Source organism: Antennarius striatus, chromosome 7 (genome assembly GCF_040054535.1).
Source record: "Antennarius striatus isolate MH-2024 chromosome 7, ASM4005453v1, whole genome shotgun sequence".
Classification (NCBI taxonomy): domain Eukaryota; kingdom Metazoa; phylum Chordata; class Actinopteri; order Lophiiformes; family Antennariidae; genus Antennarius; species Antennarius striatus.
In genome coordinates this window covers 3,124,387-3,268,565 of record NC_090782.1, presented here as the reverse complement: position 1 = coordinate 3,268,565, position 144,179 = coordinate 3,124,387, and the positions used below count along the sequence as shown (strand labels likewise).

The 144,179-nt window shown below is 41.5% G+C and overlaps 3 protein-coding genes across 5 annotated transcripts in view; 2 read left to right on the top strand and 1 right to left on the bottom strand.

Moving 5' to 3' along the window:
* pde6d (phosphodiesterase 6D, cGMP-specific, rod, delta) overlaps positions 1-21,934 on the top strand; it is a 22,165-nt gene extending 231 nt beyond the window's left edge. Inside the window, exons 1-6 of one of the 2 annotated variants that reach the window (XM_068320459.1) lie at positions 1-22; positions 12,946-13,034; positions 14,753-14,878; positions 19,427-19,532; positions 20,427-20,487; positions 20,693-21,934. The exon at positions 1-22 is cut by the window's left edge and continues 231 nt beyond it. In XM_068320459.1, the coding sequence (XP_068176560.1) occupies positions 1-22; positions 12,946-13,034; positions 14,753-14,878; positions 19,427-19,532; positions 20,427-20,487; positions 20,693-20,704 (416 nt within the window). In that variant the 3' untranslated portion in view covers positions 20,705-21,934. Of the gene's footprint in view, positions 23-12,945; positions 13,035-14,752; positions 14,879-19,426; positions 19,533-20,426 lie in introns of both variants that reach the window. The other variant, XM_068320458.1, reaches the window with a different exon arrangement.
* Positions 21,935-25,922: 3,988 nt separating this feature from the next.
* lrrc40 (leucine rich repeat containing 40) lies at positions 25,923-50,121 on the bottom strand. Its single transcript, XM_068320402.1, has 15 exons — positions 49,917-50,121; positions 44,449-44,630; positions 43,235-43,308; positions 42,945-43,074; positions 42,720-42,843; positions 38,147-38,286; positions 36,763-36,935; positions 34,172-34,262; positions 31,970-32,015; positions 30,279-30,381; positions 29,341-29,448; positions 29,151-29,261; positions 27,849-27,926; positions 26,888-27,073; positions 25,923-26,148 (listed from the first exon to the last, which is right to left on the bottom strand). The coding sequence occupies exons 1-15, from the start codon at positions 50,059-50,061 to the stop codon at positions 26,043-26,045; spliced, it is 1,797 nt and encodes a 598-aa protein (XP_068176503.1). The 5' UTR covers positions 50,062-50,121; the 3' UTR covers positions 25,923-26,042.
* An 11,733-nt stretch (positions 50,122-61,854) lies between these two features.
* Positions 61,855-127,300, top strand: LOC137598485 (nuclear factor 1 C-type-like). 2 transcript variants are annotated; one of them, XM_068318692.1, is made up of 13 exons: positions 61,855-62,023; positions 80,966-81,136; positions 83,296-83,472; positions 84,307-84,490; positions 89,075-89,149; positions 91,622-91,696; positions 96,112-96,232; positions 102,728-102,846; positions 107,709-107,822; positions 107,951-108,108; positions 113,582-113,759; positions 114,881-114,969; positions 116,778-127,300. In XM_068318692.1, exons 1-13 carry the CDS (start codon positions 62,021-62,023, stop codon positions 116,796-116,798), a joined length of 1,485 nt encoding a protein of 494 aa, XP_068174793.1. In that variant the 5' UTR covers positions 61,855-62,020; the 3' UTR covers positions 116,799-127,300. The 2 variants fall into 2 exon arrangements, with proteins under 2 accessions (XP_068174793.1, XP_068174794.1); XM_068318693.1 differs by lacking the exon at positions 91,622-91,696.
* The last annotated feature ends 16,879 nt before the right edge of the window (positions 127,301-144,179 follow it).

Genomic DNA, 144,179 nt, shown 5'->3' with positions numbered 1-144,179 from the left:
AAATAATGAAAGGCTTCAAACTGTATCCTTTGAATGTGACGGCAGTCTGAGGCGGAACACCGCAGAAGGCTAGCTGTGTGTCCAGCTGACCGCTGATGGGGGCTAGCGCTGCTAGCAGCATCCTTGGACAAAACTGACCAGAACGGTGTGTCCTCCATGGTGTTGACAGACGACGTCGTGTAGTCGGGAGAACCGCTCCTTCACACGAGAATGACGGCCTGGCTGCTAACATGAATGGTCTAGCCCAAACGTTATCAGTCCTACCGCGAAATAGATCCCCGGGTTGTCATGTGCAGGATCTGGGCTCGGTGGGCTCGTAGCTGCAGTCACAAGTGGAGAACAGTTTTTTGCGGAGAGCAGCTCGTTCCCATCTTGGAGCGTTAACACGTTTGTCGCTGTTCGAACGGGCTTCATGTGTTGTGATGCGAGCACCAGTCGCCTCCGATCGGGCTGCTGCTGTGCTGGTTTGTGCGGCCCTGCAGCACTTGACTAGTTTTATTCACTCTAAAACGAAAGCTATAGAAATGTGATCATTTTAAACAACAAGCCATGCATCCATGGTCAAACAAGCTGACATGCTCGTCGGTGAAGGGGTTTCTCGACATATACATGAGTATATGAATACAGTATATCAGTCTTAAACCTCGAACTTGGTGGTCTGCTGTATTTCAGCCCAAGCCAGAAGTTATTTATCTTTGGATCTCATCTGAGGGTCATTGTGAGATGATGGTTGTGTGAAATGGGAGATGAGGTCCTTTTGGTTGTTTCACCCATGTTGTTATCATTTTGTAAGTACTGATTCCAGGTGACTTGCCCCTCATGATAAAGCCGTCGTGCTGCTGTAGAACCACACACAGTGAAGCTGGACCTTCAGCTACAGGACATGTATCTAGATTTACTGCAGAGGCCAGCATGCTCCACAGTTGTGTTCTACACACTACTGAAACAGCTGTGCTCCAAGTCACCCTAATAAAGAGCCTCACCTGCTGCTGGCTCAAACCCAGCTATCACTGCACATGTATCTGAACTGTGTAGCCATTGCACTAACTGTTCACTGTTTATGCATATATACTATATTCTACTATTTTTATATACTGTATTTAGTACATGTACATATTCTGCCTCCCTACATTAGTTTGAAAATAAGTTCAGTTACATCCTGGACTCGATGGGAAAAATACTAGAGAGAAATGGCAAAGATTTTGCTTCATGCTGGAGAACCTTAAAGATTTAGCTGCTGGACGCAGAGCTTTATTGGCAGTAGGCTACAAATAGGAGCAGCTCTTCTCTTAGGCTGCAGTGTAGCTACATGTAGGTGTGCTGCCCTCTATTTTAACAGCAGAATTTACTTCTGCAAAGACATTGAATCCATTCCTTACTGGAGTTTGTAAGGAATGGACTCAATGTCTTTGCAACTCACAGTGGACAGCCACCGTGAGTTGCCTCAGAGTTTATATGTTTGTGGCCTCATGGGTGCACGGAGGGTTGCATTTCATATTTTCGTTGTTCATTCACAAACAATACAACTGACAAGTAATGTAAGTGCATGTACAGTATTTCCACTAATAATGTTTTATTTAGCCCCAGTAGTGCAGCTGATGTGGCTCAAGATGTAACTTTGCTTGGTGACTGTATGTGCTCTTAGTGTGCCATCTAATTTAGCTTTGTATCTGCCCCTTTAAGTAAATCCGCCTTTGCTGAACAGGAAAGCAGGAGGATTAGACCAACTGTAGGCTGATCCATTGATAGTCTTTACCCTTAATCACTCCTAAACATTTAACGTTTCACGCCAATGAAGTATACAGTCCAGTAGTATTTTACTTGGTCCCTTGTTGTAAAACAGTCTTATGGTGAAATGAGTTCCTTGAACTTGAGGTCTCTTCATCACCATCATGCTGGGGACCTTGCTCGGCTGTTTCCATTCATCTGAACTTCACTGTCCTTCTGTTGCTGTCAGTTCTAGCCTCATCAACCATTTGACTTTTTCCAAAATTGTTTTTATGACAAGTGTATAAAATGTTATGCGTGAAACAATGCCTTCAGTATCAGTAAATTAAATTTGACCACTGTCATAATGGAGTACATACATATTTATATCCCTCTGGAATATCATTCTTTGCACTTCCAGATATATGGTCTAATTGTTTGTAAGATGTTCACACTGAACACTGAATTTCCCAGTTTGGGATCAATAAAGTATATCTATCTGACTTGACCGGTGTCTGGCCTGTATAGAGCTGAGAGGATTATTTCCTCTCTGACAATGAACATCCAAATCCAACAGATTTGAATGTTTCCTGTTATAAATCTGAATTAGAAGCTAATTGCTTCACCTTGCAGAGACATGGGCATTATTGAGTCATATCAGTTAATATTGCAAAGATATCAGTGGATTAAAATGGTAACGCTGTGTGTAGTGTGTTTATAGCACCGTCTGTAGCTCATCATTCCCCAGCTTGTGGTTCAAAGTATCCTTGTGTTAGATATTGAAACTGTTTACTCCAGGTTGTGTAAGTGTTGGTGTGAATTTTTCCAGTGGTGAGTCAGATTAGAACGGTGTTATCCTGCATAGTATTTACTTTTGTCATCCATATGCTTACCAACGGGCGGCACGGTGGCGCAGTGGTTAGTGCTGTGACCAAGGCGGTTCTGGGTTTGCGTCCCGCTCTGTGCGGAGTTTGCATGTTCTTCCCGTGTCTGCTTGGGTTCTCTTCAGGCTCTCCGGCTTCCTCCCACCTCCAGAAACATACGCTTAAGGTTAATTTGCTGGCTTCAAAGTGTCCGTAGGTGTGAGTGTGTGTGTGGTTGTCTGCATCTCTGTGGCTCTGCGGTGCACTGGCGCTGTGCCTGGAGTTTCCCCCAGCTCACGTCCCAAGACAGCTGGGATAGGCTCCAGCTCCCCAGAACCCGCGAAAGCGATGAAGTGGTTAGAGAAAATGAATGAATGAATGAATGTTTACCAGCCACCAGACAACATGATAAAAGTCCCCAATCATTATCAAGTGAGTCACCATTTGACATAACTGTGAAAAGCGTAGTTGTCATTGTGGCCTGAACTGAAAATGTGTTGGTGTAAAAGCTGTCTGTTCTTTGAACCATTAAGGCCTCTTTAAAAATGAATGCAGACTAAACAGTGACAGCAGCTTTTCACTGGGGACTCATTAATTTGTGTGTGTGTTCTGACAGATTTATGCAAGCGCCCTGGAGTGGTAAACATACACAACCTGCAGCGAGCCCTGTGGACCCTTTGCTATAACATGCTGGTGGAGGTTAAATCAATTTCTGTTAAAGACCTTTTCATTTTGAGAGGAAGTGATTTGTTAAAGCGCCAGACAGCACTCAGCCTGTGCACCATATGCTGACCCTCATCCTGACACTCATATGAACACTTGCCTCTGCACTCTGGATTACATTTGTGTGATCGTTAATAGTTTCCTTCAGTCTCAAGATCAGGAGCATAGGAAATTTAGGCCCCGTCCACACGATGACAGATTTTTTGAAAACGTAACTTTTCTGTTGCGTTTACGCCTTCTGTCCACGTGACAATGCAGATATCCGGAACGAAAATGCAGCTTTTTAAAAACGCTGGCCGAGGTGGATTTTTAAAAAAAACGCTGGGTCTGCGTTGTCGTGTGGACGGTGTATCCGTAACTTTTAAAAACGCTGACATCTTGCCTGCGACGAAAACCGCTGTGACGTCATATTTATGGGCCCGTGTGTTGTGACAACAAAACACGGAGGATTCCTATTGGATAAAATTTGACTCAATACTACCACCACATGGTTTGGCATGCTTATAGCCGTCTTTGAAAACGCACTGTTGCTTTTACGTGTGGACGGAGATTTTTTTGAAAACGCTGTCGTGTGGACGCGAATCGTTTTCGATGCGTTTTTAAAAAGTTGCGTTTACAAAAAAAAAACTGCCATCGTGTGGAAGGGGCCTAAATTTGACTCCTAACTGAATCTGTTTCTATTCCAGTCTGATCTCAGGTCAGTCTGGGTCATTATTGCCTAGTCTGGATGACCAGAACAAAACATCAGAATGCGTTCCAAACATTTTATGTGCGTCGAGATAATCCATATCATGATTTAATGAGTGTAAACGTTACATGTTGTTTTCTATGAATTGTGGTTTATTTTTCTTTCCTAAAACTGAACAAGTTTTTCAGATTATTTTCTGTTATCGCTGTCATTATGGTCAACCTCATAAAATAATAAATATATATTTTTTAAGTAGTCTAGAGCATTGTTAAAGACATTGTAGTGTTACCTGGGTTGTTTTAGGACGGGGGTTGGCAACCTTTACCACTCTAAAAAGAGCCATTTAGAACCAGTTTCCCCGGAAAACACTGGGAGCGGCAAATATTTTTTGACATGTAAAATGAAGATAACACTGTAAATAGTTTGTTTTTTACCTTCATGCTTTGTGTAAATAACTATTGTGTTTTTTATGAAATCCATGAACTGCTCCAGAGAAAAAGACATTTTATTTACACAATGAACACATTTTGTAAATAAATAAAAAAGCTGAACTTAAATTATCATATTGCTTCTGGGCTTTGAAACATGTAGCGGAGCCCTGACCTAAATTAAAAAAATTAATAGCTCAAAATGAAAAATAAATATTATAATTTCTGCATAACAATGTATTTTTTCCGTGGTTAATAGGACTTCTGCTCAGACAGGCTCTCAGTGCATGTGACGCATATTTTGAGCGCCGAAAAGTAATATAGATAATCAAATTTATTTTAATGTTTCAAGACTACAATTTAACGATTTACAACTGCAATAAACATGAACTAACACAAATATATACAAATACACTTCCGTAGTATATTTATACTTTATTTTCCGAAGCCAGAGCTGCAGCGTCAGGAAGAACGACCCTGTTCTTGGAGGTGTGTATGATGATCAGTCAGATGTGGCAGGTTGGAGTCAGTTCAACCTTAGAGGGTCAGCAAAAACATTCTGTTCAGCAAACTAATCAAAGCCAGAGGAAGGTTGTGGTCAGTGGGATTTGACCACTAAGATGAGGGTTATGATGAATGGACATGCATGGCAGCACCATGGACTTCGTCTACTGGTGTCAAATTAGTCGCAAGAAGCATGATGTACTTCAAAGATGGTGTTGGTGATTGGTGTCTTTACGCTGGCTCTAGGTGTTAATTTACGATTTCTATGCTTGTGCTAGTAGTATGCTTATATTTATAAAATTCTTAACTGCCATGATGTGTTTTGCTATTCAGTATTTTCAGTAAGTAGGTAGGCTATTGCTCATTTATTATTTTTTATTTTTGGTTTAATTGTACAGAATTAACCCTGACACCAAACCTTTTCTATATCTGTAGAACCACTTATAGTACTCTCTCCAGCCACTTTTTTGGGTACACCTTGCTGGTTGGACTTGTTTTTGCTCTCAGATCTACCTTAATCCTTTTTGGCATAAATTTAACAAGTTGCTGAGAACATTACCCAGAAATCTTGGTCCATATTGAAACCTGCAGTTCCACTGCATCCAAATGTGTTCAATTGGATTGATTAATTACAGTATTTGAGTTATTTGAATCACTTTTCTATCAGCTGGAACCAGTATGGCCATTCTCCTCTTACCTCTGGCATCAAAAAGACATCTTCCTTCACAGAATTGCCATTGCTGGACATTCATACAAACCCTAGAGATGTTGTGTTTTAAAGTAGCAGCAGTTTCTGAAGTACCCGTCCATCTGGCATCAGCAATCATGCCATTTGTAATGTCATCTAGAACAAAACTGCAGTAGGTCCTCTTGACTATCTCTACATGCCTACGTGAGTTGCTGCCATGTCAGTGGCTGATTAGAGATTTACATTATTGCAAAGTTGACATCCTTGTCATCGATATTCTGGAAATAATACAATTTGTAACTTTTTTTGTAAGGATAAATAGAATAGAATGGAATGCCTTTTATTGTTGTCAAACACAAGTGTACAATGAAGTGTCCTGGGACACGTTTACCCTTCTCAATGACCTCAGACAGTATAGGACCTATACTAAAGGTACTCCTGCGCTTTTTTCACAAGGGCACTGGTGTTGGTGCCCCATGTAATTTGATGTATTAGAAGAGGTGGGAGATCCTCCCTCTTTCTTTTGAAGACCAGCACCATCTCCTTGTTTTTTGAGAGGTTGAGTACCAGGTAGTCAGATTCCTGACCGCCTCCTTGTAGGCTGACCCATCACTATTTTTAATCAGCCCTACCATAGTAAAGTCATCAGCAAATTTTACGAAAGGTGAGAGGTTATGAAAATGAGAGGTTGTAATAGACCGCACCAGCCCTCCAAATGAATTGTAGGGAAAATGCTGGAATAACACCGTTATAATGGCTGCTGTAACTCTGCACAATCAGAACTTCATTTCAATGTGGTGACAGACGGACAAGTTTCCACAGGTCCCTGAAGTTTACTTAACTAATTAGTTTCAATTAAAATATTGTCAGATATTATCCCTTCATCCACCCACCTGAAGAATGATCATCTCCAATGTCCAGACAGACAGATCCTGTTAAAGATGTAACATATTTTATTAATCACCAATGGGGAAATTCTTTTTACAGTCTGTATATTACACAAACTTACAGGCAAGTGAACGTGCGCACACACACACACACACACACACACACACACACACACACACTTGGCCTGTAGCCTTCCAATAATAGAGAGATGGTAGAATGAAGGTCAGCTGCCTTCATTCCGGCTTCCTTTTTTTTTTTCTGGGGTTCGTTGACTTTCTCAACGGCACCTCAGCAGTGCTCAGTTCACCATACTTTCTCCATACTTACTCCATACTCCACGCTGGGCTTGAACTGGCTACCCTGTGGCCCCCAAGCCAAGTTCTTGTGGACTGAGTTTCTAACGTTAAAGTCATTTATAATGTGAAGGTGCTGTGCATTTTGGGTAAATGTTAGACAGCAGAAACACTGATGTTGCTGCTGGAGGATCACTGCAGGAGATCTCATAAATATTTTACATGTGAATAATGGATTATTTTTGCCACCTGCGCCCATCAGCTGTTAATCAGAACGGTTTTTCTGATGGAGACTTTGAATAGCAACATCACTCCACCTATTTCACATGATGTACCACAGCCCTCCTTGTCCTCTTTTAAATATGGCTGATTGCTCATTTGCAGTCGAAAGGAGTTAACAGGAGACGATCCTGTAGGGACCACATGTCTGTTCCTCTGTGAAGGCCAGTGATGCTGGTTAAATACCAATACTTCCAGAGAGGCACACCAGGATTTTAATGAGGTTAAAACAATCAGTTTATGCACAAGGAAAAATGTCCAGCAGCTAATAAGACAAATGATTCAAGATGATGAGAAACAGGGGGCGGCAGTGGCTCAGTGTTAGAGCGTGCGGTAGAGCGGGAGTTCAATGTTCCAAGATCTGTGGTTCGATTCCCGCTCCCGCCCAAAAAAACACCTGGAGGTGGGCTGTCAGGTCACCTCTGGAGCACTGCCGAGGCACCCTTGAGCAAGGCACCGTCCCCCTTGCAAGTTGCTCATTTGGGCGCACCACAAAGGATCTGCCCGCCACTCTACCACTTTGCTCAAGGGCGCCTTGCTCAAGGGCGCCTTGGCAGTGCTCCAGAGGTGAGCTGACACTTCCCACTGTCGGTTCACGTCCGGGTGTTTTGGGCGGGAGCGGGAATATAACTGCCAATCTCAGATCATTGGACAACCCGCTCTATCGCACGCTATACCACTGAGCCAATGCCGTCTGTGCACACATATACAGGGCCTGTACAGGGCCTGTACACACATATAAATGTGTGATTCAAACTAATTAGAGTGTGCCACTAATTTCCCTGCGGGCATTAAAATCAGTATATATATAAAAAAATGTGGTTATATCTGCTGGTTCAGATGCTGATTATCATCACACTAACACTTGACAAACCTTTCTTTAACATGAGCCCTTTTTAAATGGTTGTCAGGTGCATGCTCAGTGGTCTGAGGTCAGGAGCAGCAGCCAGCTGAAGGCTTCAGAGCTACGTCTTTGAGGCAGCTGATTGTCAGGAGTTGCAATGAAGGGCTTGGTAGATTGTATGTGACACTAAGTAGTGTCTGAGTGTGACAGGGAGCCAGGCGGAGAAGCTCCTGGAACAAGTGTCTCAGATATCCAAAAAAACCCCAACTTGTCAAATTTGTAACAGCAATTTCATGTTTCCTGACAGTGTTTGGACTCCACTGACTCACCCAGTGTACTCACCTTTTAATGATTTACCACTTCCACTCACTTAAACTCAAATAACACCCGTTTACACTCAGTAAGTTTCTACTTCATCACTGCCACCTTTGATATTTAACAGATGAAACAAGTGTTGTTAAGCTAACTGAAGACACAGCATGAGAAGCTGCAACGTGCTTGCCCTGTGATTGACAGTTGTATTGTGTTACCAGTGAGTGGAGGTCAGGAACAGCTGACCAGCTAACAGGTTTATGGGACAGCTAGCAGCGGCATCAGTGACAAATGCTTCTGCATTTTCTCATACATGCTGCTGTTTTAAGGTTATTTCATTCAAACACCCTTGAATTATGAATATAGATTTTTAGAAACATGACACTGTTTGGTATAATGTTCTGCTTTCAGGAATCCAGTGGAAAGGCCACATATACGATCTTTTAGACTAGAGATTTACTGCTCACACAGCAACTTTGGAATCATAGCTCTTCTGGTAAGCTAATGCTTGTAACGTTTATGTCTGAATGACGAGATAACATAATCCTTTATTCGTCCCACAGTGAGGAAATTTTTGAGATCAGCAGAAAGAGTCAGCTGTTGTAATGATACTCCCCCAACGAACCTCTCCATACAAAATAGCTGGAGCCACCATGGTGTCATCAAAGGTCTTCAGGAGTGACCCCCCCCCCCGCACTCCAAAAGACCTCAACTTCCTGAGCAGGAAGCTTAGCTCTGATCATTTTCATAGAGTGTATTGATGTTGTGAGTTCAGTCCAGTTTATTGTTGAAGTGAACACCCAGGTACTTACTACCCCTAGCAAAAAGTATGGAATCACCAGTCTTGGATGAGCACTCTGACGTTTTATTATGTAGAACAAACTTGGACAAAAAGCATGAAAAAATAATGAAGTTTTACAAAAGTGCAACTTTTTGGCATTCAGAAACACTAAACGAAATGAGGAAAAAACATTGTGGTCAGTAAATGTTATTTTTATAGAGCAAGTGCAGGGAAATAAATATGGAATCACTCAATTCTGAGGAAAAAAATATGGAATCATGAAAAAAAAAGAAATAACAATCAAAACACATCAGTAGTATTTAGTTGCACCACCTCTGGCTTTTATGACAGCTTGCAGTCTCTGAGGAATGGACTTGATGAGTGACAAACGGTAGTCTTCATCAATCTGGTGTCAACTTTCTTTGATTGCAGTTGCCAGATCATCCTTGCAGGTCGGAGCCTTGCTGTGGACCATCTTTCCACCACCAGTTTTCAATTGGGTTGAGATCTGGGCTATTTGCAGACCAAGACATTGACTGGATGTGTCTTTCTCCAAAGAATGCTTTCACAGTTTTTGCTCTGTGGCATGATGCATTGTCAATCTTGGAAAATTATTTCATCATCCCCAAACATTTTTTCAATCGAAGCGATAAGAAAGCGGTCCAAAGTGTCAATGTAAACTCGTGCATTTATTGAAAATTCAACCACAGCGATCTCCCCAGTGCCTTTGCCTGACATACAGCCCCATATCATCAAGGACTCTAGGAATTTTGATACTTTCTTTAGGCAGTCCTCTTTGTAAATCTCACTGGAAAGGCACCAAACAAAAGTCCCAGCATCATCACCTTGTCCAATGGAGATTCGTGACTCATCACTTAAGATAACCTTCATCCAGTCATCCACATTGCATGATTGCCTCCCCTTAGCCCATTGCAGTCTTGTTCTTTTCTGTTTCTGTTTAAAGGTCAGTGATGGTTTCCTTTTAGCTTTCCTGTATGAAAATCCCATTTCCTTTAGTTGATTTTGCACAGTTCTGTCACATACATTGACTCCAGCTTCCTCCCATTTCTTCTTCATTTGTCTTATTGTGCATTTTCTATTTTCAAGATGTAAGGTCTTTAGTTGTTTGTCTTGACGCTTAGATGTCTTCCTTGGTCTACCAGTACACTTGACTTTAACAACATTCCCATGCTGTTTGTACTTTGTGTGAACAGCCCACATCTTTGGCAACCATACATGTAGAGCAGTGGCTTTTAACCTTGTTGGAGGTACCGAACCCTGGCGGTTTCATGTCCTCACTCACCGAACCCTTCTTTAGTAAAAAAAAAAAAATCAATTTTTTTCAAAATTTAAGACATAAGTACAGTATTTTCCGCACTATAAGGCGCACTAGATTATAAGGCGCACCTTCAACGAAGGGCATATTTTTTTAAAACAAATTTTCCTACATAAGGTACATACACTGATTCATACATTTTCATACACTGATTATAAAGTGCACTGGATTATAAATTGCATCTGAGAACTCCTCTTCAATGAATGGTCTATTTTAAAACTTTTTTCATTTATAATTACTCAATTCTGAGTGATTATAAACCTGACACGTCTAAAACCCACTCTGAGGTGATGGTCCAACCTGGTGTGCTTTAGCTTGTCTCTCAAAAGTGTGTCTATATTTGAATAAAGTACAGTAGAACCTCGATACATAAGTTTAATTCTTTCAGTAACTGAGCTCGTAAGTCAATCATTTTCCCATGTAAATTAACTTTATCTGAGTACAATTCATTATTGTATATATGTTATGTAAACAATGATAAAGAAGGAAAAGAAATACAAAAGTCATCAGAAAACCCAAGCTACGTCTTTACTCCACCAGCGAGAACAAGTTCCATTCTCGGCTGATGTTGTATCCATCGACCAACAAGCAGTGATGTCCCAAAAGTATCTTGGACAGGGCGACGGCTCATATCGCAAATAAGTCGTACATCAAGCAGCTTGTATGTCTAGGTATTACTGTATTTCTATTTGTGTGTTTTCTGCACACAGAAGTTGATATTCAGCTTGGTGTGACGTTACTTTCAAGTGGTGTTTTCATTACTAAATTACAGCAGTGTGCTTAGAGGAACTGTTACACTCCATGCACTAATGCTGTATTGGTTGATTAAGGAGCACCACTGTCACAACTGTGGTTCTGTGTGGTTGAGTGGACAAGGGCTATGTGGGAAAACTGACTGCAGTAACTTTGCAATTTAAAACACAAGAATTATCATCAGGTACAGCATGCACCATACACTAGTCTGTTCTGTCCCCTGAATTTCTGACAGGAGCATGGAAATGGGGGGAGAAGGAGTTGTGCCATGGAGCTTTTAATAGGAGCAAATTTTTTTTATTAAAATGTGATTTATTGATGATCAGTTATTACTAAACGTATTACTAATAATTATTACTAAATATGGGACACAACCCTGAAAAAGAAATACTAACTACTCTTAGTTAGTGCTCCCTACAGGATATTTGTACCCATGTAGAATGGAGAGAGCTGCTCTAGAAGCAGTTGGGAGTGTGCCTGCAGAAGAAAAGAGTGAAACGGCCAGGGATGCTCTCCATGCTCTCTTAACAGAAAAATGCAGGAGAGAAACTGTGACTCTTTCAGATATAAACTGGCAGCAGAAAGGATAGGTAAGTTTTTTTTAAATAGGTTTTGATGTCAGAACAAGAACAGGATCCCAGTTAAATTTCAGTGAGTATTGTCCAATACTACATAGATAATTATTATACAGGTAGTCCTCAACATACAAACATTCAAATACACAAACAAACATGTTCCGCCAGTTCCCCTTTCTGTTGCAACCCCCGCTGAGTAGCACCGCTATGTTTGTGCATCTCCAACATCTTCTCCCCCTCTTGTTAATAATTTTTCAGGGTTTTTTTGGGGGTGGGGGAAGGGAGGGGGCTGACGTATAATCGAGAACTACTTAACTCAAAATGACCTGTACCTGTATTTTATTGTTATGTTTTTATGTCCTGTAATTGTTTCTGGTCAGTCTTATGAGATAGTACTTTGATATTTAGAGTAGCAATGACATTTAAATGACCTCAAAGGACGGTTATAGATTGAAAATTAATAAATAACATCTTATGAAATTTATCCAAAGCTGTTTAAGTCAATCTAAGATGATTCGTCTCTCAGCCAAGATACTTCTTAAGAACTGAAGAAGTCTCATAGATGACCGTGACCTGGATAACTGAGAACCTACAGACATCTTATGAACTATACAGCTTACAATCAGCCTCTCAGAACTAGTTGTGTTTGTATGTTAAAGGATACCTGTATTACAACTTTCTTGCCATCAATGTGTTCAGTATTAGAAATAACCTGTAGTAATGCCATACTTTTCAATATCATATCATTCTTGTGATATCATGCGCATTATCTAATCTCTATCCTATCTCTGATGTGATAAAATTATTGGCGACTTTATGTGAGAAAAGAATATTTTGAAAAATCTGTTCCTGACATGAACATTTCCTGCTGGATTCTAACACTCCACCTTCCTCTCATGTCCCTGCGCCATCTCCGTTCATCCTGTCATAGTTTTTCTAGGCTTTCTTCAGACAGCTTTAGCCTTCTGTGTTACTGAGTGGTGAAGACTTGCTTGATTGCCTTTTCACTACATATCCTGTTGTTCCTGTGAGGGTTGATATCAGACAAGCATATAAAGGGATGCTTGTCAGGAACTAAACATAGGTTAAATATCTTAGATCAGATTTAATTGATTTAATTTGTTGGTTAAATGGTGATTATGAATACTGCAAGTCTATAACAAGATTGGTGTTCATAGATGTTAAAAACTGAATTTTGTCCCTCTACTTTTATTATTCGTAAATGTTTCACTTTATTCACATGCTGGATAGTTCGTTGGTGGCTCTTGACATTTTCCTGACAGAAACTGGATGAATCTTCGAGATGCTGAGACGGGCAAAGTGCTGTGGCAGGGAACTGAGGACCTGTCCGTACCAGGAGTAGAACATGAAGGTATATCCACACCCCTATCCACACCCCTTTGTGTCTATGACACACATGATAGAAGTCCAAGCTAAATGAGTTTAAAAAATTTCACTGTTTTTAGCAATTACTTCTTTATTTAATTATTATTTACTGGATTTGTTGATGTTGAGTTTCTATATTATGCAGTTAAGCACAGATCTATAGGGTTGTTATAATACACCTACAGGCTGTGTGCACTGCTATTAACACTTGACCACGAGGCAGACAGTGTTGCTTTGGTAAAAAATAGTATGTAATGTTTTATCTGAACAGATGTTTTCTCTTTTTATGTTCAAAGATATTGAAATACTTTAGTTATTTGGGTGCTGAATGAGGTCATTCCTAGCTACAGCCGAACTCATGTGAATCCAGATATTGTTGTCTTGGTTGGTCAGCTAAGGGGGTAACTCGCCTTTTTCACATAGCAGTGTAATAGCAGTGGAAAAAATCCCTTCTCTACTATACCTTGGCTTATTTGTTCACATTGAACATGACGATGATGGAACACAACTGCTCAGATTTGCAATATTAAATAGCATGTTGGCCTTTTGCAAGCATAGTAAGTGTGATGTTTAACCAAGCAGCATTGAGGGTCTAATATGGAATCTAACATACGCACATGTCAAGCAGTACTTTGTAAAGAAAGATTGGCGAACGAAAGTCACTACCTGGAATTAACCATAAGGTGAGAGTCTTCTATAGGATAAAGGTTAAACATTTGGTGAAGTCAAATTGTTAAAAAAAAAAATTGCAGAGCTCGCAACTGTGTTTAACACTGTAGATCAGAGCACTCAAAGGGTTTGGACCAAATAAATCTCTTCCAGCAAGATCTTGGTGCAAAATTGATGCAACCCTGAGTGAAATAAATGTTGTAACATTGCATAAGCTCATCATAGTGATGAGATTGTGAAGGCATGACATAATCAAAACTAAAGGTCCAAAGTGATGTTAGAGGGTATGATTTTTCTTGGCCTGTACGACATGATACTGATGACATCATCACCAATGACATCAGGGGGGCCCAGTTGAGAATCTCTGCTTTAAACTACAAAAGTTAGTTAAATAGCTAACTCTACTGTTATCAGCAGAAAGTCTGCAACATGTAACGTGAACTATCTCAAATTTAGAGGTTCAGACATGGGAGTCTGAGGCCATAGTGGAGGATAACCGGAAAGAAAATAAATCCAGATTTTAAAACACGATCTAGATCAGAGGTAGTTGGAGCAGCTGTGAATCGTCTTCATATGAACAGACAGACTTGGAGAGCTGGGTAGCCAATAGTTCCAGGTTCGAGGCCCGCTCTATGTGGAGCCCGCATGTTCTCCCCATGTCCTCGTGTGTCCCCCTACCCCCAAAACATGCACCTTAGGTGAATTGGTCATTCCAAATTTCCCACAGCTGTGAGTGTGTGGGAGTGGTTGTTGTCTGTCACGTGGCTCCACGGCGCACTGGCGTTGTGCTCAGAGTGTACCCCGCCTCCTTCCTGCAAGGCAGCTGGGATATGCTGCAGCAACCCCTACGAGCCGCCATAAGCACAACCAGCGGTAGACGATGAATGAATGAATGAATGCTACTAGTAAAGTCAGCGGCTGCAGATGTTTCAAGTCTTCAATCCACAGCCCTGCCAGTGAACCCGTTGGTCTCTTTCAGGGATAAATGTGTTCTGGTGGTGAGTTTACTTCATTATTTTCTCACTGTCTTTTCAGCTCGTGTACCTAAGAAGATCCTGAAATGTAAAGCTGTGTCCAGAGAACTGAACTTTTCTTCTTCAGAAAAACTGGAGAAGTTCAGACTGGAGCAGAAAGTTTTCTTCAAGGGACAGTGTCTAGAAGGTAATGACCCTAACGCTGCGCTGCTTACCGTAGTAGCACAATGGACCAGTTTTATGTGTTTGTTAACCTGAAGGACGGTGATCAACTGCACCTTCTGCTCATATGGATGTACACAATATGGTTAAAATACATCTGCTTTACAGAATGTTTCACATCTGTTGAACATCGAGTCACAGATGTGTGCTCATGTTTGGTTGGTTAAATTTTAGTTCTAAAATTTATTTATGTTAATCACAGGGTAATTTAGAGATTTGCAAAAATATAAGAAAAGTACAGTGCATAGATCAGTGGTGCTCAATACGTCGAACGTAGTTCTGGTAGACCGCATGACATTAAAAAAAAAGACGTCCTTAAATTACTTAAATTTTAGTCACCGCGCACGTGCAGACAACGTGCTAAGACAGCAACGACAAGTTGTCTAGTGAATTACCTACAATTCTTAACCCTTGGTTTTTTTTTGTCTCAAACTTCAGAAAAAGTAGAAAAATGAGCCAAGTAAGATAACAAAAACTAAAAACTGTCATGTAGAATGGGAGAAGGACTTTTATTTTGCACTGACATTTTCAAAGTGCGTTGGCCTCAATCTACCAAGGGGCTTCAAGGGGAAACGTGGAGCGACATTTTTGGACTCTTCCTCGAAACTACAACACAGACGTTACTCCGAAAAGTCACTCAGGAACTCGTTGACAGAGTGACATGAAACTTTTTGTGGGTGACATGGAAGGACAAGAAACCAAAAGTTGGATCAGAGCCATATGTCACAGCTTTGAACGATGTAATCTGAGATTCAAAAAATTGAGGCTCACCTTAAGGCTTGCTGGCACACTTCAGGACTAAGAGGGGTTCTGTTGTTCAATGACAGAAAAAACAAAACAGAGGAGGAGTTGAATAGTTTTCTAAAACAAAAGATGAGTTTTTTGACACACTGCCTCATTGTTCTCAAATGAAATTTTAGACTGTATAATTATCCCAGTGTATAAGCCAGTGTCCACACAGTGAACAGTCTTATATTTATTGATTGTAGGCTCATGGTTTTAAGATTACTTTCTCAGATGTATGATCATTGTCAGACATTTTCAGGTCTAAGGTTTGTCAGACTTATCTACAACTGGATCTTAGCATCTTGTAGCAGACTGACAAGGACTGAGTCATCTAACTAATCTTAAATCCTAAACTAATAAAGGTTCTTGCTCTTATTCTCACTTTGACACTCACACTATTTTTTCACAGGGTGAAACTAAATGGAACCAAAAGGAGCCAGTAGAAGAACATAGTAAAACCATCACATGCAGATTCTTTACGAAGAAAAATGAAATTCTGCACATCTGATTGTGACTTATGTTGAAATATTCCAACAGGATCCTGTCATGTAGAATATTTTATAAAATCAAATAAGGCTTTATTTTAGAGAAAAATAAAACTACAGAAAGTATGTTAATTTATGTACTCCATACATGCCCAGACCAGTCGGTCCTACTGATGACTTCAGACTTGGTAGAATACCATGGACCAACACCAGCAGATGACATGGACACCAAAACATTACCAACTGTGGACCTGAGGCCTGTACCATAAAGCTGGGTTACGGCTTAGCGAGATAACTTCATAAAGGTGGCTGACTTTCAATCGGGCTACGTTGTCGTGGTAACCTATGCTGAACACCTAACCTGCTCCGGAGCAGGATAAGTTCAGGATAAGAGCTCAGCAGGTATAACAGCCCCACCTACTGACCAATCAGAGCTCAGCAGGTATAACAGCCCCACCTACTGACCAATCAGAGCTCAGCAGGTATAACAGCCCCACCTACTGACCAATCAGAGCTCAGCAGGTATAACAGCCCCACCTACTGACCAATCAGTTCTCTTGGAAAATGGGCTGTCCGTTTTATGAGAACCCGTGGATCTTGGTACGCAGCTTGTGCGAAGAGCGCTCAGCCGAAAGAGAATATTTAGAGATCGCTGTAATCTGTTGGAATTGCCTGAACAATCACTGTACGAAAGGTACAGGTTTTGGGGAGAGGGGTTACATTACATCTGTCAGCTGCTGGAGCCTTACATCAGGAATGGAACGCACCCCAACCATGCGCTGACAGTCCCGCAGACAGTGTCCATTGCACTGAGGTTTTTTGCCTCAGTTAATATATTTCTTAGTGATGTTCATAATTATGATGTCCTTAAATCCCTCGGATGGGTTACAAGCAAGCCACAGATAAAATGCCATTAATCAATTATTTGTTTAAGGAAATCATGGATTGATTCATTCATTCATAGGTACTTTTATGTATTCTGTTGGCGATGCCGAAAACCTCAGGAAGAACACAGTATGTAGAGCTATTCATAAAGTCGGGGGGGCTACAATCACATGCCATATGGAACACACAAATGTTACTGTAGTCAGATATACAAGTGCAGTCATAGTGGGGAAGTAATATTATAGTGGCACTAACTTCTGTATTGACACAGTCGGCGATTTTGTGCCAGCGATCCTTGCGCCGTTTGGCAGCTGCAACTTTTGCTTTTTGCCTGGATTATTGATTTGTATTGTTTGTATTTATTAATTATTATTGTTTGCTCCTCCGTTATGAAATATGCGGCTCGGGCCGGTTTGTTGCATGTTTGCGATTGGTCGCATGCAGCAACCTACGCCCTTTTTATGTGAGCGGGCAGAGATCTAGAGTGGACAAGCCTGGATTGAAATAGTGAGTTGGTAGCCGGCTTTATGGTACCGAAAAACCGGAGGGCGGATGTCTCGGTAAGTGAAGCCAGATAAGTAAGAGGAAGCCTGGCTAGGTTCATCAAGCTTTATGGTACAGGCCTCAGGTCCCCTCCACTCTTCTCCAGACTCTGGCACCAGGATGAAATAAAAAAGACCTTTTTTTCCCCAGACATGTTAATATAGCAGACTTCACACCGAAAAAAAAAGGGCTGACAGGTAGACGCCATTTGGCTTGTGAAATTTCTGTCCCCTAGAATCAACTCAACAAACACCTCTCTCTTGGGGGGCGGCAGTGGTTCAGCGGTAGAGCAGATGTCTTGTAGACAGGTCGCCCCAGCCATCGGTGGATTGAATTCCGCTCCTGCCAGGATGTCACCGGAGTGTTGACGGTGGGAGGTGTTAGCTCACCTCCCAGCCACTGCCTAAGCGCCCCTGAGCAAGGCGCCGTCCCCGCTACAAGCTGCTCAATTGGAGCGCATTCCGGAAGCCGCTGCCCATCACTCTGCCTCCCGATGTGTGTAGTTTGATGTGTGTACCCCTGTGTGCTGTGCTTCAGGGTGCCTGTGTATACACTTGACTGTTAAAAGTAACACAAAAGAACATGTATACCTGAGTGACTGTAATTTCCCTGCTGGGATTAATAAAGTATACTTCTTCATACTTCTTTACAATATGTTGTCAACCAACATTAACCATTTTCAACTGTTCATACACGAAATTTTGACGGACGTCATACCCTTATCTAATTCCAGATATTAGTCTTTGTCCCAGATATAACCTCGAGCATAACCATGTTCACATTCTTCCTAGGACAAGGTTTATTAACATTACAGAGGGTCAAAACTAGAAGTTGACCTTTCAAGTGTTCTCCACAAGAATATAATGATCATATTAACCTCCCTCAGCAGGCAGACAGTGTTTATCCAAGAATTAATCAGTTTGTCAAAGACACTTCAACAGTTACACATTTCATTATATTGTCAACAGATATCAACATTCATCTGAAAGTGGAGTTTTGACCACTGAACAATATTCCAAGTTTACTTCTCCTTAGCCCAGGTGAGAGGCTTCTAAAATTGCCTCTAGTTCAGCGGTGGCTCTGACACTAGGAATGCAACACTTGTGGTCCATTTCTTATCAAGAGACCTAAGTTTGACTTTTACTTGTCTGAAACCGCAAATATAGTGAATAACCCCAAGAAGTTCTGAAAAGTGGTCAAATCCTCTGTGTGTCCCCAAGTGAAAACTGCTTATACTGTAGTATTGCTGAATATAATTTCTGATTTACGTCTTGCCAGCTATAACATGGAAATCTGCTTTCTTTCCTCTCCATCTAAAAGAGGATGACTCCTACAATCTTGTACCTACAGGTCAATCTCAAAACTGCATTTTGTTATATGTAATTGAAAATATTGTGAGTAATTTACCTGAAGGAATTTTTTGATAATGACATTTAATCTGAATATCAGTCTAGTTTTGATAAAAAGGCACTTTTAATTTTATAATATTATTTACATGCTTCGTGTTTGTTAGAGTTATGTTATTATCTCAATAGATGTGGGAAGAACAAGAGCACCGACTTCTGTGTGTTAACTGGGATCTTTTCTAAGATGTTATTTCCATGTGTGGAGTGTTGCCCTTGGGGCCCCTGCTGCACAGAGTTGAGGTTCCAGGTATTACCAGGGGACACACAGACACACCATGTTTATGCTGCTAGTTTCCATTAGAGAGATCCATGTCTCTGAAACACTACGCAGACCCTTAGCTCACTTGTATAGACTGAAGAGCCCACTGCATACTGTTAACCTGTCCGTCTGTCTGTGTGTTTGTCCAGAGTGGTTTTTTGAGTTTGGTTTTGTTATTCCTAACTCCACCAACACGTGGCAGTCTCTGATAGAAGCAGCTCCAGAGTCCCAGATGATGCCAGCCAACGTCTTAACGTAAGTTCTCACTGAGATGGTTTTTGTACAGCAGGACCAGTTTATACAGTAATATATTAACATGTTAGTTACATTCCATCACTGACCATAGACCTGGTCCCGTACACTCTTCGTCTAGACTAGGATGAAATAAAAATTTGACTGTCATCTTCCGAATCGCTTTATATGCCATAGCGGTTCACAGGGAGCTGGAGCCTATCCCAGCTGTCTTACGGTGTGAGGAGGGGCAAACTTCGGGCGCAACGCCAATGTGCCGCAGAGCCACACAAGACAGACAACCATGTACGCTCGCACTCACTCCTACGGGCAATTTGGAATGGCCAATTAACCTGAAGCGCATGTTTTTGGAAGTGGGAGGAAGCCAAAGAACCCGGAAAGAACCCACACAGACATGGGGAGAACATGCAAACTATGCACAGAGCGGAACTTGAACTTGGAACTGCCTTGATGTGGCGACAGCGCTACCCACTACACCACCATGTCGCCCATGTTAGTTACAGAAACAACTTATTTAGCATTAACTTGTTTACATTTCTTCTTTGAGGATATAATGTTTTACAAAAGTCCATTTTTGAGATAAAAATAATCCACTGCCTTTTCCACAATGATGACCGCTAGATTGAAACATAACACATGGTTCCTCCTGAAACTGTATGTTTACAACATATTAAGGGCTATATCCAGGAGTTCTTTATAAATGTCATCTGAACTAATTTGTTTGGGCTCTGAACAAGCCTCTGTGGTTGACCTGTTACATTTAACAATTGGATAAAACCAGTATTTTCCCATGTAAGAGGGAAATCTGTTTATGTACCATAAGGATTTTGTTTTTATTGTCAAGAATTGACACTAAATTGATATGTCAGTTAAAGTGGACGTGTCTCTGTCTTCCAGTGGTAATGTGATCATAGAGACCAAGTTCTACGATGATGATCTCCATGTCAGTACCTCCAAGGTACGACTGTTCTACGTCTGACCTCATTCTCTAACTTCCACAATACGGATGTCCTGCCAAGGCCTACCAGTCACTAAGATTAGCTCCAATCTGCAACAGTTAACAACTCATTCCTGACTTGGGACCAGCTCATTTAGATGAAAACCAGTCCTGGTCTCAGTCAGCAAAGTGAACTTTGTGTTCTCTCATTCTCTGCCCACCTCAGAAGTTCTTCTAAGCCTTGGGAAGAGGAGGACAGAGCCCATCATCTTTGTGTTTTTCCCGTCCAGACTTTTTCATTGTATATACGTTACCACTGATATCAAGTTAGCCAGGGAGCTGCTGACACGCTTCATGCTACTTTTGAAATTCTGCTTTCTCGCTGCATTTACTCAGGAACAGAACAGCAGATTTGTAACCTGTTTGATGCCATCTTCTACATCATGTGTGAACATGGACAGTGCTCTTCATGTGTCATCAATAAACATGACCTGCACATCGGTGTTAAGGCCAGATGAGGCTTTTTTCAGAGTTATATATCATGACATGTCAACTAGTTGTGTCCCATCCCACAGGCTGCAGCCTATGAAGTCCATGTTACCAATTGGTTATCATTATGGCCAAATAATTGTTTAAACTGGTCAGATTTGATCTGATTGAAAAGTTAGAAAATTCTTACATTCTCAGAGCAGTGGATATGTTTGGGCATATTTATCATCCAACATCTTTACTCTGGAATTCCTTTGTTTCTGAGTCTTTTATCTGTAAGCAGACACTGTTAAGGGTGGTCTCTGTGAAGACAGGCAGCCTTTGAAATGGGACACAGTGAACCAGATAGGCTCAGTTAATAAAAGCAAGCTACATTATAAAGGTTGGTGTAGCATGGTGTGTTGAAGACTAGGCGTTGAGTTTTATTCCAAACATGTGAGCTGCTGTTTGAACAGAATGACATCTGTCTATTGTCTGAATTACAAAGAAGATGGGGTTTTCTTCCATTCATTCATTTCCTTATACTTTGGGAATCCTGAATTTAAAATGTGACCTGTAGACATGCGACATTATTATCAGTAGTTCATTACTGGACTAAATGTAGAAAGGCTGTTTGATGATGGGGACACAAATAAAAAGGCAGGTGAGCTGCTGGAATCCGTTCTGACCACACAGAGTGAAACCTCAGGAGCCAACAACTTGTTCCCATTGATTTTTTTGCAACATTGAAGTTTAAATAACATTCTCAATCTGTGAGCACTGATTTATCTTCTGCCTGACTGGTTTATATTAACCCATCACTCAGATATGTTGAATCAGTTTCCCTGCAGGTCTCCATGTGTCCCTGCTGCTGCAGCTTCACTCTGTACAGTTTTTAACCTTTGACCCCCTAGCTTTTTCTTAGCTGTTCACTGAGATGTGTAAAATAGTTGTGTGTTTTATTATGAGAATTGTGGATTAAAGTTACCCATTATTGTAATATCAAGCTCTCTCTCTTTTTTGTGGGTGTGTGCGCACATGACATTCACGCTTTAAGATCATGATTTAAAACAACGTGGCATTTTCATCTGGCCTCGGGACTGATAGAAAAATGTTTTAATGTAATCCTGTTAATAATTCTCACTTTATTAAATGTGGATTTAATCTCAGTCCTTTTTTGGTAACCGTAATGGACCGTTAGTTTTCACTGCCCAATCTGAAAACAGTTCTACGAGAGGTGACTGAACACGTTATTCCAAAATTGAAAGTCACTTCTTGACTTGGGTTTGTGTCAAAAGAACAAGAGATCAACATGCCAGCTTTTATTTCCAGGTATTGACCCACTGACATCACCAGACTTTTACATTCTCCTTTGTGATGCTTTTCCAAACCCGATGGAGTTTGTCTGGAAACAGCCATCTCCCCCCTGATATACTGTTGTTGTTTTGGGTCATTCTCTTGCTGACTGATTATGGATCTGCCAGTTTGTTTTCATCTTGTTTTAAATTGTATCTGTTTTAAATTGTTTCTTCTTTTCATGTTTCTATAGACTTCTCAATTTATTTTGCTGCTGCCATCACTGCTTAAATTATCAAGGAAGATATGAGCCTGTCCCAGAAAAAGCCATGCAAGCCCAAGCCATTATTGCCACCATGTCGTAGATCAGTTTGTATGTTTCGGATCATGCATAGATCCTTTTGTTCTCCAGAGTTTATTATTTCAATGGCTTTGTAACTGTTGATTTTTGTCATCAGTTTATAAAACCTAGTCCCAGAATGTTTGAGGATGACTCTACTACAGCCTGGCCTTCCTGCATCTTCTGACGTAACCCCTATACTTTTGTTCAGGAATCTACTAGGCATAGACTGTGACTCTTGCCCCCTGCAGGTTGCTGCTGATAATGTACCAGTTGTTTTAGGATCTTTCTATACAGCTTCTATGATGTTCCTCTCATCGGCTGCTGCTGTTTGTTTGCCTTGAGGATGTAGTTTCTTCTTCAGGATGTTCCAAATGGTTGTGCCGGGCAACGTTTGTGCAACTTTTGCTTTTCTCTCTGCTTCACAATTGCTGGTTTTTAAACCATAGACAGCACACTAATTTGCACTTCTTTGCAGATGATACCCAATTATATCAGTCAATGAAAACAATGTAGCCAATTAGTTAAATTAGAGAATTGCCTCAGGGATATTAAGTCTTGGATGCTCCACAACTTCATAATTCTAAACACTGACAAAACTGTAGTTATTATTATTGGTCCTAAGCACCTTAGGGATGATTTTTCTAATACTGCTATTCACTTAGATAACATTGCTTTATCCTCTAGTAGTGATGTCAGGAACTTGGGAGTGATTTTTGTTCAGGATCTATCCTTTAACTTCCATATTAAGTCTGTGTCTTGGACAGCCTTCTTTCATTTGTAAAACATTGCTATATTAGAAATGTGTTATCTTTAAAGATACAGAAAAAAATCATTCATGGTCTTTTCACTTTTAGATTAGATTACTGCAATTCCTTACTATTGGGCTGTTCAAGCTACCCTATTAGGAGGAGCTTAGCTCAGAATGCAGCTGCCTGCATACTGACTCGAACTGGGAGGAGACAGCACATCTCTCCTGTCCTGGCATCCTTACCTTGACTCCCGCTAAAATCGAGAATAAAATTCAAGATCCTCATGTTCACATATCTCTTCACTGTGAGGCTCCATCTTACATTGAAGATCTCATTGAACTGTATCGCTCTGAGCATGCAGGGCTTTTGGTAACCCGTCAGGTCTTTAAGAGTACAACAGGAGGCAGAAGCTTCTGTTATCTGGCTCCTTTACTCTGGAATGATCTCCCAGCCTCGGTTCAGGGGGACAGACACTGTTAGCTTATTTAAGAGTGGACTCAAAACCCTCTACTTTGATAAAGCCTAATATTAAAAACAACACACATTCCTTTAGATGAGCTGCTATAGGACTAGATTGCTCAGGGCATTTTTTAAAAATCTTTCTTTACTTTAGGAGCTTTTCTTATTCAATTTTCTTCTTTTTTCTTGCTCATACTACATTGACCCTACACATGCTTGCAAGATACTGCTGCTATATACAGTATGTGCCTCTACTCGACAGGTGGGGAACGAGTATAGAAGAGAAAAATCTGAAGGCCTGTCAAACCCACTTCAGCTGCTGGATCTAAACTTTCAACTTTAGACAGCAATTCTATCTGGCCTGTCTGCCACTCTGTCTGTATTTCTCTCTTTTGCTTACCCTGTCCCTATCTCCATTTTATTTCTTTTCTGCCCTAAGGTTTTAGGCAGATGGCTGTCCTCTAGAGTCTGGGTCCTGCCTGGAGTTTCTTCCTCAATGAGGGAGTTTTCCCTGACACTGTTGCTTCTGCTTGTTCTGGAGGGTCCTTTTGGGTTTTTCTGTCTGTTAAAGCACTTTGAAATGTCTGCTGATGTTATTAAGCGCTATATGAATAAAAGTTAACTGATGTTTGATGACACATTTAACTTTAAAGGGAGTCTGCGCAGGCAGACACCAAATCTGAAATTGAGCATAGACATTTAGTGTTGTTTAGTGTTTGTGTGACTAATGTAATAGAACATAGCTGGGCCACACAACACACATAATTCATCCATCTATCCATTCATTTCCAGACAACTGTAATCGTCTCTTCTTCAGCCGCTTTTCTGCTTTGTTGGTCAGAGGTGTTGCTGGACCCTGTCCTGGCAGGCTTAGAGGGACACCTGGGGTATACCCCAGATGTGACGGCAGCACAGCTGCATGCTGAGGTGAACTGAGGTGGGAAGAAACAAGAGAACCGGAAGTAAACTCATGAAGACACGGGGAGAACAGAAAGGAATCAAACTCAGAACCGTCTTGTTGTGAGGCATCTGAATGTGCCAAGGTGCTGCCCATTGTGCTACGTTCCAATAATCTTGTTTACATGAAAAAAGGGTGGGTTAAAAGAAAACATGCTATTTTCTAAATTGTGCATCAGATCAAAATGTAAATACCTGGACATAGAAGTTCAGATGTTGACCTTCTGTCTCATATTCTTCTTTTGATGTCAAATCCAAATGATTTCAGTCTCAGCAAAAATATAGGAATTTGCTTCACTGTTTCTCGCTGTCACTAAAACTTTTCGGGGAGTGTGTCTTTTCAAGCTGATTACAGCATCAAGTTGGCTTCCTGTCAGTCCAAGTGGGGTATCTTCTGAGCCTTTTCAGCATAATGTCTCTCCAGATCCTTAATTTTTCCTTTTAAGTCCATTATTTTTCTTTGCTGCTTTAACTTTTACCTTGTTGAACTCCTGTTATTGACAGAGTAATGTTTCTTGGAGGCATTTGGAGTGTGCACTGTCTATAGGTTCTTAGTGCCAGCTAAAGTCATTCAAGTTTGGAAATGTTTCAAATAAAATGTAACTTTTTGATTAAAAAGTGAAAAAAACATTAGAAACTACCACGATGACACAAGTCAATTTACTATCGCACAACTAATAACTCAGCTTCTTCTGTCTGATGTGGGAGTTTACAGTATATACAAAAAGGTCAATATAGTTCACATTTACATGTAAACATTAATAATGCTGAAACACTTAAGTCACTGCTCAGCTCCTACATGTTAATTGACCTTGGGAAACACACACAACCTCAAATTGCTCCCAGTATCCGTTCCACTATCGTGCCAGCGATGGGGTGAATGCTTACAGCTCATAATGAGTAAGGACTTCTTGCTTGGCATGAATGTTAAAGAGCTGAAGATACTACACCCTTCAAACACACACACACACACACACACACACACACACACACACACACACACACACACACACACACACACACACACACACACACACACACACACACACACACACACACACACACACACACACACACACAAATCTTACAGAGGATGAAGACTTAGATAAACTTCAAACAAGTTACAGCAAACACAATTTCGGAGACACAAAGGCCCAAACAGTATGAATATTTTTTAAATCGTGTTTTTAATGTATCCATCAAGACAGTTACTTAAGAATTAAAAACCAGTTCATCTCCATCTGATTGAAACTCAACATTCAGTGTTGGTCAAGGTGTAGTCTGGTCTCAGCTGAGGACAGGGGTCATGTAGGGATGCGGCTGCGGAGATACTCCAAAATGGCGTCCGTTCCTTTGGCCACAATGGCTGCTCTGGGTGTGCGAAAAGGATTTCCATCCAGACTGAGACACCTGCAGAAAGAGAACAAGGCAGTCAGAGACTACAACATCCCGCGACACTGAATTCAAGATTTTACCTTGACCTATACATTTTTGTGCCTCTGGCTTCTTGAAAATGTTGCTTTTTGTTTGTGATTATATCTATTCAGGTTTCAGAGATGTGTACCTAAAATTATATAAAAGTGAAAATTTGACCTCATCATAGGTTTTTAAGGTCAAGGTTGTGATCTAATTTTCATCCCTGTGCCTCCCTGAATACAACACCTTTTGTTTCGTCTTTCTATCTTATCTGCTGAGATATGTTCAAAAAAATGTACAAAAGTTGAAATTAACCTTGACCTAGTTTTCTCAAGGTCATTATCTCATTTTTATCCCCTTTGCCACCCAAGTAATGTGCTTTTTCTTTCATCTTTATCTGCAACGGTTGTGAAGACAGATGGACGGACCAACACACAAACACTGACAACTACATCACCTCTTCGTGGGATATAATAACGTCTAGCATGTGTCACACAGATTTCACAATTAATATTAATTTAAGCCTGGTTTTCTGTCATTGTAAACCAATCAGATCAAACCATGACTGTTCATGCTAGGTATGAGTAAACATTGAAGTGGATTACATCTCATGATATGAATACGACTTTGTGTACAATGCACAGACCACATGCAATTCTGTTGCGCCCCAGCATCATCATGAACACTGGAGACAGCGTCTCATGTTACTTCTGGGAAATCCGTACATGTGTACCTGAGGCTGCTGCACAGGCCGAGTTCAGAGGGAACTTTCAGTAGGTCGTTGTTGGACAGATCCAGAGTTGAAAGATGAACCAACTGCACCAAACGACCTGGGTCAATCTCATTCACTTGGTTGTTACCAAGCAACACCGTCTCCAAAGAAACTACTTGATAGAGGACTTCAGGGAAGGACTTGAACCTGTATTGAGACAGTTACACTGTCAGAGGACAACTGTAATGCTCAACAAGGCAGTCAGAGACTGCAACATCCTGCAACACCCCTGAATTCAAAATTTTACCCTGACCTACTTTCATAACGGTCACAGCAATGAATTCTATATTGTACTATCGAGTATGACATTGACCTTGTTTTCCAAAGGTGAGGGTCATCATCACATTTTTTGCTTCTGGCTTCCTGAAAATGATGCTTTTTGTTTTGTTATTATATCTCATCAGGTTTCAGAGATGTGTACCTAAAAAGGTATTAAAGTGAAAATTTGACCTTGACCTAGTTTTTCAAGGTCAAGGTTGTGATCTAATTTTCATCCCCTTGCCTCCCTGAATATAATGCCTTTTGTTTCGTCTTTCTATCTTATCCGGTTCCTGAGATATGTGCAAAAAAGTGTACATAAGTTGAACTTTGACCTTGACTAGTTTTCTCAAGGTCAAGGTAATCTCGTTTTCATCTCCTTTGCCGACTGAGTAATGCTATTTTTCTTTCATCTTTCTATCTGCAATGGTTGTGAAGATACTTGGACGAACACACAAACACTAACAATTACAATACGTCACCCCTTTGCGGGATGTACTAAAACATGGCTCTACTCAGCAAACGGGGTTTCTTCCCTCTGCAAACCTTTGGTCTGGGAGCTGGAAAACGGTATTCTAACTTTTGTTCTAATCTTTTGTTCATTTTATTATTCTTCATTGTGTTACTCTTCACCGGTATAACTGGTCCACAAGCAGTGAGTTACCTGTTGTACTTGAGGATAATGGAGCGTAGTTTCTTTAAGTTCTTTATTTCAGATGGTAAATCACTTAGTTGGTTATTCCTGAAAGGAAACAATGGAAAAATGAAGAACACCTTCCTCTTCATGAAATTATTTGTGTGTTCAAGGCTTTCTCTCTTTCAACTTCAACTATCCTGTGTCTACATATTTCAGTTTAAACATGACAGAAACACTTCACACATTCTATTTGACAGCCTGTGTGTGAAGAGCAGCTGACTGAGATGAACACACACATCAGAATCTGATTCTGGCAGATGTGTTATCGGGGATCAAAAGTATTAACTGACAAAAAATACTCAATTATAGCATTAACTCAAACTTAAATGTATTCTGTTAGAGTATAAAGTAAAAAGTAAATTACAAGGATGGCCCAGTTGTATGTAGAGAGCTGCTGGCTGCTTTAAGCTGCTGTAAATCTGATGGATATCCAGATACAGTAGTAGCTCCAGATACGAGTTGAAACCGTTCCGTGACTGAGCTTTAAAGTCAAACATTTCCCCATTTAAAACAACTACAATCATTTTCATTTGTTCCAGCCATGTAAAATTATTAAAAAATCACAAATTATTATAAAATTATAAAAAACAACAACATATTTTTAACAACCAATAGACATGCAGACATTACCCGTGGCTAATTAATAATATATAAATTACAAACACATACTTGAGTAGGAAAAGAAACAAAAAAAGTCAAGACAACACATGAGCTACGTCTTCCCTCCACCAACAGGAATGAGATCTGGTCTCAGCTGATGTTGTATTCATCCGCCAATGTAGGAAAGAATGAGATCTGCTCTTTTCTGATGTTGTATCCATCCGCCAACTACTGCTGGTGTCCCGAAGCACGGCTTGTATCTCGTATTTTTGCAGGTATGTTGAACAAATGTATGGACAGAGTGATGGCTTGTATCTCAAATAACTTCTTACTATGTCGAGCATTTTGTACCTCAATGTACTAATGTGCCATCTTCTAGCAGTGTTTCTGAGGAATCTTAGGTCAACTACAAAAATGGGAGAAAACCAGTATAGTAGATGGATTTCTACGTACACTATTTAAGAGCCTACAATACATTATTAGTATTTTACCAAATAGCTTCAGGATATTAGTGTTTCCTTTCCATAAAATGTACTTAAAAGCTACTTTGTCAAGACATCTTCTACTGTCTTACACTACGAAAGTACTACTGATTGGACAAAATGGTTTGATTTATTCATGTTTAATTCAACTGACAGTTATAAAAATTAAGCAAGAATGTGTGTATACCTGAAGTCGATGTGTGTCAGATGCTGTAAGCACCCGATGTTGGGAGAACAACAGCTCAGTCTGTTGAAGGCCAAATTGATATCTGACACGGATGACTGCAGTTCCAGCAGTCTGCACAGACAATACATGTTCAAAAAAACAATACTGATGTTATCTGATGTCATCAGCACCACTGAGGCTGTGTGTGTACCTGGAAGGTATGGATGTGAGCTCATTCTTGCTGAAGTCAACAGTGGTAACACCTTGATTTGTTGAAGCGTCGAACAGCTCATCCGGAATATCTGTAGCCTGTCTCTCACTAAATACAGAAAAAAAAACCAGGTTAACCAAAGGTTCGAGTCTAAAACTATAAGACAAATTATAAAATTACTTCTTTAAGGAAGCCAATCAATATGGATATTAAGCTCATACAGTTTTGTATGAGTCTCATTCTAGGACTGCAATCACATATATAATCACTATTGATTGGTGACTCAATCTAGAAACACAAAATTGTCATAATAGAAGACAGCGCAACTGAAATGTCTTAATATTGTGATAAGCGCTAAGTGGATAATCCTCAAACAGTTTATAAAGGAACACACATTTCTATACTTACAGCATTGTGTTATAAAATCATTTGAACTTTAAATGAGACGAACGATGGATCACTGGATGATTACACAGATGGATCAATAAATGATGGATGGATCATAGACGGGTCATGTATGGCATGTGATCTCTTCCTCTTCAGGCTCAACTATGCTCTATGTCAAACTGGGGGACAGACTGTATTCTCTTGTTGGTGTTCATTTACAAAATAATCAGACAGTGTTCTGAAACCAATTTGGTTGAGGAATATGTAATGGAACAACACCATACCAGCTTTAAAACTGTCCTTATACACTTGTATGTGATGGGACCAAGACGGTAGCTCAATAACGTGCTGTTGTCACTAAGAAAAGTGGAATGGTCATCTAAGGTCAGTGGTCTAAAACATCTCAAGAATGTCCTGGACCCTGAGTGATTGGTGGAACCTTTAAGATTGAGTGGGCAGTCACACTAGACAGTTCATTTACAATCTATTATGTCATGAAATATATAATGACAAATTACGATGAATGGAAGGATCAGACGCGTGCTGTTAACCTGAATTGTAGCAACTTGAGAGTCTGAACATGGTGGACGTTGACCCTGGCCTGGCTGGGTAATGTCATGGCTGTGGGTCCAGCATCCGCTTCCTCAGGCTCCTCTGCAAACAGAAGTACAGACGTAGAGATAAGAGCAGATGTCCTCCTGTCAGAAGGTTGGTGGTTCGATCTCCAGCTCACTCAACCGTTAGAACCTGTGTGAACACTGGCTGGTGCTGTAGAATGCTTTAAATCAATTTAGCATGTATTGAGTGTAATGCTCAGTAGAAAAAAATGACTCAATAATATTGAACATTAGGATTTAATACTAAATAATTAATATTTTTTAGATAAACAGTAATAATAATAGGTTATATTTATTTAGCGCTTTTCGAGGCACTCAGTCACTTTTACAGTGGAACCATTATTCATTCATTCCTCATTCATACATGATGATGTTAAAATACATTTGTAGTCACAGCTGTCCTGGGGCAGACTGATGGAAACGTCTGCACTATGTTTACTCATATAGTTATTGCCGTGTCACTAAGGTTTGGATGTATTCACGGTATCAACTCAAGAAGTTAACCCCTATTTCAAAGGAGTGCAGTGTCTTGTCATTAAACGTTATTTAATATTCACTTAATCAAATAGGACGAGGTCAGCCAGGCTGATGAAGCAGACCAGCGTTACTGGCATAGCAGGTTGGACGTGGGTACCCTACCCTCACTGCTTTGTACAGTGTAGGTTAAAGAAGAAGAGAATTTGCAGGAAATGTGTCATTGTACATAAATACAATTTAATGACTGAGATTCCAACAATAAAACAACTCTGAAGGTGTGATCTCCAGCAATTATAATAAGTGAAATACAAATGCGTGCGAAATACTTTGTAATTCATGAGTTATCTCAATCATAATGAGACTAGTTCTGCCAAATGCTTGTGTTGATCATCTTTTGCTACGTATGTTCATTTGTTTACCAATGGAAGTGTTGTTGATCATGGAGTCCTCAGATTTTATATGATACTGTATATCTGATATATATATGATAAAGGTGAAAGTGTTTAGTCATATTAGCTATGCATCCTTTCTTACAAGAAACAAGTTTTGAAAATACATACTGTATATATTTGAAAACCCACACTTCTGAATGGGCTTGATGATTATTATGATTCTTAGCTTAAATGTTTGAAAGATTGTCTGGATGCGCTTCTGGGTCCATGGTTGTGTCTGAGATCATTTTATACAGTAGTACCTCAAGGTACAAGTTTAATCTGTTCTGTAACTGAGCTCAAAAGTCAAATAACATTTTCCCATTTAAAATAATTAAATAAATTTAATCTGTTCCAGCATTGTAAAAAACAACAACCCCAAACCCCCTAAATTATACGAAAGTACAAAAATGAATGAAAAAGTCACAAAAACACAAAAGCTAGGCCTTTACTTCACAAAAAAGCTGAACTGGTGTCTTGAACTGGGGATGAGCAGTTGTTTCCTCCTGCACGATCCAACAGCCCTGATCACCAACTGCAATTCACCACCACACTGACACAAAACCAATATACTTTTTGTCTGTTTGCTGAATTTTAATCAGAAAAACCTAATTGTTTACAAGGAAATGGAGAGGTGTTTCTTTGTGACAATGCTAACTGAGTAAACAGTTAGCATTGTCACAAAACAATCTCAAGTCACTACAAACGTGATGGTACCTTTAAGTCTTCCTCTGAAGTACTTCAGAAGTTCGTTAGTTCCTTTCTGCCGGGGAAAAACAACAGTGGAAGCTGTTAGAATATTAACAGGAATGTGTATTACATGAACCCTATCAGATGACTTCACATAAATACAACATTCTCAAACACATCCATGACAAGAATGGTGGTAGATGTTTGCCTTTGTGGTGCATTGCATCTTTAAGCTGTACAGTATTGCCACTATCATATCACTATCATCAGTCAATCAATCAACCTTTATTTGTATAGTGCTTCATCATAAAAAGCACTTGGTGCAATTTATGGATACAGAGTGATTGACATTGGCTCACTTTATTCAGTCAGCGTCAAATTTGGTGGAAAAAGGGCATCTGGACTGAATAATGAGCAACAGCAAAGAGATCAGGAACTCCTGTAAGTACTGTACATCAAATTTCATTGTACAATGCTGACAACACAGAACTCCATCCATCCATTTTCTGTTCCGCTTTACGGCTGGATCACGGGGGTCTGGAGCCTATCCCAGCTGGCTCACGATGTGAGGCGGGAGAAACTCAAAGCGTGACGCCAGAGCTACACAGAGATGCAGACAGCCACGCACACACACCCTCAAACCTACGGTCAATTTGGGATTGGCAAATTAACCTGAAGCGCATATTTTTGGAGGTGGTAGGAAACTGGAGAACCCGGAGAGATCCCACACAGACACGGGGAGAACACGCAAACTCTGCAAAGAGCGGGACGTGGACCCGGAACCGCCTTGCTTTGCGGTAACAACGCTACCCACTGCGCCTTACAAGACAGAAATAAATAATAAAAATAATGGATGGTAAGATGAATGATGTTGGCTTAAAAGTTTTACTAGCATTAACTTCAACACAATGCCTCTGAACATGTTGAACAAGTTATTTAGTCAAACTGTCATTTTATTACATCTGAAACCTGATGATGAAACTAATTCTACATGAACTGTGTACTATTATGCATGTAATATGCAATATATATAATAAAAAGAGTGAAAAAGATAATTTTCCCAAGTAGATCATTAAAGTGTATTCTTCTATAGACAGGAAATGTTACAACATTCAATCACAACAACTAAATTTAAAAAAAAATCTAACAGATGTTTCTTCTGTTTGATGAGGAAGACTAGACCCTACAATGGCATCTTGCTGCCGTCTACTGGTTGTTATGATCCTTCTTAAAGATGTAATTTTCATTTTTTTGAATACTGGGCTGATATTCATGACTTTCTTTGTACGAGTCCAGTTACTGTTGTAGAAAACTCCCTGAACTAAAGACCTTCCTCTAGCTGGACATAGTAGGGATAAGCATGCAGACACAAGCCCACAGGTGGCCATAGTCAATCAGAGGATGACAGGTTCAGGCTGGTCTGCAACTCTGTATGATCATATTTCAAGGCGATGGCCTTGAGATATGCTCATATGGGGTGCCAGAAATCAACATATTGGGCTGTGGAGATAGCAAGGGCGGTTGCTGCCCACGGACCTTATGGTTTAAAAAAGAAGAGCACAAAGGGACATAGACAGTTTACCCCAGGGTACACTCATGGAGGTTAGGACCTGTTTCATCCCTTTTCTTAACTGCTTCGCCCACTGTCGCAGGGAGCTAGAGCCTAGCCCAGCTGGCTGGGACGTGCCACACAGAGACGCGGACAAACACACGCACACCTGCAATCAATTTGAGACCAGTTAATTTTTGGAGGTGGCAGGAAGTGGGAGAACCCGGAGAGAACCCACGCTGTCAGTGGGTAGCGCTGTCGCCGCACAGCAAGGCGGTTCTGGGTTCGCGTCCCGCCCTGTGCAGACCTGTTTGTTTGTGGAATAAACACCTAGACTTGGAATACTTCTGTCTTTGTTTCACTGGTGGATTAAATTGTTCTTATAAATTGGATTCATCAGAACAAGGACTTTTGGGAATCCTTTTTGACCCACATTAGCAGGTTGAGCAAAGAGTTCTGACTAAAACCTTCCCACATCTGATTCCAGATTTTTTTTTTTCACTGCAGAAATTAAACTACACAAAGAGGAAAGCACTGAAAAACATTTGTGTGGATTTAACCCATTATGATTCACTGTAATATCAGTGTGTATTTGCATGAACTACCACTGTGCATCCTCTCCAGGTCCAAACTGCTGTGACTGAGTGTAGTCTGGGGGAGTGTCCCCGTAGTTGACTTACCGCGAGCAGGTCTCTTCTGATCCCTCTCAAAGGGTTTCCCTCCAGAAATAACGCCTTCAGATTGGGCAGCAGGCAGAGAGATGCTGGAAGACTGACACACACATACATCCATTCACATAAACACCCTTCATCCTCAATTGGAGACTCCATCAGCTGGTCTGTACTAACCTTCAACACACACAGTCTACCACTGTCAGAACAAGAAACCTGGTCTATGTTGCATTTTTTTGCTCACATGGACTTCAGTGAGCTGCTGTTTAGTCGGCAGATTGGTGAATCACATACAACCATGTTTATTGTGACTTCACATGTTTGTCATTGCAAAACACATATATCAGTATATGACAGATACAGCTAGTCCTCAACATACCAACATCTGACTTACAAACATCTGTTGATACAAACAAACGTGCGCCATCATATCCGAATACAGTAGTTCCTCATTCTGCCACAAACCCAACCGAGCAGTGTCGCTATGTTTGCGCATCTCTAACACTCTCCACCTCTTGTTCTTGCACGGGTCTCCGTGAGCATCACTGGCATCCATGAGCATCGCTTTTACACTGCACAAAGACACTCTTCAAAGAATTTTGTTTTTTGTTAGTTTTGTTGGATTTTGTGAATTTATCATGGAGTGGTCACGGGTCCAGACAGAACCATCACGCGGTTCGGATCCGGACCACTGTCCGCCATTTGGTGATGCCTGTCCTAGAGATAAAAAGAGTCAGATAGAGTGATGAGTCTGAAGCTGGAAATCGAAGGTGTGATGTTCAGTGTTGTTAGTGGGTATGCTCCACAGGTAGGATGTGAGCTGGAGAAGAAGGAGAAATTCTGGTTGGACTTTGATGAAGTGATGCAGAGCATATGTAGAAGTGAGAGAGTTGTCATTGGTGCAGACTTTAATGGATATGTTGGTGCAGGAAACAGAGGTGATGAGGAGGTGATGGGCAGGTTTGGTATCCAGGAGAGGAACGCAGAAGGACAGATGGTAGTTGACTTTGCAAAAAGGATGGAAATGGCTGTAGTGAATACTTTCTTCCAGAAGAGGCAGGAACATAGAGTGACCTATAAGAGTGGAGGTAGGCGCACACAGGTAGACTACATCTTGTGTAGATGGTGTTATCTGAAGGAGATCAGTGACTGGAAAGTAGTGGTAGGTGAGAGTGTAGCCAAACAGTATAGGATGGTGGTGTGTGGGCTGAGTCTTGTGGTGAGGAAGATGAAGGGGACAAAGACAGAGCAGAGGACGAAATGGTGGAAGCTGAAAAAGGAAGAGTGTTGCAGGGAGAGGAGATCAAGAAGGTGGAGGATTTCAAGTACTTAGGGTCAACAGTCCAGAGCAATTGAGAGTGTGGAAAAGAGGTGAAGAAGCGTGTACAGGCAGGATGGAACGGGTGGAGAAAAGTATCAGGTGTGATAGAAGAGTTTCAGCTAGAATGAAAGGAAAGGTGTACAAAACTGTGGTGAGACCAGCGATGTTGTTTGGTCTAGAGACAGTGTCACTGAGGAAAAGACAGGAGACAGAGCTGGAGGTAGCAGAGATGAAGATGCTGAGGTTCTCTTTGGGAGTGACCAGGATGGATAGGATCAGGAATGAGTACATCAGAGGGACAGCACATGTTAGAGGTTTTGGAGATAAAGTCAGAGAGGCCAGACTGAGATGGTTTGGACATGTCCAGAGGAGAGATAGTGAATATGTTGGTAGAAGGATGCTGAGTTTTAAACTGCCAGGCAGGAGGCCTAGAGGAAGACCAAAGAGGAGGTTTATGGATGTAGTGAAAGAGGACATGAAGGTAGTTGGTGTGAGAGAAGAGGGTGCAGGAAACAGGGTTAGATGGAGGCAATTGATTCACTGTGGCGAGCCCTGAAGGGAAAAGCTGAAAGGAGAAGATGACTCTGGATCACACTTTGTTAGTTCAAATGCATGCATATTAGTGTGTATAGGCTTGTAACGCACCCACATAAGGGGCCTGTAGGCATGCAGTGGTGGTGGTGGTGGTGGTGGTGGGGGGGGGGGTAGAATGGGGGGAAGCTCCAAAGTGACCGGGCCAAAGCGGGAATCGAACCGACAATCTTGTGATCATTGGACCCGCTCTACTGCAGAGCCACTGCCGCCCCTATAATCCAAAACAAAACCGCTACCGATCTGTGTGTCGGAGTCTAAAGGTATGTTACATTACAGTACTACAGTCTTAGGAAATAGTACTTTATAGAAATTACATTAAAATTACCTCAAATTGTGATTATAGATTGAAATAAATAAATAATAAGACTTATGAACAATTCAACTTACAAACAACCTCTGTGAACCAATTGTGTTTGTAGCTTGATGACTACCTGTAATCTAGTCAGTGTAAAATACTACATATTGCTTTGGACATGTGTTATGGAGAATATAACTGATCTTCATGGTCACCTTTTTGTGCAAACCCCAAAACTAAGATTGGTAAAAAAATATATATATTCAAAGATGCAAGATAGTACTCCCACTCCGGACAAAATGGGTTAGGATTAGAGTGACCTTATAGAATGGAAACCACTCAAATTAGAAATTAGACTGAATGTGTACATAAGTGAAGCCAGTAACATACGTAGCAATGTCATTGTTGGTGAGATCAAGGCGTGTGAGCGTCGTCAGCAAGGTGATCTCTTCAGGAAGCCTCTTGATCTTATTGTCTCGCAGTTCTAGAACAGAGATGACTTTCAGACAGGCCAGATGTTCAGTGTCCAGGGCCTCAATGCGGTTGTTCCCAAGGTACATGTCCTACACACACACACACACACACACACACACACACACACACACACACACACACACACACACACACACACACACACACACACACACACACACACACACACACACACACACACACACACACACACACACACACACACACACACACACACACACACAATGATGTACATGATCAACACAAACTTAATCATGACATGTGGTTTGGCTCTTCTGTGTTGAGCCATGCGTTTGTTGAGTGGTTGTTCAGTTTCCCCCTATGTAGAAATCTGAACTGTCCTCGCTGCATTAAATTGCATTTACCAGGTTGCTCTTCTGGCTGTGTGGTGTGGGGTCTTTTGGGTGGCCATCTTTCTCTGAGGGTGTTGTTCGGTTTGAGGAACGCAGGGCTCTGGTGTTTGTTGAAGATCCTCCTCAGTTTTTTTAGACACTCCAGATACGTACGGAATCAGCCTGCTCTCCTTCTCTTTGGTCCTCACTGTGTTGTTCTCCTTTCTGGATCTTGTGTGAGTTCTCATATAGTATAGCTTCATTCAGGACATTTACAACTTTTCTGTCCCCTTTAAGAAGGTAGTCACATGATCGAGGCAAGCATCTCGACAAGCATCAAGAGTGACTTCAAAAATGGAGGAGAGAACTGGTACTTTTCCAAAACAAAACATTGTTCAGAATCAGATATATAAATCTCCATCTGACCTTGTAATTTCGTTGTACAATCGTATAATGAGCAATAAAGCGTCTTTCTTTTAATACGTAAATAAATCAGATCATAAATAAAATGGAAAAATATATACTGTATATATATAATTTTAAAAGCAGTTCCAGGTGTGCGTCCCGCTCTGTGCAGAGTTTGCATGTTCTCTCACTGTCTGCGTGGATTCTGTCCGGCTTCCTCCCACCTCCAAAAACATGTGCTTCAGGTTGATTGACTGGTCTCAAATTGACCATAGGAGTGAGTGTGTGTGTGTGTGTGCGTGGTTGTCTGTCTCTGTGTGGCTCCGCGATGCCCTGGCGTTGCGCCCGGAGTTTGCCCTGCCTCATGCCCTAAGCCAGCTGGAATAGGCTCCAGCTGCCCGTTACCTCTGACAGCGGATAAAGCGGTGACAGATAATTGATGGAAGGATAATTTTAAAATTCCGCGATAGTAAGCCACTCATCTTGAAGCACGAATAAGCAAGGGAATACTATACACCTTGGAAAATTCATGTCGCAATGGTTACCTTGAGCATGGGTGCAGGAAGCTTTGGGAGGGAGTGAAGCTTGTTGTGTCTGAGGTACAGCTGCTCCATGGCCACCATCTCTGAGAGGTTAGTAGGCAAGTCAGTCAACTGGTTATTGCTGCAGTCCATCACCTTAACGTCTGGCAAAGAAAAAAAGTTGGGCCTAAAATAGCTGACCAACAGGTGATCTGTTCTGTTCTTCTCAGAAACAAATAATGTACCGTTTCAAGCCCAAGTATGCTTTAAACAAAATGCATGTTAAATTACATAGCAGGGCCCGGAGTCTCACCACATTCCATAAACACAGATACAGTAGGAGGCTTTGGAGCTCATCATAGCAGATATAGCGCCGATCAAATTTACAAATGACCTAATTATCGTATTTTCTGCACTATAAGGCGCACCTAAAAGCATAAAATTTTCTCATAAACCTGTAGTGCGCCATATAATCTGGTGCGTTTTATATATGGATTAATATTCATATTAATATTGGTTAAAAACATAATCGCTGAAAAAAAGCCGGCAGTCTGGCCGCCAGTCATGCCGCATTCCGCCACCAGAGGAGCCCCCTCACAAGGCACTCGGGCCCACGCCCCCTAACAACGGTAGTCAAGGGGCGTCACCGAAGTCCCGGCTCTGACTGAGCTGCTCTCAGACGGTAGAGCAGACTGTAGGAGCACCGGTGATTACAGCAAAACATACGTAACTTTCAACAATTCTATTAATTAAGTTTGACTGACTGATCTCAGTATTTACTAACTATTTGGCGTTGGAAATAACCCAATTTAAACTTAATTGGTCTTAAAAATGCCATTGTGCTGTCATCTGGAATCTAGTGACGGTCCATTCTATTAGTCTGTGGAAACACACGGAGAAACTGGCATAAAGGTGAATGAAAGACCCTCAAAGCTGAACTTCCAGCCTTTTCTGAAATTTCAAGAGCAGAGTCACTGCTAGACAAAGGTGTCAACAGGTGTGCTGCATTGATTTACAAAAGTAGTTGATAGCTCTGGGCGGGCGGCGGAGGGGCGCATTCAGGCTTGTGTATTCTGTCTGCAGCGACGTGCTGTGAGATTCACGGCGGTGAGACACCGACGTTAAAGTCAGTTCCAGGAGTAAAACAGCGTCACATTTGACAGTAAATTAGCAGCCTGACATTAAAAACTAGTTAAAAAATTGTTTAGGACACACAGCAGCAAATAGCTGCAGCTCACCTCCGACTGGACTACCGATCGATCGAAACAATATTTAATTAATAAACGAAGACGAACGTCGGAGCTTAAATATATGCTTCGAACTTCAGATCAGGAAATAATCCGCTCTGTTCGCACTGACTGCACTCGTAATGAATTTAACCAGTTTTTAATGTCAGGTTTTTTAATATGCGTGTTGACTTCTTTCTAAGATGGCAAAGGGATCAAGTGATCAGGTTTCCTTGATGAGGTTCAGAATGGCTTCATTGAAATAAAAATAGGGGCCATTCAAAGGTAGTCAGGAAGTCATGAATGCAATCATGACTGCCTGAGCAGCGCGGCTCTATCTAGTGGACGGATTGCGCAACTACAGCCACTGCAGTTTATCAAATACATTTTATTTTTTATTGTGTGCGCCTTATAATCCGGTGCACCTTATATATGAAATAAATTATAAAACAAATTATTGAGGGTGCGCCTTATAGTCCAGTGCGCCTTATAGTGCGGAAAATACTGCACATCATATGAGGGACTCATGAATGCATCTAATTAGAACTTAGTGCTGGATTTGACTACAGACCAGGGGTGTCAAACTCATTTTCACTAAAGGCGACATCAGCATAATGGCTGTTCTCCAAGGGCCAGTAAATAATAGATGTAACTAATCTAACTCAATGTAATGTAAAATAAATGTAACTACTCCTTAATGTTAAATAACTATGAATTTATTTCTTATTCAAGTTATAAACATGACAGCTACACAGAGGTAATATGTTTGCCTGTTGTTCTAACATAAATCTTTTTGTCAGGTTATGAAACCCACAGACCTCCATCAATCAAGGATCAAACTATCCAAATGAATAAAGAAAAATAACATCAAACACAAGTTAGAACATTAACTTTGTTCAAAACATTTTTTTCAGTTAAAATGGGCTTAATTACTGCATTGAGGGAAATGTAGTTTCATGTCAAAGCACGCTTTTGACCTATTTATTTTTAGGCACCCACCTTTTATGCTCTCACAGACCACATAAAATGATGTGGCGGGCCATATTTGGCCCCTGGGCCTCGAGTTATACAAATTTGCTACAGACCAGTGTTCTTCAAACACTGTGCATTGGATTGGATTGGATCCAATCCACATTGGATTGGATCCAATCCACATTGGATCCAATCCACATTGGATTGGATTGGATTACATTGGATAATTTCCCACGGTGTGCCGTGGGAAATTATCCAATTTCTGTGCCCGTGCGGCTTAGTGACTGGCAAAGTCATCATGTAGTACTCCTCCATATCAGTAGGTGGCACTGGCTCCACCAGAAGCAGAGCATAAAGCCTTTCTGTTTCATACGGAGGTCCAATGGTTGTCGCGCGGCAAGGTGCTGGCCCGTGTATATGAGCTGCAAGAGGGACTTGTTTCTGACAAATGAGACGTCTGATTTCGCAAAGCTTATTGCAAGTGACGAGTGGTGTGCAAGGCTGACATACCTGGCAGATATTTTAAGTCATCTGAATGAACTGAACACACGAATGCAAGGCCGAAATAAAAACCTGCTTACAAGTACAGATAAAATAAATTGATTCCTTTCAAAAGTGCACCTCTGGCAGCAGCATGTGGAAAGTGGCAATCTTGAAATGTTCCCACTCACCAATACAGGCAAACCTCGGTTTCCGACCACAATTCGTTCCGGAAGGCTATTCGAATACCGATTTGCTCGAATTCCAAATACATTTTTCCAATTACAAATAATGTAAATGGTCTTAATCCGTTCCAAGACGCTAGAAAAGTACCTTTTTTCAACTTTCAATTTTGGGACTTCCTGTTGTACCCGGAAGTGGTTACATGTAAATATAATACGCTTGTTCTATTGAGTGCGCAATGCATAATGTGCCTGTGTTCAGGTGAGTGAGCATGAATGTTGGAGAGGAAGAGGAGAAGGAGGATGGATGTTACTGCGTTTGTTTCATGTTCTACTTCCAAATTTTGTTCGACTTCCAAGACAAAAAAATTTCGAATTTTTTGGTCGAATTCTGATTTGTTCGTTGTCCAAAGCGTTCGAAAACCAAGGTTTGCTTGTAAATGGCAATATGTTAATACCACTGTATTGTGTGAGATAACAGTCAAACATCTGAAAACTCTTAAGAAGATGTCATTTTATTTCTCTTCAGCCCCCACAGAATGCCTTGACTGGGTTAGGGACCAGTTGTTGGAAAGGAAATTACTTTACAGGAGCAGGAGGAACTAATCTGTGTTTGGTAGATTCTTTGTTGTAACAATGCTTCTAGGAAATAAAAATTATATTGCTGGGAAGCCTGTTTATTCCCCTTTTAAATGGTCCCATACTAGTGAGAAATAAACATTTTTGTGGTGAGCAGCAGAGCTCAGTATCTGGGTTGTGCCCATGAAAAATATGACCAATCTTTTCTGCCAAGTCAAACAGTTTCTTCTGCCACTCACTCTTACTGGCTGTTTGGATGATTGAAATGTAAAGAAACAAGATATATTGGCTTTTTATCAGTTTATTCATTTAACAAACAGAAGCCTCAGTAGCCTATGGAGGAACCATACCCAAAGCTCTGCTACTCACCCCATAAACTCCTGTTCCTTACTAACAGCAGGAAAATGAATCCATTCATTTGCTACGTCCACATTGGGTTATTGTAATTCTAATCATCAGGCCATCCCAGTAAGTCTCTGAACATTCTCCCTTTGACCCAGAATGCTACTGCACTTCTTCTGACCAGGACCAGTATCATAGATCATAACTTTCCTGTATTGAGTCCTATGGCAGTAATAAAAGAGAACATGGAGATGGAAATTTGTTTATTGGGAAAAGCCCAACCAACAACACGATGGAACAACATGAGGATTTACGGAGTGCCAAAGGGAAAAATGTAAAACATTTTATGTGTGTTTTGTCGTATTGAAAGATGAGTTTCCCTTTCTGCAATAAAGCCGGAGGAAAACGAATCCCTCTAGTGATCTACAATTACACATGGATGATTCACCTGTACCTGATCAGTAATACTGTAGCTTTCATGTTTATAATTTTAATAAGGTGAATAGATATATCTCTGCCAACCTCCCCCCACATCTCTCTACCTGTCCTCCCCATCTCTCTATCTCTAATTATCCTTTTTTCTCTCTTTGTTTTTGGCTTGTTGATTGTGGGTGAACTTGTATCTACAAATTTGCAAACTCAACACACAGAACCACATGAAATGTCAAGAAAATTAAAGAGAAGTTATTGAGAAATAAAGGTGTCACTCTGATATAAGCCTCATTCCTTCTGCAGTTGAAATTTGATATTCAACATATGTCAACGTAAGAAATTGTAATTCGATAAAAGTCATACAAACAGCACAACTGGTCTTACTTTTGAGCTGGGCCAGACTGTCAGGGAGATGGCTGAGCTTGTTGTAACACACATTCAGTTTTTGCAAACTGGTGAGTTGACCCAGGCTGGAGGGCAGGTCCTTCAGATGGTTGTTGGACAAGTCCTTAACCAAGGCACAGGACAGAACACTTCCATAAGCCAATCACAGAACACAACAGAAAGAACATCATGAAACTGTAACACACAAACAGCATGTGTAATTACCAGCTCCGTCACATTTTCAAGCTGCCCCAGTTCCTCTGGTAGGACCTCTAGCAGGTTCTCCTGTAATGAGAGGCTGTGAAGGTTCTTCAGCCTCCACATCTCCACTGGCAGTGATGTAAGCTGGTTATGACTAAACCATGGACAGACACACACACACACACACACACACACACACACACACACACACACACACACACACACACACACACACACCTATCAGCCATCATGTATTTAATATTCGTGTGTGTGTGTGTGTGTGTATGCATATGTGTGTGCGTGCGCACGCGCACCTGAGTCTCAGTTGCTGGAGCTCCTGCAGTTCTCCCAGGGCACTGGGCAGACACTTCAGCTGGTTGTCATGGAGCTGCCGGAGCAAAATAAGCATTTTAAGTGAAAAAACACAGTGAAAATTACACCATCAACAATACCGATGTCTCATGAAAACCAAACCTTATCAATATCTACCTAAATACAGCTCTATCTAAAATTTGCCACACATAAAATGAGGGCTGTTCAAAGGGTGTGACCCTGGTATTTAAACACAGCTTGAACAAAAATCTGACTAGATCACCAGAAAATAATGTTCCCATGACAAGCTCTTTTACTTTATCGGTAGTCATGTTAACCTTTTAACATTAACACATGCTTTGGGACTAGTAATAAATCCAAACCAACATAACTTTGACTCATATCAATTGTAATTATACTGTAAATACACTTAATTTTTCACTAGGCACAATGTTATTTGTTAATGTTCATTTCTTCCCAATAAAAATATCAATTGCAGATATACAGCACGTCACTCAAGTACAACCAATAACTTCTGATCATTGATTGAAAATCAGTCTCTAGAGTCGGACATATCTAGAGTTTGACATTTGCACAATGTAGTTTTTCATTGTTCAATTATATAAACAAAAGTAGGTAGGTGTTTGAATTTGGGCATCCTTGTTGTTTTATTGATTTGAATGCCTTTAGAACTAATTACTGGAACAAAAAATTGGTTTGGTCAGCTCACTGAGCCTTGACTTGCATACATAGGTGACGCCAATCGTGAGAAACTGTATTTTTTGGGGCAGCAGTAGCTTCGTCCACAAAGTCTTGGGCTGGGAACCGGAGGGTCGACGGTTCAAGACCCATGTCGGGCAAGAAGAATTCAGAGTGTGACCTGGCCAGAGGGAGGTGTCACCTCACCTCCCGAGCATTGGCGAGGTGAGCTGCCATCCCCTTTATAAGCTGCTCATTAGATCGCAGGAGCAGCCCGCCACTCTGCCTGCCCCTCAACTGCATACCTACAGGCCCCTTGTGTGTGTGTTTGTGTTACAGGCCTGTACACACTATACATATATAGTGAGCCCTTGTTACTTGCGGTTAATGCGTTCCAGGAACCACACACTAATACTGAATTCCGCGATCTAGCAAAGAACTAAAGTAAACTCAAAGTAAAAGTGAAGACAGACACAAGTGGTTGCTACACCTAGGTTACTGAGTTGGACTTACTTACATCGAGTGTAGTGAGTCCAGACAACAGTCTGATGTCGTCAGACAGATGTGTCAGCTGATTAGATGATAGGAGAAGTTTAGTGAGGTCAATCTGGTCCCACCAAGTGTCTGTTTGTCCGAAAGAAATATTCTGCTGGGCTTCTTCTGGTGTGTCAATATTCAGACGATACACGTTCTGAGGGACTGAGACAAAGACAGACAATACACAATTACACAACAAAATGCACACAATTTGCAAGGTCTTTTGTGCCCCACTTGATACAATGACAAACCGCGGTCAAGTTGAGGAGGCCAAAATTTCTTTTAGCTGTTTTCATTTATATATAAATCAATTATTTTCTATTAAATTCAGACTGATCGTTTAGCATGAATATGTTTCTTTGCAACAGGTAATAATCAACATTGCTCCTGTTAGAGCACATGAACCAGCGGTCAGCTGGATAAACTGTTAATGAATGCTTGACCGAATTTATAACTGGACAAATATTAGAAAAAACTGATGTAGACACTGTTAAAAGGACCATTAATAACAACCAGCGGAGAAATACCAGCCACAAATATTGTCTGTTTCATCCAAAGAAGGAACAGCATCATCAACAGAAGTTTGTGTTGTCACTTACACAGCGATCGGATACTGAAATGTTCCATTTAAATTGTACTCATGGTTTTATTCTCAGGTTACAGATATAGAGTAGTACCTCGAGATATGAGCTGCTTGACATACAAGTTATTTGAGATGTGAGCCGTCGCTCTGTCCATATTTTTGTTTGACATACGAGCCAAAATTCAAGATACAAGCCGTGCTTCATGACACCACCACTAGTTGGCAAATGGATACATGAGATGAGACCCCATCTCGTTCTTTCCTGCGTGTTGACAAATGGAAACAACATCAGCTGAGACCGGATCTCGTTCTTGTAAAGACGTAGCTCATGTGTTCTCATGAAGTTTGCACTTCTATCCATACTTAATCAGAGTTCATTTTACCAAGAAAGTAGTGCAGCCCAGCAAGCGCTTCAAGAAAAAGTTGTGCATCCCAACGTGAAGTTTGAAGCATCCCAAAAGTAGTAACAGAATGTAGAAGCGTATGCAAGGATTATGTTCTGCCAATAGTACAATATAAAAACTAAACAAACTGTTAATTTTAATGTTTTATTAATAACATCATAACTGTTTCAATAAAAAGAAAATAGTAAAGTGTAATTATATATTAGTTTTATCAAAATGTTAAACAATTTTAGAAATAAAGAATGATGTACTGTAATAGTTTTTTTTCACTTTTTATTTTTTCACTCCATAGTTTTCTTTTCCTTCAATTCATATCTTCTCCTGTAGACACTGCAGAGCCTTCTCCACACACATTTCAGTAACATCTGTCAGTACTATCTGTCTCTTTTTCTTCATTCACTTTTGATTCTTTTTTTATGTAAGAAAGCACTCATTGTCACTTGCTTTTTCTGTAACCTTTGCATCTTTTTCGGAGGCATTGTGATAATCAAACAATCAACCTTTATTAGTATAGCGCTTTATCAGATCAGTAGACATTTCAAAGCGCTTTAAAGGAAAACCTAACAGGACACTTAGGGTTGCTCTGAAGGGTCTGACTAACTCCTCGCTCTCACTGCAGCGTGTAAAATGAGCAGACGTCGTGTTGCCGTTTTGTCGATTTGAATAAGGCAGAATCACGCAGGGTAGTCTCTTGATAATGGCAATTTCCGGGATGGAAATTATAGTGGAGAAATGGAAAAATTGTGAATATTTTTGTTGAATGGAAGTGCATTTAAAGCTTGTGCACCAGGGATGCATGCTGTTTGACGATTGTGCGTCCCTGTCAAAAAATGTGTGTCGAAGATGCAATGACGCACAAAAACGAGAACACTGCTTACTTATACAGTAATCCCTCGCTTATTTACACTTTAAGATGCACGGCTTCACTACATCGTGGATTTTTAAAAGGTAGTCACGTGATACCGTACTCGCATTCTTTTGGCTGACTTTTCTTTAATACATGAGTGCTTTAAACAGTCTATAAAGCACTTTTGTGTGGGAATAGGTAATACAGATATAAGGTGGTTTAATATCAGTATGTGGAGGGTTCATAAACATTTAAATTACAGTAAATGATAAATAGTTGTTGCTATATCGCAGAATTTAGTTTTTTTTGCGGGCGGTCCTTGAATGCATTAACCATGAGTAAAGACGGATTACTGCATATAATTAAATACCCACAGGTAAAGCCTGCATGTCTATTAGTTGATAAAAAGTTTTTTTTTTTCATAAAACAGTGGGTCTTGGGATTTTTTTACAAGACATGGATTGATTAATTGATTATAGCTATTTTAAAGGGGAAATGTGTGACTTACAGTCACGGAACGGATTGTACTTGTATCTTGAGGTACTACTGTATTTAATATCTAAGGGATCTCTAAAGGTTAAGGGATCTCTATCTGTCCATCAGTAACTCTTGCGGTGAAATTCAGTTATGGAACACACTGAATAAAACAAATTAGAATAGAATAGTGAGCAGTGCTCTGTGAAGAAGTGGGGGGCTTCAACTTCAGGACTCTGCTGAAGCAAAGCAATGCCAACAGAAATGGGCGGTGGGCAGTGAAGGTTAGGGGAGGCAGTGGAGCTCTAATTCAAGCAAAGAATAACAAACATGTCAGGCGCAAACAAAGAACACAATAATTGAAGCTACATCACAGATTATTCAAGTTAAGACCTGGAAAACTATCCCCTCTCCTGCACAGCTAAAAAGGTGTCAAAGAAAAATACATCAATAATTAAAATTGTATTCGTCTCTGTGTTAGATTTCAATAAACAATAAAATTGTTAGGACTCCCGCTTCAATGCACACAGCATCTGTTTCAGTGAAGACTGCTGAATCGATGCATGTGATGGGATTCATATTTTATCAACAAAACATTTCACAGCACATCATTCACCGTTAATATTCAGAAAATGATAGGTAGATATTGATAAGGATAGTGGCATCTCCACTTTTCATACCCTGGCATGTATGATTGTACAGGATACGCAGAATTCATCAAAGGTTTTTCGGAATAAGTAATAGTGATGTGTCAGTCGTGAACGTAACGGCTCTGAGAGCCAGCTCTTTGAAGTGAACGACGGAAGCCGACTCCTGATTGGGGGAGCCGCTCTTTTTTCTCATGAAGCCGCACGTGATTGGTCAATATGTGTCTGGGCTTGCGCTAGCCATTTGCCACTTCGCCATAGGCGAAGTAAATTCCAGATTGGCTACAAGGTTTTTAGACTGTGTAGCCACAAAGGCGTTCTTATTTTTACGGAAAAAGGCTAAAACTTATTTTATTTGCCCTAGTTTATTTTATTTTTTTAATTCAACAACATGATTTTTCATTTCAATTTAAAAAGGCATGAAAAATAGCAAGCGAAGTAAATACATATTTACATGCATTGCTGGTTATTCCTGTCGGTCAAAGGGAACAAAAGTCTAAGACTACAAACAAGTATTGATAATATCTTTCATTTACCTTCTGATCGGTCTGTCACCACTCCTCCCCCTCTCAGCATTCACCATCTGTTTATTCATGAGGACTTTAGCACAAACTCTTCCATAAAACATTGGATTCTTTTGATCGATCGTCCTCACCTTGTTGTACACAAATTTGCGGTTTCAGCTTGTTATAAAACAATATTTTTGTTTTTCATTGGACGAGAGGAGGTCATGACCCAAGTGCATACTTAATGATCGGGAGCGTTCAGGTCAGTTCGGCTATTTCCGTCGGCATGCGGAAATAGCGACCTAGCGCCGCTCACTAGCGGAAATAGCGGCATTAGCGGCGCTCGCTAGCGGAAATAGCGAGCACCGCCAGCGAGCGACAAAGTTTTAAGTTTTAGCCTTTTTTCCGTAAAAATAAGAACGCCACTATAGCTACACAGTCTAAAAACCTTGTAGCCAATCTGGAATTTACTTCGCCTTTGGCGAAGTGGCGAATGGCTAGCGCAAGCCCAGATCATGCAGTACACCACCACAGCCACCTAAATCAACAACCCAGATCTCTATGAAACACTTTTTGCAGAAGTCTTTGACCCCAGCAAGACAGAAAAACATTGACGAGGAACTGGCTGAAATGATTGCACTTGATTTTCAACCATTTCCAGTTGAGGAGGACAAAGGTTTCAGAAAGTATTGGCATGCACTCAACCCAGTGTAGTCCATTTGAAGCAGGAAAACCCTCTCAAAAAATCATCCCAGGCCTGTATGACAGAGAACGTGCGTCACTGCAAAAAAGGGTTAATAAAGCCACAACAGTGTGTCTAACAACTGACAGCTGGACATCCCGAACAACATCCTTCTTGTCTGTTACATGTCACTTTATTGAAGACTACAAAATGGTGTATATTAGTTTTAGTTTATTCATTGTAGCACTTAAGAGTAAATACTTTTATTTTATATTTTGTTGTGTTGCATGTTTTTAAGGGATTATGTGTTGCTTGACTTTAAATTTGTTTTTTATAAAAAAGTTAAAAGTTTAAATTCGTTAAAAGTGCACTTTAGAGTGAAAAATAAAAACATATTTATATAATAAACATACATAATTAAAAAGTATAATGCAGTATTTTTACATTATTCATTTTGTGCACAATTTTACATTATAATTTTATTTAATCTGTAATATATTAAATTTAAAAAAAAATCTGAAGAGCCATTTGGGAGCGAAAAGAACCAGCTCTTTTTAGTGAGCCGAGCGGAAAGAGTCGGTTCTCTAAAGACAGCCGGAATTCCCATCACTAAGTAAAAATTACATTACATTTAGAGCAGCCGGAGACTGCTATGAGAAAAATGGTCAATTCAAAATTGAATAGATGGAATTAATCTCTTTCCTTTGCCTGCAATCCTGTCAAGAAGCACTGTCATGTTTTTGTTATGGTCACATATTTTATCACCATTCACTAAAACAAGGAATAATTCTTCAAAATATAATAAAAATATGTTTCTAATGTATTTACTGTATTTGATGTTATAATATTTTTGAGTCTTTTAATTGATTCCTGGAGTGACCGTGAACGTGACCTGGATTACAATGTGGTTCTTGGACTCGACCGGTGTAGACGTCTTCAATCACGCTCCAGGACCAAAGTTCATTCAGTGAGACTCTGTGTTGATGTTCTCTGTTGTTCTGTAGACATCGAGGGATTCATCATCTTTGGTTATCAAAAGGTTTTATCTTTTTTTTTTCCCTGTGTAGGGATTTTATGGAAGTTTTTTCTCACTGAGTTTGAGAGTTACTGTACACAGATTGCAAAACCGTAATAGGAAAATGTATATTTGTCAATACTGTTTTGTTTGATCACTTAGCCCTCCTGGATACTTTAGTAACACATTAAGTTAAAAGTCAGAGCCAGCGACCCACGTCCCCACGCCACTAACGTCCCCTGTTGCTGGTTATTCCAGGGACTGACTGATGAAGATGGGTGGAAACAGACCTTCTGTCAGTCCTCGACCGGACAGGTTGAGATGTCCAGACTGTCTTGCCGCCTTCAGCAGACCGGAAGGGACGCTCGGCCCCGTGGGTTCCGTCCTGAAGCCCGCCAGAGAGTCCACCTTACCGGCTCGCCTGAACCGAGACATGGTTTAGTTGTTCGAACGAGTCTTACCGGCGATGAGTTGTGTTTATTTCCAAACGGACCGTCTTCCGACCGCTAGTTATGACGTCACAACATCTATATCCGGAATCTTTCAAAATAAGTGACCAGCAGTTAATATGTCCCCGTAACGTAAAGAACCGATTCCTTGACAAGCCTCTTCTCTAAATACGCGCAAATTTGACGTGAAAAGGCTCGTTTTATCCATGGTTTGGAATAAAAAGCACGCAAATATTCAATCGAGACATCGACCGACTGGCGGCAGATTAAAAACACATGACTGACTTTATTGTGAAGGTTATTTTAAGTCACGTGATCTGAGCGCTCCCCACATCGACACACCCTCCCTCTTTTTAAATCAACGTGTTTTTATTGGTACAAACGGGAGGAAATCCTGTTCTACTGCGAAAACCTCCGTCACGACCTTTCATTTAATCCTCTACAAAGACCTTGGGCGTGTTCCAGGTTCCATGAAAACTTTGAGTAAATGACATGAGGTAATCTGTTATATCCATTCCAGAAATAATTACAGTGAATCACCATGGTAACTGCATCAGTAAACATAATCTCCTCCCTGGCATGTTTTCTTTACCTAACCCTAAATTTCTACCTGGCCCTTCCACCTGATGCAAGCTGTCAGTCATGGTTGATCCGTGTGTTTGCTATACTGTTGTTAGGGTTTTTCTCTGAACAAAACCATCTTTGGTATTTTAACTTGGTTAAGAGTTGTATATTTATTGATGAGACAAATTTTATTCCAAACAACGTTTTCTGAAAAGTTCAGCAGTTTACAAGTTGGTGAGCATACAGCGCTGGATGCAGCAACAAACCTCTGGTGAAGAGCCTCTAATGTTCATTCACTGTGATCTTTATTGTGTTTGGGTTAGACTGTCCTTGAAGAATGAGCTCAACAACCGCCTGACTCAGCCTCACAAGTATCAGTTAAAGTTATCTATGTGTTGTGTTTGTGCTGTACTTTTGTGTTCAGAAAATTATGTGATAGACAAGATCTAAGTGTTGTGCTATCTATGTTTTATCTATGTAATTAATTTTTTTATTTAACCTTTATTTAACCAGGCAAGCAATTAAGAACAGGTTCTTATTTACAAATGCTGCCTGAGCTAAGAGCAGTGGCTCTTAGAGGTGTGGTGTGTAATTCCCAACACTGTAAATGTTGAGGGGGAATTAAAATGCAATCCTTATGCTGGGAGACGATTTTCAGACCTCCCTTCAATGTATCATCATTCCCTGATGAATATCTGTTACAACAGTGTCCATCATGTTGGACACTGTCCAACATTCTCCAATAACATTCTCCAATCACATATGTCTTATACCACAGATGTGCACCCGCATCAGAACATATTCTCTGCATTGTATCAGTTTTTTATGCAAAAGTGTTCCATGCAGTAAGAAAAGTCATCTTCCACTCACAAATGTTACCCTATTAAGCTAATGTAAAAGTTCCCAGGGTACAAACCTCGAGGGGCATCAAAGAGGAATTCCACTGCAGTACCTGCAGTACCTTAGCAGGCGACTGCAGGTGTGAGTCTATATTAATCTCATATTCCTGTAAGAATGCAACGGGAGGTGGAGTGGCGGGCAGCCCCTTTGTGGAGCGCCCAAATGAGCAACTTGTACTCACACTCTTGGTGTTTTTGGGCAGGAGCGGGAATCGAACCACCGATCTTGGAACATTGGACAACCCGCTCTACCATCCGCTCTACCGCTGAGCCACTGCCACCCCTACATCTTCTCCCAATATCAACCATTGAGCCAATCATATATAACCTGAGCTCTAGTATTTCAGATGAAATTAGCCACATATTTATTTCTTGGTACTGGTAGTGCCCTGTTAAGGTTTCTCCTTGATTTGTGAACATTATGTTAACTGATAAACATTCACGTACATTAAAATGGCATTAACTAAATCATTAGGGCTCAGACAGATGCATTCCCAAAACTTCACTCGCATGTCAGGAGAAATAATTCGTGTAATTCGTCCTGCACTTCTAGCACATATAAGATAATCTCATAAGAGGACACACTTTCATGTATTGATTCGATCAAAAGTAAAATACTATGTTGTTTTGTTGTGTTGCAGTGAAGATGAAGAAGAATGTGATGATGACACCAAGGCTGCAGAGATGAATGGTGATGATTCCAAACAAATCAAAATGTAGAAACCCAACAGGAGCATCATCTAATCTTTAAATCATATCTCTTGAAGGCCCTGTACACTGATCAGACATACACCAGCGGACTTCTCATTGTATCTCATATTTCTTTGTTGCCTGTTTGTGGTATTGAGAAGACATTTCATTTTTAATTGTGATATATAGTAATAGTGATGAAAAATCAATTATATATCGAATAGCTGAGAAGCAAATGTCAAAGTGCTGGACTGATTGGTTTGAGATGTGTGTCATGAAGCAGTAACAGATTACATAGAATTAGTAAGAAACACTGCTAAATGAATACTTTTATGAACTAAAAAATAAAGACATTATTTCAGATAAACACCGATGAAGTTTTTATAATATATCTATTGTAGCAGGATGTGCTAAAATTGTTAGTAATAGTAGCAGCTTGTTAGGTTCTTCCAACTTCCCTGCTTTGGACATGTCCCAGAAATTGGGCTTAGTTCAATTTCTGGGACATGTCCAAAGAAATTGAAGTAAACCCAATTTCTGGGATTTAGCAGAACAATCTGCTCCAAAAATAAGTTAGAACAGATTGTTCTGGTGTCCACATCGATGGAGGTGAGTGGTTGTGCTGTTGTTGCAGTAGGAGTAGTACTACTCCTACTATTACTACTACTACTACATCTACTACTAATACTACTATTACTACTATTGCTACTACTACACAGAGACACAGACAACCATGCATGCACACAGTCACTCCTGCGGTTAAATTGGGGTCCAGCCAATTCACCTGAAGCGCATATTTTTGGAGGTGGGATGAAGCCGGAGAACCCGGAGAGAACACACGCAGACACGGGGAAAACATGCAAACTCCACAGAGAGCGGGACTCGAATCCGGAACCGCCTCACTGTGCGGCAACATTGCTACCCACTGCGCCACCGTGCTGCCCAGTAGTACAAGTACTGCTATTAATACTAATAATAATAATGATACTACTACTACTATTGGTACTACTACTACCACGGTAGGAGCCGCTTCCAGTATTATGAGATGTATTTCAAGTTGACTAAGTAGAACATCACTGAAGGCCTGAGTGTGAAATGAACGGCCCGCCACTACTGCTACCACTTCTACTGTTACTACTGGCACTACTGCTACTACTACTACTACTACAAATAATAATAATAATAATAATAATAATAATAATAATAATAATAATAATAATAATAATAATAATAATAATAATAATTCTTTTCCTTTCGGCTTTTTTTCGGTCCTTTGAATCCTCTTCTCTCACACCAACTACCTTCATGTAGTTGGTGTGAGAGTTTCTCTACTTTACCTCATTACATCCATAAACCTCCTCTTTGGTCTTCCTCTAGGCCTCCTGCCTGCCAGTTCAAAACTCAGCATCCTTCTACCAATATATTCACTATCTCTCCTCTGGACATGTCCAAACCATCTCAGTCTGGCCTCTCTGACTTTATCTCCAGAACCTGTAACATGTGCTGTCCCTCTGATGGACTCGTTCCTGATCCTATCCTTCCTGGTCATGCCCAGAGAGAACCTCAGCATCTTCATCTCTGCTACCTCCAGCTTTGTCTCCTGTCTTTTCTTCAGTGACACTGTCTCTAGACCAAACAACATCGCTGGTCTCACCACAGTTTTGTACACCTTTCCTTTCATTTTAGCTGAAACTCTTCTATCACTCATCACACCTGACACTTTCCTCCACCCGTTCCATCCTGCCTGGACACGCTTCTTCACCTCTTTTCCACACTCTCCATTGCTCTGGACTGTTGAGCCTAAGTACTTGAAATCCTCCACCTTCTTGATCTCTTCTCCCTGCAAACTCACTCTTCCACTTGGGTCCCTCTCATTCACACACATGTACTCTGTCTTACTGCGGCTAACCTTCATTCCTCTCCTTTCCAGGACAAGCCTCCACCTCTCTAGCTTCTCCTCCACCTGTTCCCTGCTCTCACTACAGATCACAATGTCATCTGCAAACATCATAGTCCATGGAGATTCCTGTCTAACCTCGTCTGTCAGCCTGTCCATCACCATAGCGAACAAGAAGGGGCTCAGAGCTGATCCCTGATGCAGTCCCACCTCCACCTTGAACTCCTCTGTCACACCTACAGCAAACCTCACCACTGTCTTACAGTCCTCATACATGTCCTGCACCGCTCTAACATACTTCTCTGCCACTCCAGTTTCCTCATACAATACCACAGTTCCTCTCTGGGCACCCTGTCATAAGCTTTCTCCAGATCTACAAAAACACAATGCAGCTCCCTCTGGCCTTCTCTGTACTTCTCTATCAACATCCTCAAAGCAAATACTGCATCTGTAGTACTCTTTTTTGGCATGAAACCATACTGCTGCTCACAAATGTTCACTTCTGCCCTTAGTCTAGCTTCCACTACTCTCTCCCATAACTTCATTGTATGGCTCATCAGCTTTATTCCTCTGTAGTTGCCACAACTCTGCACATCTCCCTTGTTCTTAAAAATGGGCACCAGAACACTTCTCCTCCATTCCTCAGGCATCTTCTCACTATCTAAGATCCTGTTGAACAACCCAGTCAGAAACTCTACTGCCACCTCTCCTAGACACTTCCATACCTCCACAGGTATATCATCAGGGCCGACTGCCTTTCCACTCTTCATCCTCTTCAATGCCCTCCTCACTTCATCCTGAGTAATCTTTGCTACATCCTGGTCCACAACAGTCACCTCTTCTAGTCTTTGTTCTCTCTCATTTTCCATGTTCATCAACTCTTCAAAGTACTCTTTCCATCTTCCCATCACACTACTGGCACCTGTCAATAGACTTCCATCCCTATCCTTAATCACCCTAACCTGCTGCACGTCCTTCCCATCTCTATCTCTCTGTCTTGCCAACCTGTGTAGATCAGTCTCTCCCTCCTTACTGTCCAACCTAGCATACAAGTCATCATAAGCTTCTTGTTTGGCCTTTGCTACCTCTACCTTCACCTTACACTGCATCTCCCTGTACTCCTGTCTACTCTCCTCAGTCCTCTCAGTGTCCCACTTCCTCTTGGCTAACCTCTTTCTCTGTATACACTCCTGTACCTCCTCATTCCACCACCAAGTCTCCTTATCTACTTTCCTTCCAGATGACACACCACATACTCTTTTACCTGTCTCCCTGATCACATTAGCTGTAGTTGTCCAGTCATCTGGAAGAACCTCCTGACCACCCAGAGCCTGTCTTAACTCCTTCCTAAAAGTCATGCAACACTCTTCCTTTTTCAGGTTCCACCATTTCGTCTTCTGCTCTGTCTTTGCCCTCTTGATCTTCCTCACCACCAGAGTCATCCTACACACCACCATCCTATGCTGTTTGGCTACACTCTCACCTACCACTACTTTGCAGTCACTGATCTCTTTCAGGTTACACCGTCTACACAAGATGTAGTCTACCTGTGTGCTCCTACCGCCACTCTTATAGGTCACCCTATGTTCCTGCCTCTTCTGGAAGAAAGTATTCACTACAGCCATTTCCATCCTTTTTGCAAAGTCAACTACCATCTGTCCTTCTGCGTTCCTCTCCTGGATACCAAACCTGCCAATCACATCCTCATCACCTCTGTTTCCTGCACCAACATGTCCATTGAAGTCTGCTCCAATGACAACTCTCTCACTTCTAGGCATGCTCTGCATCACTTCATCAAAGTCCCACCAGAATTTCTCCTTCTCCTCCAGCTCACATCCTACCTGTGGAGCATACCCGCTAACAACATTGATAATAATAATAATAATAATAATAATGATAATAACTGTTATTATTATTATTATTATTATTAGTAGTAGTAGTAGTAGTAGTATTAGTAGTAGTAGTGATAGTAATAGTAGTGTTAATAGTAGTATAATTACTATTATTAGCATTATTATTAGCATTAATATTATTAGTATTACTATTAATTTAAGCTATCTATTTTTTAATTTCATATACTGATCTGATCCCTGAAGGGAAATTAAGAGCACACTAGTTAGAAGAAGTATACTTTATTTATCCCTGCAGGGAAATTACATAGTCACTCAATACATGCTGTTGTGTTAGTTCTTTTTAACAATCAATGTATACACAGGCCCCCTGAACACAGCACACAAAGGGGCCTGCAAGCATGCAGTTAGTACACATCAAACAACACACATCAGGGAGGCAGAGTGACGGGCAGCGGCTTCTGTAATGCGCCACAATTGAGCAGCTTGTAGGGAGGATGGTGCCTTGCTCAAGGGCACCTCAGCAGTGGCTGGGAGGTGAGCTGACGCCTCCCACCGTCAGCTCACACTCCTGGTGGCATCCTGGCGGGAGCGGGATTCGATCCACCGATGGTTGGGGCGATGTGTCTACAAGACGTCTGCTCTACCGCTGAGCCACTGCCGCCCCAACCAGCCACACGCCCCACTGCCGTACTACAACAAGTAGTACATTCAGTTTTTCTTTTATTACAACTGCTGTTATTCTTGTTGTACATGTGCAACACCAAAGCCTTCATTGGGGGGACCCCGCTGTTTTCATCAAGGTAAAACAGAACATCCTCAACCACAGAGTTTACTTTTATAGAGTAGATATTTCATGTGTTTCAATTGGTAAGACAGGGTCCCAATCAGCTCCACTATGCAGTGTGTTGTGGAACAATTTTTTACTTGATGTTAAACTTGTTTGTGACTTGCCTGATCAGATAAAGGCAACCTGGAAGACAGGAGAAATCAATAATGAGTACCACAAGATGGCTTCGTCATAGTTTAGAGTGTTTGGTGGCCTTTGAGTTTAGGCTGTAGAACCTGGATGGGTACATATATTTGTGAAATCATCCTGATGTCCAATGAATGAATTAGATCAGAACTCAATACCAACTTGGAATCAGAGCTTCATCAACTCTTGTAATTCACTGATTCACCCCCATTCCAGTCTCTGTGTGTATGTGTGTGTGTGTGAGTGTGTGTGTGTGTGTGTGTGGTCATGTGTGTGATTACTAGTTTCTGATCTGCCTCTTGAAGACCTGCCTACGGCACAGGGGAACAGAGGCGGCTGGTGCCTGGCTTTGGTTTGTGACTTTGGTTTTTTCCCTTCTAAAATCAAGGGACTGTAACATTGCTTGTCTTCTTTCTTCCGGGGAGTTCCTCTGTGGAAACAGTGTAGACAGGTGATGAGAGGAGCTGGAGAAACAAAAGTGGAATATTTTCAGGACTCCCAGTTATATGAGCAGAGGACCGGAGAAGCCTAATCGATTCAAATGGATACATGCATAGACTTAGTTTTAGCAGCTGTACAAACAAATCCTTAAAATATTCTGAAGTGCAAGGAGGACTAATCAAATTGGTGGGACTGTAGACGTAAGCACCTGGAAGCAGAGCACATGGTGTTATGGGATGTTGGCAATGTTTCAGGAGTCCAAGAGAAGAAATGGTAATGTATCTGACAGGACTCCTCAGTAGATCATTGGTGTGTTTTTGAATATGTATAAGCTCTGTTGGTGAGACTTGGGAGCAACCAGTAAGAGATCTGCAGTGACTGGGACTCACACTGGACATAACAAGGCAGAAAAGAAAAAGACTAGAATACATCGAGGAAAGCAAGAAAACATCCTTGGCTTCCTTTGACAGCACCCCTCTGATGTCAGTGTCAACTAACCTAGAGAGCTGCAGAGAGCCAGACAGCTCTGTGAAATGGCAACTGTGTTATGATGTCAGTGCCAAGACGTGGTGGATGGTGAGTTTGTTGTTTGATTCTTCTTCAGAAAGCAAAACTATGAGGTAGTGTTATGGGCTCTACTCTTAACACAGAATATATAACTGATCCGAGCAGAAACTTTGGATCAGTTATAGATTGTTCTTTTAATGTGAATATGTATAACATGCATGGTTTATCCTAACAGGCCATTGCGATGTAAATAAACATCCTATGGTCTGAGAGTAAACTGGTTCAAGAACTGGCTCAAGCCCTATCCATTTAAATCCGAACTCTAGGTGTGTTTCATCATGCCAACCAGTCTTCCCCAGTGTTTTTAATGAGTCACAAAGCATTCACTCACACTGAAATGTTTTCAGTTCATCTGCAATTTCCATCAAGCCTATTGTATGAATTTGAGTGTGATTGATTGTCTGTCTTTGTGGTTCTGTAATTAACTGTTGACTTCTTGTGGATGTACCCCACCTTTCACAATCAGCTGGGATATTTTCCAGCACCTCGACAATCTCACATGGGGCAAGCAGCTACAGACAACGACTAAATGATAATAAAAAAGATATCTGACATTCAGATAAATGCTCTAATTTAGTTTCTGGGTCATCATCGCTCAGGTACTTTTTGATTACAAGCCCCATGCAGTCTACACTATTCAGACATATCTGGTACAATTAAAACACTTCTAACTTTTAACATCACTAATAGATTAGATTCAACTCCACTGTCATTACACAAGTACAAGTACATGGTAAGGTGGACTTGCTTCAAGTCAGTTGAAGCAAGTACACGTCTTATTCAGTATGCTTCTTCCGTTCTAACTGATAGAAAGTCCAGATGCAAATACTCCTGTTGAAGTGCAAGACAAACAAAAGACTCAAACCACCAAAACAATAAGTTGGAAACCAAATCAACCATTCACACCTAGTTGCACCCCACCATATCAGCTCATATGAAGGAGGGCAGGACGACAAACCCCTTATGCATAGTAATGTCTCTTAACAAAATTTATTGTCTTGGTGTTTTTGATCACTTGTTATTTTCTGTTCCAACAGGAGTTTAAATATCTGGACTCTCAGTTAGAACTGAAGAACAGCCTGAAGCAAGTCAAGCTGATTCTTTTTTGATTTACCTTGACCTGAAGGACTGAGAACCTACATAGATATGTATGAATGGGATTGACATTATTTTTTAATCTTTCATAGTAAGTACTGGATACAGTACATGCCAGGTCACCAATCAGCATACTCTTCTCAGTATATTACAGAGAGAGTAATGAGAGCCCACCAAGGCTCTGATGAAGGAGTTATTTGTTTTACAGTTTCTGTCACCAGACCACCCTCCTCCAAACATCGGCCACACAGGTTGTCTGTGCTACCAACTTATTACCCATATTTATGTTGTTGGGTGGTGAGCTCCAGTGCTGTAGTAATTATGATGGAAGCAAAGGAACCCATGTAGGCAGTTGTTTAAGTTAAGGACATGATTGGATCCTACAGCACAGAACTTTGGTCTGTCTGGTAGAAAGAGTGACAACAAAGATACAATTAACATGCTCCTGATGGCAGATGTTCCATCACTGAATGTGAGAGAATGTACTTCACAATGTTGTTAATGTCAGTTACTGAATTTACATAACTTATGGAATTACAGTATTTTAACCCAGACCAAGAAATTTTTATGAACATAATCAACTTTCATTAGATGCTGTATTTATGAATGTCATGAGGACCATACTGTGACCATTTCCCTGCATTACTAACAGGTTATTTTGTTGCTAAGGTCACTGTGGCTCAGGGGCATGGTGTTCTATTATCTGTTGATCAGTGGTTTGATCCCCCTACAGCCTACATGTCAAAATATCCTTGGGAAATATATCCATCCATCCATTTTTTGTAGACAGGAAAACTACAATCATTTCCTCTATTGCCTCTTATCTGCTTTGCAGGTCACGGGTTCTTTGGGCAAGAAAATGAACCCCTAATTGCTCCTAAACATTGCTTCTTCTAATGGTCATGCCTAATGAGACGATAATGCTTTGCCTAGTTGACAATACCAACCCTGTATGAAAGTTAGTGAAAGGGTGAATCCTGGTTATAAATCCTGGTGTGTAAAGCACGTAATGTAGTCATTCAGATTACAATTTAAGTATAGGATCCATCCTAGGCTCCTTGGTTACTTGGTTTATTTTTTGCCTGCCAACATTATAACCCTGCCATCAGAGAATGATTCAACTCAGCAAACCCTTCCAACCTTCTAACCCTGCCACCACGGTATGTTTGGTGTAGGTGTTTGTTATAAATGGATAGCTTCTAGCAGGTTTGAAAAACATTAGATATCAAGCTCACATTTTTTTCTAATGTCAATAAAAGCCGATATATAAAAAAAAAGGTTATCCAGTGATCCAGACAACAGTTGTGATTTTCTTAACATTCTCATCTGCTAAAAACTGGTTACGTTCGTTATGACACTGAGGATACGCCTCACATACACACACACACACACACCCACACACACACCCACACACGCACACACACATACACACACAGACACACACACACACACACACACACACAACACACACACACACACACACACACACACACACACACACACACACACACACACACACACATACATGCATGACTGAAGGGGTAGTTAGGGCAAATGCTAGCTGACTTCACCAGCTTCTGAGTAACTTTCAGTTTGTAGCTCTGAGCCAGGACATTACCACACACTGGTAACGTAACCTGAACGAACTGCACCTCGGGGAGGACCACGCCCATATCTGGGTGGACAATCAAATATTACTCAGGGTAGGTCAATTTACTCTATCAATCACCCCGGAGATGACGTAAGGTTCGGCGTCAATCCGATTTTTGATTCTGTCCAGCCAAAAGATTCCAAATATCTATTGATGCAGGGAGCATTTGTTTTCCAGATTCTAGGATTTGGTAGGGTCAGGGAGGACCACTATGTATATGTAGAGACCTGACAAAATGGGTTTTTCATAATAGGAGTAGATATTATTAATTCATTACATCCCACTTCAAAGCAGTGATGTATTGTAATTATTAGTGTTAGTGAGTTAGTCCATTAGTCCGTTAGTCCACCAAATATTTTCGCAACCGTTGAAGATAGAAAAATGAAACAAAAATCACATTACTCAGGCAGCAAAGGGGACGAAAATGAATTGATGACCATGACCTTCAGAAAACTAGGTCAAATTTGAACTTTTGTACACTCCGGAACTGGATAAGATAGAGAGACGAGGGAGATGACCAGTGTAAGTAAGAACGTGCTACTGCTTTGATCTATGAAAGTAGGTCAGAGCACTAGCTTTGAACTTTGACCTATGCAAGTAGGCCAGGGTAAAATTTTGAAATCAGGGGTGTCATGGGATGTTGCAGTCTCTGACTGCATTGGTTCTTGTTATTATTATCATTATTATTATCATTGTTATTATCCTTGTCTTTTTAGACCTAGATTTTGCAAACTTGCCTGTCAGAGATGAGTTGACCAGGGCTAAAGTAATTTCAAAAAACGATAGGAATGAAAACAATCAAATAATTATTATTTCGGGGATGCCGAGATGAAATGTAAAATCACCTTTGGGGTATAAGACTTCAGCTCTGCCGCAGCCTGCCAGGTAGTGTTGTATTTGTGTGTATTTCTGTGTGTGTGTGTGTGTGTGTGTGCACGCGTGCACGCGCGCGGGTTGGGGCGGGGAGGGGAGGGGAGGGGAGGGGAGGGGAGGGGAGGGAGGGGAGGGGAGGGGAGGGAGGGGAGGGGAGGGGAGGGGAGGGGAGGGGAGGGGAGGGGAGGGGAGGGGAGGGGAGGGAGGGGAGGGGAGGGGAGGGGAGGGGAGGGAGGGGAGGGGAGGGGAGGGGAGGGAGGTGAGGGGAGGGGAGGCTGTCGTTGAACCAGAAGCTTGACGCGGGACGTCTCTGGTCCCGCGGACGACGGGTTTCCGTGGCACGGACATGAATATGGGGATGAATATGCAACGATAACGGTGGCGGAAGGAGGACAGACGCGAAGATCAGCTCTTAGGCCCCCGGTGGCGACTTGGCGTCGACATGGTAGGACGACACCGACTCCGGTCCAGTAATACGGTCCCTTCCTGCTGATGTGCAGATCCATGATGCCTAAAAAGACGCAATGCGAGGAGTTGGGAGTGACGTGAGCTGAGCAGGATGTGTGTTGGTCTCCGTCTAGTTGTAGAATCGTCACATCACGGAGAGCCCGTTACGTGACGTCTGTCCATCTGAAAATCTGGGACATTGAATTCGACACTCTGGCCTGAACTGTCCACTCCTGGAGCGACAGAGCAACAGACCGCGTCGACTTGTCCGTGTCCTCCAGTGCGTTCGGCTGACTCGTCGGTCACAGATGAGCTCACGTTTGAATCGATGCGAACTGTCCGGTGGTTGTTGTTCGGTAGCCCGTCAGACACGGAGACAGCAGGGCGGAAATCAGCGGCGTGATGTGACGGTAGACACGGTGAAGTTCTTTTCCACTGTCTTATCATCTTCCACCGGAGCATCAGACGACTTGGTGTGTTGTGGTTCAGAGCACATGTAGGGCGACATGACACCAGACGACATGAAGCGGCTCCGGTTTTCTATGAAGTTTGGAGTGACGTTGGGTCCGTGCAGCCCGGGGGGGGGGGGGGGGTAACTAGCGTTAGCTAGCAGTCCCACTGGGAGCTGTGCGTGTGTGTGTGTCTCTGTGTGTGTGTGTGTGTGTGTGTGTTAGTCAGCAGAAAATGGCAGCAATGAGAGCCAGCGGGCTGTGCTAGTAAGGCAGGCCGGCTGTGGGCCTCTTGTCTCGGCACACTGCGGAGCAGAGTGCCGCTGGGTGGACATTGAGCTGCGGCCACCAGAAGCCCCGTGAAACATCCGGTAGATTCCGGTGTTAAAATCAAGCGAACTACTTGACGGCGGTTCAAGTTGACGTGTTTGATTGGTTGTTAAAGGAAGGACTTCAGGAATATAAGATCATCACGCCTAAACATTAAAACACTCAAGTGTTTTAGTCTGGGCTACTTCTGGAGGGTCATGTTAACCACAGCCCCACTGACTCAGGGACACTGATGTCAGGATGTCACTAAGGACACCTGTGATCTTCACAGATATGGAGCCCGGTGTTGCAGTTGGTGGAAAACGAATTTTACTGCTCCCAGACTAGTTTTATTTTTTATGTATTTATGTTTTTTTTGTTTTCATTACCTCATTTCTTTTCTCATATGTTGTACAGTGACATCACACAGAGTGATTTGATTTTTATTTGTATATGTGGTGACACCAGTGGCTGGATGTTGTTTATGGGGAGGTTCGTTTTTTTTTTAATTACAGTACTGTACAGTATATTTTATGTTCTACATTGTGGATGACTTGTATGACTGCAATTCTAAGAAAAAACTAATAAAGTTTACAAAGAATATTTACAAAAGTCATTGTTTGTGGAGGTTAGTAGATTAATCATCAAATGATAGTGGATGAATTCAACAAATACAATAGTTTGTTTCAGTCTGCTGTCTGTTTTTTATTACTTTGGCTCAGGTTCAGTTCAAGGTCAAGCATTTAGTGAATAAAATGACTGAGCACTAAAATTATATTAAATATGTATTTTTTTGCCAGTCAAGCTGTAACATTCTAATATGTCTTTGTAACAGTGGGCTAACTTTTTGCCTGGTGGGCCACACTGAGATGTAAAATTTGACAGGCCAAATGAGAAGCAGACTGATGGAGTGTTTACTTATACTAATTAAAATGACATGTAAAAACAATTATATGAAAAGTTTTGGCCTTTAACAGGCAGCAAAGCATTCATATGCAAGGCATATTCTAAAAATTGTTTTCCAACTGTTATTATTCCATAAAATTAATTATATAGTTTAAACAATTTTGGCGAGCAGGATTACAAGCCTAATGGGCCTTACATGGCCTACGGGCCGTAGTTTGCCCATGCCTGCTTTAGCAGCATAGTACCAGTGTTGTCAGTCTTAATGATAAGATATCAGAAGAAATTGAAATGTATTTTAATAATCCCCTTGAGGAAAATAATTTTTCCGCTCATAGTTTTTCTGCTCATAGCTCATATATACATATATTTTTTTTGTATTGCCGGTGGGCAAAGCTGTTAAGAAGGCAAAAATCCGATGGTCAGACCATGGAAGAAAACTTTCAGTCAGCCTTGAAGATATCCTGGCAAACCAGTGACTCAGGACGGGAAAGTAGCCGTTTGTTCACACCATTTACGGGATGGATGGGGCCCTGCTGACCTCTACTGAGGGAATAGTTGGGAGGTGGAAGGAGGATCTCCTTAATGTCACTGACATGCATTCCAGTGAGCTAACAGAGCCTGCTCAGCCTCCTTGGAAAATCTTTCCCTGGGTATTGGACAGGAGAGTCAGGCTGTTAGCGGAATCTCATTTACAAGAGGATCAATTCAGTTTTTGCATTTCATCCATTCTTCCGTCCGTCCATCCATCCATCCACACATCCATCCATCCATCCATCCATCCATCCATCCATCCATCCATCCATCCATCCATTTCCTGTATAGGCTTGCGTTGGCACTAGATGTAACGAGGGAAACATTCTGGACAAGTCATCTATTCATCACAGGACCACATAGAAAGAAAACCAGCCAACCATTCACCGATACTGTAGGGTTCTGGTAGTAAGATGAAGATGGAGAACCTAGAGCGAACACACACAGACACGAAAACAGGAAACTTTTTCACAGAAGAGTCTTGGAGAAGGTCCTCAACCCAGGACCTTCTTGCTGGGAGAATTGAAGGGGGCTTTAAGTTGGGACTACATGTTACAATCCCCTGATAATCAATTCAGTCTTGAAGATGGAGATGTTTTTGTGTGGGGTTGGATTGGAAGATTCCAAGCTGACATCTGAGAGCCTCCTGCATGACACAAAATCAGTTTTTTACCCTGGACTCATTGGGTGTTTTGACTTTTTCTCATACATCTGAGGCTGGTTTACTAGAATTTAGCTGCATGTATTTGTCCACTGAAGTATTGTATTGTGCCTGTTTGCACAATGACAATGAACACCGTAGACAATCAGTTACAAAGGAAATATGCATCATTTTAACATCTGCTTGTGTCTATGTGTGTGTGTGTGTGTGTGTGTGTGTGTGTGTGAGATTTTTCATTTTTAACATAACGTTTTTTCATAAAAGTTATATTACATAATAATCACGTTATCCAAAAAAATCCAAAAGAGATTCACGTAAAAAGATTTTCAACAGTACTGTGCGTTTTCTGAACAAAGAAACATCTAACCTTTTAAAATGTATCAAACTAAAAAACCCCATACAAAATTAAGAGAAAAAAAAACCAATTACGGTAACCGTTCTGCACATTCATCTCTTCTACAATCATGTCTTTTACTTTTTTCCTTAGTTTTTTCAATCTATAAAACTCTTGGTCTGTAAAAACTGGCTCACCACTTCTTGTTTTATTTTACATATGAATGCTGACGCTTTCTAGAAACCTGTTGAGGTCAGGAAAACATTTTTCTACTTTTGCCCTCGAACCTTTTGTGTCTTGCAGGAATTTTGTTTTATCTTTTGCAAATCATATTTTTCTGTTACGGCCTCTTTCAGACTGTTGTCATTTTCGTTCTCAGAGCTATTTGTATCAGGAGGTGTCTCAGGTGTTTCTTTAGCAAATTTCTTCGCTCTACTCATTCTTGTGTTAGTTTTTTCCTTTTAAGAGCTACCTTTAATAATTCCTTGTCTAACACATATCATCATTCTCCAGGAGAGACTCTACCACCCTGGCAGCTGTCTCTCTGGCCCCTTCAGCCTTCACCAAATCACTCTTTTCATCCTTTGTGCTGTTCTCCGTGTCCTGCGTGTTTATTCTGTGGCACCGGGTTGGTGGCCGGCGACTGTTTAACCATCCTGACAGCTGTCTCTCCGGCTCTCTCAGCCTCTGTGTTATTCTGTGTTTCTGTGTTGATGGCCGGCGTGACTGTTTAACCTTTGCGCTGTCACCTGTGACCTCTGGGTTGATGCCCGGTATAACGTTACATTTAGTGATAAATGTGAAATTTCAAAATAATCACGTTGACACAAATTCCAAAAGCGAGAGAGAGGGAGGGAGAGAGAGTGTTGGATGTACATAACAGGCATTGAAGTGTGGGAGTACTGCCTCTGACAGAATTTTGTGATTCGGTTTGTCCACGCCACTGGTAAAACTGATTCAGTCATACCGTGGTGTTTCCTCAGGCAGTCATCACACCATTGCAACTCCAGTATACACTCTGATGTCTTTACTCCAATTAAGTAAACTCCTAGCTACTTTACTGCAAAATTCCTCTTGCATCTGCAGTTAAGTTTGTCTTTGTAATTTCCCCTTGTGAGGATCAATAAAGTATACTTCTTCTTCTAGGGTGTTGTGCAGTGACGTTGAGAGTATACTGAAGTTTAACGGCAGTTTGTGTACCCCCTTCAGGGTGTACCGGGGCATCCGGCAGGGCTGTGCTCTGTCTGGGATGCTCTATGCACTCTCTTGGAACCCCTCCTCTGTAAAATCCGCAAAAGCATCGACGGTTTGATTTTACCTGGTGTTAGAGAGAGCATTCTTTTATCTGCCTATGCTGCTGATGTTGTTGTTCTTATCAAAAACCAAAGGGATGTTGATGTTTTGGTGGGTTTGACAAACTCAATCTTTTAACTGCTGCAAAAGTAAACTGGAGCAAAAGTGAAGCCCTTGCTGTCGGTGAGTGGCATGGCAACCTCCCGGTTCTTCCTCAAAACTTGTGTTGGAAGACTGATGGTCTCAAATATCTCGGTGTGTACCTGGGAAATGAAACAACAACCAGGAAGAACTGGGAGGGCGTCATTGAAAGAATAGAAGGGAAACTTAAAAAATGGAAATGGTTGCTCCCCAGAATGTCGTACAGAGGTCGAGTTTTACTGATAAACAACCTGGTGGCCTCGCAGCTGTGGCACCGCTTTGCCTGTATCGACGCTCCATCAGGGTTTCTAGCCCAGATCCAGACCAAACTTGTTAACTTTTTCTGGGATGGGCTGCATTGGGTGCCTCAAGGAGTGTTGTTTTTATCAAGAGAGGAGGGGGGACAGGGCCTCATCCGCCTGGCTAGTAGAACAGCCACGTTCAGATTACAGTTCATCCAGCGGTTTCTGACTGGACGAGCGGATCTGACGTGGAGAGAGGTGGCCAGCTGCATATTCAGACGTGTGAGTAACTTGGACCTGGATGCTGCACTGTTTTTAATGGACTCTAAGTTTCTAAAGTTAAATGGTTTGCCTCCGTTTTAATATGGTGTTTTTAAGACATGGGCCCTATTTAAAAGCAGCCAAGGAAAAAGCTCTGACTCTCTGTTCTGGTTACTGAAGGAACCACTAGTGCATGGAGCCAGGCTGGATGTCTGCAGTGGAGCCACACCAGGGCTGTCTGCAGCGCTTTGCAGAACCAGGACCATGACCCTCCAGCAGCTGGTGGACAATGCCGGGCCAGCGTTGGCAGATGCCCAGGCTGTGAGCTCCCTGCTGAACATCCAGTCCACCAGGCTGTGAGCTCCCTGCTGAACATCCAGTCCACCAGGGTGGCTCAGAGGGTGCTACAACTGTGGAGGCAAAGACTCTCCGGGAAAGAGAGAAGCCTCCTCCTGGACTATAGTACAGGGACTGTGCCGGACAGCAAAGATCCTTTCCCTGAGGTCCACATCAGTCCCCTGTTTGGAGAACTGGAGGGTCCTCTCCTCGGAGATGAACGAGAAATCAACCTGCACACAGCCAACAAAAAAATACTGCACAATGTGTAAAAGTAATCAACAAGAGAAGCCTGTGTGTCAGAGCACCCACTACCTGGGCCAACAGAATGACGGGAAATGGACCTGACCCGTAGTGGAGACTTCTATACAAACCTTCCCTCAAGAAAAAAACAGCTGACCTCCAGTAGAGAATTTTACATGGTGCCATCGGTTCCAATGCTTTTATCTCTGTTTGTAACCCTGCTGTGTCCAACCAGTGTCCCTTCTGTCCCCTTTGTGAGACAGTCTTTCATGCTTTCAGTGAGTGTGGGAGACTTGCAGTGCTCTTCACTCTTCTAACGAATGTTTTTAATTTGTTCAGTGAAAATTTTAGTATCAGGAAATTCATCTGCGGTGCTGGGTACATTAAATCGAATTAAAGAAAGTGGAAGCTTTTAAATTTTATCTCTGGAGAGGCAAAACTTGCAATTTATGTGACCAAGAAGCGGAGAATTGAAAACAATACTGTTCAATTTAGCAGCTACTGTTTTTTGCTGTAACATCAGATGTCGCTTAAAACTAGAATTTGGTTTCTATAAAATAAAAAAAGACATAATAACTTTAGGAACATCTGGTGTCACAAAACTGTCCTATGTCCTATGCACTTTAGTTGATGATCAACTCACTTTTGCAAACTTCCTGATATAATGCACTAATTTTTAAATTGTATTTCCTTTCATTTATTGGTTTTTAGTCTTTTTGAAGCACTTAAGTTCTTTCATCTAATGAAAAATTGTAAAATGTTCTGAATGTGATTGACGTTTTTTGCAAAAAAATTATTCTTCTGAAGCACTTTAGTGCTTTCATCTAATGTAAAATTGTAAAATGTTTGAATGTGATTAAAGTGTTTTTGCAAAAATAAAAAAAATCTTCTAGAGTAAAGTAGAATAGAATAGACTAGCCTTTATTTGTAATTGTTCAGTTGTACACACTACAGTTTAGCTCCTCCCAGTTCAAAGAATAAGAAAGAAATGTGAACATGCAAAATAAAACAACAACAAAAAAAGTGTGTGACTCTAGTCTCTCACACTTGTGTATGAATGTTAGGTCATCTTAATGAGAACTGGTTCTCAATTGAGCTACCTGGTTAAATAAAGGTAAAATATAATACTTTTTGCACTAGCTGTGGCACCAAGGTGTTATTGCATGGAATAAACGTGGTATTACACAAATTTGATGATTTGTATATTTTGTACACTTTTGTAGTCCTAGTTCTGTTCTTTTCTGGCCTGTGGATACGTTGAGGAGTCTGGAGGTGTAATAGACCTCTAACACCTCAAGAGGGCAACAGAGTGAGCAACGTGGGTGGGCTAATCCTGAAGCGTATTTGTGGCTTCCTCGAAACACTGGGTCCTAAATGAGTCGATGAGAGATTCTGGCTGGGAGTTCATAGTGTCGTGCTGATCTGAGAAGTCTCTTGAGAGTGATTTTGTCAGCCACCGTGCAGCTTGTGAACCGCGGGTGATCACTTTCAACAGAACACAAGAGGGACAGCAGATGATGCGCCTGAGACAAGTTCAATCCAGTCAGAAATCTGAAGAACTAGAGCCACTGCTGTGCCTTTCTCACCAATAAGGGGATGTTATAGAGTCGTGTGAGGTCCTCAGAGATGACATGGACAGTATGTCAAAAATGTCCTCAATCTAGCTGGCAACACCAAGGCTGCCCAGTTTAGACAATATTCTGCTGGGAATGATAGAATTAACTGATGCTGATAGAATTAACTGTGCAGAGCTGATGCTCTGAAATCCCAAATTATCATCAAATTAATGAGTTATCAACTAAATTGTGATTTTTCATAATAGAAGGTCTATTATTGGTTCCTTCTAGAAAGAACACGTTACCATTGACAAGTACATGATGGCCATCACAATAACTGAATCTGCTTTACCTCTGTGCTATAAGTTGATGGCAGTGTCACATGTCTGTTACTGTCCTATCTACCTACCTACCCACCCACCATCCCATCCATGGTCGGTCGGTCGGTCGGTCGGTCGGTCCGTTGGTCCGTCCGTCCGTCCGTCCGTCCGTCCGTCCGATCTGTTTGTGCTCAATTTTCAAGTAAATCAAACTTGTTCACACAATATATATTTACTTTTCCAGCAGGTGGCATAGTCATATGAATGGATGTGTTGCAGGTGTCTTCAGAATTTATCTCTTCTTCAACACGTGAAACTGTTGAGTTATCCAAAAATATCTGATGACCTTTGAGGATCACGTCAAGCATATGAAATGGGTTCTCATTTTAGATGTAACTTTATGGCTTTATCTCATCAAAGTACAATTGAACTAAATGCAACTCAAAGAGCAAGATTAGCACTCTGTAGTCATTATTGCCATTGTAAATAATGTAGTAGTCATTACACAATACACAAGTTCTGTAATAGTGAGCATTACATTGGTTATGGCAAAACTTGCAAGTGAAATCACAAATCTTGATTATGTTGGAAGAATTCTCTGATGGAAATTTTGAAAGACCAAGTAGTGCAGCCAGTCTTTTGGTATGGTTTGAGACCTCCAGGAAAAAAGAAAAAAATAGTGCTGTCAGGCAATTAAAAAATTAATCTAATTACAGGATTTGTAATTAATTAATCTAATTAATCGCATTTTAATCACATACCCGCTAAAGGTCCCCAAATAAAGAATTTGAATTCTAGGACATTACAAAATTTAGTTCATGACTAATCAATAGAATACACGAAGAGAAGATTTGAAATCCACATTTTTATTGGTTAAGCATGCTTTTTAATGAAATTCAAAAGAAAAAAGGCCAAGCACATCAGCAAACCAATGAGGCCAGGTGCATTTCTCAAAAAAGCAATACAAATATAGTTAACCTAGACCGTGCTAGCTAGTTAGCTAGTTTCACTCAGAAATCATTGCCATTTTGTGTGTCCTTCCTGCTGCTTGGAGTTTCTGCTCAAAAACATGAAAATTGTTGAACAGTTATGACACTCAAAAATTATGTTAACTAAGAAGTCCATGTATAGTTATTGATGGGCAGATGAAGTCCCATGAAGCATTGAAGCTTTTCATCCCAATCGGTTCACTGCAGTTCAAAGCTTCATGAAGCTTCATTTGCTCTAGTACAACATCTACTGGATGCTAAAATATCATTTGGCATGAGTTTGAAGTGTGTGGCATTTTGCAGAAAGCGTGTGAATAAAACTATCAGCAAAATAAGGAAGTATGCAAAACATGTATATTTTAGTGATGGTAGTATACTGTGTGTGTGTGTATAAGAAATAAAAAAATCAAATATATACAGTGTGTACGGAAAGTATTCAGACCCCTTTAAATTTCTCACTCTTTGTTTCATTGCAGCAATTTGCTAAAATCCAAAAAGTTCATTTTATTTCTCATTAATGTACACTCAGCACCCCATCTTGACAGAAAAAAACAGAAATGGAGAAATTTTCGCAAATTTATTAAAAAAGAAAAACTGAAATACCGTCATAAGTATTCAGACCCTTTGCTGTGACACTCATATTTAACTCACATGCTGTCCATTTCTTCTGGTCCTCCTTGAGATTGTTCTACTCCTTCATTGCAGTCCAGCTGTGTTTAATTAAGCTGTTTGGACTTGATTAGGAAAGGCACACACCTGTCTATATAAGACCTTACAGCTCACAGTGCATGTCAAAGCAAGTATAATTATGAGGTCGAAGGAACTGCCCAAGGAGCTCAGAGACAGAATTGTGGCAAGGCACAGATCCGGTCAAGGCTACAAAAGAATTACTGGAGCACTCAAGGTTCCTAAGAGCACAGTGGCCTCCATAATCCTCAAATGGAAGAAGTTTGGGACGACCAGAAGTCTTCCTAGACCTGGCCATCCAGCCAAACTGAGCAATCGTGGGAGAAGAGCTTTGGTGAGAGAGGTAAAGGAAGAACCCAAAGATCACTGTGGCTGAGCTCCAGAGATGTAGTAGGGAGATGGGAGAAAGTTCCACAAAGTCAATTATCACTGCAGCCCTCCAGTCAGTGCTTTATGGCAGAGTGGCCCGACGGAAGCCTCTCCTCAGTGCAAGACATGAAAGCACGCATAGAGTTTGCCAAAAATACCTGAAGGACTCCCAGACTATGATAAACAAGATTCTCTGGTCTGATGAGTCAAAGATTGAACTTTTTGGCATTAATTCTAAGCGGAATGTGTTGAGAAAACCAGGCACTGCTCATCACCTGCCCAATACAATCCCAACAATGAAACATGGTGGTAGCAGCATCATGCTATGGGGGTGTTTTTCAGCTGCAGGGACAGGACGACTGGTTGCAATTGAAGGAAAGATGAATGCAGCCAAGTACAGAGATATCCTGGAAGAAAACCTCTTTCGGAGTGCTCAGGACCTCAGCATGGGCCGAAGGTTCACCTTCCAACAAGACAATGTCCCGAAGCACACAGCTAAAATAACAAAGGAGTGGCTTTGGAACAAGTTTGTGACCATTCTTGACTGGCCCAGCCAGAGCCCTGACCTAAACCCAATTGAGCATCTCTGGAGAGACCTGAAAATGGCTGTCCACCAACATTCACCATCCAACCTGATGGAACTGGAGAGGATCTGCAAGGAAGAATGGCAGAGGATCCCCAAATCCAGGTGTGAAAAACTTGTTGCATCATTCCCAAGAAGACTCATGGCTGTACTTGATCAAAAGGGTTCTTCTACTCAATACTGAGCAAAGGGTCTGTATACTTATGACCATGTGATATTTCAGTTTTTCTTTAATAAATTTGCAAAAATTTATACATTTCTGTTTTTATTTCTGTTAAGATGGGGTGCTGATTGTACATTAATAAGAAATAAAATGAACTTTTTGGATTTTAGCAAGTGGCTGCAATGAAACAAAGAGTGAGAAATTTAAAGGGGTCTGAATACTTTCCGTACCCACTGTATATCTATTAATAATTCACGTAGGGACATTGCTTTGTTTAACTCCAAATGCTTGCACACGTACACATGCACGCACGCACGCACACACACACACACACACACTGCCAGTAGCCAGTATGGAGAATGATCATTTGGACATGATGAAAATGAAAACACAGTAAACATGTACAGTGAGGGGAGGGTGGTTGGGGTTGGGGTTTGGACAATGATTGTGTTTTTGTAACACTGAGGTATAGCTAGTGATTGTGCTTGGGTCATATCATTGGTTTTTATTGAAAAACATTTTTGTCCACTGTGGCAGGTCTTACGTGATATCCTTTTTTTTTTTTTTGGACAATATTTCCCTTTCTTTCCCCTGCTGACCCAGAACTGGTGTTGGCGAGGAATGTGAATGAATAATGAATAAATAAATGAATGGATGAATAAATATATAAACTTTATGACTCATAAAGAAACAGACGAACAAATATCCAACTGTCAAGCATGTTTATCAACGCGTCTTTGACGTGGAGCTGTTACACGTCACAACATAGCTGGTTTTAACCACTCCACTCTGTGTGTATATGTAGAGACAGGTCACACACACTGACATAACAGTGGTTTTCGTAGCAGGGAGACGCCCCCCTAATAGAAAAAGTTTCGGTTACAGCGTCTACACGACAACGCATATCCAGCGTTTTCAAAGAACTTCACTCTGGCCAGCGTTTTCGTTCAGATATCTGCGTTGTTGTGTGAATGAAAGGCGTTACCGCAACAAAAAGCCTCGCTGCCTGATGCCTTACACCATATTTATCACGTGATTCCTTCTGGCAGATGCGCCGTGAATGGTAGGGCGCCGTGATTGGTTGGGCGCTTGATTGACAGGTAGTGGGTGGAGTTAAAACGTGACAATGTGAGGTTTTCAAGTGAGTTTATTCAAATATATAGGTGGGGAGATGATACCCATGCTATGATTCAGTGCAAATTATTGGTACCGTATTGGCCCAAATATAAGACGACCCTGATTAAAAGACGACCCCCTCTTTTTCAAGACTCAAGTTTGAAAAAAGAGTTTTTGAACACCAAATTTAATTTTTATACAGAAGATAATGGCAGTACATCTGAAACAAATGATTATAACAATATATTGGAGAGAAAAAGCATGTTATTTTGAGGACCACGGAAAGGTTTTCTCTGGCTGTGAGCATTTTTTAGCCGATCTTTTTGAGATCTCCATCTCCGTACATTACACTCTGTCACACCATATTTCACAGCCGCTTTGCAATTGTTTGAAGACTCTGCCTCATTTATCACCATCATCTTGAAGTTTGCATCATAACTTCTCCACAGCTGCCGGTTAACCTGGCTGATCTTCGACCTACTTTTCTCCAGATTGTCGCTACATTTCTTCATTTTCTGTTATCTCTTCTCTTATTTTCTTACCGCTATTTTTTATTTCTCTTCTTCGTGCTACCACTATTTTTACTTTTCTCTTCGTAACAGGGGTTCACTTTGGCCTGGGGAGTTAATTTCAGCATTCGCTTTAAAGATATAATAATAATAATAATAATAATAATAATAATAATAGTAATTCAAACTTTATCGATCCCCAGAGGGGAAATTCTCTTTATATCTGGCGCCATCTAGCGTTGTGAATGGGTATAATGTCTAGACCCCGAATGTAAGATGACTCCCACTTTTTCAGTCTTGTTTTAATGCAAAAAAACACCGTCTTATATTCGGGCCAATACGGTAATAGTTTCTCTGTGTAATACTTGCCACATTTTGAAGACACTGCAGAACACCACTCAGAGATGTTCTGCTTTCAGATGCTACATCAGCTTTGTAAGCTTCCAACAGACTTTGAACCATGGCATCTAGTCCTTCGTCTACGCTTCTAGAAGCGTCGTCTCACGTTACTTCTCTGATTTAACAGTAATCTGTCCCTCAGGTGGCTCTTGTAGGTAGTGGATCTCTCTATATTGTGATTTCTTGACTTGTTTGCTCTTTTCCTCTCTTCTTTTTCTCTTATTTACAAGAATCTCAGGGCATTCAGCTGCCATCATCTCTGGTGGTAATTACCCACCTTAAATCTTAAAGTAAAAACACAGCAATTGTGGTAACTTGGATAAAAACCAGGACCACAAAAGAATGTTTTGAGTGGAGAAATTTATAAACATAAATAAAACAGGTCGTGTACAGAAATCATGTATGTTCAGCAAAAACACATCATGTTGGGTGTTTTGTCTTGAACTCCATCTCCACCGAACCCCTGAGACTGACTCACTGAACCCCGAGGGTTCGTTCGAACCCAGGTTAAGAACCACTGCTCTAACTAGACACTCGGCTTTGGATTAAAACGGCATTGACCCGTCAATATTATAACAGCAATACTGACCATTACCTGACTCTGGCTTTTATGAGGCATGGGTGCTTTTCAACAAGAGCTTTTGCTACACTTTCATAATGGTCTTTGTTGGGATTGGGAAAGGCTGTAATTTTGGATATGATATCATCAAGTCTGCCCAGTATTTCAATCTTCACACTCTTTGAGATGACGATCACAGTTCCATTCTGGACATGAGCAGCATTAGCTGCACTCAGCTGCAACTCAACATCATGGGAGAATGCTGGAATAACAAAGGGATCAAGCCATCGTGCTGAATCACAAATAGTGGGGGATCCACAGTTTGCAGCATCTAGGGTTGAGTCAGAAACCACTTCAGAAGATGTGAACTAAACTTTGGGCGTGGCTCGTTCATGTGGTAGCTCCTTAATTTCTGTCAAATTGTAGAGCTGATTTCCAAATATTTGGATCTGGAACTGTAAAAGTAAGTTCCCTCAGAGGCCCAAAGTGTACCACAGTTTTATACAATTCATCAGCTGATGGGGGAACATTCTCTTGGGTGACACACCCTAATGTCTTCAAGTGAGAGGATAACTCAGAGAAGCATCATTGAAACATCGAATACAGCTGAAATGCAATGAACAAAACAGAAAACACAGTATTGTTAGTTGACAACTTTTGAAAGTGAATTAAAAATAAGTTGTACAAAATAAAAATTTACATAAGAATATGGACACAAACAGAATCTTGTTTGTGCCCTTGTTATAAATTAAGTAAACATGAAAAAATGCAGTGTCAGCAGTGTGTAAATCCAACCCTTTGCCTTTTAAATACATTTGTTAGAGCCCATTAAAGGGTCATTCTCATGAAATCTTGGTTTCAAAGATTTCAATGGAATTTGTAAAATATTGGACTTCCGGCTCTCAACGGGAGCAGATGTCTTTTTTCTGTCTCCTGTTGTCGCTATCTCTCTAACTCATACCCAGACTGACTCTCACTTATTCTGTGCAAAATGACGAAACCAAAAGCAAAATCGGAGGACACTAAAGACCAGATGGTCTCTATGAAAGAATTAAAGAGTGAGTTAAAGAGCAACTTTGATAAGTTAGGGAGTTTGATAAAAAGTTGGAAGAAAAGCTAAATGCCTTGCTAGATACCTTGGAAGAAATGAAGGACAAAATGAAGAACATGCAGACAGACATGGATGAAAAAGACCGAAAAATTGTTGTCTTGGAACAGGGACAACAAAGAATGGATGATTTGGAACAAAGCATTCGTTAAAATGATGTGATCATCACTGGAATCAAAATCAAGCCGAGGAATTACAGAAATGCTATGGCTAGCGCTGACGTCGAATCTCTGGAGCAACAAATGAGTTCTCAACTGAGGGACCTGGAGATAACTATAGATCCAGACCAGATTGAGACATGTTACCCATCGCCATCTGGAGGTAGGAGACCACCGGCAGTGCTGATAAAATTCAACAATCGTAAACACAAGATTGCTCTTCTGAAACAAGGCTTCAAACTGAAAGGAAAAAATGTCTATAGTAACGAGAATCTCACTAAAGAGAATGCTGATATGGCTAAAAAAGCTCGACAACTGAAGGAGAATGGGCTGATCGACAACACCTGGACGAACAACTGCAGGATCTTCTTCAAAACAAAGGGGCTTTCTCCGGACCAGATGAAAACAATGGTGATCAGGAGTGCAGAGGAGTTGGTGAAATATGAGTAATAAAGACGGACAAGAATTGTTACTACACCAAAGATCAGTACAACAGAGTCACTTCAATATTGGGAGCTCTACGATTTTGGACACGTCAAGTATTTCATGGAACAGTTGAAAAAATCAACATCATTGATGTCAGAAACATGAACTAATGAAAAAAAACAAAAAACAAAACAAACAAAAAAACAACAACATGTATTTGTGATAACATGGGATAACATTAACTTGAGACTTTAAAGAGCATGTTGACATCTTTTGACAATATAATACCATGTGAAACTGTTAAAGTGTCTGCAACAAACTGTTTAATTCTTGCATAAACACTGTCTGCTGAAAGAGGTTAATATGATCATTATATTCTTGTGGAGAACACTGGCAAGGTCAACTTCTTGTTTTGACTATCCATGATGTTAACAAACCTTGTGTTCCTAGGAAGAATGTAAACATGGTTATACTCTAGAGCAGCGGTTCCCAAACTTTTCAGTCCGCGCACCCACTTCTACCTCCCGACTTAGCTGACGCACCCCCAATGCCCAAAACATGAAAAAAAAAGAAAGGCGTTATAGCCATATAAGTATTAATAATATAGGCTCCTGTTAACACAGAATAGATTGTGCAATAATGGGCCTAATGATCTCTCACTTTAGAAACGGTGGGGAGAATAATAGTAACAATATAAAAATGACAATAATAATATTTTAAGTCAAAATGGTCGCCGAGCGAGCCGACTACAGATGAGTGATGAACAGCAGTTATTACTATGCAGGGCTCGAAATTAACTTTTTTTCTTGGTAGCACTGGTGCTCCCAAATTTAGAAGTTAGTAGCACCAGCAAAGACTTCAGGAGCACCTACTCAAAAGCAAGGCAGTGACGGAGCGATAGAGACGCTCCGTCCATCTCCGTTCCTCCTCTCTCCCTGGCCCAGGAGAGCAGCCGCAGCTGCGCTCTCATTGGTTCCTGGAAGGACCGCAGGAGCGAGGTCTCACAAAAAAAGGCGCACCAGATTTTTTCCCCTAGTCGCACCGGTGCTCCCAAATATATTTATTAGTCGCACTGATAAAAATTTGGGCGCATATGAGACCAAAATGGGCGCAATTTCGAGCCCTGCTATGTAACAAATAGGCCTATTTAACAAACTGTAACAGTTATTCAATGGTAACAAATATGCTACTCCGCCACAAAGAATCAAAATAACATAGGCCCGAGTTCAACATCATATTTCTCTTTCGAGTACGAGTCTCATTGTGTTCTTTACCCCTTCTCCCGATGAAGTGTCCGGGTGAGTTTTCTGTGTTCTGTGCTCCTCATTTTCAGTTTCCCCTGTCTCGTCATCATCACTCTTTTTCCTGCTCAATTTCTTCATCCTGGTAGACCTCACAGCTCTCAGTTGGGCCAATGTATCCTGTCCTCTTTCATTTCTCCCAGATTTCATACCGGACAGTTGCCCGTTTTCAACCGGTTATGCATTTCGGCATATTATTGTTGTTGCTATCACAACAAGCTAGCACGTAGCTAGGAGAAAGCCAAGTGCAATTTGGGGATTTTTTTTTTATTTAAAATGTTCCCAAAACGTTTTTTAATTGAAAATTGCAAATGATTTACGTGAATGAATGTAAATATTTAACTGTTAATCCTCCATTAAAAAGTATTTAAATTATTTATTTAATTATTTATGTATTTCAAGGTGCTCAGCTGCCATTACACTCGCGCACCACCTAGCGGCAGCTCGCACACCACAGGGGGTGCGCGCACCACACTTTTGTGAATCCCTGCTCTATGGTAAAAGGCTAATATCTGGAAGTGGATAAGGGTATGAACATCTGTCAAAATTCAATGTATGAGCTGGTTGAAGAATTTTAAAGTCTGAGTTTGTTGATTACATATTCTAATGAGAGAGATGTTTTGTTGATAATTTAGGGGACAGGAATCTTACAAGCCAATGGGTTCTACCCTTTTTTTTTCTTTTTGGATGTTGCTGATGATGTTTCAACACTGATGAAAGAGAAATATGTTGTAATAAGATATCTGGAAAGAAGAAAAATGAACTGAATAAATAATAAAATAAATAAAAAGATCTGTATCAACAGATTTCCATTTTAGACATCAATAACAAAGTGCAAAGAGCAGTACAGTAATTAAAAATATTTTATAGCTTTTTGAACACATGTCTGTACGATTCTCACTGCTGCACTGGACTGAAAATATCAAGGCCGTAAAGAAAGCCCATTATTTATCAGAATTTTAGAAGCTGACTTTTAACAGTGTGTGTATACATATGGGCGGCAGTAACTCAGTGGATTGTTCAAGATTGGCAGTTCGAATCCCGCTCCCGCCTAGTCATTTGTTGTTGTGTCCTTGGGCACAACGTCTTACCTCCAGTGAGGCTATCACTGATGTGTTAATGTGTGTGACTGTTCTGTTGGTGGTCGGAGGGGCCGTAGGCGCAGATTTGCAGCCACGCTTACGTCATTTTCCTCCAGGGCAGCTGTGGCTCATTAGTATGAATGAGATGTGAATGAATAATGGATCCAATGTAATGAAGAAGAAGAAGAAGTATTCTTTATTAATCCCCGCAGGGAAATTACATAGTCTTGCGTCTTTGAGTGTCCAGAAAAGTGCTATATAAATGTAATCTATTACTATTATTATAAATAAGACTCATAAGACACCTGTCACATGGTTGTAATGCAGTTAAAACAATATAATAACATAACTGTCAGTGAAATATAATTTAAATTAATAATTGATAATATATGTTATTGTGTGTATGTAATAGACTACACTTTTCATTACATAAACAGAAGTCCTCTCTTACCGCACCTGGCCTTCATTTGTTGCAGTGGAGGATGAGGAACATTAGCATGTTTAGCTATTTTTATGGAAAAAATGTAGACAAAAATATTTTTCAGAATAAAGAAAATATGCTGTAACGGTAATGATAATCAGTTCTGTCTTGTATGCAGAAAAACTTAACTTTTAAATTGAGAGTATAAAAGGATCTTCTGACCTAGTAGCCATCTTGAAAGCACTGGTCCGTGTATTTCTTTACACAAAATAAAACTACAGTGCATTGCGAAAGTATTGTCCCCCCACAAGAACTTTTTGACATTTTGCCACATTTCGGGCCTCAAACTAAAAGATAACAAACTGAAAATATTATTCATGAATCAACAACATGTGACACACAATCGTGAAGTGGAACCAAATTTATTCAACGTTATATATTGTGTTTACAAATAAAAAACTGAAAAGTAGGATGTACAGAAGTATTGGTCCCCTGTTCTCTCAACTCAGCTGACTCCAGAAGTTCCCTGATGACTTCTGAATGATCCAATGTTGACCTAAATGACAACAATGACAGAGTTCACCTGTGTGTCATTTGGTCTCACGTTTGCACGTCCTACTTTTCAGTTTTTTATTTGTAAACACAATATAAAATGTTGAATAAATTTGGTTCCACTTCACGATTGTGTCTCACATGTTGTTGATTCTTGAAAAATATTTTCAGTTTTTGTTATCTTTAAGTTTGAAGCCTGAAATGTGGCAAAATATCAAAAAGGTTTTGGGGGGCCAATACTTTCGCAAGGCACTGTATATTTAAAATTCACTTGACAACTGTAAACAGTCCTTCAAACATGTTGCAGAAAATGAGAATGTGAGCCATGGACACTTAATTTCTCCCATATTTTTTCAACATTATTAAACATGAAGATTTAATTTGTTTTTCAGTCATAATTCAAAATTCTAGAATGCATTACTATGGCCCCACCACTAACAACGGAAGTCTGGAGCAGATCAGACAAATGGTTTTCATGATAGGTGAATTACAGACGTACATTCATACAGACAGATATGTATCACTTCATAGAATTATAATTTCCCTTATAATATGTCTTTGTAATGTTCAGAGCATTTTTTGTCCATATTACAATCAATATATATGTGGCTTAAGTAGAATTCAATTCTTCTGGCTGTACCCAAAACATGACTCCTCAACAGTTTGTAAATGTCTCATGACCACTGATTGTATAACATCAGCTGAAGTAAGTCTGGTGGAAACAGTATGTAACTATTCCTCCCTACGTTCCTCATATTCCATCAGTAGGTGTGAATCAGTCACTGTGTGTGTCTTGTATAGGGTGGGGGGGGAGGAGGAAGACCCCTCAGGTGAAATAAAGCAGGAAGAATACAGAACCTGATAACATGCTACCTGATGAGAATGACTTTAATTGTCATTGCTAATTGTGTATATTTATGTCCATCTCTCAATTAGGATGAGTTCCATCCATTCATTGAGGCTCTACTGCCCCAGGTTCGTGCCTTTGCCTACACATGGTTCAACCTCCAAGCAAGGAAAAGGAAGTACTTCAAAAAACATGAGAAAAGGATGACCAAAGAAGAAGAAAGAGCCGTCAAAGACGAACTGCTGGGAGAGAAGGCTGAGGTTGGATGAACAGCAAATTAAATACATTTCATTTATTCTGACTAATATTTGAAGTAAAATTTGAAGTAAAATTGATTTAAAAATTGTCTAAAATGATCTTTAGACAAGTTAATGTTCTACAGCATATTTATCAACTCACATTCCAAAATTGAATGATGTTGAAGATATTTTTAACAGACCATTATCTTATTTTTCTCTCTTTTCTCTGTTATGTTTTCTCTCTGTCACTCTCTCTTATTTATATATACCTTTGACACACCATAGGTTCATAAAAGTGTCTAAATCATTCATAGCTCTGGAACAGTTAAAATTGATTCTGATTCTTGCTTGACACAAGTACAAGTGTTTAACTCTATCAAAAGCCTTTTCTTGGTCTATGGAAATAAGACCAAGTCCTGTGCCCAATGAACCGGAGCGTTCCAAAACATTATGAATTAAATGTCCGTTTTCCGTGATTAGCCTGCCCAGTACATAGTAAGTCAACATGAACAACGTGCTCCATCACTTTTCGTAGCCTGTTGGCCAAGACCTTGGAGAGGATCTTATAATCTGTGAAGAGAAGGGACACCAGCCGACAATTCCTGATTTCCTGCAAGTTTCCTTTTTTTGGCAGGAGCACGAGGACTGCTCTCCTACAGCTTAGGGGCAGCCAACTTGTCGTCATGCTTTCCCAGAGCACGAAGAGCACGTCCCCGCCAATCACCTGCCAGAATTCCTCGTAGAACTCAACGGGCAGGCCATCTAGGCCTGGAGACTTAGCAGGTTTCATCCCCTGCAGGGCTTCAGACAGCTATTGCAGGGTGATGTCAGCATCTAGGTGGCGGTTTTGTTCCGCAGAAACCTTCGGCAAACCACACAGAAAGGATGACAATATTTCAGGACTCTCACAGTATTTAGAGTGAAACAAATCTTCATAGAAACCTGCTGCGTATGTACTGATTTCTGCACTGACCTCCAGCACTGTACCGTCCGTGGATTGCAGAGAGTGAATAATCCTCCCCTGCCTATTTTTCCTCTCCAACTCAAAGAAAAATGAGTGGGAGAATCCATCAGAGTGATGTTATTAAACTTACTGCATACCATGATGACCCTTGCTGGTACACAAGGCCTTGTTGCTGAGGTACGGCGATGCGTTTCGATATGAACACCCTCTTAACCGGGTTAGCCAGGGGGAGCATGGGGGTGAAGGTGTTCTTAATCACCGCACTGCTCACAACTACCTGGTGCACTTTTCCAACTTCATCTAGAAAATCACCACTCCTTTCTCCATTCGAGAGCCTGCTTTAATGCTGTCGTATCCAACCTTCTCTCCCCTTGCTAAACACACCTCCCTCACTGAACAGCTGATAGTGGTGCCAGCCTATGCCGTGCTGGCAAGTAAGCCGTTCGAGTGCAGCTTCTTCCTCTTCGGTTCTTAATTCCTACAAACGCCCCACAAACTACCGAACATAACTGGGATGAATAACTAGTTAACTGAAATGTGAATATACAAAAAAATAGACTGAATAAGCACGCTAAGATGTCACACTCTCGTCACGTCCTCTCACCAACTTGCAAGACATAACCGTGGTTAGATTATGGTACACAAAAGCGTGTACAAATATATAAAAACTCAAAAAATCAAATGAATAGATGTACAAAAACGCCACACACTCCTTCTTTTCTCAGATCAAAGCACCTGAATAATAATAATAATAATAATAATAATAATAATAATAATAATAATTACGTTTAAATAATCCCCGCCCAATGAGCAACTTGTTTTTTGGGACGTGCCTTACTCACAGGCACCTTGGTAGTGCTCAGGAGGTTAACTGGCACCTCTCCATTGCCAGTTCACACTGTGAAGTTTTTGTTCCATATGCGGGTCTTGAGCCAGCCACCTTCTGGTCCCCAGTCCAAGACTTAGTGAACTGAGCTACTGCAGCCCTGATTCTTTTATTTAATTGACTATGATGGCACTCTTAACCTGAATCATGCCTTGACTGGCCGAAGACGTGAGGATCATTTTCAGTCAAGAGTAACAATTGGATTGTTCCAGCATTCGATTCGAGTGTTAATGCTTTTCAGTCACATTTTTTGCGTCGGTATTTCAAAAGACTGAAAACAATTGAAGCATCCTCCTGCTTACCTTTCTTAAATAATCACTGTGTTGCTAGGTGAAGCAGAAGTGGGCCAGCCGTCTTTTAGCAAAGCTAAGAAAGGACATCAGACCTGAATGCAGAGAAGACTTTGTCCTGTCAATCACTGGGAAGAAAGCTGCTTGCTGTGTCTTGTCCAACCCTGACCAGAAAGGCAAGATGAGACGCATAGACTGTCTTCGACAAGCTGACAAGGTAAGCAAAATTCACAATAAAGAATGGAAAATTATAATTTCCAGTATGTGTACTCCTGCCTGGTCTGCAGTGATGAGGAGAGGAGCAGCCTCTCTTCCTAGGGTTATTATAGAAAGGGGCTAAAGGATTGCAGGTAGTCCTCAACATAAAAATTTGTTCCGAAAGGTTGTTCGTAAGATGAATTGTTCATAATTTGTTATTTATTAAATTTAATTTTATAATCACCATTTGAGGTCATTTAAAGGGACCGTAAAGTCAAAATGAACCAGGTCTGTATTTGAAGTACATAACAAAACAAAAAGCCTGGTCGCTTTTTTATTTTTTATGAGCAATGGGGACTTAGAAAAACTGAATTTATCATAAGTTATGGAGCGCGTCATGACAGTGGAAGTGATGCAATTGTAGACATCATGGTGAATCCATATCAGCGCAGTTATATAAATATATAGCAAGCGACAACATAACGAGCAGACAGTGTCACATTTATTTGTCAGGATATCATCTAAAATGTGTGTGAGTGGTTGTTCATCTTTCATGTAGTTTGGGGATGTGCTAGCACTGTTTTGCAACGTCTCGCCACCTCATGCCAATAAGTCTGCTGGGATAGGCTCCAGCTACCCCCGTGACCCACGAAAGCAGAGAAAGCAGTATGGAAAAAGAATAAATGAATGAATTAACTTATAGTTTCTGTTTACTCAGATTGTTTTTGTTTCTTGTTAAATTTACTGTGTATCAAATATCTTTTCACAGAACTGTATGTATTACAGTTGTTCCACATAGTGTCGAGTTATTTATTTAATACTTTTGTCAATTGTGTTTTGTCTTTTTTTCAAGGTGTGGAGATTGGATCTGGTCATGGTCATCCTTTTTAAGGGGATCCCTTTGGAAAGCACAGATGGAGAACGACTGGTGAAGGGAGGGCAGTGCTCCAATCCAGTCCTCTGTGTTCAGCCTCGGCACATCTCTGTCTCTGTCAAAGAGCTTGACCTCTACCTCGCTTACCATGTACAAGACAGAGGTATGTGTCAATAAGCACTGTCATGTTGTTCAGATACTTAGCTGCCAATCAGTGCATTATGATGGCATGAACTGCTTTGATTCATGTTTGTGACGTGACCAATTGCAGACTTTCTGTCATGGTTGTGAAAGAAGAGGTTGGACAGACACAGGATTGAAGTAGATGTCAAATTTTGAAACACCTCATGAAACCAAAAGGTTGAAGGGGTTTTGATGCATATCTACACTATGGACCAGCCACATGGTTTTTGCACTAGTCTTAGCAATCTTAGCAATGCATATTAGCTTTGTTTTCACCAAGCACTACAGTTCAATTTAGTTTTTTAATACTTTTTTCTGCATTTCCAATAACAAAAGCTGTGGCAGGCATATATAGAATCACTTCATATCATACTCTTTATCAAACATGTTTATTTGGTTGCTAGCGAACTGATTTGATCTTTACCAAGAAAGGAGGGACTATACAGTAAATGTGAACAGAAGACAACAGTACGTTATTTGCCAAGGAAGGCCTTATTTGTTTTTTCTCAGCAAATTAAAGCTGTTACTCTTGAAACCCCAGTATCAGATTTTCCATCATTCATGAGGGCTGTCTGTGGCACAGAGGGTAAACTAGTCTAAAGTTTACTTCGGCGTTTTCATAAAGTTTTCAAAGGCACCATTCCAAAGCAGGAAAACTAGGCTTTACACACATCCATAATTCATTGCCACTGTTTCCTGGGTAAGATGTGATAATTTGTTCATTTGTTCTTGATAATTAAAAAAAAATTTTTTTTTTAATGTAGTTTTTTTTCCCCGGACATGTTAATATAGCAGACTTCACACCTTCATCACATTTACAACATAAACAACAACATCCGAAAAAAAGGGCTGACAGTTAGAAGCCAATAGGATTGTGAAATTCCCATCCCCCGGAATCAACAAACATCTCTCTCATTAGAATAATAAATGGCTTGTTGAGCTTTCTTAGAACTGCCTTTTCTTAAACTTATACACAGCTTAAACAAAAGCACGCCAAATAGGAAGAAGAGAAGAATGAGCACACAAAGAAAAAAATAGCTTATGCTTGGTGAACTGAGGATTTGTCTATGATGGCCAATACAGTGGTGGAAAGCAAGTCACTTGATTATTATGTGATTTGGTGCAGTAAGCCCCTTACTGCACCAAGGGGCGTACTGCACCCCTTATCACATTTCTTGTGATAATATCACAAGAAATGGATGAGACTTTAACACACATTATCAGAGAATTGTCAAGTTTCCTAAAGAGAACCAAATGTTACATGCCTTGCATTTTAAACCAGTACTGCTCTATTTGGGATGATAAAGTGAGTTAATTTCCAGGAAAAGCTTAGCATTATTATGCAGAAGTGAGCATTTGTGAGCAGCAGTATGGTTTCTCGCCAAAAAAGAGTACTACAGATGCAGTATTTGCTTTGAGGATGTTGATGGAGAAGTACAGAGAAGGCCAGAGGGAGCTGCATTGTGTTTTTGTAGATCTGGAGAAAGCTGATGACAGGGTGTCCAGAGAGGAACTGTGGTATTGTATGAGGAAGTCTGGAGTGGCAGAGAAGTATGTTAGAGCGGTGCAGGACATGTATGAGGACTGTAAGACAGTGGTGAGGTGTGTGTAGGTGTGACAGAGGAGTTCAAGGTGGAGGTGGGACTGCATCAGGGATCAGCTCTGAGCCCCTTCTTGTTGCTATGGTGATGGACAGGCTGACAGACGAGGTCAGACAGGAATCTCCATGGACTATGATGTTTGGAGATGACATTGTGATCTGTAGTGAGAGCAGGGAACAGGTGGAGGAGAAGCTAGAGAGGTGGAGGTTTGTCCTGGAAAGGAGAGGAATGAAGGTTAGCCGCAGTAAGACAGAGTACATGTGTGTGAATGAGAGGGACCCAAGTGGAAGAGTGAGGTTACAGGGAGAAGAGATCAAGAAGGTGGAGGATTTGAAGTACTTACCAAATTTATTCAACATTTTATATTGTGTTTACAAATAAAACCTGAAAAGTAGGCTGTGCAAAAGTATTGCCCCCCTGTTCTCTCAGCTCAGCTAACCGACTCCAGAAGTTCCTTGATGACTTCTGAATGATCCAATGTCGACCTAAATGACTAACAATGACAGAGTTCATCTGTGTGGCATTTTGTCTCACATTGGCACATCCTACTTTTCAGTTTTTTATTTGTAAACACAATATAAAATGTTGAATAAATTTGGTTTCACTTCACGATTGTGTCTCACATGTTGTTGATTCTTGAAAAATATTTTCAGTTTGTTATCTTTAAGTTTGAAGCCTGAAATGTGACAAAATTTCAAAAAGGCTTTGGGGGCCCAATACTTTCGCAAGGCACTGTGTATACATACATACATACATACATACTGTACATACATACATTCATATATAAATCATTACATAGAAAAAGAATGAATGACAGGCAAGCATGCATTCATTCATTTATACATAAAAATGAGTAAAATGTTTGAATGTGTTTGGAATTGGGGAATGGAATAGAACAATACTCAATATTTGCCTGTACACAGCTCTTCTTTGTAAAAGCCTGATATTCACTTTAGTTGTTTTCTCCTGATCTCCATTGTCTTCCTTATAATTATCCATTCCAGCCTATGCCCTGTAGAATAGATTTAATATCAAATTTTCTAAGGTTTTATCTGATTGATTTACGATGGTTTGGTCAAAGTTAAAGATAGCTAGGAGTGATCTGAGGGAAAATGGTTAGAAGTTTTATATCTACACCGTAGGTGACAATCAGGTCTAGAGCAGTAATCCTCAAACTCAGGCCCATGGGCAGGATGCGGCCCCCCCTCCACGTTTGGCACGGCTCTTTGAACAGTCCCAGAAAAATACCTGCCCACCCCCCGACAAAATGGTCCCAGAGCTGATAGATCCAGAGGGGAAATGGCACCTTGCAATTTTAGCAGATGTGACAGAAATGCTTAACAGTCTCAACTTGCAGCTACAAGGCCAGGGGAAACTCATTTGCGGCATGTTGTTCCACACAAAAGCATTTGAGGTGAAACTAACGCTGGTTCTGGAACAAGTGAAAAAGCATAACTTCATCCATCTCCCTGCTTCTCAAAACCTCCCTGCAGAGAACCCAGTGGTCCCGTTCCCAGCTGAAAGGTGTGTGGAAGCACTGGAAACGTTGAAGGCGGATTTCCGTGTGCGATTCCGTGAACTTCATGCTAATGCAAAGAAATCAGTCTTTTCCAGAACCCATTTGTTGCCGACATCGATGAAGCCCAGCCTTCTTATCAGTTTAAGTTGGCCAAGATACAGAACTGTGATGTTCTGAAAGGCGTGTTCAAACCCGACAGTCTCAATGACTTTTATGCTGCCTTCCCAAATGATATACCAAACGGAAAGGGTCAGTAATATTTGGTTCTGTAAGACAATAAATGTTTACATTTAGACACCCATGCGATCGTCACAGTTTTTCTGTTACAAACTGGGCCACTTTCCCATCAGACAAGGGAAAGTTGCCCTTGCAGTGAAAAGTTTGATTAGAGTGTGGCGATGCTTATGGGTAGGACCATCTATTACCTGTAAGAATCCTAAAGAGTATAGACTAAAAACAAACGCAGAAACTATCATTCACATTGTGAAAGTGAACATAGAAATCTATTACTATAAGCTTATCTGTGGTCACAGCCAAATTGGATAAAAATTCATAAAATTCTACCAGAAAAGATGAATGTGGACCAAGGGGACGATATACAATTACAAATTCAATAGAATCATTTAATTTATTTGAGAAGATTCTCAAAAGTGATGTAGCTAGACCCAGATTTAGGGTTAATCGCTACCTTCTCATCCTCTATCAAAGGATATGTGAGTGTTTTAATATCGCTAGAGGAGAGGCTTCATTAAGATTAACATACTCATCCTTATGTAGCCAGGTTTCTGTTCATCTGAAACGATCAAAGCGGTGTTCAGTAATTTGATTATGGACTAAAATACACTCTGGATGACAATTATCTAATGTTAAAAAAACAAGAATCTTTGCTAGGTCCTCTGTTTTTCCTTTATTTTCAGTGGACTGAGAGAATGTGGAATATAAAGTTCTAAGAGTTTCCTCATGTGATATCAAAGGCACATCATTAAAGTTATCATCAATGCCCAAGTCCTCTCTATGGGCCTCACATAAAACAAATACGAAATGTAAAATGATAAATGATGGTTTCATCAGTGGTTCTTCCAACTGGAAAGAGGTGATAACCCAGGTATTTTATCTAATTCCTTAAATTTCATGGTCAATGTAGCTATATTAGATACGACATATGAGAGGATATGGGAAAGAATCATGAGATTTAGACATGCACATCATGGGAATCAAACCCACATCTACGGTTATCACGACGCTATGCATACCCCTAAAATAAATCCTTGATTCAGTGGTAGTGTGGCTGAAGTAAGACAAGAGACAGTTCTTAGTGGGTATAACCAGCCTCCAGAGAACATGATAGATGATTGACAGTGGGTGAATCAAGGGAGTCATTGTCTTGTCTGCTTGTGTCCATCTATTGGCTGCAATCAGGACTGTTCCTCTTGTGTTTCTCCAGAGGCAGAGCAACGCAGCAGTCCCAGTCGGACAGGAGTGGGCTCTGATCATGAGGACAGTCAAACTGCTACCATTGGTAATGTCATCAGTTACCTGTGTAGAACAACTATGTGTTTGTGTACCCTACTAAAAGAAGGAGCTGTACTTGGATAAAATTAATTTATGTCTGCATATAAACAATTTTCTCTTTTACCTGTTATTCACACTGCTGTTATCTCATCTAATTACATACAACATACGAAAGTTGTCACTATCAAAACAATTAGAGGTTAATTTTCCCGTTGTCCCATATATAAAAATGGAAACATTTAATTTATTATTAATTTTAATTTTTAAGTTGGTCTTAAAAGTTTCATTTAAATTTCTGTTATCTATGAAATCTCCAGTTAATTCAAACCTTTACCCACCCTGAATTGTTTTGAGACAGTATCTTCTCAAAATGTATCCTGGACCTTGCCAAGACTCAAGTCACTGTGACTTGACAAGTGTGTGCTCCTGTCTGATTGTCCTCTACACCCTCTTTCTGTGCTATTTAATTACAAAGATATTTATAAAAACATTTACAATTTTCAAATCCTTTGTTATCACCAAAGTTTTTCAAGAATAATGGAGCTGACTGACAGATTCGAAATTAAATAAGTCACAGTGACATCACTTGTGGTAAAATTTTTTGAAATATCAATGGCAGAGCTGAGGCCACGAATGAACACATCGTAGTTTGTATACATATTGACCAATTTTAGCTGCAAACAGTAATTCAAGTCATTGGTAACTCTGACAAGAGCAGTCTCACTCATGTGTGAGAGCAGAAATCAGACCAAAACATTCATCTTTTGCTTGTTCATAAAGACGTTAGTTGTGCCGAGACAAACGTATTTGAATTTTGTTGATTAAAAAAAGGACAGCTCAGCAATGGTTCTGATGTTACTTATTACAAAAAGGGTCTTGAGAAATCTTCTGTATAATGGGGAAGACAGTGATCTACTTTACAACTACAAGAGCAAATAATAATAACCAGGACAAGAAGCAGTTAAAAGCACCTAAAATATCTAGGCCAGCTGTCTAAAATACAGCTTTAAAAAAACAATTAGGAATGCAGTCTGAAGGGCAGGTGGAATACTCAGAAAGGGGAACACTGTGTTGTAGGTTTCTAAATGTTAGATCTAAAAGTGGATTAGGCTTGAGTGTAAGAATCTTAACCTCTTACTTTACTGTTAAAATGACACACTAATAGGAAGAAGATAAACTATTTAGGAAGACAAAAGAGAGTGTATATTTATCATTTTCCTTCTTCTCTCTTGCTTCCTGCTTTGTCTTTTCAAGTTCCATAATTCTTCATTCAAACTTTTTTTCAAATTCTAATTTTTTTATATGTTGCCTAACTAAAATAACAGAGCACAAACTATTAAAACCACTTACCAGCTCCTTAAATGTGCAGTCATACAGATCACTGGTAGCAAAAAGAAGAGAAAAAGTTTAGGGTGCGAGCAGATCAGCGAAGGACATTTGGCATCAGGAGAAAGGAGTGGAACCTGGACAAAAACTTCATTGTGATGAAAAAACCTCATTGTCATGAGAAAATCAACAAAATTCATACAGAAACCTAAGGACATTACAAGTTAAAGTGGATGTCTTTTGTTGTGACTTGTTTGCTTCATGAGTCAAATTAAAAGAATTAAATGGGATAAAAGTCCTAGTAAATGAGGAAGAACATGGGAAACATGTCATAATTAAACATTACCTTAGAAAAATAATCTTAGGAAATAATTTCTAAGTATAATAGCTAAGGAAACAGTTTCCTAATAGAAATTAAAAATACTTCTGTTCTGGTATATAATACAAGTTTTCAAAATTATGAAAACATTTTTCTCCAACTTGCTTGTTTTGTATAGTGTACCATAATTAGTTACTTTATAAGACTCTTCACCTTATCATAATGTTATTTCAGCAAAATAAACCGACACATGGCAAAGGAACAGAAATGTACAAACAGGTACAAAATACAATAATTGGCCATCAAATTAACAATCAGGGCGGCACAGTGACACAGTGGGTAGCGCTATCGGCGCACAGCAAGGTGATTCCTGGTTCGAGTCCCGCTCTGTGCGGAGTTTACATGTTCTCCCTGTGTCTGTGTGGGTTCTCTCAGGGCTCTCCGGCTTCATCCCACTTGCAAAAACACGCACTTCAGGCGAATTGGCCAGTTTAAAATTGCCTGTAGGTGTGAGTGTGTGCGTGCGTGGTTGTCTGCCTATGTGTGGCTCCATGAGGCACTCCATTGTCCCCTGCCTCATGTCCCCAGTCAGCTGGGATAGGCACCAGCACCCCGCAACCGGCGACAGTGGTGCAGTGGTATAGAAAATGGATGGATGAGCGATCCTCTTTTCTTTGAACCAGAGTAATACATAATCCCAACTACTCTGCCAGTGGTGTGCTACACCACACATATTAGTGAAGTAAATAAAACTCTTAATATATACAGGATTGGTCTACTGCTATAGACTGATATAGATGTAGAATTAGTGTAACTGCTGTTGTATTTCTTCAGATGGTCCGGAGTTCCAGGAGAGTTTTGTGACGTCAGGGGTTTTCAGTGTCACTGAGCTGGTCCAGGTCTCAAGAAGTAAGTCCATGTCACCATCAGGCCTTAATTGCATGCACAATTGCAATTCACCAGATCACCAGATGAATGAAGTTGGTGTTTCGTGTTATAAATATGGGTTGCATAGTTGCAGAGTTGAATATGAAATAATTAAAACACATGAAAAAAAATTCCACAAGATTAGGCCATGATTTTGCTGCTTTTAGCAAGCTCGGGTTGGGGCTCGTATATGCCCACGGGGCTCATCCCGAAAGGACGACGTGGTCCCAACCTCCGGTGGACTCACCACCTGGGAACGGGTGCAGTGTGGATTGGGTGGCAGTCATCAGACTAGATGTAGTCGGGCTCACCTCCACTCACAGCTTGGTCTCTGGAACCCAAACCCTTCAGTGGGGCTGGACTCTCCACTCTTCTGGTGTTGCCTAAGTTGAGATGCGGCAGGCTAATGAGGGCTTGTTTATAGCCCCACAGCTCAGCGTCATATGTTAGAGTTCCCCCCGGTGAACAAGAGGGTCGCGTCCTTGTGCCTTCGGGTTGGGAACAAGTGTCTCGCTCTTGTTTCGGCCTACGGGCCAAACAGCAGTGTGGAATACCTGGCCTTCTTGTCCTTGGGAAGAATACGGAATAGTGCTCCGACTGGGGACTCCATTGTTCTCCTTGGGGACTTCAACGCTCTTGTGGGCAATGACAATGAGACTTGGAAAGGGGTGATTGGGATGAACGGCCTCCCCGATCTGAACACAAGTAATGTTCTGTTATTGGACTTCTGTGCTAGTCAGTTTGTTCATAACGAACACCTTGTTCAGCCACAGGGATGTCAGTAAGTGCACATGGCACCAGGACACCCTAGGCCGGAGGTCGATGATCGACTATGTTGTCGTATCATCAGACCTCACACCACGTGTGTTGGACACTCGGGTGAAGAGAAGGGCAGAGCTGTCAACCGATCACCACCTGGTGGTGAGCTGGATCTGCTGGCCAAGCAGGGGCCTGGACAGACTCAGCAGGCCCAAGCATGTTTTGAGAGTCTGTTGGGAACGTCTGGCAGAACCCTCTGTCAGTGAGGTCTTCAAGTCTCACCTCCGCTTCTCTCAGATCCCACGGGAGGCTGGGGACGTTGAGTCAGAGTGGACCATATTCTCCATCTCCATCTTGTCAAAATGGCTGCTCAGCGCTGTGGTAGCAGTCTCTGGTGCCTGTCGCGGCGGTAAACCCTGAACCCGGTTTTGGACACTGGAAGTAAGGGATGCCGTCAAGCTGAAGACGGGAGTCCTACCAAATCTTGCTGAATTGTATAGGACTCCAGAGGCAGCTGCCGGGTACAGGCAGGCCAGGTGTACTGCATTGTAGAGGTAAAAACTTGGGTTTGGAAGAAGTTCAGGAAGTCATGGAGGAAGACTATCGGTCAGCCTCGAAGAAATTCTGGCAAACTATTCGGCGCCTCAGGAGGGGAAAGCAGTCCACAGCCAACAATGTTTACAGTAGAGGAGGAGAGCTGCTGACCTCGACTGAGGATATTGTCGGGCAGTAGAAAGAATAGTTTGGGGATCTCCCCAATCCCGGTACCATGTCTTACACAGAGGAAACAGAGTCTGAGGTCTCAGAGGTGGACTCATCCAGCACTCAAGCTGAAGTCATCCAGCACCCAAGCCAAACGTTTTGGTGGTGAAGCACTGGGGGTGGATGAGATTCACCCTGAGTACCTCAAGTCTCTGGATGTACAGGGACTGTTGTGGTTGACACATCTCTCTAACATTGCATGGCAGTCGTGGACAGTACCTCTGGATTGGCAGACTGGGGTGGTGGTCCCTCTTTTCTAAAAGGGGGATCAGAGGGTGTTTTCCAACTTTAGGGGGATACACCCCTCAGCCTCCTGGGGAAAGTCTATTCCAGGGTACTAGAGAGGAGGATTAGACCTATAATCGAATCTCAATCAAGAAGAACAATACAGTTTTTGTCCCAGACGCGGAACACTGAACCAGCTAAACACTCTCCATCGGGTGCTTGAGGTTTCATGGTCCAACACACAGTCCACATGTGCTTTGTGTATCTGGAGAAGGCATCTGATCGTTTCCCTCGTTGTATATTGTAGGGAGTGCTTCAGGAGTATGGGGTTTGGCGCCCTTTGCTAAGGGCTGTCCGGTCCCTGTATGACCGGAGCCGGAGCTTGGTTCGCATTGTTGGCAGTAAGTCAGACCTGTTCCAGGTGCATGTTGGACTTCGGCAGGGCTGCCCTCTATCACCTGTTCTGTTCATAATCTTTATGGACAGAATTTCTAGGCGCAGCCAGGATCTGGAGGGACCAAAAGATTTCATCTCTGCTTTTTGCAGACCACGTTTTCCTGTTGGCCTCATCAAACCTGGACCTTCAGTGTGCACTGGGACGGTTTGCAGTTGAGTGTGACGTGAGTGGGATGAGTATCAGCACTTCTAAATCCGAGGCCATGGTTCTCAACCGGAACAGGGCGGTGTGCCCCCTTCAGGTTCGTGTATTTGCCCCAAGTGGAGGAGTTTAAGTATCTTCAGGTCTTGTTCACGAGTGAGGGAAGGATGGAACGTGAGATTGACAGAGGGATCAGTGCAGCTTCGGCAGTGATGCAATCGCTGTATAGGTCTGTCTTGGTTAAGAAGGAGCTGAGTCGTAAGAAAAAGCTCTCAATTTACTGGTCAAGCTACGTTTCTACTCTCACCTATGGTCATGAGGTTTGGGTCATGACAGAACGGACAAGATCCCGGATACAAGCAGCTGAAATGAGCTTCCTCTGTAGAGTGGCTGGGCGCACCCTTAGAGATAGGGTTAGGAGCTCAGTCACCAAGGAGGAGCTCGGCGTAGAGCCGCTGCTCCTCCACCTCAAGTGGAGCCAGCTGCGATGGCTCTGGCATCTGTTCCGGATGCCTCTGGACGCCTCCCTGGGAAGGTGTTCCGGGCATGTCCTACTGGGAGGAGACCTCGGGGAAGACCCAGGACATGCTGGAGGGACTTTGTCTCTCGACTGGCTTGGGAACGCCTTGGGATCTCCCTGGAGGAGCTGGAAGAGGTGTCTGGGGAGAAAGAAGTAAAGGTATCCATCCTGAGACTGTTGCCTCTGCGACCCGGCCCCAGATAAGCGAATGAAGATGGATGGATGGCACTTTTTAGCATATAAGGAGCTACAGTCAAAACTACTGTCATATGAAAATGAATAAACAGTAATCACTCGTCACTCACAGTTTAAAATAAAATTCCGCGATATGGCAAAAAACTATTTATTTGATGATTTATGGTTATTTTAAAGGTTTATGAACCCCCCCATACTGATATTAAAACACCTTCTGTCTGTATTACCTTTTCCCACACTCTTATAGATTGTTTAAAGCGCTTTTAAGTGTTTCTTTAATACACAACAAGTGCGCTGCATTCCATGAGTCTCGGAACGCAGCGCACTTCCGGATGTCCTTGCCTATCCACTAATGCTTTCGGGCTTGCAACATTCAGTAAATGCATTGTTTCACATCTCCTGTTTTGTAAATGTAGTACAAAACTACACTTACAAAACAGGACTAAATGTAGTTTTCAGTTTTCCAAAATGCTGCAATATGAGTGAGAGTAATCTGTTCAATTTATATCCACTGGGGTAATTAGCTGTTTCTCTGATCCCATTTCCCAAACCACCCCTATTTCCTTTCTCCCCCCTGCTCTGAGTTTACCATAACCCTTATTGCCACACTTACGTAATGTACTTGCAGAAAGATAAGTGCACTTCAATAACAAAAAAAAGTATTATTATGGTGAGATATCATCCAACACATATTCTTCATATTCTTAGCAGTGGTCCCAGCTCAATTTGTTAAGGTGGGACCACCATTACTGTCAACCTTGGTTTGAAATGAATGACAATTAAATAATTAAATTTTAATGTAATGTACATCAGGTGACATATCGGAAGTGACACGAGTACATTTCGTCTGACTTCTCTTGGAAGTTGACTTCTGTAGCCAGGGTGCACACTTTACCACCTAATTTTGTATGTGTATAAATACATTGAGCTTTCTCCGATTAAAAAAAATTATTTACAGACGCCATATGATTGTGCTGCCGTAAGATTCATTCAAAATGTATCGACTAGTTCAGACCTAAGACTCGACAAGACAAAACCATTTTAGCAGTTTTCTGTCAGCTTCACTCAGGGTGACTAATGGCGTTGCCTGCATTTTATTAGCAGTCACTGATCTTACAATGTAAGGAAAGTCGTGTGCTTAGCCATTCAAATCCTTCTGGTCAACATGTAGTGTTGTGGGTTACTGAAAGAGAGAATAAAGTCTTTAAGTGGACTGAGTAGGAGATATGAATGTTAGATTCAAAAGGTCAGAAGTTAACAGAGGTAGACACAAAAACACTGAGAACTGCTACTGAACCACGGTGAAATCATTACATTGTGTTCTCTCTGTGTTTTCAGCTCCAGTAGTCACAGGAGTAGGTCCTAGTTTCTCTATGGGGGAGCTTCAAGGTCATCTGGCCTATGACCTTAACCAGCCAGTCAGCCTCAGACGATCTCTGGCCAGCACATCATCCAGCGGGTAACAACACACACACACAAATCCACACACTGCAAATGCCTAAATTTATATGTTGACCAACTTATATTAGCCCTAATCATCAAAACATCCAAAAGTTGATTCTCAAACAGCCTTTGAGGTAACTTTGTTTAGCCAGCGAAGTTGTTTGTGTGTCTTCTAAAATACATACTCCAGCCTCTATCATAAAAATCAATCATGATTTCACAATTTTGAAAAGGAAGACAATGACACAATGTGTGATTGTTCTGATGGTGGTCAGAGGGGCCATAAGCACAAACTGGCTGCCACACTTCCGTCAGTCTGCCCCAGGGCAGCTGTGGTTACATGCGTAGCTTACCATCACCAAGTACAAATGAGGAGTGAATGAATAATGGATTCACTGTAAAGCATCTTTGAGTGTCCAGAAAAGTGCTGTATAAATCGAATCCATTATTATTATTATGACTTCAAAAGCTCAACAAAAAGTCTTCGCAATTGCTAATCTCTTGTACTCTTCTTCTTATGAGTGCTACAGCTAAGGAGATGATAAGAAGATTTCATGGTATCTATGGCAGTCTAACTAAAAAAAATGTCCTGAAGTGAGACTTCGGCTTGGAACCTCAAACATGTAAAATTACTTCCTTCAAACTGACACAGTAACGTGACCTATTAAAGATTTAGTTTCCTTTTTCATATGGGTTGTCATTCATCCAGGTCAGTGTAATTCTTGAGGTTTTGATGTGAAACAATTGTTTCTGTTTGGATCTGAAGAATCCAAGAGGCTTATCTTCCGAGATAGCTAACACAATGACAGGTTTTAGGGTCACATGTTAACAGGTGAATCAAAAGCCCTGTTTTTGGTCATTAAACTCAAAAAGTGGCTTGCCTAATGAGTCATGACCCAAGTCATTTAGATTATGGTCAATTTTACTTGACTAAAGATGTGAATGGTGGTGAATCTCTCTGGGGACAGATGTTGAGACTGTATGGTATGTAGATGAAAGGTGGATGACTAGAACCACAACTCGACATAGATGGTTTCCTTCACTCCCTTCTCAAACCATCTACTCATACTTGTCCTTTGTTCTTTGAATGTTGATGGACTGCTGAGTCCTGGCCTGAAGAGCTGGATCTTCTGTGTTGTCCATTATCCTTAAGAAGTAGGTGGACTACCTAGTTCTGGTCTGAACCGCTGGCTTTGTTTTGTTCTCCCTTGTCCTTTTGATGTGAACTGCTCAGTCAGTGTCTGAATGTTTGACACTTGTCTTATCCCTTGTCCTTTAGAAATTAATGGACTGCTTGGTCCTGTACAACAGAGGCGGCTTTTATGTGTTGTGCTATGGTTTTGTGGAGTAGTTACTTGATTCCACTTATATACAGGTCTTTACACTACTCTCTGCATATAATTGCATAAACAATATTGCTATTGGGAGTTTTATCCTTCAGGTGAACCAGTTTTTGTTTAAGGAAGTCACTAAATTTGAAGCACACTTGGTCGTTGTGCTGAGAGAAACACTCCTGCCACATATGGAATGATAACGAAGCAGTCCTTTTGTTCCTGTTAATTGGGTGTGGTGTTGTTGTTTTGATGGTTCTTGTTTGACTTGACAAAGCCCAGTTTGGGTAGTCACATGTCTTCTGGGCTTTCTTAACACATATTTGCTCCTTTTCTTTTCCTTCTGTCTTTATAGGGCAATTCTCGGCCTGGTGGTGTTGGTTCCGATGACTCCCAGCTTGTGTTTCAGTGGTTGGTGAGAGTCAAAGAGCAGGTATTGGCTGTATGTGTAGTTTTTGTTAAACACTGATGTTTGGTCTTCCATCCATCTCAATGTGTGCTGTAATTTTCCAAAAAGCCAGTGTATATTACAGAGAGCTGCATTGCAGTATTTCTTTGAATAATGAGATAACATTGAATGATACCATGGTGGCATCCATGTACAGTATGTTATTGACACAACCAATGGAATTGTGCACGTGATGTGGTGTGTTTCCAATAAGAAGTTCTAATATGGTGGCCGAGTTAATGCTGCCGGTAATAAGCCAGAGAGAAGTTCCTTGCTTTTTTTGTAGTCCATAATTTTCAAGGATAAGGCTGGCAACTGACTTTGGCAGTCAATGGCCTTCTTATTTTGTATTTATCCGCCTGGATTGTTCACTGTGTATCGTTTTAGACTGCTCCCTTGTGGACGTTTTGAGTCACCTCTAGCAGTCTATGTTTGAAGCAGTTCATATAGGGAGAGAATAGCTGAGTTGCTCTTAAGTCCAGGTGTATTTTACAGGATGTGTCCTGGTTGTCAGTCTTATTGAAAGGATTTTTGATGGAATAGGCTTAAAGATGGTCTTCAAGGTCAAAGGATGCATTGTGTCTCTCATGGGCTGCGCTGACCAGCTTGGGCTTCTTTGTGTCTCACTAATATTTGTAGGTTGCAATTCAGTTATGAGGTGAAAAACGATCCCTCTTTGGTTCACCAGGCACAAGACAGTGCATGCTGTCTTCCTAGTATGGTTGTTGGCATAGTCAACCAGTTACTATAACTCACAAGCACAGCTTCCAAAATTATAACTGTGAACGTATTCCATATCCTCAGTCAAGAAGGGGAGAAAGTTGGTGTCCTCTTTCTGCATGTATCTGTCACTTGCGAGCTATAGATTTCATCTACTTCTATGATCAATGCCCAGCGCAATTGATTTGTTATCCTGGCAAAGTCACAATAATATTGACGAGATTCACAGGTGAGACTCACAAACTGAGATGAGGCTTACAAACTGTAATGTTAATTAATCTCACCAGGAAGCTATTCTATTGAAATGCCAGTGATGTTGTGCTTTATAAATGAAAGTTCATTGATTGGTTGATTGATTGATTTATTGATTGACTGATTGATTGATTGATTGATTGATTGATAAGTTGATTGATTTACCCCACTTAAGGTATACACCCACATATACGTGTCACTAATGATTTGATATTAGATTATTTGTAATCAACCAGAAGTTTTACCATCTTCCCTAGGATAGAAAATCATTTGCCTAGAGCTGGGTTCAGATTAGGCTCAAGATACGCAAATTTATCATGTGTAGGTGTCAGAGGTCACAATAGAACACCCCTGAAAGAATACACAGACATTACACACTTTACTCACTTCCCTCAAGTAGTCTGCCACTTGTGTGAACTTACTCTCAGAAAACTGAATAAAATTACATAAACAAATCTTCAGTAATGAGAATAAACTTCGACTCCGAGGCGGCAAGCGTGATTTATAATTGAGGTGATTCACTGAATATGGCCAAACCATTGATGATGCTGAAGAGCTGATTCAAAATCAATGAGACTAAACCTGTCTCTCAGGACAGCTGTGTTTGTGCTCTTGCCTGGTCTAAATGACAGATCCACTGCAGCATGGCCCTCTCATTTCTTTTAAGACCACTGAGGTCACTACCTTTCACTGGCCAACATTTGTGAGCATAGAGCATCTCACTCCTTACACCCAGAAGAACCCAAGCGGGGAGAACATGCAAACTCCACATAGAGCGGGATGCAAACCTGGAATGCCTTGCTCTGCTGTGACAGCGCTACCCACTACGCCGCCCAGATGCAGATGACAAAAATATTTTATTTGTTTTTTGGGAAAATTTGTGGCAATTTATTAAGGTACTGACAGCAGCAATTCAGAAATTGTTGAATTGAAAGGATTGGGTGGGTGACTTTACAATGTATACCCACGGTGCATGGCTACATAATGCTGTTTACTAAGAAATGAGAGAGGCTGTGACTTTCCAAGGAAAACATAGGATGATACTATTTTCAAAATGTCTGGTGTCTTATGTATTATCAAACAAACACATCAAAGAAAGTGGAGACAGTAAAACTAACTTGCATATACTTTAGACTAAATGACATTTCCTCTTCTGCTTCAATTTACAAAATGTATTTAAGGACTTTTAGTAAGAATATTTATTTGTGAATAGGCTTTAGATGAAGCTTACAATGAAGAATAACTTAGTGTTTGGCTCTGGTGCTTTCAGCTTAGACTGCTCAGGGACTTCCCATGATGCCAAGTGGTCCTCTATCCTCTCCCTTTTTCTATACATTCATATCTTATGTACTGTACTTCTTTCCCAGGAGTCTTTGTGCTTTGTACATGTCCTGTGTTCCTCTCTCTCTCTCTCTCTCTGTCTCGCTCTCCTTCTCTCTCTCTCTCACTCCAACCGATCAGAGCTTAGGACCACCTACCTTCAATCTTGGATCTGCTCCACACTTCTGCCCATTAAAGTCATTTTCTTTGTCACAGCCACGATTTATTCAGTTTCCTACCCGCTTCATCCGCTTGCGTGGGTCACGGGGATTTGGAGCCTATCCCAGCTTGCTTAGGGCGTGAGGTGGGGCAAACTCCGGGCGTGACGCCAGTGCACTGCAGAGCTACTCAGGAGACATACAAACACGCACACACACTCACTCCTTTGGGTAATTTGGAACGGCCAATTAACCTGAAGAGCATGTTTTTGGATGTGGGAGAAAGCCGGGGAACCTGGAGAGACCAAAGTGCTTATTCATGGGAGATTGTTGGTTGCTGTCAAAAACAAGTGCCTTGATATATTGAATTTTGGGATTTGGAACTATATAAATACATTGAATTGAGTTGAATTGATGTACTTTTATTATTGAAATAGGTAATTGGATTATCAATCGACATCGGCATGATGCTGGAAATTTGTAACAAAACATACTGTATGTCTTTTGTATGTATGTATGAACAAAGACGAGAAGAGGTGACTGCTGTCGACCAGGAAGTAGCAAAGATTAGTCAGGATGAAGTGAGGAGGGCATTGAAGAGGATGAAGAGTGGAAAGGCAGTCGGTCCTGATGATATACCTGTAGAGGTTTGGAAGTGTCTAGGAGAGGTGGCAGTAGAGTTTCTGACTGGGTTGTTCAACAGGATCTTAGATAGTAGGAAGATGCCTGAGAAATGTGACGAGAAGTGTGCTGGTGCCCATTTTTAAGAACAAGGGAGATGTGCAGAGTTGTGGCAACTACAGAGGAATAAAGCTGATGAGCCATACAATGAAGTTATGGGAGAGAGTAGTGGAAGCTAGACTAAGGGCAGAAGTGAACATTTGTGAGCAGCAGTATGGTTTCATGCCAAAAAAGAGTACTACAGATGCAGTATTTGCTTTGAGGATGTTGATAGAGAAGTACAGAGAAGGCCAGAGGGAGCTGCATTGTGTTTTTGTAGATCTGGAGAAAGCTGATGACAGGGTGTCCAGAGAGGAACTGTGGTATTGTATGAGGAAGTCTGGAGTGTTAAAAAAGTATGTTAGAGCGGTGCAGGACATGTATGAGGACTGTAAGACAGTGGTGAGGTGTGCTGTAGGTGTGACAGAGGAGTTCAAGGTGGAGGTGGGACTGCATCAGGGATCAGCTCTGAGCCCCTTCTTGTTCGCTATGGTGATGGACAGGCTGACAGACGAGGTCAGACAGGAATCTCCATGGACTATGATGTTTGCAGATGACATTGTGATCTGTAGTGAGAACAGGGAACAGGTGGAGGAGAAGCTAGAGAGGTGGAGGTTTGTCCTGGAAAGGAGAGGAATGAAGGTTAGCCGCAGTAAGACAAAGTACATGTGTGTGAATGAGAGCGACCCAAGTGGAAGAGTGAGGTTACAGGGAGAAGAGATCAAGAAGGTGGAGGATTTGAAGTACTTGTGGTCAACAGTCTAGAGCAATGGAGAATGTGGAAAAGAGGTGAAGAAGCGTGTCCAGGCAGGATGTAACGGGTGGAGGAAAGTGTCAGGTGTGATGTGTGATAGAACAGTTTCAGCTAAAATGAAAGGAAAGGTGTAGAAAACTGTGGTGAGACCAGTGATGTTGTTTGGTCTAGAGACAGTGTCACTGAGGAAAAGACAGGAGACAGAGCTGGAGGTAGCAGAGATGAAGATGCTGAGGTTCTCTCTGGGAGTGACCAGGAAGGATAGGATCAGGAATGAGTACATCAGAGGGACAGCACATGTTAGAGGTTTTGGAGATAAAGTCAGAGAGGCCAGACTGAGATGGTTTGGACATGTCCAGAGGAGAGATAGTGAATATATTGGTAGAAGGATGCTGAGTTTTGAACTGCCAGGCAGGAGGCCTAGAGGAAGACCAAAGAGGAGGTTTATGGATGTAGTGAAAGAGGACATGAAAGTCTGAGAGAAGAGGATGCAGAAGACAGGGTTAGATGGAGGCAATTGATTCACTGTAGCGACCCCTGAAGGGAAAAGCCGGAAGAAAAAGAAGAAGAACTGTATTTATTTTGTAACAATCTTACATGACTCTTTACCCACTAAACGTTTGCTTGAGCTGTTACTGAAGCACTAAACATCAACTTCAACTAAAGTGTAACAAAGGATCATACTATTGATTGTTACAGATTACTGTATGTGACAGAAATATGTTCCCTTGATGGCAAACAGCATACATGTATACCATGATTCTAAATATGTGAGCATCTGAAAACGTGTCTGTATGTGTCTCTGCAGGAGTAAGCGTCATAAGTCAGGCTCTATGGAGGAAGATGCTGACAGCCCTGGGGGAGAATATTACCACTCACCTTCCTCCCCTGCTAGCTCCAGGAACTGGACTGATGATATAGAAGGAGGTATAAAAATCATTTTTTAAACCAGACTCTAATCTATTCTAATCATTAGACTCTAATCAGAGTCTTATGAATATCAGTTTCTAGGCATGAGCTTTGGGTCATGACCGAAAGGACAAGATCCCAGATACAAGCGGCTGAAGTGAGTTTCCTCCGTAGAGTGGCTGGGTGCACCCTTAGACACAGGGTGCAGAGCCCAGTCACCAGGGAGGAGCTCACAGTAGAGCTGCGCCTCCTCCACCTCGAGCGGAGCCAGCTGAGGTTGCTCGGGCATCTGTTCCGGGTGACTCCTGGACGCCTCCCTGGGGAGGCATGTCCTACTGGGAGGAGACCTCGAGGAAGACCTAGGACACGCTTGAGGGACTATGTCTCTCGGCTGGCCTGGGAACGCCTCGGGATCCCCCCAGAGGAGCTGGAGGTGTCTGGGGAGAGGGAAGTATGGGCATCCCTCCTGAGACTGTTGCCCCCGCGACCCGGCCCTGGATAAGCAGTAGATGATGGATGGATGGATGGATGGATGGATGGATGGATGGATGGATGGATGGATGGATGGATGGATGGATGGATGGATTGTGAGTATCAGCAGTTAGAATCGGATGATATAATTTTATGTTAAAACTTTACCTCCATATGGGAATGGAATCTGTTCCAACTGCAGAGAAATAGTCCTGGTGTTTCTCTGTCTAAAGCTGTCTGTGGAGATGTCTAGAGATTCACACATTTTCTACAGACTGTAGAGTATGTTTCACTGCCTTGCCGCCAGCAGCAAAACGAATGTCCTCTGCACACAACACACTTGCAGCATTCATTGAAGCTCCACAACCTCCTCCATCATCAATACTGGACAAGAGCGAAATGAAAACAGCAGCTAGGCTAACTACCATACCATGATGAACACATATGGTCAGGCAGCATAGCAAAGACTCTCCCAAAACTCACCCACTTCAGAGTGATGTATCAAGTAAACTGCAAACGGTTCAGCAGTAAAGAATGAACATAATTAACATGCGTATTCTCTGTTGCTGAGTCTTGACTTTTCTAAAATGTCCTTTCAACATTTTTTTCTCAGTACCTTATTTCCTCCTCTTCGCACACTTGAAACTGACATGCTGGTAAACCTCGGCTTACGTCACTAATCGGTTCCAGAAGATGCAAAATTAAGTCGAAAAACAGCATAAGTTGAATTAACTAAACCGAAGATAACCATTCCCAGTTCTGTACTGTACTTTTTTTATGAATTCAGTTTCAATAATACTTGGGTAGTACGTATCTATTCAAAGCTTAGAAACAATTACATGTTATTTTTTCCTAATCTACAGGAAAAGAGTTGCCGTCTCATACATCGCTGTCTCAATTTCAGCTGCTTCTTCAGCATTGTGGGTCACATCATTGTGGGTTAATAATATCATGTAAATATTTACTGTATCAACATGATATGATTAACTTATCTTATTAACGGATTAATAGTGATTTTACGATTCCAATATTTGTGGCTGACAGACGTAAATAGAGTAAAATGCAAATGTAAACTGGATTTTTGTTTGAAAACCGATGTATAATCTAAAATTACCTAACAACATAAGCCGAGGTTTACCTGTGATAATATTCTTCTAAACCATAACTAAAAAATTGCTGTAGATTTTTTGGAAAACTAAACAAGCAATGGAATAGCTATTAATGGAATAGCTAGTAAAGACACATTTTAACTGTAAATTATTTATGCATTTTAACATATTTTATACTAACATTTTTCTAACAGTAACAAGAACTTGTTATGACAACTTGAAATAACCATATCAAAATTATAACTAGTATTATACGTTGATACACACAGGACCAATTAACCATTTTCCAGGGTTAACTTATCAGAGGCTAAATTCCCACAATCACAGCAACATTTATCTGAAACATCACTGTTTGTGTCTGTGCAAAATCTTTATAAAACTTTATACTTCATTCATTTTGAAAAATAATTTGAGTGCCATAATATAGTTTCTCATTCATCTGCAGTAAACTACACATTAATTTTTTCTCGATATTTGCTTTATGGATACAAAGTATTGGAACATTACTTCTCACAGTAATGTCATCTTTTATCATATTGACAATAAAGTCATTGTTAAAAAACGTCATTTGTAAGTATTATTTATTTCAAGGTATTCATAATAAACTTCACTTCTAACAAACCAGTTTAGATAAAGCCTATGAATTTACATATTTACATATTCTGCACTCCTTTCTGCACTTTACTGTAGTAACCATCTTAGCTTTTGCTCCTAATCGAGGAAATACGCTGTTGCTACTCTGTTGCTGTGTCTGTTTGAAATTTGTCTGACGCTGTAAACACCACTTCTTTTACTTGCATTGGTTACCGCTTGTTTAACTGATAATCATTTGACCATTTAGCTTGATTGTGAAGAGTCACTGGCTGATATTCTGAGTATGATGAACTTGCTTGTAGTAGAGATATTGTGTTTGGGTGGGGGTCCATCCATTCCATCTGCTCGTTTGTCAAACTACCACTTCCCCACAGTTCCCCCACCACACCCCAGAGTCTTAGTACCAGTAGTGCTCAACATCATGTGGACAGCTGGGGATTCAAGATGACACATCATACACGATGGTCGCAAAACTTGAGTTGGAAAAAAAATGCACATAAACTCAGCCACAAAATTCTGTTGATGACAGACTTTGTCTTGCCATGTGTAAAATCATGTCTGAGTGGTGCTGGAAAGCTGTTTTCCTTCAACCAAATAGAATCTGGCAAATCAAAATGTGGGCCACTGATGAAGTTCACTTTTTCCCATTTTGGACACAAAAAGGAAAATGCCTTGCATTGCATCAATCCATCCATTTTCTTATACTTGTAGATGAAAAGATTGTAATTGTCTCGTCTTCAGCCACTTAACTGTCTTGCCAGTGCCGAGTCTGCCTCAGCTGGCTATGGGTGAGAGGCAGGGTGCACTTCTTATGAGATGCCAGCTCATTGCAGGCTCGCATGAAAAACAAACAAACACATAGTCACACCTATGGACAATTTGGTGTAGACCAATTCACTTAGGCTGCATGTTTTTGGATGTGGGAGGAAACCATAGAACCAGGAGAGAACCCACAAAGACACGGGGAGAACATACACAATCTCAGCACAGCAAGGAATTGAACCTGGAACCTTCTTGCTGTGAGGAAAAGTGCAACGGTCTGCATTGCCGTGCCACTGTATTTTAATTAAAGGGGTCCTTTTATGAAAATCATACTTTTTCAGGTCTCTACATATACGTAGTGGTCCTCCCTAACCCGACCAACTCCTAGAATCTGGTAAACAAACACTTCTTGCATCAATAGATATTTGGAGTTTTAGGAATTCATGGCCTGGACTGAATCAAAACGATCGGATTTTGCTAGAATACTGTTTGTGATGTCATTTTCATTTTGTGACATAATTTATGTCACAGACTGTGATTGATGATATTGATCGGTTGACATGCCCAAGGGCATGGCAATCCCAGAAGGGGGAGTTTGTTCAGGCTACGGTAGCAGTGTGTGGTAATGTCCTACCTCAGAGCCACACACTGGCAAGCTGTTGGACTCAGTTGGCATTTGGCTAACTAGTTAGAGGTCCATTTCAGTCTCATGTGTGTGCGTGAGGTGTGCGCTCGTGTGGTTCGTGATCAGGCTATGGTAGCGGTGTGTGGTAGCGGTGTGTGGTAACGATCTGGATCAGAGCTACACGCTGAAAGTTCCTCATAAGCTGTTGAATTCTGCTAGCATTTGGCTAACTGTTTAGCAGTTTGTGTGTGTGTGTGTGTATGTGTGTGTGTGTGTCCGCCCGAGGCTCTCTCCAGAATTACACATAACCAGTTACACACTAATTACTAATTCAGAACAATTGTCTGTTTTTTGGTGAATGAACGCAGCTTTAGCTCTGTGATCCAAGTGATCGAAGAGCTGCGTGTATACACACACACACACACACACACACACACACACACACACACACACACACACACACACGCTCACAAGAATACAAGAGAAAAACTTGGTCTTACCGGTAAAATCCCATGTGTCATTTGTTTGCGTTAGCTTAGCTCCCTTGTTATCCATGAGCTCTCGATGTCCAAAGCAATTTTCAGAAAACTCAGTGTAATTATCTCACCGGCCGATCTGATCATGTTTACACAATGAGCCACGAGTCTTTGTTCAGCAAAGACAGAGGTAGCTCATCCACGCTTAGCGCCAAAAAATCAACCGTTATATCATGAAAAACAACATGAAACAAGAGAAGAGTCAGAGCGAAATACGTAGCTGTGACGTTACTGAAAGTTAAAAAAGTTGCAGAAAATGGCAATTGATCGATCCGTAATTCTGGCGCGTTTTAGTGGCCAAGTAAACAAACGCATGTGAACGCAACTGGGTGGGCAGTGTTGATTGGTCAGCTCAGAGGGGGGAAGGAGATGGGGAAGGCTCAGAGGGGGAGGGGCGAGGAGAGAGGGAGCTGAGAGCTACGCCCCATTACAACAGACCTTCACAAAGCAGAGGAGGATTTATCAATGTTCAATGAAAGATATTGAAGACCACAGATCACTTTCAGGCAAACATTTCAAATACAGTGTAGTTGGACATCTGGAAGCTGAATGACATCAATTAAAAAAAGCATAATATGGGACCTTTATGACTGTTTTTTTTTTTCAAATCCTGCAACCATTTTTTAAAACTGTCTTGAATACAAAAATTTAATTACTGAAAGATATGTGAACCTTTTCTACCTGTCCCAAACTATCATTTCGAACTGCTGTGCAGTTGCTATTTGACTGAACACAAAATAAAACAGATGCTCTTTTTACTGCATGTCTGAATTTGTGTTTTAGGTTTATCTCCTCCAGTGAAGAAGGCAGAACTGGACAGTCCCTCTCACCAGGAAGACTCACCAAGACTGGATTCCTTCACTCAACACCACCGGCCAGTCATAGCTGTTCACAGTGGTCAGTAAAACACAAACGCTACCAGTGTTTTTGTGGTCAGTAAAACACAAACACTGCCAGTCTACAAATACTGTATTTATTGTATATGTAATATTACACACAATTACACCTTTTCCTTTTCTGTTCAGGTCTTTCTCGCAATCCTCACTCCTCCTCAGCTCTTCATTTCCCATCATCTTCCTACTTCCCCCCTGGAGCAATCCGCTATCCTCCTCATCTGACCCAGGACCCCCTGAAAGATCTGGTCTCACTGGCTTGTGACCCAGCCAACCAAACCCCCAGCTCAGTTAGTAAAATTATTGTGTAATGCATTTATGACAGTAACAGAGTTTCACATTCAATCCTGATTTCTAAAAGCATATACTTAAGATACTGTCCTACCTCAAGATATGAGTTTAAACTGTTTTGTTACTAAAGAACTAAAATAATTTTAATCCCTTCCAGCCCTTTAAAAAAAGTCCTAAACCCCCTAAATTATGAAAAAAAAAATCAACCAACAGGCATGCATACTTTACATGTGTATAATTAATTATGTATGTTATGTAAACAATGATAAAGTATAAAAAAAACAAAAAAGTCACAAGAACACATGAGCTACGTCTTTACTCCATGAACGAGAACAGCTGATGTTGAATCCATCCGCCAACACATGGGAAAGAACAACATCCAGTCTCAGCTGGATGTTGCACACTTCCGCTACCTAATGGTGGTGTCCTAAAGTATGGTTCATATCTTGGATCTTGTTTGTCGAACAAAGATGTGGACAGCGTGATTAAATGTATCTCATATGCAATTTCAAATAAGACCAAGATGGCGGCGCGTGGACATCGCGAGGCCCGGCGACTCTTCCAGTTCTGCAATTTTATAACATTTTTCCTGCTCATCTCGGGTCTGTTCGTACGGAACAGCTTCACCTTAACATCCTACACCCGACAGGAACTTTTGGAACTTTCAGACATAGGATTACACCACTCCGACGATTTTATCACCAATGTACGGCTCATTCCTGAGATCTTCAGAACAATGGAGGCTACGCGCTCTACCCGGCCGGGCGGAAGTGCTCGTAGTGGGCGTCGAGATCGTTAGAAAGGCGAGGGAAGCGCGGAGGGATAAGAGCAAAACTGAAACTAACACAGTACCGCCTCTCGCGACCCAGCATTTTCCTTGCCAATGTGCGATCTTTGGTGAATACAATGGACGAGTTACGACTCCGCTTCACCCACATCAAAAGACTTATGGACTGTAATGTCATGATCTTCACAGAATCATGGCTAAACAGCAGAGTACCGGACAGTGCTATCGAGCTAGCCGGTCGTCACTAACTCCGGGCAGACAGAACAGCAGATGACTCTGGTAAGACCAGAGGCAGAGGATTGTGCATCTACATTAACAAATCTTGGTGTACTGTTGAGAGACACTGCTCAGCTAACCTTGAGTTTCTCATGGTTAAATGCAGACCTTTCTATTTGCCATGGGAGTTCACCTCAATAATTGTAACCGCAGCCTACATCCCTCCGGATGTCGATGCTACGGTTGATATGAAAGAACTGTACACAGCCATCAGCAAACAACTGTCTGCTCAGCCGGAGGCTGCTTTTATAGTTGCAGGTGATTTTAATCACTCAAACTTATAGACAGTGCTCCCTAAATTCCACCAGCATGTTTACACCAACATTGCAGGAGCCTACACCGCAACCCGCTTCCCCTATCTGGGACAACCAGACCATTTTTCTTTGTTCCTCATCCCCAAATACTCTGCACTCATCCAGCGTGGGAAGCCAACATTGACAAACGTCAAGGTGTGGCCAGCAGGGACAGACTCTGTACTTCAGGACAGTTCCAACACACAGACTGGAGTATGTTTGCTTCACTGACTTCCTGTGGCTCTCACACAAATATTGACACTTACACCTCTTCTGTGCTGGACTATGTCAACACCACCATTGGCAGTGTGATAACATGGAAACAGATCACCACGTACCCTAATCAGAAGCCATGGATGAACAAGGAGGTGCGGCTCCTTCTGAAAGCTCGCAATGCCGCCTTCAAATCAGGAGACGCACAAGCCTACAGCACATCCAGGGCAAACCTAAGGAGGGGCATCATGAAGGCCAAGCACTGCTACAAGCTTAAGGTGAAGGAACACTTCTCCGACTCAGAACCCAGACGCATGTGGCAAGGCATCCAGACCATAACTGTCTACAAACCCAGCAACTCAATCCCGGCAATTACAGATGTCCCCTTCCTAAATGAGCTGAATCACTTTTACGCTTGTTTCGACTGAGACAACAGGGAGACCCTGACCACGACTAGACCCCCTGCAGACAACCAGCCTTTCTCTCACCTCCACAGATGTACGTGCTGCACTGAGCCATAACAACGCATGGAAGGCTGCTGGCCCAGATGGCATCCCAGGGCGTGTGCTCAGAACATGTGCGGAGGAGCTCACAGGGGTTTTTACGGACATTTTCAACCTGTCCCTTGCCCAAGCAGCTGTACCAGCATGCTTCAAATCCACCTCCATTGTTCCAGTGCCAAAACACTCCAGCCCAGCGTGCCTGAATAACCACCGCCCTGTGGCACTCACACCCATCATCATGAAGTGTTTCGAGCGACTGGTCCTGGCACATCTGAAGAGCTGCCTCCCACCCACTCTGGACCTGTACCAGTTTGCCTACCGCAGCAATAGGTGTACAGAGGATGAAGTCTCCATTGCGCTGCATTCTGTGCTCACACATCTGGACAGTAACAATACATTTGCACAGATGCTGTTTATTAGCTTTAGCTCTGCATCTAACACTGTCATCCCATCCAAGTTAATCATCAAACTTGTTGATCTGGGCATCAATACTCCCCTCTGTTACTGGATAATGGACTTTCTGACAGACCCCAACATGTTAGGTCAGGTCACAACTGCTCAACCACCATCACACTCAACACAGGGGTGCCACAGGGCTATGTGCTGAGCCCATTCCTACTCCCTCTTCCCCCACAACTGCAGACCTGTGCATGGATCCAACTCAATCATCAAATTTGCGGACAAGACAATGGTGATTGGCCTCATCAGTAACAACGATGAGACAGCCAACAGGGAGGAGGTACAACACCTGGATGCCTGGTGTGAAGAAAATAATCTGCTCCTTAACACCAGCAAGACGAAGGAGCTCATCATTGACTACAGCAGGGTGAGAGGAAGCATGCACAACCCCATTCACATCAATGGGATGGCTGTGGAACGTGTCACCAGCTTCAAATTCCTGGGGACCCACAACTCCAAGGAGATCTCCTGGTTCACTAACACCTCTAGCCTGGTCAAAAAGGCTCACCAGTGCGTCTTCTTCCTGAGGACATTGAAGAGACACCACCTGTCTGCAGCCATACTGGTGAACTTCTACCGCTGTGCGATTGAGAGCATCATGACCAGTTGTGTCACTGTCTGGTATGGGAATTGCTCTGTCACAGACCGCAAGATGCTTCAGCGGGTGGTGATAACCACCCAATGCATCACAGGGACTCTACTACCAGCCATTGAGGAAGTCCAGAAGAAACGCTGTGTATGTCGAGCTCGGAGCATCCTCAAAGACTCCTCCCACCCTGCCCACAGACTGTTTGTCCTTCGGCCCTCCGGCAGGCACTTCAGGAACCTCCGGACCAGAACCAGAATGCTGAGGAACAGCTTTTCCCCCAGAGCTGTTTCCCTACTGAACTCTGCCCGCTGACCCCTCCACACATCTCCACACATCTCTCTCCCATCTGTAAAATATGTCCACATTACTTAAACCTGTATGGTATATTCACACCACAACAAATTGTTATCCATCTGTATAATATGTATAGTGTATTTTTTTTCTCATCTGTAAAATATGTCCATAGTACTTCTGTATAGCATGTTCATATCACTCATTTTTTCCATATATCCATATATTATGTCCACTTATACTCACTGCATTACAGCCTCTATATTGATATTTTTCCATGCTGCATTTTAGTGTGTATATTCCGTATTATGTATATTCTTGTATAGTTTGTTCATAGCACCACATAGGTATGTACTGTATATACTGTATATCACACCCGAAAATCTGTATATCCTGTAATTGTACTTTAAACTAATTGCACTTCTGGTTAGATGCCAAACTGCATTTCGTTACATTGTACTTGTACATGTGTAATGACAGTAAAGTTGAATCTAATCTAATCTAATCTAATCTAATATAACTCCTATATCGAGCAGCTCGTGTCTCGAGGTACTACTCTACTTAAGACTATGCAAGTCCATACCATCCTGACACAGTGCCACCTAGGTGTCTGGAGAAACTGTGTGCCATCTACAGAGAAACAAAGAAATGTCAAACAATAAAAAGTTTTTAAACACCACCACCTTCAAATTTACCATATCTGTTTTTCAAAAATATGTTCAACTCATTTTGTAAGTGATGATACATATATTAGTTGTTGATAAAATGCATGTCCCTGCCACAAAAAAAGTCACAAGAACACACGAGCTACGTTTGCATTGTTTGTTTCTTTAAACAATGCAGTTAGATAGATAGATAGATAGATAGATAGATAGATAGATAGATAGATAGATAGATAGATAGATAGATAGATAGATAGATAGATAGATAGATAGATAGATAGATAGATAGATAGATAGATAGATAGATAGATAGATAGATAGATAGATAGAGGGACCCAAGTGGAAGAGTGAGGTTACAGGGAGAACAGATCAAGAAGGTGGAGGATTTTAAGTACTTAGGCTCAACAGTCCAGAGCAATGGAGAGTGTGGAAAAGAGGTGAAGAAGCGTGTACAGGCAGGATGGAATGGATGGAGGAAGGTGTCAGGTGTGATGTGTGATAGAAGAGTTTCAGCTAAAATGAAAGGAAAGGTGTACAAAACTGTGGTGAGACCAGCGATGTTGTTTGGTCTACAGACAGTGTCACTGAAGAAAAGACAGGAGAAAGAGCTGGAGGTAGCAGAGATGAAGATGCTGAGGTTCTCTCTGGGAGTGACCAGGATGGATAGGATCAGGAATGAGTACATCAGAGGGACAGCACATGTTAGAGGTTTTGGAGATAAAGTCAGAGAGGCCAGACTGAGATGGTTTGGACATGTCCAGAGGAGAGATTGTGAATATATTGGTAGAAGGATGCTGAGTTTTGAACTGCCAGGCAGGAGGCCTAGAGAAAGACCAAAGAGGAGGTTTATGGATGTAGTGAAAGAGGACATGAAGGTAGTTGGTGTGAGAAGAGAATGCAGGAAACAGGGTTAGATGGAGGCAATTGATTCGCTGTGGTGACCCCTGAAGGGAAAAGCCAAAAGGAAAAGAAGAAGAGTATGACAAATAATATCACTAATATTTTTTCAGTTTCAACTCTAATTAATGCCTATTCTGGTGTTTTTGCTAGTCTCTTTTTCAGCCTGACAATCTCTCTCTGTATTAAATATACTGTAGAGGGATAATAATGAGTCGGTAGATACTGCCATGTCATGTTTTAGACAATGTGATGTGCAGGTGTTACTCTCTTTGAGTTCCCGTCAAACATTATCATAGCTGACATTTGTAAAATGATTGGAGATTGCACTTCAGGGCTTCTTGCTCTGAAATACATGCAAATACATACACATGCTGTAAAGATCCAAGTGTTGCAGTACTGCAGCACACTAAATGTATTTATATATGTGTGTGTGTGTGTGTGTGTGTGTGTGTGTGTGTGTGTGTGTGTGTGTGTGTGTGTACACACATTATATTTCCAGCTGAATGGCAGCAACCAGATTAAGGCATCCAGTCACTACATCTCCTCTCAGATGTTGGCTCCCCCTGTACCTTCCTTGGCTCCGCCCCCACCCTCCCTCCCCAGGCCAACACTGTCTGCGGAGTTAAAGGTCACAACCACGTCGTCTGACGCGGGAACAAATTCCTCCACATCACCCAGTAAGTAGAATAATAAACACACATGCACTCCAGACAAGTGTGTCAATGTGTGGAAGTTTCCTGTGCCAAGTCTGAGTCCTGTGCCCAAAGAACTTGAGAGTTCCAAAACATTACACATTCTCTAAAAACAAGAACAGATTGTCGAGTCTCTGACAGTCTAGAACAGAACGGACACCATGTACTGTAAAATCCTCCATTGGAGATCCCCAACCTTCTTTGTTAACGGTGGGTTGTAGAAAGACTCCCATGAAGGGCTCACATCCGTCGCCAGACTAAGGTGAATCCTCCATTGTCTGTTAACCCGATCTTTTATGATAGTTTAAAATCCTTAACAAAGACACAAACTATACGGAGAAGGGATCGGAATCATTTGGATTTAAAAGACCTGTACGATAAAAATCGATCAAAGTCAGTTGCTGTGGGGTGAGTCGGTTCCTGCAGCTTCTCAACAGGCTTTCAACGAGCCTCACTGAGGTCAGACTACAGCAGAGGACAGAGCAGCAGCGTCATCCAGGAAGGGTCCTCAAATCTCCATCACACGTCCATCAGTGGAGATTTTAGCCGTGAAAACTGATGCTGATGCTCCTGCAATATTTCTTATATTAAAAATATCTGGTGCCAATTTTTAAGAAAAAGGGAGATTTGCAGAGTTGTGGCAACTACAGAGAAATAAAGCTGATGAGCCATACAATGAAGTTACGGGAAAGAGTAGTTGAAGCTAGACCAGTGGTTCTTAACCTTGTTGAAGGTACCGAACCCTGCCGGTTTCATATTCTCACTCACCGAACCCTTCTTTAGTGGCGACCCCTGAAGGGAAAAGCCGAAAGGAAACGAAGAAGAATCCTGCATTTAACTAATTTCATGCTTGAAGCTATTGTTTGTTGGACACAATATGGTAATTGTTTGCCTGCCTCACAGAACCATTAGCGTACATCATTGGCACTCATCCAGATTATCACCAAATAAAAGAGTTAAATGCAACCTTTGCTTCCTTGTGTGGTCAGTGTGGCTTCCAGGTAGAATTTTAAATCCCAACAAACAGGTTTATAGAGGAGACAGGTGGAGGATGACTGTATTATCTGTACTATATATACCACTAATGTTTACACACAATCCCTCAGCATACTCTGCCCCTGGGACTCCTCCTGCCAATCGCCCATCCTTCATTGGAGTTACTCCTCGAGACCCTGGTGCACTCTACCAAGCCCAGGTGTGTATGGTTCATTTGAATCTGTACAGAGATTATTAGTGTGATTGAGGATCTTTCATGAAAGTGTGTGTTTGTGTGTGTTTATTCTGATTTAATTTCATTCAATTTCAAATCTTTTGATAGAAGCCATATAAAATGGGAATCAGAATTATCTGGCTCAAAGCTCATGGAATAGTTTTTTGTCATAGTTATCTGACATATTATCAGTCGATACTTTTCAGGAAAACAAATTTGTACTTAGTGGTAAAATCTGTGGTAAAACAAAATAAGACAAAGAAATTTGACAGTAAAGGAGAGAGGGAGAGGGAGAGGAATGTTGACAGAGACAATGAAACTCTTGAAACTCTGGAATCTGAATAATACTTTTTATATTAGTTGGCTGCTGATGGGGTAGTATTTGACAGGATGCAGATATTTGGATGCAGTAGTGGTAGAGAAGTCTTTGGCTGCAGAGATGTACAATAAAGATGAAGTGCTGGAACTGCTTTGGCAACTTTTAAAATCTTTGTAACGAGGAAATGGGAGCATTTTGATTTACTGCTGTGGCACTGCAGTGCCTTCCCACCAACTAACTCTGCTGAGTCACTTCTGTGTGTATGCATCAGACAATTTCTACAAGACCATTTTGTCACAAATATATATACACATTACAGTGATATATAACGACATATCACTGCCGAAATATATCTCCTCCCTTTTTGAATGCAGTTTGTGACATGGTTGGCCTTTATTTTGTTCTTTAAATGGGGTCAGATATGTCACTAGAGTTATCCCTTGTTATCTGTGTAGGTTCTCAGTCATCCAGGTCATGGTTATCCTAAAGCTGTTGAGTCGATCCACTGGACGTTAAGAAAGTTCTCGAAGACGTTTCGTCTCTCATCCAAGAGACTTCTGAAGTCTCAGGTGAGATGAAGTCTCTTCGATGAGAGACGAACCATCTTCAAGAACTTTCTTAACGTCCAGTGGATCGACTCAACAGCTTTAGGATATCCCTTGTCACTCATGGGTAATGCGTTCCGGGATCACCCGCAAAAATTGAAATTTCGAGATACAGCGATGAACTATTTGTTTTATTATTTACGGTAATTTAAATTCTTAGGAGCCCTCCCCATACTGATATTAAACCACCTTCTATCTGTATTACCTTTTCCCACAGTCTTATAGATAGTTTAAAGAGCTTTTGTGTTTCTTTAATACTAGGAAGTGTGCTGCGTTCCGTGGAATTAAGATTGGGCCGTTTATAGTCATTGCTGTAGTTTTCTTTTGGGTGATCTGCAAAGTACAGTGGTACCTCTACTTACGAAATTAATTGGTCTGGAAGAAATTTCGTAAGTAGAAAATTTCGTAAGTAGAGACGCGTTTTCCATGCAAATGCCCTAATTCTAATTCCGTTCCAAGCCCCTCAAAGTTGTTTCAAGATCCAGTCAATTTGAATGTGGAAAAGCAATGCTGAATTCATGCAACCTTGCCTTATATGACCTCAGATCAGGTGTTTGTATCAGTGGTGTCCTACAATGCTGTAATTGAAGCATATTGATCCTTACCATTTTCAATGTATCATAAAACATTGCTGCCAATATGTTATTTTATATTTTGCTGAATTTGAACATGTCATCATTGTATCTGCTCAAAATGCTAAACGTGTAACAAGGTATTTAACAACTGATTTTATATTTAGAAGTTTGTTTCAATAGTATGTTATTTACATTATCATATTTGATCCAATATCATGAGAGAAATACAGTTTGAGGTTTGACATATTGTTTGACTCATTTCAAATATTGATTGTATATTTGTCTCTGTTGTAGACCTGGTATCTTGGCAACTGACTGGACTCTGGAGGACAGAAATTTGTGTGTGAGTGTGTGTGTGTGTGTGTGTGTGTGTGTGTGTGTGTGTGTGTGTGTGTGTGTGTGCGCGCGCCTGTCTGTCGTTCTTTCACACACACACACACACACACACACACACAAAAGACAAGAGACATCCTGGAAGAATGGTGCTCACATTTTGCAGTCTCAAAAACGAACTCTAGAACAACTGAACGGCTGACACATCTGGGATTTTTCAAGTCGGAGTGATGGAGTTCTTCCGTGTGGTGGGTCCAGATGAACTGCAGACTAGATCCAGGTCACGACACACAACATCTGAACAAGCCTGGAACCTACTTGTGTACACAGGATGAGGCCTGCTTCCTTTCTGGCATGGATGTCAGCCTTTTCCCCCGTACCAAAACTAAATCTAAGACGACCCCTCCACCCCCAATTCCTGGAATGCTCCTTTCCAATGCAGGTGCTGCTTATAATATATGCAAATAGGCCTCCTTTTTTCTTAAATGATTACAAAGAGAGATCCTGTTGTAAAAATGTAGTGTTTCTTTGCACTTTTTATGTCATTGATATATTTGGAGAAAAGTTTTTTTCCTGTCTTTCCTCAAATAGACACTCCCTTTTTTAGTGACAATCATCAGCCAGAATCTGTTCATTTGCTTTCTTAGTTCATGGTTTTAAGACTTGTTAAAAAAAACAAAACAAAGTGGAATATAATGGCTATTTTCCTGCCTCCTGTCATGCAACTGTGTTTATACTACAGATAGATACCAGTAGAATTGACCCCAGTGTTACTGGTAAGAGGAGGACCTGTCTTCATTAGCAGGACATCTTACTCTATGACTGTCATGCTGCTTCTTACCCACATGATGCTGATCCTTTTTTCCTGACAGTATTTATCCAAAGGCACAATTTTTGAAGGAGATAAACACTTGACAGGTTCAGCAGAACTGAGAAAAGGCACAGACACACTAACTACAAAGTCCTGTGGCAGTAAAGTCACTGCTCACATCCAATCCTTCAGAAAGTAGCCTGGTGTGGCGAGTGCATGTCTTTGTAATGCTTTGTGTCGTATGGTCTTCACGTGAGTTGGGGCTGAATAGATGGAGTCACAGCACCCATTCCACTATACTGTGGGTCAATTGATATGATTTATTAACAATCTATCAGGCTGTTTATTTTTAGGTTGGCAATGTGCCTAATGACTGTCTTCTCCAGCACTAGAAGGAAGAGTGTTATCTTGGAGACACAGGAGTTGTAGAACAGATTTCAGGTCAATATCTTCATGGATTAACCAATGCGCATGTTTTTTTTAAATTCTTTTTTCTGTTCTTGACATCAACACTCATCATTAAGCGTAAGTGCATTATGATAGTGCTCTTTTCAGGGAAAGCAATATTCTCTTGAGGCTGGGTTTTTCACTGCTCTTTTTATTCAAACTTAAAATTAGCTTAACTAATAGAAAGCGCTTTGTGGTTCATTTACTGTATGTTGGTAAGAAACAATTTACAAACAGAATGTTAGCATTTACTAGAATCTGAATGTTAATGATTATCTGCAGTAATGCTAACGGCTCAAATGTACACATTCACAGAAGAAATCGAGACAAAGGCTCCAATATAAAATATTGCAGTTGATACTGAACCAGTAGTCTAAATAAGTACTCACATTTCCTTTGCTTATAAATCAGTCTTCAAATGCAGTCTGTTGCCTGTGGAATGGTGTTTTGTGCCAAGGTGAGATCTAATTTTCTGCGATATTCTCATAAATGTGAGTGTTTCCTCTTGATGCCATAGGTGTCTTCCTGCTGCCTGCAAAGATAAGATGTTAGAGGTCTAAGCCAAAGTTTAACTCCATTGATTTGGCCGGTGTTCTGAGCAGTGGGTCTGAAGTAGGGGAGTACAGCACTGTGGTACGATGAATGGAAAAGGTAGAAGTATATTACAGTTGGAAATATTCATTACTGTAATTTTATTGCCATGCATGGAGAAAGCATCTGAAGGATCTTAGATGACATTTGAAGATTCAACACACTGTAGTATAGTTAACACCAGCTTGTTACTGAAGGTTGTCATGCAGAATGTGTGGTATAGTCACAAACAGCTGCTGTCCTGACTCAATAAAGCTTTAATGACCACGTTCCTACCAACGTTCACCATTGGGTGTGCAGTGTGTGCTCACAGTCAGATGTCACCAAGGTCTCCAGACAGATGTGATGTTACTCTCTTCAATTCAGTGTAATCATTCTGGAATATGTGTGGCGGATGTTTTCTATGGACGATGTAAATCCCTTTGTGAAGCCTTTTTCCAGCCCACTAGTGTTTTTCTATTGAAGTCTACCTGGTGTCCTGTCCCAGGGAGTGGGGTTCAGGGTTAGAGTCAGTGCCTGTATGGGTTCAGATTTTGTACTGTGGGGATATGAACTGGGTTTAGGAGGGTGAGATGAAGTTGATGTATCTGCATGATGCTGCTCTGTTTGCTGTGCTGACCTAATGAATGCATGGCTGAAACTGATGATACCTCTTCCATTGTATATCCTGATCCCGCCGCCCACCCACCCTGTCTGCTGTCCTACATCAGAGGACAGTGGATAGAAGGGGTCTGTTTCTTTACTTTGGTAAGAGACCTTCAACTTTTGCACGATATTTCATGGAACATTATGTGCCTTGACTTTAGTTACTATAATACATTATGGAAAGTGATTTCACTTTTCATGGTACAAATGGAAGCTTAACAAACACAAAAAAGTTGCATGTGTAATAGCTTGATGCCAACCAGTGTAGCAGGTCCATTAATTCAGGTTTCAGCTCAATGAGTAGTAGTTTTTACTTTCAGCTGGGAGTTTGGGCATACTACCATTCATCTAAAAACTAGTACAGACTGTAGCTCTGTTTTTCCCCACAGCATTATGTGACAGACATGACTTAACACACTGCACACATGTGCTATGTTTCCGAAATACATTATAGCCTTTACAAGCTCCAGGTTCTACCTTGTCCCATTACTCTGAAGCATGTAGTTGTTACAAGATAAACACAACGTACTTTGTTGATCCCTCAGAAAGCAAAGTAATATATGGGACAACTGGAAATTCAGACCCATTTCCTTGTACGGAGGTTACAATCTGTCCTGCAGGCACAAGCACCATCATCACAGAACTAAAAGTCTATTTTTCAGTTAATGAAGTGACAATAGAATTATCTATATAAGATTGTACCAGGAACGTTAATACTCTGCATTTCCCAAAACACTGGACTGTTTGCACTTATGGAGGAGATCGGTTTATAAGCATGTGGACATGGCGTCACTGACATTGACAGTGTTAGATGATAGGTTCCATTGTGTGTGTTGTCCTGGGATATGGATTCTACTATGTAGAGTTGTAAATGGTTGCCTTGGTCCTGAAGATGCCGTTCTGCATTTCACATCACATGTTCTCAAAGGAAAGACTTGCTTCAGTGCTCACCATGCAAACAAAAATATTTCCGGAGAGTCTGCTCTGTCTGCAGACTGTTTTAGTTCAAAATACTAAACAAATGCAAACAAATTTGAGTGTATCTTTTTGCTACAAAATTATCCAAATATTTCGTGTGATTATTTAGTCAGACATTTAATGTAAGGTCCACTGTCCCATCTGGCAGAATCTGATTTTGGCTGCAGGGGTAACCCCAATACTGTCAGTTTGCCTGTATGATGGTCTGACAATGTGGATAATCATGCAACATGTAGCTGCACATGGCCATTGATGAGTTCAACTTTTATACACATGCGTATACTTCAAAGTTTTCTTACTCTACTGGACTCAAAGCTTTTTCCCCCCTAGAGTTATTATGTTGCCTGTAGAATTGTAGTTGTAAAAACAACAATGTGTATAAAATCTGTAGATATGAGAAGGTCAGCTGCCTTTGAATTGTGGCCAGGCCACGGAATAAGGGACCCATGAAATGGGCCAGTAGTAATGTTTAGCCATGTGACTGATGATGATGATGATGATAGGACTTAGGGTAAACTTGAATGTATTCAAAAAATGCATACAGTCCCCCTCTGTGCTGTTTATATACTGTATATCTGCAGTGCACCCTAAATTACTTGCGGTTAATGCGTTCCAGGAACCACTCGCGATTTACAGTAATTTAAACGTTTATGAACCCTCCCCATACTGATATTAAACCACCTACCTGTATTAACTTTTCCCACACTCTTATCGACTGTTTAAAGCACTTGTGTGTCTCACGGAAGTCCGAGACTCACGGAATGCAGCACACTTCCAGATGCCGTCAGCCAATAGAATGCACGTATGGTATTACGTGACTGTCTACCAAAAATCTGCGATGAGGTGAAGTAGTGAGTGTTGATGCGCGAGGGTGCACTGTGTGTATATATACAGTGTATATCACAATCACATACAGTGAAAATGATGTCCTATTGTCAAGCAGTGAGCAGCAATAGTTTGACTTGTTCTGAAGTGTGGATAAATACCACAAAAGTAAGCACTGAATTCTAAACAATGCAAAAATATTTCTGCAATGCAGCATTGCACATTTGAAAAATACTCACTAAAAATACAGGGCCACTGTGGTTAATATGGATGTGAACTACTCAGCATGGTCAATCATCATTTATGTCAACTAAGGAAAGACTAAAAATGTATGCAGTAAATTGTAAAATATTCAAATACAAATAGATTCTATGGTGGACATAAATTGATCACAGTTCATGAAGAAGGGCTAGCTGCTTTTCTCAGTGGATCTGACAACAGTCATATATTATATGATGAACACGTGGCAGAGAGATACCAGACAAAGAGGACAACGATGAAAGCTGGATGAAAGCCCCGTTAGGTATAAATCCTGGCACACAGTCCTCAGACCTGTGCTAATGCAAGAGTAGCTTCGCTACCCTGGGCTACTGCAGCACCGGCTCAAAGCTGGGATTCACGTAGTCAGTGAAAAGCACTTTTTAAAATTCTGGTACAAAGCTAGTGTGCTCTATGAATGTCCACATGATGGTGTCATTGCTATCTGATCTATCTACATGGAAATAGATCCATCTGTGAAAGGACAACCTTTGCAGATAAAAATATGGCTCCTAAATTAGAATAACAGCAAAACCATCCCTTGTTCTGAATTAAAGCCTACATGGGAATACATTTCATTTTCTGATGGCATGTGATCAACATACTTTGTGTAATTTCCACCCTCATATTCACTTATCAGGTATTTGGCCACTGTGACCCGCCAACCAATCATTTTGCTGTTTTTTGCTTATTCTTTCAGGTTTTTAAGAAAGTCTTTCATATGTCGTTAATGCTGTTGGCCTACCTTTGCTTAAATTTGTACACAACATTTCACTTATATTAACTTTCTAACTCTTGCTGAGGAATGTGAAATGGCCACCAAACTTTTTAGAAGCCTGAAAACACTAAATGGTCTTTATTCACCAATGAGGGATGTTGTTTGGACAATATGATTTAGCGTTCAAAATGTAAGGCAACAATATATTAAATACACCATACATACTGCTGACTGTTGAAAAACTGTTGGGATAAAGACTAAATGCTTTTTTTAAAGATGTTTTTATGTCATAAGTAGTCGTTGGCTGAAAATGAATGAATTCATCTCTGTCTATGATCACATAAAACGCAAATCCAGTATAGAAGCAAGATCCACAGAAGGCTTTGATTCTCCCATCAAAGAGGATTTGTAGGCATCTACTTAAAGGTCAGACACATAGAAGAGATCCACATTTGATATCTTTTACATCTGATGTCATCGAATGCATCACTGATATTAATATCTTTGTGCATTTACAAATCTGTTTCATATTTGAGAAATATTTGTGTGTGATGACAACTCTTTATTTCTTGAATATTTTTTATCGATTAATGACTTATTTTACACACAGATTGTTAATGAAACAAGCAGAAGTGAGACTAACTAATCTTTATTCATGACTAGGTTCATGGGTGCCACAGCAAAGCTTTGAGGCATCAAATTTGTTAATGATCACACATTTTAGGCATGTGATGTACCTCATACATCGTCATGACACTATTCACTGACTTTCTTTTTACTATTTAACTGAACTGGACAATGAGATGACTCCCCTTTATTTCCTATGTTAAACAGCATTCTGTCCATTCTGTTTGGACATTGATTAAAAGAAATGCATCCTACAGTCAGCTCCTCAAACACATCTCTGATCGTCTGTGTAACTTATACCATGTTGGCTGTCAAAGCATTAGACAAGTAAAGGATTCTATGTGCATAATTGTGAATGCTGCTTTGAATATCTCAGCTGTATTGTACAGCACATAGCACTAATGAAAGTGAACACTCACATTAAAAAGGTGTGACAATTCTCCCCCCTAGATATCTAAAAGGTAGTGCTGATGTAAGAGTACAATCATGTTCCTTAATTTATATTAATTTATGATCCTGATTTGATGTATCTAAAAGAAATGAGTTGACCTGATGTTTGCTGAAGCTAGGCATACAGTGTAATTGCATTTTTAACTTGCTTTGTAATGTATTTTCAATGTTTTCAATGTCATCAACCCCCAAATGCCAAACTGAGGGGGTCAATCAAATCAGAATCAGAATTACTTCTTCATTGTAATTGGTGGATTGGTTGGTTGACTAACTGTAGTGCTCCTGCTGGAATTCCTGTTTTAGGGGTGAGTAGCGTTGGTTGATGCAATCTCTAGTTGAATGATGTGTGAGAAACAAACCAACTCTAAAGTCTTGAGTAATAAAAATTTTGGGGATGTTTCTACCGAGGGCTTTTTTCTATAAATGTTTTACCGAACATCCCACAGCAGCTGTTATATGGTGTAAATGGGGTTTCTTTTTACATTTGAGATCAATGTTTGTTTCTTTATTTTCCTTTAAGAAAACTCAGCAGTCAGACGAGCATTCGTAGTTAGAGCTCAGCTTTGATTTTTCCTGCTACAGTAATGTAATATTAATTCCTTTGTCTTCACATACTGCTTTTGCACACTGTTTAGTCCATACGTTGAAGACAGATTGTAATGTAGCAAGTTTTTTCTTTGAGGATAATTACAGTATATTTTAAGGATTTTTTTTCTATTATAACTTTTCAGAAATTATAGTGAATGACTGCTTCGCTTGCTTTCACATATATATCTCTTACATCAGACTGAACAACTTTTGTCAGTTATTGCATGATTAAAATCCACACAGACATCCTGCACATCAAGACATTATGTAGTTAGCTATAGGATATTGTTAAGGATACTGCTAAGTTTGGTAAGCAATGCTACATAAGGCCCTCCTGTGAGTTCAAACTATATACAAGTGCACATGCGGACACACACCAAGTGGGTTCATAGAGAAAAGGGCTTCTGCTCTGAGGTCTCATTTATAAAACAGTGACTATGCTAACTGAAGATGTCTGTGCACATATCAGCCTCATGTTTTGCCATCTACGCACCCACTTCTTACCACAAGAATTCAATACAAAACAAGGAATGAGCCTGCTGATTAATGGTTCACTGTGTTGAATTGTAACAACAATATTCCTTCACACATAAAATTGATGGTGGATGAGGTGGAGTTTAGAAAGCATCTTCTGACATTCATAGTGGAACCCAGTCAGGTGCTCTTTATGGCTCGGTGTCCCTGGGAAGGGTTTCGGTCTCATCTGGGTCTTGGCCACACTTGAGAATGTTTTAGCCCAGACGTGAGGGTGAGAAAGAGACAGTCTTGTTCACTGGCAAACTTCTCTTCCCTTTGGTTTGCTCCCTGTTGGTTGAGACGACCTTCATGACTGGCTGGGGGGCTGCATTCAGGTCTGGTTGATGGTCTCAGCTGTCTATGGTGACTACCCCCTTTGGCTTGCTGCGTTCCTAGCTGGAAATCTCTCCTGAAACTTGTCCTGTGGTGGCTTCATGGGGCCTCATACATGTCCACACATGGTCACATTGGCTTAATTCGCACAGGGACTTCGAGTGGTTGGCCATGGGTCTCCTAAACTGAACTCTAATTGATCTCATCTATTACAATCGATATTTAGTGAGTTTTGAATGGAATATTCTAAAGAGGGTGTGTCCAGCTATGAAATAAACATCCTATCATGAAATTAAACAATTTGAGGTTGTGCGGTTTTCCACTGGACTAGAGCTGTCAGTGCTTGTTGGTTTGTTCCGGGGTGAGAGGCTTTGTTGGGGGCCTCTTCCTGTAAAAGCACTTCGAAATGTCTGCTGACATTATTAAGCGTTTTACAAATAATAGATGGTGTTCTTTGGTCCTTCCATTGGGTAGAGTATGTTGGGTCCACTGGTGGGATGGTTGGTGTGGTTAATGTAGTCAGTTTTCGAAGATGCCATTACTTTGCTTGCTGACTTGACTGCTGGCCCTGGTTGCGGGAACTGTTTTCCTGGATTGGAGTATGTATGGATTTGTTTTTGGGTGTGTGTGTGTGTCTGTGCAGGTGGATATGGAAGGCATGACCAGCGTAGGATTTAAATTTTTAACTGTAGACCTTTATGGCCTGCCCCTAGGCATGGTGCCCAGCCCTCTCTGGCAGTGAAAGCCTCCAAAACACATTTGACATTTTTTCTGTTCTCCCCTTTAAGAAGGGTGGTGCAGGTCACACACACAGAAAATATCTGCTGTAAGATCAAACTGCATCCATTTTTGAGAAATGGATTATAACGATGTTAATGATGTTGGAGTAAACCATAAGTATATGTGGCCAATGTTAAAACATGAGAGAGGGCATTAAGATAGTGTATATCCATTATGTGGCAGTGGACATGAGTTTCTATTGGGTTCATTGTGTTTCATTGTGAAGTTCAGTTCTTGTGATGAACTTTACACGCATCATATTTCATAATTAGAACAAGGATATGGAGTATGATATCTGGGAGAGAGCTATTACTTCCACACATAACATTATGTTATGTGCAAGTCGTGACATTGCCATTGCATTGTGTTTGCCTGACAGTTCAGATTTCTTTGATGATTCTTTAGTGGGGACAGAGTGTTGACAGTAGAATGGTGATGGCCTGATATTGACGGCAGCATAGTGACAATAGGATGGCGATGCAAAGGTGGTTACAGTAGGCCGGTGACAGTCCAGTGGTGATGGTAGATTGGTGATGGTAGGGATGAGTTGGTAGGGTGGTGATGGTAGGGTTTTGGTGGTAAGGTGGTGACAAGAATTCCTCATGAATACATACAGTATAAAGCCATGATCAGGATTCAGGCCCCGTCCACACTTAGCCGGATCTTTTTGAAAACGCAGTTTTTTTCCTCCGGTTAGGCCTTCCGTGCACACAACAACTCGTATATCTAGGACAAGAACAAAAAATTTTAAAACGCCGACCAAAGTGATGTTTTCTGTCCGTTGTCATGAGGGCTCTGTAACCAAGCTTTTTCTGTCCGGTTGCGTCTCCCTGCTGTGACGTTGTATGTGTGACCCGTCTCTATATATACAAACAGAATGGATGGAGTTCAAACCGGCTATTTTCTGACTTATAACAGCTCCATGTCGAAGATGTGTTGATAAACATGCTTGACAGTTGAGTATTTGTTCGTCTGTCTGCTTATAAACATGTTGATCCACTCATTTACGCAGTTACGTGTGAGCGGATATTTTTTCAAAAACACTTGTCGTGTGAACGCAAGTTTTTTTTATGCAGGGAAAAAAAGATGAGTTTTCAAAAAGATCCAGCTACGTGTGAACATGGCCTGAATCAGGTTCCGAAATATGCCTGCTTTGCTCAAAACAAAACAAAACAAAACAAAACACAACAAAGCAAAATAAAACAAAAAAAACAACAACCTTGAGTCACATATGAAAACAATGTGAGCAAAAAGAATTGTGTTTGGCCCACTTTTGCTGAGCTGTGAACACAAACTTAGCCAACACAGTGCCGCTCTCTCCTCTGTAGCCTGGCATTGGCCAATATGATCTGGGAACAGTATCTCTGATGTATATGTTTGATAACATGGATTATTACACCACCTCACCACCATACATGTTTTTTACCGTTGCAAAACATGTTTTTATGCATGGGTTAGAGTTTAAGCAGAAACTTTCACACAGATTTATTTTGAGATGATCCTGTCTCTTTTAGGCCCTGTGCCTACACAACTGTTATAAATGAGACTTGCAGACAGAATGTTGTTTTTAGCTCTAACAAGAGCTTTAAGTCATTAAATTTCATTGACCAGCCTTTACTTGCATGAAGCAAAAATTTAAGACTACATTTAGACAGGGATGGGAAATAATGTCAAAACTGGCATGGCTTCTCATTTAATGATTAGACACTCTGTTCCTGTTTGAATGACTCCTAGTATCAGTTACAGGTGTCTGAATATTTTTTTCTGACCTAATGGTATTTGTCTGCTGTGGGGATGAAACATTAATATGACATTATAACCATATAGCCATTGCTATCAGGAAATGCTGATTTATGACTAGAAATGAATATGTTCCCTATGCAAAAATATACTGTTAATAAATTATACCAGAATCAGTCAGCAAATCCAGTTTTTCCTGTCATTCATATTTGCTGTTGGACATCATGATGTGAACACATGAAGATGCATTGTTGTGTGTTCAGGTAGAGGTAAAACAAATACATTCTCAGAGCTCGGGTTTGAGTAGCAAATGATCTGTCAGATACACTGCAGTTATTATGCAAAGTCTTATGATCTTATGAATTTGAAAAGTTAGCAAAGACCCAGAAACTGTGTTTTCTCATGTTTAAAGGCCACCAAAGGGCAGAAGTTGTCTTTCAGGTGTCAGCTTTAAGGTTCTTTAGAAATGTGGCTTCTAAACTCACCTCACGTAGATTTGGAACACATTTCGATCAAACACATTTCGAAAAGACTAACAACAAGCATCCAAGGAAGCTAATTACAGCATTCACAAAATGCTCAAAACTAAATCAAAGATTATGAGAGTGAAACTAATGATGCCCCGTCAAAGGGACCAAAACATACACAGTGCTGCAGAGGTGGTCTTAAGGTCCTAGTCTTTTGGCTTTTGGACAGGGAGACAATATTTTATTTTGAAATTGGACATACATATAAAGATATTGAAGCATTGCTAGGCAGAGTCATTGGCGCAAGTGAATGATGCTACTCTGACCTGGCTGAATCCATTAGCAATGAATTACATTAATTTGGGCAGCTTCGCAGCTAACAGTGACTCTAGATGATATGGATATTGACTACTGAGGCCAAAGGATGTTCAGACCCTGCAGTACACCATCTCCATCCTGTTGGCATCTGACTCAAGGTGGACTTGTGTGCCCATCAGCGACTGAGCCATAGACCAATTCGCCTGGTCCATCAAGAGTCATTTAGCTCGCAGAAACTGTTCTACAAGACCTGGCAAGCAACTACACTGACACCCTCACTATATATGCAACAAACTGATTAATTACGTTAATTAACAAGTTGATTTAGAGGTGAGATGGTAATTTTTTAGTTTTCAATGTAGTTGTAGTTAATAGTTGTCCAATAATAGCGCACATATACAGTACATTCTAATTAGAAAGCCAAAACTCACTTTTGGTTTGCTTGCAATTCAGATTTTAGGTTTATCTAAACCACATGAAACATAATATATCCTGCATAAATCTTAAGATGTGAGTTTTCAGCTGAAAAGAGTTGTTTTTGATCAGTTTCTGACTGAAAAAGCTGAAATTAAGTCAACAGTTTTTTGCAGAGTAAAACCAGTCCAAACATGCTCCAAAATGCTATTCTCCCTCAAAACCACCTGAAAATAATGTATAACGTAGGTTTCCTGCATATATTTTAACATGTGAGTTTTCAGATGAGAAAGTTGTTTTGGAGTAGTTTCAGACTGAAAAAGTTACAATTGAAGTCAAACAGTTCTTTTCACAATGAAACCAGTCCAAACATGCTCCAAAATGCCACTTTCACTCAAAACCACATGAAAATGACGTGTAACGCAGGTTTCCTCCATTTATCTTAACATGTGAGTTTTCAGATGAGAAAGTCGTTTTGGAGCAGTTTCTGACTGAAAAAACTGAAATGAAGTGAAACAGTTCTTTTCAGATGAAACATGCTCAAAACTTCGATCATCACTCTAAACCAGCTGTCCCCAACCGTTTTTGCGCCATGGACCGGTTTCATCTAAGACAATATTTACATCGTCCGACCTTCATTTTCCTGATGATCGTTAACTATGCCAGGACAGCTGTTCTTTTCCTTACGTCTTTTCACTTCAGGGGTCGCCACAGCGAATCAGTTGCCTCCATCTAACCCTGTCTGCTGCATCCTCTTCTCTCACACCAACTATGCTCATGTCCTCTTTCACTACATCCATAAACCTCCACTTTGTTCTTCCTCTAGGCCCTCCTGCATGGCAGTTCAAAACTCAGCATCCTTCTACCAATATATTCACTATCTCTCCTCTGGACATGTCCAAACCATCTCAATCTGGCCTCTCTGACTTTATCTCCAAAACCTCTAACATGTGCTGTCCCTCTGATGTACTCATTCCTGATCCTATCCTTCCTGGTCACTCCCAAAGAGAACCTCAGCATCTTCATCTCTGCTACCTCCCGCTCTGTCTCCTGTCTTTTCCTCAGTGACACTGTCTCTAGACCAAACAACATCGCTGGTCTCACCACAGTTTTGTACATCTTTCCTTTCATTTTAAGTGAAACTCTTCTATTATACATCACACCTGACACTTTTCTCCACCCGTTCCATCCTGCCTGTATACACTTTTTCACCTCTTTTCCACACTCTCCATTGCTCTGGACTGTTGACCCTAAGTACTCCACCTTCTTGATCTCCTCTCCCTGTAACCTCACTCTTCCACTTGGGTCCCTCTCATTCACACACATGTACTTTGTCTTACTGCGACTAAACCTTCATTCCTCTCCTTTCCAGGACAAACCTCGGCCTCTCTAGCTTCTCCTCCACCTGTTCACTGCTCTCACTGCAGATCACAATGTCAACTGCAAACATCATAGTCCATGGAGATTCCTGTCTAACCTCGTCTGTCAGCCTGTCCATCACCATAGCGAACAAGAAGGGGCTCAGAGCTGATCCCTGATGCAGTCCCACCTCCACCTTGAACTCCTCTGTCACACCTACAGCACACCTCACCACTGTCTTACAGTCCTCATACATGTCCTGCACCGCTCTAACATACTTCTCTGTCACTCCAGACTTTCTCTTACAATACAACAGTTCCTCTCTGGGCAGCCTGTCATCAGCTTTCTCCAGATCTACAAAAACACAATGCAGCTCCCTCTGGCCTTCTCTGTACTTCTCTATCAACATCCTCAAAGCAAATACTGCATTTGTAGTACTCTTTTTTGGCATGAAACCATACTGCTGCTCACAAATGCTCACTTCTACCCTTAGCCTAGCTTCAACTACTCTTTCCCATAACTTCATTGTATGGCTCATCAGCTTTATTCCTCTGTAGTTGCCACAACTCTGCGCATCTCCTTTGTTCTTAAAAATGGGCACCAGCACACTTCCCCTCCATTTCTCAGGCATCTTCTCACTATCTGAGGTCCTGTTGAACAACCCAGTCAGAAACTCTACTGCCACCTCTCCTAGACACTTCCATACCTCCACAGGGATATCATCAGGACAGACTGCCTTTCCACTCTTCATCCTCTTCAATGCCTTCCTCACTTCATCCTGACTAATCTTTGCTACTTCCTGGTCCACAACAGTCACCTCTTCTAGTCTTTGTTCTTTCTCATTTTCCTCATTCATCAGCTCTTTAAGTACTCTTTCCATCTTCCCATCACACTACTGGCACCTGTCAATACACTTCCATCCCTATCCTTAATAACCCTGACCTGCTGCATGTCCTTCCTATCTCTGTCTCTCTGTCTTGCCAACCTGTATAGATCAGTCTCTCCTTCATTACTGTCCAACCTGGCATACAAGTCATCATAAGCCCCTTGTTTGACCTTTGCTACCTCTGCTTTGACCTTACGCCTCATATCCCTGTACACCTGTCTCCTCTCCTCAGTCCTCTCAGTGTCCCGCTTCTTCTTATCTAACCTCTTTCTCTGTATACACTCCTGTACCTCCTCATTCCACCACCATCGCAGGAGTCCCTTGGGTGGACTGAGTGTCTCGGTCTTAGTACTTGGATGGAGACGGGGTGCATGCCCGGAGGAGGGCGAGCAGATGGTCCTGTCTGAACAAACTACTTGACCGGAAAAACTGCTCCCAGGCGCTGGAGTCGGGGAGGACCCTTTGAGGGTGGGTCACAGTGGCCCTTTGGTCCGTGGAGAGGTTCCAAGCGAGAGGCTGGGCCTCGAGGAGAAGAAATTTCAAAAAAGGATTTTTGGGGATTTAAAAATTTTTTTCCCCTTAACCCCTCCTCCGCGGGCGTGGGGCAGGGGAGGGTGGTCCTGACTGCCGCCGAGTTTGAGGAGTAGTCCTCGAAAGTCAGGAGGTGAAAACCCTAGGTCAATCGGAGGACCTCCACCATGGGCATGTCGCTCCGCTGACTTTACACAGGGGCAGGTGCATAAGGCTGGTAAACCGCCGTGATTTACTTTCCACATTCTCTGGAACTGCTAAGGTCAGAGAGGGGGCTCTCAGGGCCTCTCCCATGCCCAGGGTGGAGCCTCGAATGGTGGGGAGCGAAAAAACCCACCTTTGATGGAGGACCTCTAGGAGGGGCGGGTCGCTCCACTGGCTGCCCAGGGAGAGGTGCTAAAGGTTGGTGAGCCGCCAAGCAGTTTCCCCCTGAGTGAACTGGAAGTTCAGTCGTCAGGGAGAACCAGGAGAGGGCCAAGATGGTGAAGATTGGGTCGTCGATTTTTTCCTGACTGTGAGTTTTTATAAAACAAATTGGTAGACTAGAGAAAGGTAAATCAGATTGTCAGATTAAAAAAAAGGATGAAATGGAGTGAAACAAGATGAAAAGTTGTAACTTTTTGACTTCTTTCATTCTTGCCTGTTTCATTTTAGCTGGGAACGCCTCGGGATCCCCCTGGAGGAGCTGGAAGAGGGAAGTATGGGCATCGCTGTTGAGACTGTTGCCCCTGCAACCCGGCCCCGGATAAGCGGTTGACGATGGATGGATGGATGGATGCATTAGATGGCACTAGAGATATGCCCGGGTAAATGCAGTGGGTTGTGGCAGGAAATGCATCTGGCATAAAACTTTGCCAAACAAATTAGGTCCACTGAAAAGCATACAGGAAGCACAACTGGAGGTAGAGGAAATAACGATGTTGAGGTTGGATAAGATCAGAGGAACAGCCAAGGTATGGTGTTTTGGAGACAAAGTTAGAGAGAGCAGACTTAAATCGTGAGTTTATTGGTAAAAGGATGATGAGTATGTAGCTACCAGGCAAGAGCGTGGTAGCTACATATGATGACCGAAGAGAAGGTGGATGTACAGTATGTAGAGGAAGACATGAGGGTAGTTGGTGTTAGAAAGAAGAATGCAGAAGATAGGCATGGAAAAGGATGACATTCTGTGGAGCCCCCTAGCGGAACACGCCCAATGCCTCTTATCGGACAATTGTTTGAAAAATTCTTTTTTGGTTTTATTGTTACTTTTTGGAATAAAAAAAGACAGATTTTCTCTCAACAGTGGTGGGATGTATGGAAAAGCCAGATAAAAAATCTGTGCCTTTAGTACACTCCACAGGAGAAAGGAGACATGTTGAGACGCAAAAAAGTTTGCTTTAACGTAGCTGCTGGACGTGATCCACCAGGGGTGCTGTAGTACGTGTCACAATGTAGTGCTGATGGATGTTCCATCTCACTATTTCTTTGGTCTTGAGAGGAGGAATGAGCAATGGAGGATGATTAAATCTGAATTAGGAACGTGAAGACATAAGACACATGTTAGACAAAGAGCTGAACTGAGAAATCTTGTTTGCCAAGCTTAAGGACTCAAGTTCAACATGAGGATGAAGGTTCCGAAGTAGTTTTCGTTTTAGCAAGAAGGATGATGATGTGGCAGGTAGTGAACAAAGAATCCAGTTCTCTGGCTCACCAGTGACTACTGAGAAGAGAGCAGTTGGAAAGACAGGAGGGCTGCCAAGTAAGACTGGCTGATGGGGTGAAAACTGCACCAGGTGTGGAAAGGATAGTTACCTGCTCCACACATCCAGCTTGAACACATGTCCAGCTTGGACACCCAAGCTAACTTCAAGCAAGTTAAGAGAAAAACAGCCCATTGGTCTGTCAAGAGGCGGGATGAAAGAAGGACCTGCAAGGATGGATATCACAGTAACAAACTACATGGAAAGGACAACCAGGGACATTGCTGCTGCGGCTGGAGTAAAGTGACAACTTACCACGGCATGTGCATCCACCAAGGGAAGGCAAAGTGTGTTGGCAACAGTCAGCTATAATCAGCAGATTGCAGCTGACTGCAATCTGCTGCAATAATACCCTAGCACTGCATCAGCAGATCAGACAAGGAGATACCGCAATGTTGCAGTAGATCCCGTGTGTTTTCTTTGCTTTTGAAACTTCGTTCTTCTGTGGGTTCTTGTTATTGAGGTAAAGAAGGAGGCTTAGCCGATTGTCATAAGTTAAAAAAGTTTATTCCTTTCAACAAGTCTATTACAGATATCCAGGCTTTTCTCAGTGTCTCTGAATGCCTGCAGTAAACGAGTCTTGTAACAAAAAAGCATTATCTTTCACTGTGTTTCACAGTGTTTTTTATACAATTCAGATAAGGAATTTGAATGAGAAATGTATCTTTCACCTTCAACCTTCTGATACAGGCCGCAGTTAGCAATATCATCTGAGATAGACATCCAGATGGAATGCAGAGCCTGAATTGGGGGTGGCTAAAGCAGCCGCCGTAGTCAATGCATTAACAATTCTAACAAAGCAATCTAACGTTTCTGTAACCCACTCAAGTTTGGCAGTGGTGTTCCTGTTACTGTGCTGTGTTAACAGGTTACGAAGTGGTGTCGTGTGCTCTACAAAACAAGGGATGTAGTGTCTACTGTAACCGCACAAACCCAAAAATGCTAGCATGTCTTTTACCTTTTCAGGCCTCGGGTGGTGGAGGATAACAGAGTGATGAGCAGTATTGCCAAGCTGTGTGCTAACACAACACGTCCCAGGAAAGCAACTGACTTCCTGTAACACTGCAATTTCTGTTTGGATACTCTAAAACAGCATGAGAACAATTTCCTCAATAAACACTCAGTGGCTGCTAAACAAATTTCCAGTGTCTCACATGCCAATAAGAGATCGTACACATATTGTACTAACATGCAACCTTCTGGTAACTGCATGTCAGACAACATTGTTTTCAAAGCTTGATTGAAAATTCCAGGGCTGTTGTTAAATCCTGGCCGGAGTCTAGTGTATTGTAGCTTGACTCCATGATACCAAAATGCAAAGAATTTTCTGGAATCTGGATGAAGAAGTAAGAAAAAGTAAGCATTTGCCAAGTCCACAACTGTATACCATTTGAATTGAGGTGTGAGTGACGTCAATACCCTATGTGGATCAGGTACAGGTAGAACTGGAGTTAGCGTTACATCATTTATGGCTCTCAAATCATGGGCCATTCGATAACTTACTGTCTGCTTTTTAAACTGGCCTCAATGGTGTTGACCATTTACAATGCCCTATATCAAATAGACCTGTAGACCATATCCCTTCAGGGATAGAATGGAATGTTACCCTTGTTTTCAAAATAAAATGCCTCCCTATCTTTAGTAAAACTATTATCCTTGTTCATGAGTTCTGGCCGCCGCGGGAGGGCCTTTCCCTCGCCAGACAGAACGTCACGTCCAGTGCATGACGTAAAGTGGGAGACTTAGCCAATTGTCATTATTTAAAATGTTTATTCCTGAAAAAATATCTAATACAGATATCCGGGCTTTTCTCAGTGTCTCTGAATGCCTGCCGTAAACAGGTCTTGTAACAGCTGATGAAAAGCATTATCTTTCACTGCCTGGTGTTTTTCATATAATTCAGATAAGGAATTTGCATGAGATGATATGATCTCTTCTGGTCCAATTAGATCGTGACGAGTGTTCAGCCACTCTTCTGGAATGTGGTTTCCGGTTCCGGTTGGAAAGTGGTTTTCAGTTCTGGTTGGAATGTGGTTTCTGGTTCCAGTTCATCCTGTGAAAAAAGAACTTAGACTGCCACCTATATCCTATAAATGTAATTGTTATTGTTCCTGTGTGTGTGTGTGTGTGTGTGTAAGATTAGATGAGTTTGCCTACATCCTTTAAATGGAAACTGTGTGTGTGTGTGTGTGTGTGTGTGTGTGTGTGTGTGTGTGTGTGTGTGTGTGTGTGTGTGTGTGTGTGTGTGTGTGTGGTGTAAAATTACTGACACAGAGTGATGGAAAAGTTTATTGTATAATTAAAACTAAATACTTATGCAGCCAGAAAAATAATGAAAAGTACGGATATAATGTTTAAATCTCTTCACTTTGTATTCTTTCTCTTTCATGTCTGTCCTTTCACTTCCATCTTTACTACCTGTCGATGCCAAACCAGTGAGATAACGACTTTTTCTCTTTTTAAATTTTTCTGGATGTCTCCTCAACACTTTTGTTAGCTTTGTACCCATGGCAACTGAGGGTCCCAGGCGCAATGGTGAGCGCATTGTTTACACCAGCTGATTGCACTGTGCCCAGCTGAACAGCTGCCCAGAGCGAGGCCTGACATCCCAGAGAGCTGAGGAGGAGGTGTTGGAACTGCAGAGCTGCAAAGCTGAAGGCAAAGAAGATGAGGTTTCATCCAGCGGTGCCGGCCATCATTACAGGTAACGTGAGGTCTCTGGGGAGTAAGGCGAATTAGTTTGCAGTGCTCATTAAAACACATCACGTGAGTGTAGCGTGATGGCCACAGAGGATCACAATATTTTATAACTTTATACTAGGGTATTATTATTATTGCTAATATTTTTAATATTATTATTATTGTTATTATTCCCTTTCTCCTTATGTCTCTGATTTTTTTGTCAATATATACTGTACTGTATGTTCCCTGTTTCTGTTTGTTATGTGTGTCTGAATGCTGCTACAACGTTAAAATGTCCCAGTTTAAGATAAATAAAGCATATCTTATCACAGCCAGGTTGAGCACAACAGAGGTAGTGAACCCAACATTGTGGCTGGGATGAGAGAGGACGAGCAGACCCCACAGCAGCAGAACACCTCACAGCAGGAGAAAAGCACAGCAAATGTGGAGCAGCAAAGCCCCCCACAGCAGGAGAGCAACGTCGCACACGCAAAGCCCATAAAAGTTCCTCCAGAGAAGTATGCACAGAAATGCTCTTCAAGTGGCCAAAGTCAAACGACAGGAAAGTATGGAGAAACTTCAACAAGAGAACCAGAACCTACAGAACTCTCAAAGGGGCAACACAACCTCCAAACTGAACATCCTCAGCCATCTCATCCATGAGGATGGGAGAAACCAGTTTAGAGACAAGCCTGGAACAGGCTGATTCCTAATCACTGCGGAAGTCGAGAAAGGGAAATCTTCCAGCTGGTAAAGGAGCGACGCCTCTTGAGGAAGTCATGAAGGACAGCTAAGGCAGAGGTAAAATAGGGCTTGAAGGGCCTTGGAACAAGATCAAGGAAAGACTTACACACCTCAGGAAAGCAGAAAGGATAAAGAAGCGGAGAAACCGCATGGAGAAGGCAAGGACATGCTACTTCCAGGACCCCTTCAAATTCATCTGCAGACTCCTATAATAAGACCGGAACGCTACAGGTCACCAAGCAGGAGCTGTAGCAACACACTGCAGACCAGGTGAGCGACAACCTGAGAGCAAAGCCCCTGGGATCACCAGGCCATGTACCTTGCCAAACAGATCTCCACAGAGTTTAACATGAGCCCACTCAGGTTGAAAGAAGTCAAACATGTAGTAGAATGCGCAAGATCGGCATCAGCACCAGGGCCAAATGGCATGCCTTGTAAGGTATTCAAGAAATGCCCCGGACTCCTGAAGGCACTATGGAGGCTCATGGTTGCGGCTTGGAAAACGGAGTCCATCTTTCTGCCACAGTGTCAAGCAGTCACCAACTTCTTTCCAAAGGAGAAAGACTCCCAAAACTTCAGTCAGTTCACGGGCATTGCTCAGCTGAATATGGAGGAGAAAATCTTCTTCTCTATCTTGGCCAGACGGATGACGAGCTACTTCCTGGCAAATGAGTACGTCTTCTCCATTTGCCAAAAGCAGGAGTCCCAGGATTCCTTGGCTGTGATGAATACTCAGCGGCGATCTGGGAAAAATCCAGACAGCCAAACAAAGCAAAGAAGACTTGCATGTAGTTTGGCTTGACGTGGCAAATGCCTTCGGTTCAGTTCCCCACCAGCTCACCACGTATGCCCTCAGCTTTTTCAATGTACCATCACGCCTCCAGAACCTAGTGTCATGGTTGCGTTTTTGATTTGGCCATGTTGCTCTGCCTGCTGCCTTCTCCCCCTCCCCCTTCTCTGCTCTGCTCTACCTGTCCTCTACAGTGCTGGAGCATGGCAGGAGGCAAGTCAGTGCACGTAGGCAGTGCCTGGTTTCCACAACTGAGCCTCATCGACCTAATTACGTGGGGCCTTTGTAGCCACCCTCTCCCTTTTGTTCAGTGCACTCTGTCTCACCACGTTCCTGACCTTGCCTCCTGCCATGCGTTCCAGCCTCAAATCTTTGTTCCTGTGATTCCCTTGGTTTTGGTCTACACGAGTATTTCCCTGAGTAAGGTGATTTTCTGTTGTTACTTTGTTAGCCTAGTTTATTTCCTCAGTCTAGCTTTAACCTCAAAGGTGATTTTTGTTGGATACTTTGTGCTTAATAAACCTTTTTGCTGTTGAACTCCGCATCTGCATCTCAACCAACTGGCACCGGATCGAGAAGGGGATAGCAGTAGGATGTGCCATCCTCTTTACTGCGGCTTTTGAGATCCTACTAATAGGCGGAAGACAGATGGTCAGAGGGATCAGAGCACAGACAGGCCAAAGACTATCAGGCATGAGGTGCTATATGGATGATGTCGCCACCCTCCTCCAAACAGCAGCCTGCACAGCCAGACCCCTAAATGGCCGGAAGAGCTACTAGCCTGGGTGCACATAAATATCAAGCCACCAGAGTCTGGTAGCCTATCAGTCCGTAGAGGGACCAGGAACGATAACATCGTCTTCACAGTGGCTGGTGAAAGAATTCCCCTACTGGCAGAAGCACCCGTGAGAAGCCTTAGAAGGATGTACACGGCAGACCTCTGTGACAAGAACATGTCCTCAGCTGTCATAACTCAACTGCAAGTGGGCCTGCACAAGATCGATCAGTGCCCCCTACCAGGGAAGTTCAAGGTGTGGTGTTTCCAGTTTACTCTGTACCACTGCTTAATGTGGCCGCTGAAACTGAGCAACATCACCATGAACACGGACCTGAAGCGGGAGGCAAAAGCCAACAACTTCATCCGGAAGTGGCTCAGCCTTTCTCGATCCCTCTCCTCCACGGCAATGTCTGGGAGAAACACCCTGCAGCTCCCACTGCAGTACATCAGTCTGATGTACAAAAAGGGGGTTAGGCTCCATTTTGCTAAGAGACTCTACAGACTGGGCAATTCAAGCTGCCAACCCTCAGATTTGTACTGGACAGAAGTGGAATGCATCCAAAGCAGTTGACCAGGCAGTGGAGCGGCTGAAGCACCAAGAGAACGTTGGCTTCACACAGTCAGGTAGATCTGGCCAAGGATGGGCAACAGCACTAAAGAGCTGGTCCAAAGCGACCGAGAAGGAGAGGAAGGATGTTGTGATCTCCGAGGTTGCCAAGATGGAGAAGTAAACCTACAAGATCACAGCGGTGAGCCAGCAACAGCAAAACAGAAAGGCTACTTGGGAGGCCGTGATCAACAGAACCATGCCTTGGGCCAAAATATGACACCTTACCCAGCCCCCGGAATCTTCTCACCTGGTTTGGCACAGAAGAACCCTGCCACCTCTGCAACTTCCCAAACTCAAACCTAAAGCACATCCCCTTTGGATGCAAGGTGGCATTGTCACAGGGAAGGTACCGGTGGCGGCATGACAAGGTCCTTCCCAAGCTTGCAGAGATCTTGGAAGCCCGCAAACAGCAAGCAAACTGGGAGAATCCACCCAAATCACCAAAGTGGATCCAGTTTACCAGGCCAGGGATGACAGCACGGTGCTGCAAGGGGTAAGAGCGTCGCTCCTGTCACTAGGCTGCCAGTGGCAGTTAGCAGCCGACCTCAGTGGCCAACTGAAATTCCCTGCAGAGATCACCATGACATCCCTACGTCCAGACATTGTCTTCTGGTCAGCATCAGCTAAAGTCGTCATCATAGCAGAGCTGATAGTCCCATCCAATCCAATCCAATTTTATTTGTTAAGCACTTTACAACAACCACAGTCGACCAAAGTACTGTACAGACGAATAAATAAAATACATTATAGATAAAAGGCAAAATGGCTCAAATATTCTAAGTAAAATAAATTAAATAAAAACATAAAATATGGGTGAAAGCAAAAGCCATACAATCAGAGCAATAAAATAAGATAAAATAAAATCCAATGTCTAGCTAGGTGTTAAAAGCAAGGAGAAGAGGTAGGTTATTACAAGCGATTTAAAAACACAGAAGATGCCTGTCTGATTTGCTGAGGCAGATCATTCCATAATTTAGGAGCCACAACAGCAAAGGCACGGTCCCCTCTGAGCTTCCGTTTGGTTTTGGTCACACTCAGGAGCAGATGATCAGCTGACCTGAGAGCGTGCAGGTACGTAAGGGTGTAGAAGCTCAGAGAGGTAGGGCGGAGCAAGAGCATTTAGGGATTTAAAAGTAAATAAAATAATTTTAAAATGCCGACTTGGCGGCATTTTCACGATTTACAAAGTTAACAGAAACACTTTAAACATTGTCACATGTTCTTTTTAACACTTTTCCGTGCGACATTAACTGTTAAGGAGTTGAAATTGTTAACTTTTACCAACTACTGACCTGTGAAACACAGATGAAATGCAGCAGTAATGAAGACACGGACCGCTCACTTTGTCGTTCAGGTTACATTTGAGGTGTGGGAGGAGGGTCCCACCTTAAACAACTCGGGGTACACCTACTCCTGTGGCAAAGCTTCCACATTCCGCTGACTACATTAACTACATTTCTTTAAATATGAACGTTAAATAGATGAAGATAAATTAATTCAACATAAATCGACACAACTGTGGTCGCACAATTTTGGGTGTACCACATACACACACACTGTAACCAACACGAAAACGTACATCTGAGTGGAAAAAGTAATTTCCCCATCTGGGGATCAGTAAAATATACTCTCTTTCTTTCTTCTTTCTTTCTTTCAGTGTTGAAGGGTTGACTGATGAAGAGACTCAGCTGTGCAGAAGAGAGGAGGAAAAGAAGTAAAGAGCTTGGTAATGAGGGCCACCTGGTAAAGATGAGGGCCAGCTGGTAAAGATAGATATCTAAAATATCTATCTTTATCCATCTGTCTATCTATGTGTCTGCCTGTCTGTGTCTTTGCAAATTTAAAGCCACCCAAAGTCAGGTTCACCACCAGACTTTTATAAAGCTTTCTCAGAGGACATGGTGAGGATCTGCTGAATGTTCTGTTTGACAGCCTGCAGAAGGGTCAGCTGTTCTGAGCTGTAGCACAGCCCCAAATAAGATGTGGTGGAATGTTTAATATAAAATAATATGATAAATTAAACACACAGCAAACGCAAATGTGTTAGAGAAGCTGACAGAGTCGTAGGGACTATGCAACCTTCATGTTAGGCAGAGTGCTCTTCGTGGACTCAGATGAGTATTGGCAGTAGACTTGTCACCATACTTGCGTAACATGTTTTGCAAAGATGACATATTAAAGTCAGTTTGACATATGGTCAGTTGCCAGTAAATCCAGTAACCACCCACCATGTACACACACACAGCAGAGCTTGGCTATAAGAAATCGACAGAGACTTCAGTTGAGTTGAGTTGAGTGCCAGCTAGACTCCTGGGATGTTGTTACCAGGGATCTTGTTAGATAAGTATTTGTTGACAATGTTTGCATCATCAATGATACTGTTGGATTCTCCTCAACATATGTATTATTTGAATTAACAAATAAATATTTTGTACTTGTGTATTTTGTCCTGTCTTAAGAAAACCTCTCTCCACCACAGAAACCTTCATTGCATGAGGAACCGTCACCCATTGTCCCTCCCCTCTACCAACTACTAGCTCCTCTCCAAGGTTCTTACCAACTGAGTGAAGTTAGCGATGGAGCATGTCATATTTATGGACCAGGTCTACTTCGTACCTGGAAGACTGGTTACAGCATCTATTTCATTTGGGATGTTTAAGACCTATATGGTTCATTGAATGGAGAGCTAAATCCTATTTCACAGACCAAGAAATGGCACTTGATCAGGTCACACATGTGTTGTGAAATGGTGTCATCCAGATTGTGTTCACTGAGCACCTGCTCATCTGTTCACAGCCCTAACCTGGCCAGAAGCATCAGTAGTAAGATTCAAAATTTATTTATGACTCACTGTCAGTTGCAGAAGCAGTCCATGCATCGTTTATGTTATTAGAGGCTTTAGGTTATATTTCGTAAAGCCTAATTAGCCTAGCGCTGGCTTTATCTTGTCAAAAGGTGAAGTTCATGTCCTGCACTATGCATCGCAGTCAAAAATCCCAAACAAACACAAAAAGCAACAACAACAGCAAAAAAACAAACAAACAAGCAAAATTAATGGCTCATAAATACATTATTTCATTCATTAGCCAAAGCTGTTTAAATCAATTCACTGGACTTTAAGAAAGTTCTAGTGGTGGTTGGCCTTGTCCCAGTTTAGTAAACCTGTAAAGTGTGGTCAGTGCTATTCATATTCCAATGACCAGAGTTGAAACCTATCTGGTTTGGTTCGCCAAATGAGCAACTTGTGGGGTTGGATGGCGCCTTGCTCAGTGGCGCCTCGACAGTGATCTGGAGATGAGCTGACACCTGCCACTGTCAGCTCACACTCCAGGTGTTTTTGGGCGGGAGTTGAACCGCAGATCTTGGAACATTGGACGTGGCAGCCATTTACAACTCTAACTTATCAATTAATCCAAAACCTAAGTCTAGCTACAGTACTTTTGAGAGCCTTAGCATGAATGTGCTACAGTCCTCAAATAAACTAGCTGATTCTATTGAATTTGTAATTGTATATCGTCCTCCTGGACCATATTAGTCTTTTTTGATAGAATTTTCTGAATTTCTATCTAATTTGGCTGCTACCAAAGATAAGGTTATAGTAATAGGAGATTTCAGTGTTCATTTTGACAGTGTGGTTGATAGTTTCTGCGCTGGGTTCAAGTCTATGCTAGATTCTATAGGTTTCTTGTAGTTGATCATGATATTCTTTAAGGAGATTGGAAGAGAAGGTTGGGATTAAAAACTCAGCACTAGACTGGTTTAGGTCATATCTATCCAACCGATTTCAGTTTGTCTATGTAAATAATAAATCTTCAGATCAAGGGACTGTCATCTGTCTCCACATGTCATTTGTCTCCACATGTTTTTATTATGATTTTTTTCCACTGTTGCAGGCTTCAGTTGGCTGCTCTTCTGGCTGGCTGGCTCCCCAGCTTTGGAAAATATCCTTTCACAGGGAGCAGAGGATGATGGGATGCTGGGATGCATGCATGTTTCCGCAATGCAGAATATAAGTTTTTTGTGCCACCCAGTACTTCAAGATCTTCTGCTCTTTGTTCTTCCAAATATCTGTGACGAAGACAATGAAGACAATGAATGATTGAATCAAAAAAAGTGGTGTTTCTGCATTAATCAACATGAATAGCTCTGGATTTCCACTGCAGCACTGGTAGTTGCACTGCTGGTGTGCTGCTAAGACTCTAATTTTACAGTAATATATGTGAATGCATGTGAGTGTATATACTTCATTAATCCCCGTAGGGAAGTTATTAGCATACTCTAGATCCCACTGTTAGTTTTATTTGCATGCTATATAATGTATACAGGCCCGTAACACACACACACACACACACACACACACACACACACACACACACACACACACACACACACACACACACACACACACACACACACACACACACACACACACACACACACACACACACACACACACACAAACAAACACAAGGGGTCCTGGGGGGAAGGGGGGTAGGGTGGTGGGCAGCTCACTTTACACCCCCCCTCCTGCCAAATGTGCTCAAGAGGCCATTTGAGCACGTTCGGCAGAAATTACCTGGCTATAAGAATTGCCTTTGACCCTGACACTCTTCTTTCCTCAGAAAGCTCAGCAGTTGTCTGACAGACTGGCCTAAAACTGTCAGACACTGGTTGATTGCTGCATAGTCATCAGCAGCGAAGGCACTATGTCAATACAAAGATACCTGTGGAGCATGGCACACAGTAAGTGCTGTTCCATCAGTCACCATCCCACAAACGTTTTCAGTGATTTCCCAATGTGTTATCAAATGTACAATTGCGTATGAAATATTAGCTGCTGTGTGGGTCAAAGAGAAATAAGGCACACCTAGAGACAAGTGGCAAGTGACACCGAGATACATACACATCCATGTTGAGTGATGTCCACATATCAGCAGCCAAACTAACAGTTGAAGACTGTTGGAAAAACTGTATGTCTAGAAATAAATGTGGCGGCACGGTGGCGCAGTGGGTAGCGCTGTCGCTTCACAACACGGTGGGTCCGGGTTTGAGTCCCGCTCTGTGTGGAGTTTGCATGTTCTCCCCGTGTCTACGTGGGTTCTGTCTGGGTTCTCTGGCTTCTTCCACCTCCAAAAGCATGTGCTTCAGGTTGATTGGCTGTTCCAAATTGCCCGTAGGAGTGAGTGTGTGTGTGAGTGGTTGTCTGTGCTTGTGTGTGGCTCCGCGGTGCACTTGCGTCGCACCTGGAGTGTCCCCCGCCTCGCGCGCTATGCCAGCGGATGACCCGCAGATTAAGAGGAAGAAAATGGATGGATGGATGGAAACATTTAAGACTGAGGACAGCAATGTGCCAGGACTAAAAGAAAGAGCAGCAGCAGCCCATCCACCTGTTATATATAATCAATCAATCAATCATATAATTCAAAGTTAGAATAAGCTTTGTGAATTTGTATGCTTCATACAAATCTCTTGCCCAACTAAACAGGACATGAAACACCTTCTCCTGTCCCTATGATGACAGAGTCCAGCAGGGCTACATGAAACCATTTATTTTGAACCAAAACCAACAATCACATCCTTTTTTTTGGTAATAATTGTTTCATTCATTGTCAACTGCTTCATCCGCTCTGGTGAGTCGTGGGGGGCTGGAGCCTATCGCAGCTGGCTGAGGGCGTGAGGCAGTGGAAATAAATAATGAAAGAAATAATGGGCCAGCTATACAAAGCAAAAATGTA

Coding starts and splice junctions, on each gene's coding strand:
- LOC137598485 (XM_068318692.1), top strand. Junction 81,137..83,295: donor TGCTGGGAGAGAAGGCTGAG/GTTGGATGAACA, acceptor CTGTGTTGCTAG/GTGAAGCAGAAGTGGGCCAG. Junction 96,233..102,727: donor GCCAGCACATCATCCAGCGG/GTAACAACACAC, acceptor GTGTCTCTGCAG/GAGTAAGCGTCATAAGTCAG.
- lrrc40 (XM_068320402.1), bottom strand. CDS start 50,061: ATGTCTCGGTTCAGGCGAGCCGGTAAGGTGGACTCTCTGGCGGGCTTC. Junction 29,262..29,340: donor CTCACATCCATACCTTCCAG/GTACACACACAG, acceptor TTGTCTGTGCAG/ACTGCTGGAACTGCAGTCAT. Junction 27,074..27,848: donor ATTATCCTCAAGTACAACAG/GTAACTCACTGC, acceptor GTCTCAATACAG/GTTCAAGTCCTTCCCTGAAG.